Here is a 144179-nt window from a genome sequence, read left to right as displayed (position 1 = left end):
ACATTGTGCTAAGTGGAAATAAGCCAGTCACAGAAGGACAAATACTGAATATTTCCACATACATGGGTTATCTAAAATTGTCAAACTCACAGAAACAACACAGAATGGTGGCTGTTAGGGGCTGGGGCAAGAGGGAAACTGGGAGTCGCTGTTTAATAGGTACAGAGTTTCAGTCATGTAAGATGAACAGGTTCTAGAAATCTGTTGTACATATTGTCCTATAGTTAACAATATTGTATCATGCACTAAAATTTTGTTGAAAGGTTTATTTCATAAGTGTACTTATTATAAGAAATAACCTGACCCAAGATTTTTTTTGAAAGGATGGGAAAGTTGGTAAATAATGTTAGCTAAGGAAATTTTGAGTGTGTGTGAAAAACTTCTTAAAACTCTCTAGAGTTAATGCTAAGCCATTTATTTCTATCCACTGTGTGCCACATACTGTTCATGTCTTATTTTCACAGTGTTTCTTGATGAGTATTCATCTCTTGGTTTACAGATACATGGACTACAGCTTACAGGATACATAATGTATTCTAAACAACAGCCAGTATTGGTAAAGATGTGAATTGGAGTATGATTCTTAGCACACTGTGCATCACACACCCTGCTCACCAAAGACTCATCAATTATCAGAAGTGTCTGTGACATGTAATTAAGGAATTTAATTTAAGAAAAATCTCCCATTGTTGCTCCACTGAGAACCCCAGTGCTCAAGATCCATTCCCCCTGGATACGTTACACAGCTCTTTCTCCTGAGCTCAGACCGAAGAACTCACTGGCTTTCCACAGTCTGGGGGAAATTTTCTTCTTGCCTGTGGCCTTCCTCAGAGACATCTCTTTCTCTCCCTTTCTCATCCTTGATACATAGCTTTGCCTTTGCAATGACTAAGGCCTGGCAAAAAAGATATTTCTTTTCAAGTTGCTCCTGTTTTAGACACTGAACAGACCCTTACATAAAAAAAAAAAAATACAGGGGCACCTGGGTGGCTCAGTTGGTTGAGCATCCAACCCTTGATTTCAACTTAGGTCATGATCCCAGGGTCATAAGACTGAGCTCCACACCGAGCATGAAGCTTGCTTAAGATTCTGTGTCTCTCTCAATTTCTCTCCCCGTCCCTCTTTCTCTCCCTCTGTCTCTCTCCTTCACTCATTCTCTCTCTCTTACAAAAAAATACAAGCCTGCTCATTATGTGTGGGGGGGGGGGGGAGTGAGACTAATTAATAGAGGTGGAAAAAGAGAACCAAAGCACAAATGAGTTTTTAAATACATTATCTTACAATTGGCTTACTGGCAGTGAGAAGCCATTCAGTTCTCTGTGGAGGAAAGTGATGGATGAAAACCTGCTTTAAGAAACAGGAAACTCATGCATCTGCTGTAACCTTAGAATCAAGATTTGGCCTTCTCACGACATCATGTAGACTACCTCACCAGCAGCAGGAAGTGGTACTTCCAGAGATATTGCTACTTTTGGCTGGAATACATGGGCTGAAGCAAATTAAGACAGGTAAAACAGATGAGGTAATGAATATCCAGACGTAGACCAGTGGGGATTTTATCAGCAACAGGGATTATAAAGGCAAAGGAGGAACCTAATGAGGACAGCGTATTTTTCACTCGGTTTCAATCAACCATTTTTTCTTCATCTTCAGAGTACACAAATTTTATATCTATGGTGAATGCTGAAATTATTATGAAAGAAAATTTACTTTGGTTACTTGAAAATAATTGTAAATACACAAATGGGCAACATTTACCTTAAATTGTAACTTTCAAATAGAATGGAATTGAATAGGCTTTTCTCCTGTCTGCTCCCTGCCTTACACCTTTGGTGACCTTTGTGCTTGAGAAAGATAAATGAAAATTGGAAAATGTAGCTTTTCCGCTATAAAACCACTAATGTATTAAATCATGCTTTGAAAACTATCACTAGTGTATTTCTTTGTGATACCAGAGTTCCAATGCTACCTTTTCAAGTTATTTCCTGGGAAATGCATGCTGCTTCCTGGATGCACAAATCATTTATATGATGTTCAATCTATCATTCTAGATTAAATTGCCTTTGGTCTTTTTATACCACTGCGCTAGAAGAGCTATGGTCCTGGCAATGACATTTGTGCTTCCTAAAGTGGGCAACGTCCCTTCTGGGTAACCTTTTGTGAAATCACACGGACGAACACTGCTTGTCATCCTCCAGGCAATGACATTTGAGCCGCTGCTGTTTCATCCGCGATCTCAGAGCCAATTACTCATCCAGGTTTTCAGCAGCATTAACGATGATGACTCTTTTCTTGCTGAATTTATAAAATGTATCTCGGCATTTTCAATTACCCAAGTATTCAAGAAGACCAATTTTTGTGTGAGTGTTGACTCAGGCCCGCCCCCGCGCTGCCGACAGAGGTTCTAGGCTATACAGTCAACTCCCCACAACAAGAGAATGTTCAGCACATATGCTGAATCGGTTTTTTAATCCTATTACTTTAATCACCAGAGTAAGATTCTGGACTAAATTAGTGGAGCAATTTACAGCTAACCCAAAATATCTTTTTTTGGATTAGATTTGGCTCCTTGCTTACAATTTACTACTAATAATATAATAACTGATTAGAGGCAGAGGCAACATAAAAGCATGTTAATTCTTGGAGCCAGAACTTAGTTAAAACATAGAAAATAAAAACTTGTTTGCAACCCCATACAGGATTTAAATGTGAAAATAGTCATGGATGCACAAAGTAAATAGTCTTTGTATAAAGAATAGAGCATGGTTTCTATATCTCCCTCTCTCCCTGCCCCTGCTTATGCTCCTTCTCAAAAGAAATAAACATTAAAAAAAATTTTTTTAAGGTGGAGGGGGAGGGGCACCTGGGTGGCTCAGTCGGTTAAGCTTCTGAGTCTGGTTCTGGCACAATTTCAAAGGTCTGTGAGTTCGAGCCCCGAGTCAGGCTCCCTCTGCCTCTGCCCCTCCCACACTCATGCTCTCTCTCTTTCTCAAAAATAAATAAACATAAAAAAATAGAGCATAGTTTTAAATGCCCACTATAAATAGTATTTTTATGGGCGCCTGGGTGGCTCAGTCTGTTGAGCCTCTGACTTCAAATCAGGTTATGATCTCATGGTTTGTGAGTTCAAGCCCCGTGTCGGGCTCTGTGCTGACAGCTAGCTCAGAGCCTGGAACCTGCTTCAGATTCTGTGTCTCCCTCTCTCTCTGACCTTCCCCTGTTCGCACTGTCTCTCTCTGTCTCTCAAAAAGTGAAAAAATATTTAAAAAAATAAGATAGTCTTTTTGGAAGGTCTGCCAGTTTAGAGTCTGGGGGTTTTCCATAAATTGTCCACACATCCGGCATCCATCTTCTACCCGCCAGCGGGCCCAGGAACCTGACAGGACAGAAGCATGCGCAGAAAAGCCTAAGGTAGAAGGAAAGAGAGAGGTAAGGGTATCACTCTCCACCCTCTGCTTCCGAGAAGGGGTCTCTGGTACTCTGTGTGCTTTAACAACTAAAGGTCCTTCTGAGGGGCCTTTGCTCTTCCTCATGGTTCCAGGCTGGGCTGTGATTTCCTCCCCTTGTCCCTTTGCAACTCAGGACTGTTAACCTGCTTCCCACTTTTCTGCTCGCTTAGGATCTCACATTCCTTCTTTATTCCCTTCACCCAGCCTACACCTGCAGTGGGCCCTGCAGTCAAGTCTCTTGAATCACCTGCCACAACCCTAATTGATACAGACACTAAAAATGAATAGAGGTGGACTGCTTTGAATCGCATTTTAAAAATTTTTCATTGACTGTATTGGAATGTAGGTGTTGATAGGGGGGAAAACTTGTGCTAAAGGATCTGACTAATTTGCAGATTTTAACAATTAAGGGCTGGCTATATAGCCCTTTTGTTAACATTTATTCTCTTGGTCTCCTAGAGTTACACTGCCTGGACTTAGGTCAAATTGTGTTTGTAATTTGATAGCATAGAGGTGGGCATTCTTTCATTTATTTCATTTTGGTAAATTCTCCGTCTGGTATCATTTAAAGGAAAATAAAGTTGTATAACTCTAGCAAGCACAGAATGTCTGTTTGTAAACCTCAGCATTCATAGGTCATAAAGTCAAACACTTCAGCAAGTTTCAAACTGTTATACATTAAAGTAGGTGAGGTTTAAAAATTCCTCAAAGAGCAAAATCAAAGTAAATAATAGAATTCAAAATAAATAACTCATGAATTTGTATAAGCAATATGAACTTTAACTCTCAACTTTTCAAATCGAATATTATTTTCTTTTTACTTGTGCAGATGTCTGTAGTTAATGTATCAACCATCAATATTAATTTGTTAAATCCTCACCCAATACCAGCATACTGTAACTACATCTGTTAAGTCTGTGTTTTCTTCTTGTTAACACTTATGTTTCAATCTACATTTATATATGTGTATATACACGTATATTAGAGAAGCTATTTAAAATATCTTCAATGAAAAATAGAAATATTTTTCAGAGTACAAAGTTGGATTCATCCCAAATAAAATAAAATGGTCCCTCAGAAATGTCTCTTCTTTGCATTTGGTCTCAAACAATCGGTTATCAGAATTGCTTGGAGGGCGTTTTAAAAACACAGATTACTGGTTGAATCTCAGTTTCTGTAGAGACTGGGGCATGGTGGGACTATGTTGTATTTGTCACTGTGCCCACAGAGTGTAACACAAGGCCCTCAGTAATCATGTGTGGGATGAACGGATCAGGATGTCTGAAGGTTAAGTTCTAGGACTCTGAATTTCTAGAGAAATTTCTAGAGAACTGCCCCCAGGTGATTCTGATGACGGATCACTTCCAGAAGCACTGATTCTTAACTCAGAGTTCCAGATCTGAAGGAGGTCTTAGTCATCATCCAATTTAACTCACTTGTTTTGTAAATGGAAGACCATGAAGTTTGAGGGATCAAATATCTTATCATATAATCATAATACTTTCAGAAGTAGCCACACATTTTAGGAAAAATGATGAGACACAGAGAAAGTAGGACTAAGCAATAGTTTTTACCTTAAAGAGAGGTCATTTTGTGATTTGACCTTGAGGACTGTGAGAGGTCAGCTTGTGCAAGTTGAAGACTGTCTGAAGCTGGACTCATTACGGCACGCGCTTACCTTGGACTCCTGGTCAGGATCCTATGTCAGGGCTAACTAAGGAGACTGTTCCGCTCTGCACCCCTCTCTCCCTCAGGCTTTCTACCAGTTATGCCAAATACTTGCACTATCTACACTGGCCTTCCCTTCCATGAGAATTTCTCAAGTAACTCTCATCTTCTCCATGCATCATGAATTAGGCAAATAGTAGGGAAGTTATTTTTCCTTCCCCCCCAAAAATCTGTCCATAATGTAAAATTCACTTGCTAACATGATATTTTGTGCAAATATACAAAAAATGTTTAATACCCAACCTTCTTACTTCTGCCAGCATATTAACATGATTAGAAAATATTTGTGGCTAGATAGTCATCAAAAAGTAAATATTTAGTCACCTAGCTGTTATTCACAAAATTATTTCACTATGTTTAAATGGAATTCACTGCTAACCACAGTAACTCTTATCTGTCTTGAAAGGAGTTATGCAGATAATACCTTCAAGGGTATTCAATATCCCAAAATAAAAGTGCTGGCATAATTTTTTAATACTGGTAAAGTAACATTTAGTATCCGCTAGAAAATGATCCCCATTCTTTTTTTAAAAAGGTGTATATTGTCTCAAAGACAATAAGTCTTTGCAAAAGAGTGCATATTGCTTCAAAGGCTTCAAGTAATGATAAAATAATAATAGTAATTAGCATTGATAAATCACTTACTATGTACTAGTTTGGTGTTAAGCATTATGCATAGAATACTTGATTTATCTAAAAAAAGTAAGATACTTAGGGAATTATAATGTATGAATATTTGTATGTGTATGCATATATACATATATGAGCATATATGTGGCATATCTATTTTTTAAACCTAAATATTAGATGTATATGGATAATCTCTGGGCAGATACTAAGACGCAGATAATCACTTTCATTTTGGGGATCACTGGTGGTAGCCTACCCAGTTCCCATTCCCCTTCTTTCTGGCCAACAGAACAGTCAGGCAGCCTCATCATGAGGTGAGTCCTGATTGGCCCAGACCGGCCACAGCAATTTCATTTTCTTTTGCTTATGGTGATCTAGGGATAGGCAAGAGACTCCATTCTTACCTGAGGATTGAGAGATAAGGGTAAGCCTACGTGGGACTTCTGGAAGAATTTTCCTCCTCAGAAAACAAAGATGTGCATCAGGAGAATGCTCTTTTTGCTTGTACCCCTTTCCTTCCTGTTTAGGAGCCTTTTATGTGAAGGTGTACTGACTCGGGACACCTGGATGGTTCAGTTGATTAAGCCTCTGACTTTGGCTCAGGTCATGATCTCATGGTTCATGGGCTGGAGCCCCGCATCCGGCTCTGTGCTGACAGCTCAGAGCCTGGAGCCTGCTTCAGATTCTGTGAATCCCTCTCTCTCTCTCTGCCCCTCCCCCACTCACACTCTACCTCTCTCTCTCAAAAATAAATAAACATTAAAAAAATTTTTTGAAAGTGTACTGACTAGAGATGTGTTAGCAACCTTGTGACCATGAGGTGTGATATTGTGAATGAAGAGTGGCTCCCTGATTGTGTCACAAATTACAGAGCCCACTTCCTGCAACTTAGCCAGGATTCGTAGGGGTTTTTATTCCTTGCAGCCTAAAGCATCCGTGACGTGGTTACTGACAGAGCGGCTTACTTCTGGGGAGTAGGAATGAAAATACAGGAAGAGAAAACAGAGGCTTACTTTTAATTGCATATCTTTTTGTGCTGCTTTGTTTATCATGTATGGGCAATAGTTTCAAAACTAGAAAGCAACTATGTTAATTTTTTTCAATTGAATTTCTTTGTTTTATTTTAAGTTTATGTATTTATTTTGAGAGAGAGAGAGAGCACAAGTTGTGAAGGAGTAGAGAGAGAGGCAGAGAGAGAGAATCCCAAGCAGGCTTTACAATGTCAGCGCAGAGCCCAATGTGGGGCTTAGATCGTGAGATCTTTGAGATCATGACCTGAGCAGAAGTTGGACGCTTAATCGACGGAGCCACCCAGGTGCCCTTTCAACGGCATTTCTGAACAACTGGTTCATTAATTTGGGAAAAACTGAGAGCGTAATGTTCCAAACAGCACCTTTACTCCTCAGCCCACAATTTATCCTCAGGCACCCTTCCCACCAACATCTGTCATCTCTAGGAATCTCTTAGCTAATTAGAATTTTAACATAAATTTTTCTTCTTTCCAAACTATTTGCGAGCATTTGTATGTCTCCCAAACAGTGTGGTGTAAGGAATCTCAGTAATGTAAGTTTGTAGGGGAGATATTTAGTATGCCTATTGTGATTTATTTAGACCCCACAGTTTCTTTCCGAAGTAAGAGTGTGAATGAAGAGTTGTATCCACTAGCTGGGCCTGACATGAGCCAGTTGATATTTCTTCCAGGTCGACAGATACATTGGCCTGGACGAGGAAGAAGGGTAAAGCATCAGGGAATGTCCGCTAATGTGCTCATTAGAGTTTCTCTAAGGAAGGACCTGTGTCTTTGTACAGCCCAATTGATGTTTACATCAATTTAACAACTATTGGTCTTTTTTAAAAGATTTCTTTAAGTAGGCTCCACACTCAGCAGGGAGCCCAACACGGGGCTTGAGCTTACAACCCTGAGATCAAGACCTGAGCTGAGATCAAGAGTCAGACCCTTCATGAACTGAGCCACCAAGCGCCCCTAACAACAATGGTCTATAAAAAAGGTTATAATCCCCACTTGGAATGTGCTTGTGCAAGATTTCTGTGGACTGGGTTTGCCAGGGGACACATTACTTCGTTCCCATTTCTCCTCAGCGCTTTCATGTCTCAGGCTTCTGGCATCGGTGAAGTGTGGTTACAGGAATTGAATAGAAGTTGGTACTCTAACACTACTGCGTGGAGAAATGACAAACTACTGTATCACAAGCAGCTGACATCCCTGACTTCATCAGCAATATTTACAGTCGGTGGGTACAGGGTGAAGAGTCAAGAACGAGAGAATTGGAGCAAAGCCAGTCTTAGTAATCGCCCCTACTATGAAAGTTCCCATATAACAGTCTTTCATTTCAAGTTCCCATCTACTTCATGCACTTATAATGCTAAGACCCATTGAATTTTTCTTCAAGTTCTTGAAAATCTCACTTCTTTTTCAATTTCTTCTACTCTCAAAACTACAGTACCCTTTTTTCCAGATCTTTTCTTCTCCAATGCATATATCTAGTGCTATTATATTAATCCTCCTTGAAGAGCTTTGTCATCATATTCCTCCCTATTTAAGATTTACTGAGAAATAGAAACAAACTTTTGAACAAATGGAGAGATTAAAAAAATCATTTAATAACATGTGGCGCCCGGGTGGCTCAGCTGGTTAAGCATCTGCCTCTTGATGTCAGTCAGGTCATGATCTCACAGTGGTGAGATGGAGACCCACGTCACATCCCCCGACCCTGCACTGGGTGTGGGGGCTGCTTCGGCTTCTCTCTCCCTCTCTCTCCCTCTGCCCCTCCCCTGCTTATGCACATATGCTTTCTCTCTCTCAAAAAAAAAAAAAAGCAAAAAAACAAAAATAAAAACAGAAATCACTTAATGACAAATGACAGGATCTCCATTTTTCCATGAGCTATTCCTTCTCTCATTTTTTTTTTTTTTGGTCCCACTTGTACTTATCAGTTTTTAGGGAGATAGATAAAATAACCATGAACCTATTAGAATATTTGCTTTATCAACTCATTTAGATACCCTGTGACTTAAAATCACAAATATAAAAATATAGATTGGTTAACTTAAAATATTTTTCCAACACTGAAGGAAAAAAATGATTTAAACTCCCTGCACCTTTTACATCAGTGTCTTTGTCAGCTCTACTTATTGTTAGTTAACAAAAGCGGACATGCGCACTCTGCCTCTGGGGGATTCGCTTACGAGGGTGAGGAGAGCTGAGGATCCTAGAGCTGGGCTCTGAGCAGAGATGAGGACGAAGAGCCTGAGTCCCCAGCATAGGAGCCTCTGTAGGCAGTGGGTCGAGTAGGGCCTCTCCTGGCCCCAGCCACTGGGTCAGGTACCCTACTTCCATTGACATGTTTTATTTTGGTTGAGAGGCTGTTACAACATCCTTATTCTAACTAGTTCCTTCTGTGACTCTTAACGTCTAGAAGATGCTGTGACATATCTATTTCTCTTGGTCCTTTAGTTTTTACCCACTCAGCTTCGGGTAAATGACTGTGAGAATTTTTCCTGGTAAGAACATCTCCAGAATCCCAAAATAGAAAACGATGTTCCTTTAACCATAACTTTAATACTATCAACCTTAGCACACTCAGAAGTAAAATAGCTTTTATGTTGCTATTTTCATGTAATCGCACTACAATGTCTATGGGTCTACTTTAGCTGTAATTCAAACCTAATGAGAGTTTCCTGCACTAGGCTCTATAGCCAATATATTATCAGCTATTTTCTTCTCTTTTGTGGGGGCAAGTAGGTTGTCATAAGGTTACAGAGAGTCTAATTTTATAGTAATGAGGTGAGATAATCATTTTCCTACACCCCAGCATGCTCTTACACGCACATAATTCTCAAAATGGAACTTTTAAACTGGATTGTGCTATAACTAATTCAAACATACATTTCTTCTGCCCTAACAGTGCATGCTGTGAATCTATATAGTCTGTGAAACCACCAAGCCGGGGGTGCAACAGACAGAACATGGTTTTGGAATCAGACATTCCCAAATTAGAAACCAGACTCTACCGCTTACTAGCTGTGTGACCTTGGGAGGGTTCCTTAACCTCTCTAGATCTCAGGTTCCTTATTTGAAAACCAGGAATGATACTGACCTACCAGAATTGTTGTTTTTCCTGGAAGAGAAACTGAAAAATTCTGCTTAGTTATCCCTCTTCCTTTACCTCCTGGCAAATAAAGGCCAAGGATTAAGGGTCTGCCAAGAGTTAATATCCAATCAATTACAGACACATTTTCTTTCCCCTCTGGGAAAATAGGCTTCCATTAAAAACTATAGTTGGCTTTACAACAGGCAGCCTCAAGTGTTAGAACCATAGAGAACATCGAACATTTTTTAGCTTTAGGCTGAAAATGACCACTCGGTTACACACAAAACTTTAATACTAAGAGATTCACACTTAAAACAATGCAGTGACCTAGTGACACGGAAACTGGATTTCAAAAGAAAAATAATCAATCATGCATGCTTCAAACAGAATACAAAATCAAAGTGACAGACAAAAATTAAAATTTCATTTTTAATTATATCTGAAAAACTAAAAAAAGAAAATCCAGGTTTCAAAACTTCCAAAAAGTTTGGCAATTATAGGATCAAACAAATGATTTTTTTTGCTTGAATAAAATAATCATTTATTTTAAAAACAGAGGTGAACATTTTAATATTTAAAAGATTGTGTATCCTACATTTTAATTGAAACATTAACTTAAAAATAATTCAGTATTTTATAAAAATGAGAATATTGTGCCATCAAACTATTCCACTACCAGAAATAAATTCTCATCCTTCAAAGATGGCCCTGCAAAGCTCAAAGTCAAGCCAGTTGATTACGTCCCTTGGCGTTTCTGCCGTCTGGCCCGCAAGTGTGGCTGGGGCTTGTGTTTGGTGCTGAAGCTTGGATCCTATTTGGGCAAATGGTGGCAACAGAAGCATCTCTCTAAGAACTTCTTGATCTGGGCCCTCCTCTGATTTAGACCCTAATTCCAACCTGGTTAGGTGAAGGTGTCCAAGGAACAATGAAAATGGTACTCTCTGCCAGCTTTCCTGAAATCTTTCACATTGTCTCAGTCAAGGTATAACACAATAAAGAGGCAGTTTACTTTAAAACCGTGTATTGATAACTATTGTCCACACCTGAATTGAATATCTCTGCCTAATGTATCACATTATGTTGATCCTAGATATACAACTTTATTGGTGTTTGCTCTAAAAATCTGTTAATGTTCAAATATGTCCCTACAAGGTTTTTATTTCAATTTCAGAATTACATTTCATTGGTGGAGAGTATATTTATGCTTAAACCTCATTTAATGGAGAATAATTTACATATATATTAAGTGTCCTTTTCCCCCTTCTAATGGCTTTTTCCCAAAGCCTGTCCCAATATCTGGATTTGTTCTTGGTAGTTATTTAAGACATTGTGAAGATTCCAGGACACTGAAACACTGGGTCTAGATCACAGTGATTATAGAGAAACCTTTTGAGATTTTTTTTTTTCCCAGTTCTCTTCTTTAAGAAAAATCCTCTCCCTCACCCAATTGGAGCACCAGTTATGAGCCTTTCTTCGCACCTTTATACCAAATAAACCCAACCCTCCTAGGAAAAAGGTGATGTCTGACTGACCCAATGATCATTCTTCTCTTGACAATCTGAACTGAGGCACTGGCTGAGAGTCAGGTGGTGTCACTGGAGCTACATGGTGCTGTCAAACTGAAAGCCACACGTTTAAGGACCTTGCAGAGAACCAGTCTGCCGGGCCAGGGCGGGGCTGGACGGACAAGGGAAACAGGAAGATGTAGGCGAGAGAAGAAAAGGTTCACGGTTCCTAAAGACTTTTCGGTTTCCAAGTCTAATTCCCCATGGGGCTTAGCTGTCTTCCTCTCTTGAATTCCATGAGGAACTAAAGCCTATGTTATTTGAAGTCACCACAGTGAGTGGGTTTTTGTTTCTTGTAACCCAATGAGCCCTAAGACCGAATGAAGAGTTTCTCGTAGAAATTCTGCATGTCTAACTCCATTCACAACCAGAGTATTTGATAATGAGATCTTTGAAATACTTCCTTCCAAGATTTGTGGCATCCTTCTGAGCCTATTGACTTTAAAATGTGATGTTAATTACATGACTGGATCAGATAATACACGCCCTTAAAGCAAGTCAGACTGTCATATTTGCCATTCAGTTCCCTTGTGGAGAGTGAGTTGTGAAATGAATGACTCACTTTACATTTGCCCTCTTCTGTTCACCGTGAAGGTGCTTTGTCTTCCTTGATGAAAAAGGATGGTAGCAATTGAATCGCTTTTCCTTCCACCTGGCATCTGTTAACATTTACCATCCTCCCCAAGCACAAGGTCTTCTCTTTTCTCTGTAATTTTTTTTTGTTTGTTTTGAACATTGCAAAAGAAACTCTGGTGGCTATAGCATTTTTGTCAAACCTTAACTTGACAAACATTTCAGACCCAGCCAAAAAGAAAAACAAAACTATTTCAGATATGAAGCCCATTCATTTACTCTTTAACCTGAGGAATAAGATATAAGTAAAATGAATTTGGGAAGATACAAAAAATAGGAGAATATGGGGCTCCTTGGTGGCTCTGTGCTGACAGCTCAGAGCCTGGAGCCTGCTTCAGATTCTGTGTCTCCCTCTCTCTGCCTCTCCTCCACTCTCTCTCTCCCTCTCTCCCTCATAATAAATAAATATTAAAAATATTTTTAAAATAGAAGAATAAAAAATATGTAGGAAGTTTAGGTGGCTCAGTCGGTTAAGACTCTTGATTCTGGCTCAGGTCACGATCTCACAGTTTGTGAGATTGAGCCCCATGTCAGGCTCCACATTAGGTGTAGAACCTGCCTAAGATTCTTTCTCTGCCTTTACCTTTGGTCCTCCTCCTCCTCTCTCAAAAAATGTAATAAAAATAATTGTGGTAAACAGATGAGTTAAGGATTCACTCTGTGGGGAAAATGTACATGACCTGCATAGGTTTGAAGGATGTCCTTTAGGAAAGTTGATACTTAGAAATTTCCTTTGTAATCATTTGCCTTTTCTTGGCATCTCTTACAAATATGGTCTTTCACAGCCCATGTGCTGTTTTGACAGTCATAATTAGGACGCTTCCAATATTGTCCTGGGGACACAGACCACTCACCACTCTCTCTCCCTCTACTGCTCTTACTAACCAACAGCAGTGAACCGAGAGCAATAAACAATTAAAAACAGGCTCTGAAGCCAAACTCTCTAGTTTTACATTCCGGCTCATCTACTTAATAGCTGTGTGACCTTGCAAGTTGTTTAACCTCTTACTGCCTTAGTGTTTTAATATATAAAATGGAGTAATATTAGTATCAGAAAAGTATCAGGACCTACTTTGTATTGGGTAGAAGGGTGTGAGGAGTAAATGAGTCCTGGTATGAGACCTGCTCAATAAGGTCAGCTGTTACTGTTCACTTTTTTTTTCCATGTTATTTGAGCAAGTCACTATCTATAAGGCATAAGGCGAGGCAGTGTAGGGGTTAACAGGAAATTGAGCTAGGAACCTCCCTGAGGGGAGTTTACTATTTCTACTGAATGACTTTAGTGAGGGAGTTAGGAGAAAGGGCCTTAAAGCCAGGCTTGACTTCTTACTAGTCTCGTGACCTTAGCAAAATTACTTGACTTCTCCAAACCTTGATTTGCTTATCTAAAATTGGGTCTAAAAATAGGGCTTATACATCATCATAATCTTTCATATATAAGGCATAGCAGGCTTTTAGTACCAAATGAATATGTATTGTCACTAAGGAAATGCTATGTGGATTGTGAAAATGATGGATGCTGCCTCCATTTCCCCAACGTAACTGAAAATAAAAACAGTAAAGCAAACCCTAGACTACTTGCCTATGCTCTGTGAAGGCGCTCACATAAAGCTGTTCTCTTAAAGCATGCCCCAGGAAAGGAAAGAGCTGACAAATATTTTATGTCTTTTTTTCCCCTTTGCCTGCCTTAAGACTTTGTCTTTGGATTAACCAGTATTATCTAGGTATGGTTTGGGGATCATGATTCTTTTTAAAACTGCATACTTTTCAACAATTGATACTTTTCAACAATTTTGAAAAAGTCAGCCGTTATCAGTTCATACCTTTATTCTGCCCCCTTCTCCCTGTCCTGATGTCTTTCTCCTTCTAGGATGACAATTACATCATCTGTAGTCACCGTTTTCACCTATCCCACACGTCTCTCACTCTTTGGTGTGTTTTTCATCCTTTTGCTGATTCATTCTTCAATTTAAATATTTTCTTCTTCAGCTGTGCCTAATCTTCAGCTGTGCCCATTCATTCAATCCTTTCTTTTTTAAGCTTATTTATTTATTTTGAGAGAGACAAGGAACAGCATGGGCAGACGAGGAGCAGAGAGAGGGAGAGAGAATCCCCAGCAGGCTTCCTATTGCCAGCTGCAGAGCCTGATGTGGGGCTCAAACCCAGGAACTGTGACATCACGACCTGAGCCGAACCCAAGAGACAGACGCTTATCTGCTGAACCACCCATATGCCCCCTTCATTCAATTCTTAGGATCATTTATTGTGTCTTCAGAATTCTAGAAATTCCTGGAATTTCTTTTTTTATCTTTTAAATTGTATCTTCATTTCCTGTTCTCTGCCAAAATTCTCGATCTTATTTTTTAAATTTCTTAAATATATTAATCCTAATTTTTAAAACCTCTACTGAATAATTCTAATATCTATGTTCTTTATAAGTCTGTTTCTGTTTCCTCTGTTTTTCCTTCTGTCCCATCTTCTTATGTGCTTGGTACTTTTTAACTGATTGACAGACTGATAGAAAACATTCAGTGATAATTTGTGGCCATAGGTGATGTGATCTTCTTCCAGAGAGGACTTGTTTGACCTCTGGCAAGCAGCTGGGCTACCACAGTAGCCGACTTAGTTCCCCTAATCAATCAGACTCTGATCTTTGAGAGGGGCCGTCAGTACCTAGTGTGCTCTTATGCCTGGCGTGTACCCCTTAGGATTCCAGCAAAACACCAGAGAGTTTACTGGGTCCTATCCTAATAGGCCCTGATGCTGATACTTCTTCCCACTGACCATGTATCTGTTGGAAGTCTGCTCAGTATCCCAGCTTCAGCTCCCACTGTTGAAATTGGTTTTCATCTGAAGAAAAAGAGCAGTAAAAAGTTCAGGCTTATTTCCTTGGGTTTCCCTGTGTTCCCATATCCAGACCCCATGAACCCAGGTCCTTACCACCAGATAGCTCTTCTAGTCCTCAAAGAGAGGATTGGTTCAAAGCATCCTAGTCCACCATTGCCAGAAGCAGAACTCTTGCCTATGTTTTTGTTCTATATCTGATGACTTTACCCTTCATATTTCAGGCAGTGGGCAGATTTCTAAGAAAATCAGTGATAGAGTTCTGAATGGCTTGCCAAGCAAGCTGTTAGTGGAGAAAATGAGTTTTGAAGTTGTGGTAAATGGGAAAAATTGGAAACATTCCTAGGGGGATCCAAATCTTTACCACAGGTGATAAATCAGCGATTATTATATATATTACTTTATGTCATGAGTCACATCATCTGCACCATGAGGAATCTTCTGTGAGATCCCTTTCCGTTTCCAGGATGTTACTAACTTCCTTGAGAGCCCTTATTCCTGACCTTTTAGATTTTAATCTCCTTTCTCCGAGTCCGCTATCCCAGGGTTACTTTTGATGAGTAAAAAAAAGATTGGTTCATCACCATAAAAAAGACAACTGCCTAGTGAAAATAATCTGTTTTATGTGCTGCTGCTGTTGTTTTTAAGAAAACAAAACCAAACTCAATGACTACAATAGATGGAGCTGGTTTCTGTCACAGCTGGAAAAGTTGGGTGGGACTTAGATGTAAGGCATACACTGCACCTAAGAGTTATGCAGTAGATAACCTGTTAAATTATTTACTGGAAAAAAAATAAAATTTTCTTCTTGTGTATAAAGAAGTTGAGCTGATTGCTCCAAGGGTCAACATGAGCTGAGAGGACATCTCCTGCCTGGCAGGAAGCATTTGGCACAATTCCTAGAAACCGAACCTGGATATCAAATCCAGGCAGTGCTTTCTTTTCCTCCTTCTGAGTTGGTATGTGTCACTTTCATCTTTATTTCATTAAAAATAACAAAGTCTTTATGTCTCCGGTACAGGTGAATCCCTCCCTCTCTGGAAGCTTAAAATGGCAATGCTGCTGGCAGAATTCATACCTGTTGTTGAAAGACAGACGCCTCTGCTTCCAACCTCTATTGCAGGAAATCCCTGTGGCAAAAAAAAAAAAAAAAAAAAAATCATGCTCATAAGAATGCAGGAACAGTCCAGCATTCCTTTCTATCTCAGATTCTCAGATGCTGTGGAAAGAGACCGATGTGTAGACACCCTACAGCTTTCTATTCAGATATGACAGAGTAGGGAGTGTGATCTGGATCGTAAATGTTGGTGGTATGCATCCTATGTTAGACCCACCTGTCCTGACAGCTACCATTACTTGCGTGTCTTCTATGTACCGAGCACTGTAATAATGGCATTAGATTGTAACTCATTATATTTTCACAGTAACGGTGAAAATTAAATTAATGTTAAACAACCAGACACATGTTGGTTGTTTAGTAGTCTTTATGAGATATCAGTCAAGTGTGGCCACAGAGGAGACAAAGGAAAGGCTCAGAAAAAAAACAAAGTTTACTATGGACACAGGTCCTAGAGACAGGTGGCATGCAAAGTGGGGCCACATGGAAAACACTAGGGTGATCAGGAGACAGAAGACAGGAGTAGGGAGGAGGGTTTAGGCCATGGCATTTTTTGGGATTTCTGTGGCAAAGGCAAAGTAGTACAGGATTATGAATTTAGGATTGGCTAGTTTAAATAATTTTGGTGGGTTTTGGTCTATGGGGCTGGTCCCTAGTCACCTGGCACCTGGCCCTGGGATAAGTCAGAGTTAATATTACTTTTAGGATGTACAGGCCAGATAGAAAAGGTATGGTTCTGGACTTTTGGTTTGCATGTCAAAGTCATGCCCCAGGCTGGGCCCTTTTGCTCCCTCTTAGAATCAGCTAGCCTAGAAAAGGGTAGTCTCTCTCCAGCCACAATGGCTTCCCATGATGTCAAAACAATATAATATATAGAAAATTACATATACACAATACCTTAGTATTCCTGTATAGTGAAAAGAAAATGAGGTTCAGGGAGGTTCAGCCAGAGCTCAACTAGTATTAGAGTGGGATTAAATCTGAGGTCTGACTAACTATAAGTGCTAATCCTGCATTAATTTTTCCTTAAGTTTTCCCAACTCATACTGTATGCCTAGACATGCATTTAGAAAAATGAGATCATACCTCTAAAATGTTTTGATTTCTCTGATGGATTATTTTGCAGATTAATTGTAGTTGATATGCACATTACCAGAGTTGGAGACACTCTGTAATTAAAAACATTAATCTACCAATATCTTCCAACTATTTGATTTCAATGAATTTTACATTTCAGCTTATTTGCACTGGGGAATAAGGCTTTGCTCATTCAGTAAACATATGGCTTGAGCTGTCTATAGTAGTGTTCCACCTGGGACAGAGCAAGTCAAAGGGTATACGTAAGGAGCTTTTTAACAAGGAGCTATGAAGGCTTAGAATTGTGTTTTGCTTCTCCATTTAGGAAAAACAATCTATTCTGTGGGAGATAGATTTTATGGTTTAAACAGAGGGGGCAAAAGTGAACTGTTATAAAGAATGTGAACTACCTATATGTATAGGAAAAATAGTACAATTAGAAATTTAAGGATTTTCTGGAGAACAGAACTCAGTGTCAGAAACAGAGAAAAAAACTTTTATGGGCTATACTAAAACAGCAAACAAACAAATAACTAAACTACAGCTTTTAGACCAAGCCTAAATATTAACAGTTGGGAGACTATATTTTTATCTTTTTATATATTAAATATATTTTAGTCTGTTTTTTTCCAAAATGGACTCAGAGAAAAGCCTCAAGAGTTATCATATAAAATAAGGATAATAAAAGAAGACTCTGTTTCTCCTACTTACAACTCTTCCGATACCAAATGTGTGGGTTTTCCATATCATATAGTTCTCCACTTCTCTGTGGACGCCAGCTGCATGCCCTATGATTTAATTCATTATGGTACCTACTGCCCAGAGTTAGAGTAGACCCCACAGGTTAAGGGCGCTGTCCCACAGACTGCTCCCCTTCAGACACCAGCGACCAGTCCCAGGTTGGCACTGGTACTTGTGACCGACCAGGTATAAATTCGGGGTTCCCACAAGCCTCTCTTTAGGTTCGATACTTTGCTAGAACGGCGCACAGAACTCAAGAAAACACTATTACCAGCTTATTGTCAGGGATACAAGTTAGGAAAGGCCAAATGGAAGTGATGCAAAGAGCAACATGTAGGGAGGGGCACCCTCCGGGCTGCCACGCCCCTGGCTTGTGGATGTGCTCACCAACCTGGACTTAGGTTTAGGGTTTTTATGGAGGCTTCCTTGTGTAGACATGAGTGATTAAATCATTGCCTGCCAGTGACTGTACTCAATCTCCTACCCTCCTCCCTTCCTCAGATGTGCAGGGGTGGGGCTGGAAATTTCCAGGGCCCATCAGGAGTCACCTCTTAGCTTAAACTCATGTATGGCTGAGGGGGGCATATTATGAATAACAAAAGATGCTCCTCTCACCCTTGTCATTCAGGAAATGATAAGGGTTTTGGAAGCTCTGTGCCAGGGACCACGCTGATGAAGACCAAACATATTTCTTATTATATCATAATATCTCAGATAAAAGAGAAAGGGAAAATAAGGGCCACTGAAAGTAGGAAAGAGCACACATCCTAAAAGTTAAAATAATTCTTGTGGTACAATTTTAACTCTGGGCTTCCTGGGAGATTTTTTCAAATGTATACATATATTTATACATACATATATATACTTATATATATCATATAGATATTATATATAATGTGTGTGTTCTTCTAAGTTTATGTGAGAATTTTAATGGTCCACAATTATATTATTTATTTTCTTAAATTTTTGTAAATGTTTATTTATTTTTAAGACAGAGAGAGACAGAGTGCGAACAAGGGACGGGCAGAGAGAGAGGGAGACACAGAATCTGAAACAGGCTCCAGGCTCTGAGCTGTCAGCACAGAACCCGATGTGAGGCTTGAACCCATGAACTGTGAGATCATGATCTGAGCCGAAGTCTGATGCTTAACTGACTGAGCCACCCAGGCACCCCCAATTATATTGTATTTTACTTTTTTGTCTTTTTGTCTTTTATTATTTTTTAAATATAATTTATTGTCAAATTGGCTTCCAAACAACACCCAGTGTTCATCACAAAAAGTGCCCTCCTCAATGCCCATCACCTACTTTCCCCTCCCCCTCCCCCTATCAAGCCTCAGTTTGTTCTCTATATTTAAGAGTCTCTTATGGTTTGCCTCCCTCCCTCTCTGTTTGTAACTTGTTTTTCCCCCTTCCCTTCCTTCATGTCTTTTGTTAAGTTTCTCAAGATCCACATATGAGTGAAAACATATGACATCTGTCTTTCTCTGACTGACTTATTTCGCTTAACATGATACCCTCCAGTTCCACCCACATTGCTGCAAATGGCAGGATTTCATTCTTTCTCATTGCCAAGTAGTATTCCATTATGTATATAACCCACATCTTCTTGATCCATTCATCAGTTGATGGACACTAAGGCTCTTTTCATGACTTGGCTATTGTTGAAAGTGCCACTATGAACACTGGGGTACATGTGCCCTTATGCATCAGCACTCCCATATCCCTTGGGTAAACTCCTATAAGTGCCATAGGGTTTTAATTTTTTAGGAACCTCCACACTGTTTTCCAGACCAGCTATACCAGTTTGCATTCCCACCAATAATGCAAGAGGGTACCTGTTTCTCCACATCCTCACCAGCATCTATAGTCTTCTAATTTGTTCATTTTAACCACTCTGACCAGTGTGAGGTGGTATCTCAGTGTGGCTATGATTTCCCTGGTGAGTAATATTGAGCATCTTTCCATGTGTCTGTTGGCCATCTGGATGTCTTCTTTGGAGAAGTGTCTATTCACATCTTCTTCCCATTTCTTCACTGGATTATTTGTTTTTGGGGTGTGGAGTTTGGTGAGTTCTTTATAGATTTTGGATACTAGCCCTTTATGCAATATTGTCATTTGCAAATATCTTTTCCTAATTATGTAGGCTGCCTTTTAGTTTTGTTGATTGTTTTCTTTGCAGTGTAGAAGCTTTTTATCTTGATGACGTTCCAACAGTTCATTTTATATTTTAATTCCCTTGTCTTTGGAGATGTGTTGAGTAAGAAATTGCTGTGGCTGAGGTCAAAGAGGTTGTTGCCCACTTTCTCCTCTAGGGTTTTGATGGTTTCCTGTCTCACATTCAGGTCTTTCATCTATTTTGAGTTTATTTTTGTGTATGGTATAAGAAAGTGGTCTAGTTTCATTCTTCTGCATATTGCTATCCAGTTCTCCCAGTACCATTTGTTAAAGACACCGTCTTTTTTCCATTGGATACTCTTTCCTGCTTTTTCAAAGATTAATTGGCCATACATTTGTGGGTCCTTAATTGTCCACAATTTTAGGTAAACAACATTAAATGATATAACTATTGTACACAATTTAAATTAATCAGGAAGAGTCATGGCAAAATATACATATACTCTTTCTTTTTTAAAAAATAATACTTTATTATAGACTTTATTTTTTTAATGTTTTATTTATTTTTGATACAGAGAGAGATAGAGCATGAGACGGGGAGAGGCAGAGAGAGAAGGAGACACAGAACCGGAAGCAGTCTCCAAGCTCTGAGCTAGCGGTCAGCACAGAGCCTGATGTGGGGCTCAAACCCAGGAAAGTGAGATCTGACCTGAGCCAAAGTCGGAGGCTTAACCGACTGAGCCACCCAGGCGCCCCTAGACTTTATTTTTTAGAGTAGCTTTAGGTTCACAGCAAAACTGAGAGGAAAGTACAAAGATTTCTCATATACTACCTGCACCCACACATGCATTGCCTCCCCCCTTATTCACATTCCCCACCAGAGTGGTTCATTTGTTACAACTAATGCATTTACATGACATACTTTAATCACCAAAGTCCATGGCTTAACATTACAGTTCACTCTTAGCGTTGTATATTCTATACATTTTGACAATGTATAATGACATGTCCTCACCAGTATGGTATCGTACAGAGCAATTCCCCTGCCCAAAGAGCCTCTGTGCTCTGCCTATTCATCCCTCTCCTCATTAACCCCTGGAAACCGCTGATTTTTTTTTTTTTTTACTGTTTCCATAGTTTTCTGGCAGCCACTTTTAAAAGGGAAACTTGATACAGTAAGTTTTTATCAGAAAATAGAAGAATTAAAATGTTCTAAGAAAAGACAAAATTTTTTCTCGGCCATAAATTATGTAAGAAACCAGTTACCTTGTGGAATCAAGATAGATAGATTGAGTAATACCAACAATCGTCTTCCAGAGTGCAGGTGCAGATCTTATTTAACTCTATTTTGAAATAAAACTCACAAAAGCTGAAAGTCCAACTTAGTAAGAGTCTTCCAGGTTCTAATTTAAGTTCCAAGAGACTAACTTGATCCAAGGTTAATATTTGGGAAGTCCAGAGTTGTATGTAGCACATCCCCTATCAAGACTGCCTTCCGGGGCACCTGGGTGGCTCAGTCGGTTAAGCCTCCGGCTTCGGCTCAGGTCAGATCTCACTTTCCTGGGTTTGAGCCCCACATCAGGCTCTGTGCTGACAGCTAGCTCAGAGCCCGGAGCCTGCTTCCGATTCTGTATCTCCCTCTCTCTCTGACCCTCCCCCTTTTATGCTCTGTCTCTCTCTGTATCAAAAATTAAAAAATAAAAAACATTAAAAAATTTAAAAAAAAGACTGCCTTCCATAAATATCATTTATTTTAACAAAGACTTTTATAAGCACTAAAGTTATGCCTAAAGAACTGGTCTTCTGTTTTCTTTGAGAACAAACAGATCCATGTTTAGAGACCAGAAGATAGATCATTTATTATGAAAGGTGAAAAGCTTAACCAGTATTTCCCCCATGTGGCGGTGGGATGCAAGAGTATTTCAAGCAACTTTGAATTTACTCAAATATTTTGATAAAAGCTCAGTTGAGGTTAGATATTCACGATACAGTGTGTCATAGTTGGTTTAGGCATGGGAAATGTTAATGTTAATGTTTCCAGTTGTCTGCATTTTGACACAGAAAAATCTTAGTAGAGAAGCATTTCATTCCTGGCAGTAAAACCTTTCCTTGAAATAATTGATACTTGTCACCTTGTACTACTTGTGCTAGATGCTGGACTCAGTACTTTATACAGTTTACATAATTTAATTTGGATGAATTAGATGTTCAGGATCCCAAAGACATTGACTTGCCTGTATGATGAAAATGAATTTTAGAGAATGATTTTCAAAGACAATGATTTTTTTTAATGATGTCATAATGTCAGGCTTTCTTTCTGGTAGTAAATACTAAGTTCACTAGCTTTTTGAGGCCAGGACAAAGACAATGTTAGGTAACCAATTTAAATTTTTCATTTTTGGGGCACCTGGGTGATTCATTTGGTTAAGCATCTGACTCTTGATTTGGGCTCAGGCCATGATCTCACAGTTGGTGAGTTCGAGCCTCAGGTCGGGCTCTGTGCTGATAGCTGGGAGCCTGCTTGGGATTCTCTCTCTCTCTTTCACTCTCTCTCTCTTCTCTCTCTTGAAGACACACTGTCTCTCAAAATAAATAAACTTGAAAAATATTTTCATTTTCCTTCTTGGCATATGGAAAAATACATTTTCTGATTCTTCTTGAAGTTATGCTTGAAGCCATATGACCAGGTAGTGGCCAGTGGAATGCCACAAATCCCCAAGTATGTTTACTCAGACTCTCTCTCCCCTTTATCCATGTGGCTACATGAGGAAAACTCTAGGAAGACAGAACCACAGGATAGAAGGAGCTTAGATCCTTGAGTAGCCACTTGTTAAGGATCACTTAGGAGAATGCCCAACCTGCATTAAATTTTGCACTAATGAAAGGAATATTTATTGTGTCAGGCCAAAGATATTGGAGGTGATCTGCTAGAGAAGCTGGCTCTTGTTGCCATTCCTGGTTTTCTGATCTTAAAAACTCATTGTCAACATAAAAGAGTCTTTCCATTTTCACACATACAAATGTGAATGCAAATTCCTTTAAATTTTGTATCAGATCACTAAGTTACAATTTTAAAAAGGCTGAAAAGTAGAAGGCTAAAACATAAATCTAAACTATTTAAACTGCTTTCTAATTTGGCCAGCTGTTTGTGCCCATTTCAATTCCTCCAGTGATATTAGAATAGAATTAAAGGCCTATCCAATGAAGTCTTCCATTGTCTTTGGCAGAATTATGTGAAGGTGGATGAAAAACATCAACAGCAATAGTTGTGCCTGAAGCCTGTTGGTTTCTCATATGTACTATGTTAGACCAAAGTCGAAAGCCTTCAGTTTGTAAAGAGACCGCTGGCATAAAATTTTGGACCTCAAGCTTTTTTTTTTTTTTTTTTTTACTTAAATGTATTTTATTTTGTGGAGAGAGAGAGAGAGAAACAGAGCATGAGCAGGGGAAGGGAGACACAGAGAGAAAGAGGGAGACACAGAATCTGAGGCAGGTTCTAGTATCTGAGCTGTCAGCACAGAGCCTGACGTGGGACTTGAACTCACAAGCTATGAGATCATTACCTGAACTGAAGTCTGGCGCTTAGAGTGAGCCACCTAGGTGCCCTGCACCTCAAACTTTTAAGTTGGTAATTTTAAAATTACATTTTAACTTTTCACATAGGTAAGTGTTTATATATTTAAATTACAGTTTTTATAACTATCTTACCAAATAGAGTAAAACCATGGATTGTGAGTAACTTGTTCTATGAGTGTTTAACAAGATGAGCAAACATTTCTGATAAATTTTAATTTGATAAATGAGCGATATCTTACAATACGAGTGGTCTGGGTTGCTGAACGTCACAGATCACAACTGAGCCAATGATACACAAATTCTCTTTGATACATAACTGCTTTGGATTACAAGCATGCTTCTGGAATGAATTATGCTCGCAAACCAAGGTTTTACTGTATTTTTATTTTTCCAATACATTTAAAAAATACTACTTGGCTTTTCTAGTTACTTAGTCATATCATCTTCTTAATCTTGTTTTTAATGTTTATTTATCTTTGAAAGAGAGAAAGAAAGCATGACAGGTGGAGGGGCAGAGAGGTGGGGGGGACAGAGGGTCTGAAGTAGGCTCTGTGCTGTCGTTGGGTTCATGAACCATGAGATCATGACATGAGCTGACGTCTGACGCTTAGCCAAATGAGCCATGCAGACGCCTCACTTAATCCCATCATCTTAATGAGAATGTTGCCCCTTGTTTTCAGTAATTCATATTTTTCCGTCTCTGCATCAAATTGTATTTCTAGAATATTATGAAATGAAAGGAGTGATGTGGGCATTCTCATGTCGTTCCTGGCATTAATTGGAGTTCTCCTAATATCCACATTCTACATTATCCTGACTTCTGGTTTTTATTATTTAATTAAAAGTTCATTGTTTTTTAAAATCAAGAATCAACAGCGCTGATCAGGGAGTCGGCAGCAACCTCAGGACTCCTTACATTTAAGTCACCATTCAGAACACTTAGGCTCCCAAGACTGTAATGGTGACATTTGGCACTTAGTTACTCATGAGGATGCGGAACAGGGACCACTGTTTGTCTGCACGGTCACATCAGGCGCTCCTCTTCAGGGGAACTCCTCACAGGGCAGAACAGCTCAGGTGCACAGTGACAAACACTTTACACAGATGTGAAACTGCTCTGGCTTAACAGCCTCGTGTCGCTCTGAAGCCAGCATCTCATCGGCATAGTGTCCAACATCTATCTCTTCAAGGGACATACCCAGTTATGAGAACCACTGAACTCAAGTTTGTTCAGTGCTATGGTTTGCTACCAGGTATATTCTGTTCTGTCTAAATGCAGTTTATCAATCAGGGTCCATTTTTACCAGCAACATAGCAACAGAGTTCACAAACCACCTTATCAGGTTGCCAGGGGAACAGAGCTAGAAAGTTAAAGTAAGGTCAAATTCTCATGCAGAGGGGAAAGGATTTTGTTAACCCTTTATCCACATAGAGGTTTTCTGTCAACTTGCTTGTAATGGATTCTTTTAATATGTTGATAGATTATACTTGTAATCATTTTGTAGGGCTTTTCCATTTATATTTGTATCCGTGATGAGCTGTGTATATGTGTGTATGTTTGTGCACATGTGAGGAAGCTATCTTTTTCCAGACTTAAATATCAGTGACACCTGAGGAATATTTGCAAGCACTCCTCTTTAGATCCATAACAGAATTTAAGTAGTATTAGGATTACTCACTCTTTGAAGTGAAGATAACCAGAGTTGCTGGAAAGGCTCTAGACCTGCTAGTTCATATATCACCTGTGCTCATTCCCTACGAAGGACACAACACACATCCAGATTAAGGAAATACCATTGTAGGGGCGCCCAGGGGGCTCAAGCCCTGAGTGTGGAGTGGTGTCCACAATGAGTGTGGAGCCTGTTTAAGATGCTCTCTCTCTCCCTCTGCCCCTCTCCCCTGCTCATGTGCGCTAGTAAAAACAAAACAAAAATGAATATCATTGTAAAAAATGAAAATGTTACTGTATTTAACTGCTCCTCGGTGCTTTTATAAGGTATCTTAAGAAAGAGATGAGCTCAGCCAAAAACTGGCTGCGTTGCAAACAGGAATAGAAAGAAATGAGAATGTCTAGAAATTTGGGGCCTCCCAGGATTGAAAAAGACAACCGCTTTGATACCCCAAACATTAATATCAGTAAAGAGATCTAAGCCTGTGGACAGATCAGAATAAGGGTGTTGCTGTCCCAATCAGATCTGTCATTTCAGCTAGATTACAGGTGGCTTCCATTAAGATGAAAGAGTAAGGTATGGATATAAGGAAGCAAAGAAAGAAAGCAGGCTTAAGAACGAGGACTAGAAAAGATTTTGGATATTGTTACCGGTGCCAGGAACTGACTGGAAATAATTAAATTAGGGATTTTAAAGAAATCGTGTGGCCACAGAAACCATGAGTCTGGTCTGAGATGTCTATCTCTGTTAGCTCTTTAAAGCAACATTCAGACCCTTAAGTTAGACCAGTAGAAAAAGAGCTGTAAACGATGTAAGAGGCCCCCAGGAAGACACATGCTCCAAGGGTCCCTTCTGATGTGGCTATGAGAGATGAATGGACAAGGTAGTAGAAGCAGAGGTGACCTGACTGTCTGACCAAGACAATTCTTCCACTCCTGGAGCAGAGAATCTCTGTAATTCTTGCTTAGCTTGGAGTCAAAATTGTAGTGACTAAGCAGCTGTGTGTTCCTCATCCTTCTCTTTTCTTACTAGTTTTTAGTGTTTTTTTTTTTTTTTTAATTTTTGAGAGAGAGAGTGTGTGTGCATGTGCATGCCCAGGAGGAAGAGAGAGAGAGAGAGAGAGGATTCAAAGCAGGTCCTCACTGACAGCAGAAAGCCCAATTCAGGGCTGGAACTTGCAAGATATGACCGGGAGCTAAAGTCAGATGCTTAGCTGATTAAGCCCCCAGGCACCTAGTGCCCCCTGAGCAGGGCATTCTTAAAGCAGTTAGCCTGTCCCTGTGACACCACTGTTATGGGAGAAAGAGCTTGCCGACAGCCGCTATGGGAACTTGATAGAGAAAACACATTTTCTCTACCCTCTGCCTGGACACTACCCCAGCCACACACCCTCACCTTATTCAGTCTCTGCTTAAATGTCACCTTCCCAGAGGGGACCACATCACTCTGCTTAAAATCACCCGCCATGTCTTACCACCTTTTCCTTCTTTTACCCTCTCTTTATGCCTTTACCCTCTTCAGAGCACTTACTCCCCCTTGCCCCCCTCACTGTGCTGTAAACCCTCTCAGGGCACAACTTTGTTTCCCAGCTGAAGTCCTAGTACCAAGAAATGGCCAGCACATTGTAGGCTCTCAATAAATATTTGTTGGGGGGAAAAAGATGAAACAATTAGGAGCTTCTAATGTTCAAGTGTTTGAAGTTGTGTTTGTTTGGTCCTTTTTTGTTACTTACCTGTACCATATCGTAATTGTGAGAACATTGGGATTACTCTTTGCAAGGTGGCATTATTGGGTAGGAAACCTAACCAAAAAAGTTGTCCTCTTGGAAAAGTACAGATATTGCTGAAAGCAAATTGTTTTCATCTGGTTCTGTTTTGTTTTTAAGACTGAGATAGTGAAATGTCACCCCTTTGAGAACTGCACCTTGTTTCTGGAACCTGTGGTCATAATTGTAGCACACCAACCAGTTCGACCTTGGAATTGCTGTTGAGTCTCTTCAATCCATGATTCAACAAAGACTGATAGAATTAGCTACTACTTACTCAAGGGAGAAGCTCAAGTTCGCCAGGAAGAATTCAATCGAATCCAATCCAACATTTAATATTTACTGAATTGAAGCCTTGTGGCCTTGCCCTCCTGTTAATGTCTCACAGAACTCAGAGTGGTAGAGAAGCAGCGCATTAAACACGTTGCATTAGAAGTTACAATATGGGATATGAAGTTTTGTAATTATACCACAGGAATCCCCGCCAAGCAAAGTCAGAAAAGGCTTCCTGGGTAAATGTCAGCTAAACTTGGACCCAAAGGGCAAGTGGAGAGTATCCAAATGAAGAAGGAAGATGAAATGGAGTGTTTTCTAGGCCAAAGAAAAAGATACGGAAAAAATTTTAAGGCATGCTGTTGGGGCATTCCATTTTTGTTCCAGATACTGTCGTATTTTCACCAATAATGTCTTCCTGTCCTTCTGTCTCTAGCTTTTAGCCTATAGGTTAGCCCTTTCTCAATAATCATCCATTGCTCTGGAGAGGTTCATTCGCAAATCCAATTCAGGAACCAGTAAACAAAGAAAATGGCAAAAAAAAAAAAAAATAGCCTGGAATGGAGCCTACATTACACTTACAACAATTTGATTTTCTGCAGAAAAAATATTTTGACTCCTACATTTTTGGACTTCATTAGAAAGATCTGAAATAGATGACACCAAGCTGTTTGCCTAAAATAATGTCCCGAGCCTGAATTGGCATGGATATTCCCTGAGATTAAAATAGAAACTTGTTTTGCTAACAGAAAACAACTTGGAAATCAAAGAGTCGTTTAAGTTGAAACCATTATTTTTCCTTTTCTTGCATAAAATTCCTGTTTTTATACACACTAAGAAATCAGGATAGTGAGATCACACTGCCACAGAACTTTCCATTAAAAAAATTGAAGTTGGAGAAACCTCAAAAAGAAAATATAGAAGAATGTTTGTAATATAACACATTCATTCAAGAAACATTTATGAGCACCTAGTACACGCCAAGCACTGTTCTAGGCACTAACAAAGAAACTTTCCCTCGAAGAGTTTGCATTCTACCAGAAAGAAAACAGTTATATAGGGCAGCGGAGGTGAGTGGTATGGAGAAAAGACAAAGTAGAACAAATCATGGGGCATCCTGAGGGGGGCCCCCCCGACTTGCAACTTTAAATTTGCAAATTTGAAGGCTGAATTCCTCAAAGAGGTAACATTTGAGCAAAGCCTGAAGGTAGTGAGAAAGTGAACCATCTCCATATCCAGGCAGACAGATCTGCCAGTCGATGACCCGAAGGCAGGGGCACGCCTGGGGGGTGTGAGGAAGGCAAGGAAGCCATGGACTAGGAAAAGAAAGAATAGGAGATTAGGTCTGAGAGGTACGAGAGATAGCAGATCACTGCACGGGGAGTTGTTGCGGCAGGGTTTGAGAAGAGGGGTGACTCAATGGATATACGTTTTTACGTGCATTTTAGGATGGTCGTCGCGTGTTTTCATTTGAACAGTCTTTTAGTACATTATTTTTTACTCTGCAACAGCAGGACAAAGATTGTTTAAAATGGTTTCTACGTGCTCTCCCGAAGATCAGGCACCACAGGCTGCTAAGTAGTAACAGCCCTCCCTCTCCGGCCTGCTCGTGCCCCCGGAGGGGGGCAGCCTTAGCGATCGTTCTAACGTGCTCGAAGTTGAGCTGGCAGAGACAGAAAACAGCCTGCACGTTCCTTCTACAAAACTCGACTGGAGAGCCAAACATTTCTTCCGGTTGGTTACAAAAAAAAAAAAAAAAAAAATAGGCCTTTGCCAACTCTGCGGGAGAAGCAAACTCCCGGAGTTTGCCTTTGCTAATTTGTCCAAGTCGTGCAGTCGTGCTGTGTGGTTTCAGTAACTGCAGACGCTGCTCAGCTCCAGCCCTACAAACGTCTCCCGTGTCCGGCTTCTCCGCCCCCCGGCGGAGGCTGCGGCTAGTCCCTGCGGCCACCACCTGTTCGGGCGGAGTCCGCGGAGCACGCACCTACGCCCCGGGTCCTTGCCCTCCTCGGCTTACCCTTCCCTGCGGAGCGCCCTGCGTTCCCTAGCCCAGGCGGGGCTTGCAACTTTCCTCGCAGCCTGGCGCTCGCCCCACTTGGCTGGCCCTCAAGAGACGCTGCTCCCTTCGGCGCTCCAGCTCCCGAGCTTTCCGCGGAGGGGCCCAGCGCCCTCAACCCCCGGCCCGCCGCTGGGAGGCGGGCGCACGCGCGCCCCCTCCGCCCCCTGCGCCCCTCCCCGCGGGCGGCGCAGCTCCCCCTGCAGCACCTCCCCTCGCGGGGAGGCAGCCAGAGGGGGCTCCCGGCGCCGCGCCGCAGACCTGGTCCGGCTGCTCGCCGCGCCGCTCTCTTCCGACAGCTGCAGCGGCACTGCCCTGGAGCCGAGGGGACGAGCGCGCCTCTCCGCCGCGTCCAGCACCCTCAACCTGTTCCCGGCGCGCAGCGGTGCGTTCACCGCCCGACATGGATTTCCTCCTGGCTCTGGTGCTCGGCTCCTCGCTCTACCTACAGGCGGCCGCCGAGTTCGACGTGAGGTGGGTTGGGCCCCGGGGCGCCCTCTTCGCCTAATAGCGCGCCAGTTTCGCGCTCACGGGGCTGGGGTCTCCCCTCCGCGGCAGGTTGCGAGGCCAGAGAGGAGTCTCCCCGGCCGGAAGTTGGGCCACCGCGCGGCCTCGGCGGGAGGAGAGCCGTCGAACCGCTCTCGAGACCCGGGGCTGCCCGAGGCTGGGGAGGGCGCGCCCTGCGAGTCCCGGAGCCCAGGCGCGGCTCCCGTCTCGGGAATCTGGCCCTCGCGGAGGAAGCCGGCTGGAGGCCGGCGCCGGGGCTCGGAGGGCGCGGGTCCGCCTCCTAAGCCGAGGTGGTGGGCAGGACGCCGTTGGTCGGGAAACTCTGGCTTGTGATTTAGACGGCCCTTCCGTGGGGAACCTTCCAGGGGCCCGGGCCGGACCCCGGCTCGAAGCTGTCTGGGCCGCTCACACAAAGGGTAGCGGCGAGGAAGCGATCGGGCTTCCAGGGAGGACCCGTTTGCCCCCGCGCTTGGTTTTCTTGAGAGAGGAGGACTCAAAATAAGGACTGAAAGGCGGGGAGCGCTACGTGTGTGTTTGTGTAGGTGTACGCACGCACACACAGCTCCCGAGACCTCGGGCGAGCCCGGCTCGCGGCGTGCTCTGACAGGTTCCGACAACCCCGGGCTCCGTCGCCGCTGTCACTCAGCCGCTCCCCTGGCGGCGGCGCGCGGCGCTCTCTCCCCCGCCTCGGGATCCGCTCTGGCGAGTGTGTGTGTGTGTGTGTGTGTGTGTGTGTGTGTGTGCGCGCGCGCGCGCGTCTGTCGGTCAGGAGGGCGTGCTCGGTTACCCCACCTCCGTGCAGTCATAGACCAGACCCACCCTGAACGCCGAGCACAAACCGGGCTGGAGCAGCCGGGAGAGATTTTAACCTGGGTCACACCCCCCCCTTCCCGCGCTGGCCCCGCCGGGAAGCCTCGGAGCCGCCCTCAAGACAGCCGCACCTGTTTTCCTTGTAATCTTGGAACCAATCAATTCCACGATTGATTGGCTTTCTTGTACCTGGAGGGGACCGGGAACCGAGGGGAACCAGCGGAGCGCTTAGAAGAGCAACCGCGTGTTTACCACCTGGTTGGAGGAAATAGAAAGTTGGGGGTTATTTGTGCTTTGTGCTGGCGGGCATAAGAGGAGATAAAAGAAACGGGAATTGAAAAGATTAGGAGTGTTTAAGAAAATGTGGGTAGCGGCCAGAGGCTATTTTATTTTATTAAACTAATTCTTTGCCCACGTGTGGTGCATTTCTGGCACACACATTTGCAATAAGAACTACATTACATGGTTTTGCCTAAGATTTTTAAGGTAGCTTTCATTTTTAAAACAGCCAATTAAAATATTGATCCTCTGGGAGTATAAAGTCAGGTGTGAGTCTAAACAAAGACACGATTTAGGAAATAAGGTGTCAGAGTGGAACCTGGTGGATAAATTGGTATACTTGAAATTGAATACTTTTAGTCCTTATTTACATTAGTGAGGAATATAACAGGAATTGATGCAGGAAAGTGAACCACAAGGACGCTTGAGATGTTAGCTGCACTTTAAACTATTCTAGGTTTTATTTAAACTTCTTTTTCTAATACTTTAGTTTCTGGGAACATTTTCTGCGGGAGTCCTATCTCAAAGAGAGTTATGTTTCGTTTGATTTGAGGAACTCCCATCTTTCTGCGCCTTCCCACATCTTCTTTCCAAGGCAAAAATATAAGGCAGATTTTTTCTGCTTTAACATGTTATCTAATACGTTTCAGTTTATGATAAATCAGTCAAAACTAGATTTCCCCTAAGTAACAGGTGTGGGTCTTTGAGGAATCTGTTTTATTTCAAGCTTCAGAGCCACCCTGTGAGGGTCAGCCTTGAGAATGCTTGGTTTTCACGGATGCCATTTCCATCTAAGAAAGGATCTTGCCCTCCCTTTCTTCGTACTCCTGTGTGTTGCACATGTGATGTGTTTAACTGAAATTTGGAACTAGATCACAGCAGAACTATTTTCCTGAGTTTTATCCTTAAATTTCTGCTGGCATGGAGGAGTTCGTAGTAGATTATTGGGTGTGATTTAAATTCTTTTTTAAAAATAATAACAGGAAATAATTTTTAATTTCAAAAGTATGTTTATTTTGAATCTTTCTGTTTGGCAGGTGGCCCAGGCAGATAGTGTCATCCATCGGCCTGTGTCGCTATGGAGGGAGGATTGACTGCTGCTGGGGCTGGGCCCGCAGGTCCTGGGGACAATGTCAGCGTGAGTATCCTCTCCGGGAACCTCAGCTCCCCGTGGGGTGCGGCTTTCCACCATTGTTCATGCCTTCACTCTGCACATCAGTGGGCTCATTACTGAGCAAGGCTTGGTGGTGTGGTTCTGACTCGGGAGTTTTCAGTTCCTGACTCCTTATCCTGCCTCTTTTCAATCAGAGCCAACCTCCTGTAGCAAGGGGACAGCTTTGCCATTCACAGAAGAGTCAACCATGATGCTTACCGTACCATTTGTCCCCAGTATCCCCAGCTCCTGTTTTCTCATCAGGCTTTTTCTTTTCTGTATTCCAGACTCTGAGATGGGGGTAAGATAATGAGTCTAGACTGTATTTACACTAAACAGACTCTGAACCTAATAGCACTAATAAAATCCTTACCATACGTGTTGTGGAAAGTAGCCTATTTGTAAAGCTTTTTTTTTTTTGAGGTGAGATCGTATTGACCGTTCTAAATGGACCACCCACTATAATCTAATAACACCTCTGAAAACGCATCGGTTTTATTTTCTATAAAGTAATCAACATCATGGAATAAGTGGCAAATCAGAGCATTGATTTTTTTTTTTTTTTTTTTACCTTTTCCATGGATATTTTAATGGAAGAAATTAGAGTCCTCATGGAAGTTTGAGAAATTGGTTCCCAGCAACTGTTTGGGGAATCTCAGAATTGTATCCTCCTTCCCCTACAAGGAACTCTGCACATGAACCAGTACATTCCTGGGGCATTGTGCTAGGTTGGCATGTCTGGTGAGATGATGGGAACTCAGTTGGATGCCTCATATTCCAGGGCTCACGAGAAAGGAGTTGAGAGGAATAGAGAAGTGAAGTGAGGAAGGCGGGAGCCGGACAGGGCAGAGCCTGCTTTACAGATGTGTTGGCAGTGGGAGGAATGCATGTACGTTCAGGAAAGCGAGGCGTTCCCACAGCTATTTCCATCTTTGAGAATTGTGCATGATATCTGCCCTTCGCTTTGCAGAGGAGGAGGGAGAGTAAGGGTCACAGGTTGACCCGTCTGGGTGGAGATGGAAAGGTAAAAGGGGCCAGACTTTTTGCACGGTTGGGCCATTGCATCTTTTTACAAAGGGAGATGATAGTAACTCCAGTTTCCAGTAAACAAAATAACTAGGCAAAGCTGCTGTGCCTGACTGGCTGGTTGTTTTTAATTTTTAATTTTTTAAAATATTTATTCAATTTTGAGAGACAGAGAGACAGAACACAAGTGGGGGTGGAGGACAGAGAGAGAGGAATACACAGAGTCCAAAGCAGGCTCCAGGCTCAGAACTGTCGGCACAGAGCCTGATGTGGGTCTTAAACCCATGAACCATGAGATCATGACCTGGGCTGAAGTCGGACGCTCAACCAACTGAGCCACCCAGGCGCCTCTTGACTGGTTAGTTGTTTTTAAGGGAAGATGGTCAAAAAGAAGAATGGTACCTGGTGGAATAGTCTTCTTCTAGTTAGACTACAATGTCAAGAAATATTTGCACAGCTGGAGGCCACAGGTGTGGAATTTGAAGAGCGATCAGATTTTGATAATCAAAAGGTGAAGAGAGGACCGGCTCAATACACACACACATACCACACCATCTCCAAATAAAAAAGGAATAGTTTCTTTGAGGGAATGGAGGTAATTTCCTCCTTTGCTGCCTTAATTGGGAGGACACTCCCAAAGGGAATGGTGAGTGCTTTGGGGGTGTGCGGGGTCCCCCAGCCCTACTGAGGACAAGGCTGTTCTGGCAGAGGGCCCTGAGCCCGGCGGAGCGCGCGGTCCCTGCAGGCAGGGGCGGGGGAGTCCCTGTGCACTCTGCCAGATGTGCTAAAGGAATTCCAAGGAGAAAATTCCTCTGTCTCTTAGAGCTTCATCAACTGTGGAATTCCCCAGAAAAAGCTTCTAAGAGCTGTTCTGTCTTTTTACATGTAATAAGTTTTCTCTCATATACACCAGCTTGGTGATTCTGAATTTGAGTGTAAAGGCCAAAGTTAGTGGCGTTACCGAATTTAAACATCCAAGCAAGTTCCTAGCAGAGTATTTTTCCCAGCAGAAATGAGGCACCATTTTATTATTTTTTTTACCTTCATTTTGTTTCTAACAGAATGTAAAGCGGTGAAGTGTAGTATTTGATGGTATTTATCTTTTTTCTTCCTATTCCTTAATCTGCAGGAGCTGCTACAATGACATGAGCCAATTATTAAAATGATATCATAAAAATGCATAAAATGATTCTGCACAAATCACAGCTTACTTTAACGTAGAAATGGTGGAAGTTTGAAAGGCAGCATAATGGAGGGGAGGGAACCTGGACTCTGGAGCCAGGCCTCCTGGGTTTAAACCTCAGTTCCACCGCTTATTAGCTGTGTGACCTTGAGCAAGTGATTCAACCTCTCAGTGCTTTATTTTCCTCATCTCTAAAATGGATATAAAAGAGTACAATACCTCATAGGACCATCCATGAGGTGTAAATGAGTTATGTGTAAAACACTAAAACAATTCCTGGCACAGAGTAAATACTATGTATGTGTTGGATGAAAGTAAAGAAGTATAAAGAAATACTGCTGTTCAAACAGTGTTGTGGGATGGGACGTACCCGTGCTCTCAGATTCTTTGTTTTCTAGAAAGGCATGATAAATGTATCTTTGCATTTAGACTGCCAGAATTTAAGAAATGATTGTAAGATTCTCAGTGATACAATAAAATAGTCTTTTAATTAAAAAGGGCCAGATGGATCTTTACCATTAAAATTGCAGATGGCAAAGTTATGAAAAAAAAAAACGAGTTCAAAGATGGGTGTTTCCTTGTGTATATTTTGTTTCTCCAGAATCTCAGGTGGTCCAAATGTCTCTTATCAGCCTCGAGTTCCCACATCTTTGTTTTGCTATAAACAGGTAGAGGAATTTGGGGCCAGAGGTCAGTTCAAAGTAGGAAGAACACCAAAGAGAGGCTTGCTGGGGACACACGAAAACTCCTGATTAGTTTTTAAAGGAAGCTTTTAACTAAAAAAATTAAAAGCTTTCGTCACTACATGTATTCAAGGAAAAAAAATGCCTTGCTGTTCTTTTACACTTGGTAATGGATTACCTATAAAACTTTCAGAGAGCTTCTGGGAAATTTACTGTGAAAAATGTTTTTGCCTTTCTGATCCTTAGATAATTTCAGAGTTCTTACTTATGAGGACCATTCTCCTTTGCTTATCAAAGGTCCCCTGGTTCTTGTGTTTCTGAATAATTCACTTAGGAATTTTCCTTCAAATTAGCATAGCAAAGCAAAAGGGAACTATTCTTACCTAAACACAGAACCTTCCCAACTTATCCCTTAGAAGATGTGTGGAAGTGGGGGGAAGCCATGCCCTCATTATGTTTGTCAGCTCTCAGTCTCTAGTTCGGTGACCCTTCGGTGTTTAATCCATTTGGTCGAGCGTATGTAAGACATTTTGACTCTATTCATGTGAGTCAGATATATGTATTTACATAGAACATGCTGCTTTTCATGTTCACTTGCTCCTTTCCTTTACATGGACTTGTTTGGAGAGGCCAGGTGACTTTGCAGGTGCTGGTGGTGCTCGTTCTCCGCCCCGGGTCACAGTGTCTGGCCACCACGCTTCAGTCAGGCACACTTTTCATCCTTTGAGCAGGGACTGAGGAAGGAAGGATGCTACCCAGACAGGCAAGGGAGCTGTCTTCCTACTTCCTGCCTGTGCCACCTGACTTTCTATCCCAGGGCTCCTGCCTGGCTGTGGAAGGTCAGACCTGGTCCAGAACAGGCAGGTCGTGTTTTCGTAGTTTTTTTAGAGGGCATATCCTTGCCTTCTTCCTATCCTTTGATTCTTTGTTTTATATTCTTTCTAACAAGTTTTTATTTAAATTCCAGTTAACATACAGTGTAATATTTCAGGTGTACAATATGGTGATTCAGCCCTTCCACTGCTCATCAAAAGTGCCCTTCTTAATCCCTATCACCTGTTTAAACTATCCCTACACCTACCTTGACCTTTAAACAGGTATCTATATACTGAGAATTCAAAACTTATTTTTAATTGTCTTGGGCTTTATCTTTATCAACTATTGATTGTGGCCCTTTACGGTAAAGGTAAATTTTCTTAATCACAACACACATACAGTTCTATATTTATAGCACAAAGCACCTTAATTACTCAGATTGTCACAAAATACTTGTTTCTTGTTCTGTAATCTATTCCTTCACTTTCCCATCATATTAATGGTATGCTTTGTCTTGATGATTTCAACAATCTCTTCTACCTAGTGGAGATCTCTGTACAAAAGATTTCTAAGGGGTTGTGTATTTTGTTTAAAACAACTGGTATGCAGTAGAACCAGCTCTTAACTGAAAGCACCACATGGTTTGGGCCACCTGAGTGTCTCTGACTTTTATACCTGGTTAGTTAACTTTTCTCAGCTGCAGTCTTTATTTTACAAGCGGATTTCTCAGATACATTGCAGCTCTGAACTCCATCTGAGAGCTTCCTTAAGGCAAGAGTATGTAAGAGTATAGAGGATCCAAATACTGTATTTCTATGTGGTTGTCTTTTGGTTTACTTTACTTAGATATTTGGCTGTACGTAGCTATGACAGTGTTTTCATTGAAAGCACTCTTCAGAGGTGTGAAGAATAATTCAAAATACAAGCTCCAGGTTTCAACAGAGATAGATCTTCAGTTTCTGAGTTCTTTGGCGATCACTGAGCATTCTGTGGTTTCTGAAGGAAATTACCTGAATTCGGGTGGTTTTGTATCATTTTTCCTTAAAACAAAGTGAAGTGCAGATGTTTTGTTATGTTATTCTGAAGATTTTGGGAATGATATAAAACCTATCTAGAGGCTGACTTTATTAATTCTAAACCTCATTTCCTCCCACCTCCTCCCTGAGGTCAGGAAAGGCTAAAACTGTACACTTGTCCTGGAAAGTGAAACTTCTGAATTTTTATCAACGTTAAATAAATTTATAGGTTAGTGTGACATAGGGATGAAGAAACAGTAATTTATTCTGAAACTCTTTTGGCGTTGTTAAATAATTTTGCTGGATCATATGTATTACTGGCTAAGGCTTGTGGACCACCAAAAGACTGAAGAGCAAATTGTTAAATTCTTTCTGTATTTCAAATGAAAAGGCTGTTAGCTTTAGCAGAGGTTTTGATTTAGTAAATGAAACGTTTAAATCTCATATTTCATTCACTATTTGTATCTGGGTTCAGAAACTTGAAATGTAACACGATTTATTAATTTTTGCTCCCTGTACTGGTTTCCTGTCCCTAGCACATAATTCTATAGATTACACCTTTCTCTGATTATTTAGGTTTTGAACATTTTTCTTTGAAATAATCCAGAGTAAATGAGGAACACTGGAATCAGCTTTGAGGGCCATACATGGTGTTCTCCCAAAGAGCGGTTATTCCTAGTTAGTCAATAACTGGGGCAACCTTCAGTGAATGTGAAAGATAAACCTTTTTTATCTTTCCCATATGGTCCATACAGTCTTACAGGAGTAACTGGGGTCTCAGGTGGGAGCTGTGTTGAAGATGGCAGGCAGGTCTGCGGCCAGTTTAATGGGGCTGAGCACACTTCACGGTCTTAAAGTTGTTAGCTTCCTCTCTACTTTTGGGGTGGGAATGCAGATTCGGGTTCTTGGTTTTTGTTCCTGTTTTTTGAGGTAGGAATAAAAGCAATTCAGTGGACAATCTTATAACTACTCTCAGCATGAAACCTGCATCTCCAAACCCTCAGGAAGTGAAGTTTTTGTTTAACATTATTCAACTACCACTTCCCGTGAAAAGGTTATTTAAGAACACTATGTACTCTGGGTAACTTCAAGTGGTCTTGGAATGCAGATTCCAAACTAAAATCAGTGTTGAAGAAGTCTGACCTTTTCAAACAGGTAGTTTTTGAGTATGTGGAGTCTTGAAAGTTAAGTTTCCCAGAAATAACTTTGTTTCTTCATTCTTTTCTGATCTTTATATAATACTTTTAAGCTGTACTAATTTCCTGAGATCCCCTCATAAAGTTAATCTGGGAAGGCCTTAACCTTTATGGATTAGAAATGTTAGTACTTCCCAAGCTGGGACCTCCGGCCACGTAGAAGGAAGCACTCTGGCCGCTGCCCCGTCCGCTGCTAGGTCCGCTGCCACAGGTGTGCGGCTTCCGAGTTGCATGGACGTGCACTCTGGGGCCAAGGGGGCACTTCTGGCCCTGGAAACAACGCTGTGTTTCTACCTGAAAACTTTTGGATAAGCTTTGAGGAATTTAGGTGTGTTTTTCCTACTTCATTCCCTGTTATAGACAGCATTTTTGAAGGGTACTTTTTATCTGTAGAATTCATGTTATATGCATTTTGAGTCTTTTCAATCAACTGAGTGCTTTTAAAACGATAATCCAGTGATGTCGAGGGAGTCCACGCAGCACCCCTCGGTGAGTAATGGAGGACAGCGGTCGCAGCGGCGGGGCCTTCATCGTGCTGGAGATGAAGGGGAAGGAGAGGAAGGTTCTGACAGCCCCCCTCCTTCCTCACCGCCCCACACAGGTGCTTTCACCCCTTTCCCACCAGTTTGGTGCAGCTTTTAAACATTTTTTCCCATCAGTTGTCTAAAAATATTTATTTTTCCAGGGAAAGTGCATTTATTTTTTCAAATTTCCCTTCTCAAGAGCAAGGAATATTATCAGCTTTTTTGTACCTTTCAGAAAGATGTTATATACTTAGGGGCAAATTCCTAGATCTTCTCTACCCCACCTCTTTTGTACAAATGGAAGGCATACTATATACAGCGTTCTGTTCCTTGCTTCTTTTCCTTAACAAAGAGTTAAGTTATCTTGGAAAGCTTTTTTTATCACATGAAGAGCCTGCTCACTCTTTTTGGGGGTGATTTGTAATATTCTGTTAGATGGCTCTACCATAATTTATGAATCAGTTTCTTGTTGATGGACATTTGTGTTGATTCTAATCTTTTACTAATACAGACAGTTCTAAAATAAGTAACTTTGAATATACAATGAAGAAATACCATTTTGGATGTGTTCTAGTATATTCTGCATATGCATTCGTACTTTTGACTGATTGGTCACTGGTTTCTTTTTTTTTATGTTTTTGTTTTTGTTTTTGTTTTTTTTTTTTTTTTGAGAGACAGAGATAGCACGAGCAGGGGAGGGTCAGAGAGAGAGGGAGATACAGATGTGAAGCAGTCTCCAGGCTCTGAGCTAGCTGTCAGCACAGAGCCTAATGCGGGGCTCGAACCCATGAACTGTGAGATCATGACCTGAGTCAAAGCCGGATGCTTAACTAACTGAGCCACCCAGGCGCCCCAGGTCACTGGTTTCTTATTTGGTAGTAAGTTGATAATGGAGAAGACTGGATTGGACTGCCGACTTAAGGTTCCAGCAATTCCATATCCAGAAGTTGATCTCTTGCTTGATTCTTGGATACTCTGATCCCTACTCTTTCCCCGTCAACACCCCTCTGATAAGTCAGTGAAGGACCATTTGTCCCCCCTTTTCTCCTTGGACCATAGACAGCTGGCTGATATTGTGAGGATGGAGTGAGGTTTGTCCATTTGCCAAGATTTCCACCTGGCATTGTGCCTATCAGTTTATTTTTTTATGGATGTGAAGTCCTTTATACTTAGGAAAGATTTATACATTCAGCTAAGAATTGCTTAATTCATTGACCTTTCAGGATCTTTAAGGGTCAGTCATAATTTTTATCACTATGTATATAGTATTATCTTTTTTATTGTTAGGATTATATAGAATTTTGATATCTGAATAAAGTTTTTTGGGGGACACCTGTTATAATAAAGAGATTTTCAGGAAATGTTAAAATATTGGTGTCAAAATGCTTTTAAAAAGTGACTTTAAAACCACAGAGGTGTAACTTTTCTATTGGTTATTCTAACCTTTATCTTAATTATAAGCTTAAATCATTTTATTTTAAAAATTAAATGCATGCCTAAGTCAAAAATTAGAAGACTTGAAGACAGGGAGAGGGTAGTGAAGGTAAGCCTTTCTAACTTCCTTGTTTTCCTGACACCTAGTTCCAACCCCCAGGAACTGTTTCGTAGTGATATTTGGAGATGTTTCTAAGTATTTGCAAAATTATCTTTGTTCATAAATTGATAGCACGGAGTCAGCACTATCCTATATCTTCTTTTTTCATATGTTACATTTGGGAGATTAGTTCATATAAGCCTGGCTCATTCTTTTAAATGGCTCTACCGTTTGCCATTATATGGGTATACCCAATTAACTTAAAAATCCCTATTTATGCATGTTGAGGTGACTTTCAGTAATTTGGTTTTATGAAATAAATGTGCTGCAATCAATATATTTTCATATTCGTCATTTCCGTTACATACATTTAGATGGGGGAGAGTTTCAGGGACATCCTACTGTTCTGAAAGTACAGTAATTGAAGAACTCTTCATTTTACTTTTATAAATTATCTGATAAAATATGTAATTTAAAGGAGATTAAATCATGGATAATATTACATAGTAGAAACCTTCTTTTCAGCCACTTCTTATTTTTAATTCCTTAGAAGATAGTTTAGAAGATAATAGAATTCGTTTCTTTGTTTCTATTTGTTTATGTTCTACCTTGTTTGGGGAAGGATATGAAGGTAGCTTCCAGGAATGCATGCAGTAAGATAGAAAAACAGAATTAACAAGGGCTAATGGGAGAAAACAAAGGATAGAATAAAAGACAAGCTGTTGGGAGGAGATTTATTAAAATGTAGATATGTAAGTGGTGCCTGGGTGGCTCAGTCATTTGAGTGTCCGACTTTGGTTCAGGTCATGATCTCACACTTAGTGAGTTCGAGCCCCGTGTCAGGCTCTGTGCTGACAGCTCAGAGCCTTGAGCCTGCTTCGGATTCTGTGTCTCCCTCCCTCTTTCTCTGCCCCTCCTCTGCTTGCTTGCTCTCTCTCTCTTAAAACTAAACATTAAAAAAATAATAAATAAATACATAAAATATAGATATGTAAGACTTGGGTCCTAAATATGTCTTATAATTTAGGTCTTAGCTTCTGGTAGCCAAAGGAAAAAGAAAGGTGTTATTGCTCATATAATTCATAATGTAATGGGAAAATTAGACTAGTTATTTGGGGAATTTATGGCTTTTCCCACATTGTAGTTCTGAAAGAAGACTTTCACGTGGTCCTTCGCAGAGTAGGAGTGAATGGTAGCGTGGAAGGGGCCAAAGAAACATTTCTGTCATGAAGCTGGTGGTGGTTTTTTTTTTTTTAATGTTTATTGAGAGAGAGAGAGAGAGAGAGAGAGCAGTTCATGGAAAGTTTAAGAAGCATTATCTACATACTTAGTTTCTGATATATCAGCTCAATACAGCCCAGAATAGCTGTGATTTGTGAACTCGTTAGGCCTTAAAGGACAATTCCAGGTTAGAAAAGACCGTTTCAAATCTCTAACAATGTCCTGAAGTTCGCTGTGTCATTAAAGTCTGTTCCATACTGCTTGCTTGTTTGCTTGCTTGCTCGCTCTCTCTCTCCCTCCCCTTCCTTTCCTCTTTCCTTGTTTCCTTCCTTCCTATTTTAAAGATCAGTCAACAGTTTATAGAGTTGGTATTCAGAGGCATTGTAAATGGAGTGCAGATAGATGTTTCCTATCTGCGAATAAATCAGTGGGAGAATTTTTTTTGTCAATTTTATTTATATGAGTTACTTTTATATTCATTGGATATCAGCACAAAAGCTCATCACCATTTTGCTGTGGTTTTATTCATTTCTAAGAAATTATGGCTTGGGATAAAAGATGAGGCACAAACCTTGCTTCCAGGCATCATTTATCCTACTTGAGTTGTTAAATGAAATAGAGCCAGAGAGCCCGGGAACACCAGACTCCTTGACCAGTGCTCATTTCCCCAAAGCTCCTGATTGTCACAGATGTGCAAAGGAGCCAAAATGACCCTGAGTTGTTACCCCAGTTTCCCTGGATCTCATGAAGGGCTGTTGTAAGTAAGCTACTTGGGCTTGAATAGACACAAAGTGGAATGTGTAGTAAGGACTCTTCCTGTTCCTAACCAGACTCAGACTTCACTCCACTGGGGTGTGAGGAAGAACTGATCCTCCTGCAGTCCTCAAGCCCCAGGGGGCGATAGAGCCTAGAACCCTGGTGCACACAGGTCCTCAGAGTATCTCTCTCTCTCAAAGAAAAATAGCTCAGGGTACCAATCCAGTCAGTACCCCATCGCCTAGGGAGAAGCAGAGAAAGGAGCTTTGAGTGCCTTTCCTCAGAGGTCAGTACCAACCAGGACTTGGACCTGTCTGAGAATCGTTACCTGTGACAGTCAACCTAGTAGGGAGCTAAGAAGTTTACATGGCTAGGGCCAAGACCTTCTCTTTTTTCATGGGAATAAATAAACGATCAGTTCTCAAAGATCACAGAATGCAGCCAAAATAATTTGGCCTGAAAACATTTCAAAGTGAGATCAGTCATTACAACCATAGAAAAATATTAGTAGAATAGGCATAATGTGATTGACAGTGCACCCTTGGTGACCTACCAGGGCAAACTGGTTGCAAAAGGTATACCTAGTTACTAAAAAATGATTTATTACTAACTATGGAGTTCAGTTAAATAATATCAAATTAAAGAAATTTTCCATTTTAACACTCCATAGCTTTTAACCTTTCTGCTTTCATTTAATAGTAGTGCATAATTAGATAATTATGGTCATGATAGAATTTCTAATAAAATTACTAATAAAGCCAGCATAAAGGAATACTTTTGACCAATTGGTCACTGGTTCTATTATGTGTGGTAAAAAGCGATAAGATATTTGTGTTCATTCCATTTTCTTTTGTAGATTTCCCAAGAATTTTGGTATAACTTAGTCTGATGAAACAGTATTAAATGAACTTGTTATTATGGAGGGAAAAAGATATACATATGCAAACCAGTTTCTTATCTTTAGAATGCAGTAGTTGATTTTGGAGGGGAAAAATTTTTTTTTCTAGTTATTTCATTAGAAACCGTCATTTTCTGCCACACTTTGCCTGAGGGCTGTAGGTAGAGACCTCGTTGGCAGGTACTAGGTGCCAGGAGAGAGTCAATTTGCCATTAGTTATTTGCATGTGGATAATCTAGAGCCCATTACATTTTATTTATTTTTTTAAGTTTGTTTGTTTTCAGAGAGACCGCATGCGCCTGTGGCGAGTGCATGCAGGGGAGGGGTGGAGAAAGGAGGAGAGACTGAAGCCGGCTCTGCACTGTCAGGGCCGGGCCCAGCGAACTCATGAGATCATTACCTGAGCGGAAATCAAGGGCTGGATGCCCAGCCGACTGAGCCACCCAGGTGCCCCTGGAGTCAACTAAATTTTAAAACTGAACATTTCGTTTGGTCTGTACCTTTTTAGCCATTCTGTAGATAATGATATAAATTCTCCAGGATGGACATGCTTTCCTATTTCCTATTTCCATCATCAGGTCACAAGATTAGGACTGCCTTTTGTAGATAATATTGATTTATGGTAAAATTTTGGGAAATATGTTATCATGGTTTAAATTTGTACTAATGTACACAGAAGAAGAAACAATTGAAAATTTCTGGATTTATGATTACTTTGCCAAAAACAGTGTTTCTTTCCCAAAAATCTTTAGCCTTATTTTCATACTTCAGAGTTCTCAAACTTGGTTTCTAGGAGAGATCCCTAAATGATCAAAGGTCTGCGTTGCAACATTTACAGAAATTAACCCCATAGATAGACATCCAAATATAAGCTTCCTGCCACTCAAGATATTTTTCTAAAGCCTTTGGTACCTCCTATTTTATTTCAGGGTTAAGATTTGTAGTACTTAGTCAAATGTTTGCAGGCCCACAAATAGCAAAGATAAACACAAATTGCAGCTCATAGTGTAGGTGTATTTTTTTAACATGCATAAATGCTTAGAGTTGATTTTATATTACATACACTTACTATGGTAATAGCTTCTAGTGGATATATTGTCCCACGTTCAATGTGGTTACATAAAGATTTCATGGTGGTTCCAATAGATGGTGGTTCAAGGTCCTTTGTCCCTTGGATTGAGACTTAAAATCATCAGTGAATTAAAAGATTCATCGTATCATGTTGTCTGTGTACGGCCAAAAATTAAGACATTCCCATGTATAGTTTCTTTTACCAACTAAGGCAGAAATGGTTTTTCTGAAACTATTGGGGGAACTGGGGGGAAAATATAAAGAAATGATTTGTAGCTTTGTTAAATGTTCTGTTCTCTAATTTTCTGTTGGAATTCTGTAGCTCTAATACTTATAAAATTGTGGACTAAAAGTTGGGATCATCCAAGTTACTCAAAATATGCTATTCGTGGGATCTGTTGTACTGGATGTTGGTGTTTTAAATGTCCAGTGTTGGATAACTGTCTATGAATAGAGTTTGCCAGGCTAATATATAATGTAAACTTTTTTGACAACGAGAAATGTGTGAAGTTTAAAGTTAAGGTGTAGAGAAATTTTTAGGATTACTACTTTTTCTAGCTGCACATTAGGGTTGAGAGGTAGAAGTACAGTGTCAGGGAGAACCTTTTCCTTTCATGCATGGACCTGGCATTTCTCACCTGTAAAAATGTGCTCTTTGCTTAAGAGGCTGTGTGACTTCTGTCTGGGTCATGTGGTAATTTTACCAGTCTTAGTCTAGGGCAATTCATTATTTCTTTTTCTAAGGTTATGTTTGACCTAGCATTTGTGCATTTTATAATTAAATTTATAGCAAAGTAAACAATACACTAGAAAACAGACATACATTTGAATAATAGGGGGCCCAGTCCCGTAGGGTTTCTTCTCCCATTTTTTTTTAATGTTCAAAATCTAGGATTGACTTCATATTTGTAAATGTGTGTTTTATGGGCAAGAAAAACTAATTTCCAAATAGTTGAGTTTCTCTGGATTATATTAGTCACAATTTCATAAAATCAGAGTGCTTATTATTTTTCACCATGCCTTCTATCACTGAGAACCCTCAACAGAGCTCATAGTATGAACACTCAGATGAAATGAAGCAGTGGTTCTTGGTTAGGTGACAGGAAAGAGTCCAGACTCGTAAACTACGAGTGGCTTTGCTGTCACGTGGCATGTATTTACTACTGTGGCTGTTTGACGGGGGCTGTGGAGGAAAGATGGGGCAGGTATTTCCATACTGTGTGCTGCTGGTGAATCCTATTTTTGTACTTCTCACAGTGGGGTCTATATTACAAAAAAATACACATAGGGCATTTATTTTTGACAGCTTCCACAAAAATTGTGGCGATAGTTGCTTGTGAAAATTTCCTTATACATCAGTAGAGACTAGACCCTACCTAGAAACTTCCTGGAAATAATCTACTCCGGGTTTAACATTGCGTTGACTTAAAATGCAGTTTTGTATAGTTTTAAAAATGCAAATTTTAAAACATAGGCTAAAATCTCATGCTAGAAGTCTTATGTAATGGATATACATAATCGAGACCATACATTTTACTAAATCTATCTGTGTTAAGGCTGACTTATGTAAAGTAGGAGAAATGTGACCCAACGTTAAGATATTAGAAGATGAAAGTAAACTATACAGAACTGTTTCGCTGCTTTGTACTAATATAACGAGTTAGAAAGTAATGATGTTTGCTATTCTTTATTGTTTACCTTTATTTAAAATCATTTAATATGTTTTTCTCAATAAATTTGATTATTCACAATTGGCAATTAAAGAGTATTAAAGAAACGGTATCCTTTTATATTTTTCCCTTATAATACATAACCATAGGCATAAACAGTTGTCCTTAATATGTGATCCAGAATGTAATTTCCAATTTATGCTTTGATGTATTTTCAGCCTTTTGTTAAGATTGTACCTGATATATTTCATTATTCTATTTTAAGAAATGTGTCAACATCAAGGTATGGTGAGTTCTTTTAAAGTTAACATCAACAACGATAAGAAATAAAACACTAATTTGTTATAAACCTAACCAATATGAAAAATGTCTCTAACAAGCAGAGATATATATATATATATACACACATGTATATGTATATATGTGTGTGTATATGAAAAACAATATGTGCCTTTAAAAATACAGAACAATCATTCTGGATCAATAGTTAAATTATTACTTTAATTGTGTCAAATTGGGCTTGGACTATTTTTCATGTGATCTTACCCCAAGAAAGGCTCCCTTCACTTAATTTTAATTTATCCAAATAAGTACACAAATCAAAAGTTAAAGTGAATATTTTATGCCTTAAGGAAGGAAGGTGTTAATTCACAGAGAAGCAATAAATTCTCTCTTCCCTTAACTCTAGGACCTCTAGGCTGGTCAAACCCTAACCATTATAGTATTGTTTCAAGCTTCTTCCGTTTACTTTCATTAAACCGGGTTATTCATGTATCTTGAAGTGAAATGGCTGAGCTTTCATGGTAATTCTTGTTGCTATTGACAACCAAAGCAGCCATGCAAGAAGAAAATGCCGTGGAAGGAAAGAAAAAAACAAACCTTAATATTTCCTCCCAAAGTTGGAGAGAGAAGGGAACACAAAATATGTAAGAAACAGGTAAGTAAAGATCTATCCATTTAAAAACTACCAGCCTTGGTTACTAATTTATTCACAGTTTTAATTTTTTTCAGATATTTTGTCCAACACCCATTAAATAAAAGGATACTGTCTCTTGGAACCAAAAATTAATATTCTGAAAATGAAAAATTGGATTGATAAGGTACAGTGCCATGAGCGGTCTGAAATCTTCTAATTTAGAATTTGGACTGTGAAAGAATAGCACAACTTCACTTTGTTAATATTTTTGTTACAAAATGTTTTTTAATAACAAAATGGTGACTAAAATATTACTATTTTAAACATGTCCTAGATTGTTTTTTGTTTCAGAAAAGCACTGAGAGTTGAATATGTGTAAGTCTCCGGGAATGTAACAAGTTGCTAAATACCCAAGTCCAGCCTCCTTACAGAGAAAAGATCTGGAATTTCTTTTTTTGGACATTTGTTTTGCAGCTTTCTACGTCTTAAGGCAGAGAATAGCCAGGATAAGGTGCCAGCTCAAAGGTTAGATGAACATATTTCTTGAAATAATTTTGGCTAATCTATGTCTTGAAAGGCATAACCTCTAAATAATAACTTTACAAAGCTATCAATAAAACTTAACCTTAGCTGTGTTTTTGAGTTGCCTTTTTCGGAGAAGACTATATATTTTAGAGATGTGCTTATTCTGTTCATAATTATGTAAGTACATATTATTTCAGTTATTACATTAAACTTTTCCCTTTCAGTTTATAATTCCTTTCTCCTGTCTTATGAATCTAATAAATTGACCTCCATTCTAACTTAAAGGACAGTTTATATTTTTAATACTTAAAGAAGCAAAAAAAAAAAAAAAAAAAGTCCACCAAATGAAATTACTAACATCAGCCTATCATTAACCTGAGGGAATTGTATCTCATATTCATTAATTCTCCAAGGAAGAATTCAGGTAAGAAATATTTTTATTGCATAACATATAAAAGATGTTGTAATAGGACCTAACAATATTCATGTTGTTGTTTGGGTACAAAAAAAAGGTTCCTCATTTAAAATACTTTTGGAAGTGAATAATGTCACTTAACAATTCACCGTTATGACATTTTAGTGGTAAATTTTGGTCAAATAGGTGAAATTCTCTTTATTGGAATTGGGGCCCAGAAGGCAATGTACTTTAAACCGATAGGTAAAAGATACTGTCATATGTCATAGAAAATGTTTTTAAGAGAGGATTTCTTTTTTTTTTTTTAAATTTTTAATGTTTATTTTACTTAAGAGACACAGAGCATGAATGAGGGAGGGGCAGAGAGATCGAGGGAGACACAGAATCTGAAGCAGGCTCCAGGCTCTGAGCTGTCAGCACAGAGACCGACAGGAGGCTTGAGCTCACGGACAGCAAGATCACAACCTCAGCTGAAGTCACCTTAAGAGAGGATTTCAATAAAAAACATTTAGGGGAAAAATTGATAGTGCTAGAAATAAAAGCTAAAGAATTTCTTTGTTAAGGAAGACAAAAAAATCACAGGGTATGTATTTTGTACTTAGGAAGAGTTAATAGGTTTAACTAGCAGAGCTATGGCTGAGGTTAAGGAAGCAATGCAGGAGAAAGTACACTGAGCCTTGAACAATAGAGGTTTGAATGCATGGGTACACTTATGAATGAATTCTTAAAAATACAGTACAGTACTATAAATGTATTCTCCTTACTTAATAACATTTTCTTTTCCCTAGCTTACTTTATTATAAGAATACATCATGTTAATATATACAGCATAAAATATGTGTTAATCAACTATTATCAGTAAGGCTTCCAGTCAAAAATAGGCTATCAGTAGTTAAGTTTTGGGGAAGTCAAAAGTTATACGTAGATTTTTGAGTGCAAGGGGGCTGGCACCCCTAGCCCCCATGTTGTTCAAGAGTCAAACTGTAGAATGTGGGCTTTGTCACCAGCAGACCTAGGTTCAGGACCTATCCCTGTGACTTACCAACTATAAGATAGTAGACTTTTAATTTAATTTTTCTGAGCCACAGAAATCTAAAGATTTCCTAATCTTTAGACCTATTTTGCAAAATTGTCACTGGCTATGGTTGTCTCATGCAGAACAGTTCTTGATAAATGTTTGCTATTATTTGTGTGTGGTCACTAATATAGAATATATATATGTATATATATGGAATATATAGAGAGCATAATAAATAACAATATATAGAATACTTTCTTCCTAATATCTATGGATTAGCATGTTTTTATGCCCGTCTTTTGAAAGTAATCCACTGGAAGTAGATTTCTCACATTCGTTTCTAAAATAAAATTTTCATTAAATAGCTGTCTGTGTTTCTGAACCATTTCTTTCCCACGTCCCTAATAATATCCATTTCCATACCTCAAAGTGGAATATGGATTTGGCTAGCTACCCAAAGGAGAAGGAACTGGAAGAAACTAGAACTCAATGGTAGAATTATATTTAGAGTTACCGTGATTTATTTGACAAACATTTGAGAACTTACTAGAAATAAGGACCTGGGTTAGGTGCTGGGAGAGAGACTCTTGTTTGTGAGGAGCTAATTTGGTAAGATGATTATCTCTTATTCCTGCTAGAATTCTAAAGTAGGAAAGAGGGACAAAGAATTGAGATTGTTCAGAGGAAGAGATACTTCTTGCTTGAGGGGATCCAGGAAGATTTTATGGACCTGGTGGTGTTTAATTGATTCATTCATTGTACAGATATGTACTGAATGCTCTTACCTGCTTGACATCCCTGCACTGTAGATATCATTCTAATAAGATGAAGCTCTTATTATCAACATGGAAGGCATCCATGTTGTTCATTGTCAGTGTAGAAGGGGCACATATTAGGACAATACTGGGCACGAGGTGTGTTTTGACATAGGGTATAGCAAAAGCATATCTCAGGGGTGAGGCTCCCAATCAGAAGTGATGGAGTGCTGGCCTGGCTAAATCCTGAGGGTAAGTTAGGGCATCCTGACCAGACAGAAAAATGCACTGAAACTTCAGAAACTAACTTCTGGGAAACGTAAGCACCTTACTCTGGCATTGGGGTATGTGTTTGAAGGGCATCAGATAATAGACACAGTGGGAGAAGTAGCAATGGACTGACTCATGGAAGCCTCTGAAGTCGTCTTAGATTATAGCCTTTGTTCCAAAGTTGTAGTGGAACATTGTAATGATGTTAATCGAGGAATTTACATAGTCAAATTTCTATTTCAGAGGTTATAAGCTGTGCTAATAGGTCAGATGTAGCATACAGGTGAATTTGGTTTCCCCCAGAGTATTTTAACATTTCTTGAAATCGTTGTCAGTGTTTCACAGGAAAAATGGATATCAGCTTCAGGCTTTGTTGAAGATGTGGTATATATATATATATTACAGGCAATGAGAAAGAATGAAATCTGGCCATTTGTAGTAAAGTGGATGGACCTCGAGGGTGTCATGCTAAGCGAAATAAATCAGGCAGAGAAGGACAGAAACCATATGTTTGCACTCATAGGTCTAGCAGGAGAACAGGAGAAACCTAATGGAGGACCAGGGGTAGGGAAAGAGGGAAAGAGAGTTGGGGAGAGAGAGGGATGCAAAACCTGAGAGACTCTTGAATACTGAAAAAGAAACCGAGGGTTGAAGGGGAAGGGGGAGGGGGGAAAAGAGGTGGTGGTGATGGAGGAGGTCACTTGTGGGGAAGAGCACTGGGTGTTGTATGGAAACCAATTTGACAATAAACTATTAATAAATAAATAAAAGTCAGGAGTCCTGTATTGCTGCAGGGACTCAGGCTGGGGTTGCTTAGCAGTTGTCCTGTTTGGGAAAAGCATGTACTCCATTTTGCCACGGGGCCTACTCCTTCAGGGCAAATGCCTGGGGCCTCTATAGGCATTTGAGGTTCTGGGGCTAATTTCTGAATGTTTTCCTGATTGGCAATATGGAGAACAGCCATTTGAGGCTCAGGATTAGAGGCTATTACAGTAAACTTGGTGAGCAATCAGGTTTTATCTTAAGTAGTGGTGGTGAGAACCAGAGAAGGATCAGGGTTGGAAGACATTTTTAAAAAGGGAGGGAGAGGCATGTGGCATCAGGACAGTGGTAGGGAGCTTGGGCTTCGCGGACACCCGCTGCTGGTGGGTCAGCTGCTGCCACTATGAACTGTTACTTCACCTTTTTGTAACAATAGCTTCCTTTTTGCTAAAGTACAGATAAGAGCCCTACCTCCTAGGTTTTTATGAAGATCAAATGAGAAAATGCTTACAAAGCACATGGCTCAGTAACTGGCGTATACTATTTCACATTCAGTAAAATGGTGGCTGATGGTGATGGTTGTGAGGAATGCAGAAGATGAAATCAAGAATGATGCCCATTTCTGGTGTGCTACCCCATGACCTAGAGAACATTCAAGAAAGTGCAGATGGTAACATCCATGTTCAATGTGGTGTTTGGAGGGCTTAAGTGAGACTTGGCAGTAGATGGTGTGGTATGTGATTGGATTCCACGTCTGGAGCTCAGGGCTGAGACTTGAATAGGGCCCAGGTTGTGATTTGATGATCTCTTCACCAGAGTCCTACACAAAGCTTCCCTCCCCTCCCTCGGCTTCTTCAGTCAGCATTGACAATCATCGCTACTGTGTTCACCGAGGATCAACCTAAATGGTGTATGAAGAATGTAGGAGAGGGAAAATAGTACGTTACATGTCGGATGAAATCTTATCTACTAGTTCTAATTTTTTAAAAAAATTTTTAACGTTTATTTACTTTTGAGAGAAACACAGAGTCTGAGTGGGGGACGGTCACAGAGAGAGAGACACAGAATCAGAGGCAGGCTCCAGGCTCTGAGCAGTCAGCACAGAGCCTAATGCGGGGCTCAAACCCACGAACCGTGAGATCATGACCTGAGCTGAAGTCGGCCACTTAACCGACTGAGCCACCCAGGTGCCCCTAGTTTTAAGTTTTTGAAAACCATTTTGACTGGGAAAAAAATCACCTTGTACAAATGTTACATTCTTCTCTCCCTACCCCACCCCTGCTTTTGGTTGACTTTTTCTGTTTTACATCACGGTGACTCCTAATTCTAAGCAAATATTCAACTACAAGTGAATCATTGTTAGGAATAAATGGCCACACATATTTTGGAAGTTTGTATTCTTTCTTAATTCTTGTTTTCTTAGAAAACGTACTGAAAACCAGCCCTGCCTCAAGTTCTGGCTCAGATGCTACCTTCTCTTCCCTGCCTTCCGTACCTTAGCAGTGGAGGTCTCCTTTCCTTTCTGTGCATTTAGTTGTAACATGTGCCTGGATCCTGTCTCATACCTCCTTGCCCTGTGGTTGTTTGTGGATCTGTGTCGTTTCTGCCCGATGGTTAGTTCCATGAAGCTACTGTCTGCATCTTACACATTTCTGTAACCAGTGCGGTAACTTCCACCATGTCTTGTCTAGTTCAGCTCAGCACACTCGTGAAGGTGTAAGGACCAGACACCTCTGTATACAAGGGGAAAAAAAGATGCACAAGACGTAATCTTAAGAACCAGAGTATAGTTTTCAGGAAGGACAATTTACTGGGAAAATGAACATATTGAATTTGGCTGTCTTAAGACCTTGTTACATATCATGGATCTTAACTCTTTATTAAGGTTCCAAAAAGAAACTGAAAACACATAAAATATAGTGTGATTGTGGCATCTGCTGTTTACAGTCCATTGATTGTTTGCAATTATGGATGAACTCCTGATTCTCTGAGTATAAGGCCCTCCAGGCTGACAACTGCCTTAACTTTGAAGGACTATTTTCCGCTATATAGGCACTTTCAAAAGGAGTGACTGCTATTGTATTTCCAGACTCTCTGCTGCTTCATGTATCTCTGGATTTTCTTGTGCTCTTGGCTCTGCATGAAAGGCACTTCACCCATCCATGTGGTGAATTCCTACTCATCCTTTAAGATTCAGTTCACATTTCCTCTTGTAAGATTTTCCTGACAGTTTTTGCTACCCTCCCTCTTTACAGAGAAATTCCTTTTTTCTGTATTCTCTTAACACCCTGTACACCTGTCATATCCATCTTTGTCAGGAGACTGTATGCTATTTCAGAGAAGGTACTGTGTATTTAAAGAGCTCAAAGTCTAATGGAACTAGATAAGAAAAGTAACTAATGATGATATATAAATAACGTATGCTAGAGGTATGCACAGAGGCTTATGAAAACACTGAGAAGGGCTCCAAAGTCAGAATTCGGGTGTAAAGCAAATCTTGGAGACGGTAATGTTTAATCTGAGTAGTATTGAAGCCTGAGTAGATGTTGGTCCAGAAGACAAGGGAAGGAAGGATGCTACATGGAATAGAATGGAAGTGTCAAAGTATGTTGTTTTCTGGGGACTGCAATTAGTTGCTACTTTTGTGGATGTGATTGCAGATGAGGCTAATGGGGTAAGCAGGGGTCAAATCAGAAATGTGGTGTTAGAGTTTGAACTACTACAATGAGCTAGGTAAACATGATGATGAGTCAGTGAGTGAGTGTAAGGAGGAGAATTTCATAGTGAAATCTTGGGTTGGTGAGGTCCCTCTAATGGTAGATCAGGCCTGGATTGAAGGCCACAGTACTAGAAGCAGAAAGGCCACTGTGCCGTCACTTATTTACCCAGTCCTTTATCGATGGTCATTTAGATTGTTTCTAATTTATGTTTAAGGTTTTTCATCAGATAAATTTGAAGAGTAAATGAACTAATGTTTGCTTTTTTAAGTAGGCAGGACAAAGCGCCTCCCATCAAGTCTATGCACAGTCACAAAAGTGATTCCATTTTTTAAAAAATCGCAACTAGATGGCTCAATTCATTATATATCAATGACTTTTTTTTTAAGTTTATTCATCTATTTTGAGAGAGTGGGAGCAAGAGAGTGAATGAGTAAGAGAGGGAGGGAGAGAGAATTCCAGGCAGGTTCTACACCCGCAGCATGGGGAGCCTGACATGGGACCAAAACTCATGAAGCAAACCATGAAACCATGACCTGAACTGAAACCTAGAGTCAGATGCTTACCTATGTCAGTGACTCTTTTAAACATAGGAATTCTAGTTGCTGAAAGAAATGATAATGGTTCCATTAAAATCTTCTGGCCTTTGCATTGATTGCTCAGTAAACCTCAAAATTACAGCATCATCTCCTCAGCTAAAATAAATATAAGTATTTTCAATGAAAACAAATACTTTAATGTGCTTCCTTATATTCAAATGAATTCTTACATTATGAAATCAGTTATCTTATAGATTTCTTTTACTCCTTCCCAAAACCTTTTCTGGCTCTCTTAAACCTATGTAATTGATCATTTCCTCTTCAGTATCCTTTACAAATGCATCTATTATTAAGACATCTTTGCTTACATCTGTCTCTCCTTACTGGACTTGGCCTCCTGGGGATGAGGACTTGACATCTCATTGATCTGTATTCCCTCTGTTCTTAATACAGTGTCTCAGACACCAGAGCCTTTCCTCTTTGCCATCTTAACTAAGCCTCATTATAGCTACCATCTTACTGAGTTCTTACCGTGAGATGGGTACTGTCCTAAGCACCTTATTTGGATTTTTCTTTCTTTTTTTTTTAAATTTATTTTTTTAATGTTTTATTTATTTTTGATACAGAGAGAGACAGAGCATGAGAGGGGGAGGGGCAGAGAGAGAAGGAGACACAGAACTGGAAGCAGGCTCCAGGCTCTGAGCTAGCTGTCAGCACAGAGCCTGACGTGGGGCTCAAACCCACAAACGTGAGATCTGACCTGAGCCGAAGTCAGAGGCTCAACCAACTGAGCCACCCAGGCGCCCCTCTGGCTTTTTTTTCTTAATGGAAAATGAACTAGTGGGTTGACCATTAAACTGGGATAAGATTTTTTTTCTGAAATTGGTCAAGTCACTTAACATTCTGTGCTTCCACTTCTGTGCCCGTAACGTGAGGATCAAGTCTGTCTCTTTCCTGCCTTATATGGATATTGTGAGGATGAATTTAACCAGTCATATAAAATGAGCTCTGTATTCCTGAGAGCATTTAATACATAATATTTTAGAGTGGAACAATCAGAGGCATTTTTATTTTCGTTTTTACTACTAGCAGGAATTGAGATTTAGAAATAGGACAGTGGACACTCGGATACAGGCTGTTAGGAAGGCTGCAGAGTTGTTTTTCTCTGGAGATCTTAAAAACAGTAGGATTCTTTCTTCCAGATTTGGTCTTACCTGTCCTAGGGAGTAGCACAGGGTTCTTTCCAGTGGAGTCCTGTATACTTCTGCCTCCGTTCTTTCAGGTCTCCTGAGTAAGTGCAGCACTGAGCTGTTTCCTGCTTCTTTCAGCAATTCTCTCTCTCCCAAGGGCACTTGCTCTTTGAAAAAGAATCTTCCCCTCATATGTTCCTGTTTCCCTGACAATGAGTGTTTCCGTAGTTGGGTTCTCTGAGGCTTAGGTATAATGAGAGCTCTCTGCAGTCTCCCAGTTTTGTACCCATTCCCTCTGCTGCCTACCCTTGCATAGTTCTGTGTCATCTTTGGTTCTAAATCAGGTACCCTGGAGGATGAGGTTCTTTGTTCTACTTTGAATAGTGCCATATCTGGCCAGCAACACAACGTAGATGGGAAAAATTACAAATGACTCTTAGGACCCTAAAGACAATCTTATTTACGTTAGAAAAATCCTTCTCCAGTTACTAATAACACCTGAGGTTGAGTTGGTTTTTCCTTTGTCTCCGTCCCCACCACTTGCTTGGGCATATCAACAGGCCCTTAGCTTTTCAAATATTGATACTTGACTCCGGTGTGATTAGTTTACATAAGAAATATCATATAGAACTGAGGTGGGAGTTTAATTGTTCCCTGACTTATTTGAAAAAACTTATTACATAGCAGTGTCATAAAACTGTTCAATTCTCAGAGCCCCAGCTATTTCAGTTAGGATGAATTTCTAAGAGTAAAATTGTAGATTGTAGTCACATAGAAGACATGGGGGCATGTGACATGAAAGAGTTATGTCTGCTTTGCCGGTTGAGACGTGTTTCTTTTTATAGTTAAAATAATGACAGAGAGGTTATTTTAAGGGCATTTTGGAGATTGCTGTGGAGTGTTAGTAAATTTTGAGTGTGATTTGCCCATTTGGGCTTCATTCTGACATCCAGTTTTGGGGGAAAAAACCTGTCATTCATTGACTGTCTGGTCCTCACCTGACTTTTATTTACTGAGCTGCTAAACTACATATGATACCAGAGGAAAGTGGACCTCCAAATATGGCCCAGAGTTCTTATCTGTGACTCACATGAAGGCCAGAATAGCAATGCTGCTTTTTCTGATTAACCTTTAGCACCAACAGACACAAATTCCAAATTTGTCTCCTCCAAATCGAGTGTATCATTTATTTTTGATGTTTTTAGAAGATCACTCTAAAATGGACCACTTATTCTTTTGATTTTGGGTTTTTTTGTTTTTGTTTTATTTTGTTTTTCACCCCTGACCTGCTATCTGCAGCAGGTTTTAAGAGTTGGTGTGTGCTGGCTCCTGAAAGCTCACATTCTGGTGAAGAGGGTTACCAAAAGGGGGACCAGTTTAGCAGACGTTGGAATAGTGTTTCTCTAGTCTCAAGATGAATATGTATTTAAAAAAAAATTTTTTTTTGAGAGAGAGCGAGCAAGCGCAAGTGGGGTAGGAGCAGAGAGAGAGAGAGAGGGAGACACAGAATCTGAAGCAGGCTCCAGGCTCTGAGTTGTCAGCACAGAGCCCGATGGTGGGGTTTGAACTCATGAACTGTGAGATCATGACTGGAACTGAAGCTGGATGCTTAACTGACTGAGCCACCCAGATGCCCCAAAGAATATGTATTTTTTAAAAATGTTTGTTAATTTTTGAGACAGAGACAGTGCGAACAAGGGAGGGGCAGAGAGAGAGAGAAACACAGAATCTGAAACAGGCTCTAGGCTCTGAGCTGTCAGCACAGAACCCAATGCAGGGCTCAAACCCCCAAACCACAAGATCATGACATGAAGCCAAAGTCAGACGCTTAACCAATTGAGGTGCCCAGGCATACCCTCAATATGTATTTTTATTCTAATTCTTTAGATTTAGAAATGAAGTTCTTTAGCTACTTCTCTGATTATTTGATATTACAGGTATAAAATAAATTTTACAAGTTGTATTTCTTTATTAGGATCTATTCATAACATTTCTATCCTAAATGTGTGCCAAAGAAAACATTTGCTGGCTTGCTAATAAACACAAATGAACTCAGATTCCATAACTTTGTGTTCAAGGGTAGTCAGGAATTGTACTTGGCTACAAATACCAGTGACACAAAGAACAGTGCCAGCATGGTTATTCAGGGTTAATATTGTGACTTTTTGCTCTGTACCCTTCTCCCTTCTCAGGATCCCCTCATGGTCATAAAGTGGCCAGTGTAGTTCAGCCATTACTAGTCAACCCCCTTCTGAAGTGCATTCCGAAAGCCCTATCCAATAACTTCTGTTTACCTACAGTCAGCCAGAATTTAGTCTCTTGGCTACTCATATCTACCAGGGAAGATAGGTAATGTAGTTTTCCATTGCCAACTCATTCCCCACTCCCCAAATGGGCAAACAGAAACGCCATTCTATTTTTTAAAAATGCTTATTTATTTGAGAGAGATAGTGTGAGCAGGTGAGGGGCAGAGAGAGGGATTGAGAGAGAGAGAGAGAGACTGAGAAGGAATAAATCCCAAGCAGGCTCTGCACTGTCAACATGTAGCCCATGCAGGGCTCGAACTCACGAACCCTGAGATCTTCACCTGAGCCTAACCCAAGAGTCAGTTGCTTAACTGGCTGAGCCAGCCAGGTGCCCTGCCATTCTCTTTTTAAAAAGGGGAAAATAGGTATTGGTAAGCACCCAGTGAGATTTCTGCCACCAGTGCCTCTTATGATCTGCCCTAACCTTCCTTTGGATCTCCTCTGCTGTTGTAAGCCCATGACAGTGGAGCTCCATGAGAACACTGGGCACTCACTGCAAACCCCTTCATTTCCTTTCTGTCATATTTTGTGCATATTCTGAAAGGCTTTGTCTTTCATCCCAACCATCTCAGCCTCTTAACCTCTAAGGATTTCTGGTCAGGGGTCACAAGGCAGTAAGCCTAGGCGCCTAAAGTTTGTTTGAGAATGCATCCTGTTTCAAAAAAACTCTCCGTGTTGTTAAGTGGTACTTCCTAAACTACTGTTTCATGTTTTTAGAGATATTTTCAAATTCCAGCTATTTGGGGGGATTATTACTTTGACTTCTACTTACTGATTTTGAGATGTTTATTTTTTAAATTATGACACTCTGGGTGCCTCAGTGATCATTGATTCATTCACCTTGTATTCTTATATAAACACTAAGATCTATGGAAAATCTTTTAATTTGAAAAAAAATTTTAATGTGCGTTTCTTGGTCATGGGGCCTGGAAATAACGTGGTTTATTTCTGGGGCCTGTTTTTAAAACTGCATATAAACCATCTACTGGTGTCCAGTTGACTGAAGAATTATATTGAAGGCCCTCCTAGATGGTTCATTTCTTCTCAAAGACCTGACCAAAATTGCTTCCTTTTGAATTTCACACCATGTCTAAAATCAGGTTTTAAGAATTTTCCAAGTGCATTTCTCTGCCATTTACACTTTATACTCTGCTCATCCCTTCTTTCTGGAAGCTTTTTAATACTTGCTGAGAAGCACTCAGGATTAGTAGTGATACAAGGTAGAGTGACGAGCAGGAAAAGCTTAAAGTAAAACTGGCAACTGAGCCCTGTGGAGTGCCAGATGAGGGCAAGGGCAGTGAGAGCTGAGTGAGGAAGTGTAGGGAACACCAACAATAACTAGCACATTGATTTTACAGGAGTCTTTGAGTTTTGAAGGAAGTGATGCTTGAGAACTGTGAGGGAGGAAACTAGGAGCACATCCCGGAGTGAAAGCAGCCTTGGCTGCTAGGGAAATAACAGGTGTCGGGGACGTTAGAACTCAGGGTCATTGTCGACTCCATCCCCTTGGTCTTCAAGAGTGTCTGCTCCTCACTCAGTGCTCACTGAAGCCCCTCTTCCTGTCACAAACAAATCAGGCCTTTCGCGTGTCAGTTAGACTTTCTGGTCCATCCCACATAACACCACCAGGTTAATATCCTTAGAATTTTTATTTTCATCAGGTAATTATCCTGATGATGATGATAAACTTCCAGAAACTTCCCATTTCCTAAAGATAAGGCATATTTTCCTCAGTCTGAAATTTAGGGAACGTCATCATCTGATGCCACTCACCTATGATGGTCTACATCTCATTTTTCCATTTCAACATTAAGCTCTCCCTTTAACTTCCCTGCCTCAGGTGTCCCCTGAGTGAATGATAGTCTGTTTTGCTGTAGAACTCCCCTTACCTCGGAGAGTCTTCCCCTCCTCTGTCTACCCGGCCTTTAAGAACCAACTCCAGTCTCTACTGAGGCTTTCTGTGCAAATCTCTGTGGATATGATTATATGATGATTCCTTCACAAATTTCATATGTGCCACCCATTTTCCTCATAAACAAATGTTGCCTTAAATGAAAACTGATTGTTTTGTCTCTTCATCTACATGTAAGTTCTTCGAGACTATGCTACACAACGAGGTTTCTGTTTTAGCGTCTCACATAGCACCATGCACCAATTTGGTGTAGGGCAACGCTTCTTATTCCAGCACCCTCACATTTTGGGTTGGATGATTTGTTTTTGTAGGGGACTATCTGAGCATTGTAGGGTGCGTAGAACATCCTGTATTCTACCTGCTAGATGCCAGTAGCACCGTCTCCCCAGGATGACAACCAAAAATGTCTCTGTTTGTACCAAATGTTACATAGGGGACAAAGATAGCCTCAGCTGAGAATCACTGGTATGGAGTAAACAGAATAAATTCTAACCAGTGTCTTGGCAGAAATAGAAGACTGTGAAAAGCTTTGAGTGACGTTTTACAGCATTTTGGAATCTTGAGGAAAGACAAACTCAGTTGATGGAAGATAATAACTAAAATAGAACTTCCTGTTTGCTGTGATAGGCCATAGCAAAGGTGAAGGCAATTGCAACACACCTAGGGTTCAAAAAGATCAAGATGAAGTTGATCTTAAGTTGAAGTTCCAAAAAATACTAAATTTTAGTTTTTTATTTTATTTCAAACCATTTCATATTAGAAACAGCATTTTCAATAAAATAAAGATTAATGAGAAATTTATCTGGAGTTCATACATACCCCATATCTTTGAACTAAAAGCTACTTTTGAAGCATTTTTGGGGGAATGAGTTTGAAATTACAGGTACAGGTTATTATAATGTAACTTAACAAACATCAGCTGTGTTTATTCATAGTTTTACTTGTCTTTTTTTACTACTTTCAGATTGTACTTAAGTTTAACCCATTTTCCAGACCCAAGTGATATACACACACCCCACATGTATGTGAAAATACTTAGTCTAACAGTGCTTACCACACCCATAGTGAATTTATTTATTTCTGCTATTCTGTTGTAGGTTCTTAGTCTTCTCTTTATTATCAAACTACTACATGACATAGATGCTATGTGGTTGATGTTCAGCTGACCTAGAAATAATGCCTGAAATCCTCTCTTCACAGCTGTATGCCAACCACAGTGCAAACATGGTGAATGTATTGGACCCAACAAGTGCAAGTGCCATCCTGGATATGCTGGAAAAACCTGCAATCAAGGTAGGAAAACAGTCTGACACAAATTACGGTCACAAGCCCTCTCTATTTCTGCCCAATATAAAATTACAAGTTCTCATGCCAAACTACTTTTCTGTGACTGTTGTTTCTAAATGTGTGAGCTGCCATGTTCTGAAAGATAAAAATATAATGTGAAATCTTAAAGTGTATTTCATCAGAGGGCAATTAAAAGAACTTCGTCCTCTTACTCACTGATACTAATTAAAATACATATTTAAAGAAGAGAAGCACACCATCTTCCATTCTGCTCATCCTTGTTTTCCCACTAACTGGTTGGGAAGCTCTGGCAAATCGTTTGTCTCCTTGGACCCCAGTGAGATGAAACCCCTTCGGTACTCAAAGTTCGGTAGGAAGTCTGACCTGAAATTTTGAGGTCCCTTCAAACTCTGAGCCCTTTGGTTTTTGAGATTAAATTCCCCTCAACTGTTACCAGGTTGTAAAAGTTCTTTTGAGAAATAAAGATTTTGACCTACTTACTTTGTTTTAAGTTGTCTATAAAAGCAAATGTTTACCTAACACACTGCCTCAGGTCTTTTACATTTATTATCTATTTTCATCATTACAGTGTCAGGAGGTAGAGTGTTATTTATGATAATTAAATGATAAATAATAGCTTATTGTTATTCTTCACCTAAAGAGGCATCAGAGATATTAAGTGTCTTGTCTGAGCTCACAGAATTAGTTGCTGAAAGACCCATATGTCTGTTTAGGATTATTGGCGATATAATTTGTGTTTTCTCTGTTAATTTAGTTTTAGATGATGAAAATATTATTCCAGATGTGATCTTCTGTCTCATGCTAACAAATCTGACAAGGCTTGTCATTTTAATTAATTTCAAACCCTAACTTTCTATTATTAGGAGTAAAAAAAAAAAAAAAAAACAGAAGTAAAGAAAAGGTGGGGTTAGATTTCACCAAAGAGATACAAGGAGAAAAAAGTCAATTTTTTACTTCTTAAATTTACGTAATACGTTCTATCCTTTTTAGTGTTGAATGAAACAATTACATGGGGCCTGCCTGTCTCATAGATCACTTACTTGACCTCATCAGAGACGGAAATCATATTGTATAAACACTCTTTTCATCAGTATCTGATACTCCTTGATATATGTCATGGAAACTCGTGACTTGTGGTCACAACAGCCCACAAGAGTCCAGAACACTGATGTTTGAAAGTATATGTAACTGTCCCTGAACCATCAGAGGAAATCCCTGCTAATGAAATGTGATCTATCCAGTGGTGGGAGAGCCTGTTTTTCTAAAGTATGTTCCATATTATCTGTCATTTGATTGTTTTTTTCCAATGCTTCTTTTATGACTTATAATATTATTTTTTAACTTGGAATTTACCAAACACACCTGGATAGTCTTTTTGAAGTAAGTGGAGTTTTTCTGATCTCCATTTACTCTTTCAAAAACCCATTTGATTTTCCTTCCCAGTCTAAGTTTGCAAGTAGTGACACGTTCGGTTCTGATTATTGAGTTATCAATGTGTCCATCTTAGAGTTCCCACACGCTTCCTTTTGTAAAGTGGTAAACATAAAGTATCAGAGGTTTCATCGCTATATCAGTACCATAAAATTTTGTTGTCCTGATGCCAGGAATTTATACAAAGAAGGTTATTATAAGAAGCCACTTTGAGATTGAAGAGAAATTTATTGAAATGTATTTGCAGGAACGACATAAACTTTAATATGCTTCAAAGACACTGAAACTATTATTGTAATAAGGATTTATCTCTGGGTACCTCCTATTTTCAGAATAAGAGTTTATCATGTACTTTTTAACTGTAATACATACCTGTCTATTTCTCTAAAGAAAAACTGAAATTTATTGAGTTGAAATCTTGCCTCCTAAAACTATATTCCTTAGGAGGAAAGAGCATTTCATGAATAGCAAAATGGAATTTTACACCCTCAAAAAATAGTGCTGACACTGCAAATGTAATTTCAAGTCCAATCTTGAATATAAAACCACAGCTTACAGTCAACATACATGTTTTTGATTATCTCTTTCTTTGCTTCCCTTACTAAAAAAGCAATTGTGACAAGTTCCCAATGGCATGGTTTATGGTCTTTGAGAGCAAGAACCCTTTTTGGTCTCTGATTTCTGGGTTCCTGAAAACTATTATTAAAATGACCTGTACATGCTAAGTGCACATTAAATATTTGCTAAGTGAATGAATGTTTCATATAATGGTTCTTGGTCCTGAACACCATATTCATGAGGGTTCCATGCAGTTGCCCGGTCCAGCACTGTAGGCCGTGCCTGAATCTGTGGGCTGAGAGCCCTCGTCAGGGTCATTGGCTGTGGAGGAGCTAGGTACGTGGGAGAACTGTCCAGAGACACCAGGAAATGATACTAGAGCAAATTGTCCGTATCTGTTACATGGCAAATTAATGTAGACTGTTTTTTATCTGGACCATACGTTTTAATAAACTGGCAAATATGCTTCAGAGATATGGGAACTCCAGCAGGTTTCTTTTTTCTTGAGGAGAAAAAAGTGAAGAAGAGGTATATTTGAAATGATTTCATAGAACTAGAAATTAGCTCTTCATTAAAAGTAGGTTTCTGTGTAAGGCAAGTACTCACTAAAAAAAATTGTTGCAAGTTGTGTGATGTAAGAAAGAATCTTGATTTGTGGAGTGAACAGCTTGTGTGAATGCAAGCCTTTAAGGGGTGCTTCCAGAGCTGCCTTGGGGGGCAGCCAGAAGAGCCAAGCAAGCCCACTTTGCAACTGGCTTAATTTAACAGCCTTGTCGCAAGATTGCTGTGAATCTGCTGGTGGTGGCTTGCTCTTCCCTGAGTCACTTCTGGATTTGCGATGGCTGGATCACTTATAAAATCATAGGCTTGGCCGGACCATGGGCATAGTCTATATGGCACATGGTGCCTTTCACAGTAATGAAATGCCAACCCGAACTCTGGCAAGGTTTACTTTTTCTTCACCTTACTTCTCTGGTAATTTTATTCGTTCATACTCTCCTCCTCTTTGAGTCTCTGTACCCATACCAGTTCTCTATCCCTTCAGCCAAAAGACGATACTGTTATTGATAATAATCTTTTTATAACTTTCTCATTAGGAAATGATTTTTATCATGTAATATGTCCTATCATTGCATATTTTCAGAAATGAAATAGCTATGTTTTTGAATGCAAGAGGTGGGCATGCTTACAGCTGGAGGCATGGCTGGGGTTAGGGTCGGCAACCAGGAAGATCCGTGGGCAGAACCACCCACAATGCAGTGATCTCCCTGGAGGGCTGAGTTGAGGGCATATGGTCGGGTGTGGGTCAGGCTTAGGGTCTGAAGTCAGGAGCCAGAAGATTGAATGGACCAAGGTTAGGTAAGTTCTCCTAATCACCCCCTGCAGCCCCCTCCCGGCCCTGGAAATGGCACCATGAAATTCTGGCTTATACTAAGGGCTTATAATAATTTCAGAAGAAACAGTTTATAAATATCAATTCCTGATGTTTTGACAAAGCTTATGTTTCATATGTTGAATTCCTCACCCCAAGAACTAGTGTCTTGTAGCACAGAACCAGACAGTAAACTTTGGTGGCTTAGGTAAATCTGAAAGTTGACTGCCTTCCTTAAGACAGCAGTCTAAATGCTATACCCCTGAATAGTAAGGTAATTTCTGATAGCCTTACTTTTTCAAAGATGTGTGGTTTCAACCCAGAAACCAATGTTCATCTAATTTGGAAGTTTAATGGGTTGTTAGTAATATGAAAGTCTTGAAACAAGATGCGATTGGCTTTTTGACTCTACTTTTGAGTCTTACCCATCTTATTTTGGCAAGTTAATAACCTCTTTTGTGGAAAGCTTATTGTATATTCCTACTAAGTGTGGCCTAAATGTAACATAAGTTCTTCCATGTGAATGAAAATATTGATAACTTTCATGTTATTTATTTAAATAAGCTCTATGCAAATCATAAATTTGTGCATAATTATGAAGTATTTTAAACTGTTGGACAACATAATAATAAAGGAAAAAGTCTTGAGTTGGACATTTAAGACTTCAGTGTCACTAAATAGAGCAGGTAGATTGTAATCAGTATTTGTATAATCTGTTTTCTGAGCTTTCTGTCTTTGTCAGTGACTAAAATCATGCCTTAAAAAATGACTATCTCTTCTTTAGTGGTTTCTCTAAAGATTGGTGTAGGAATGATGTATGCGTGTATGCATGAGAGTAAAATGTACTTGTGTTCTTGGGAAGCAAGAGGACAGTGATAAATTTTAAGTAAAGTAGAAATTAAAACTTAAGAGAAACCAGAAGAACAGAAACTAATTTTTTAAAAGCATGTACAGTATCCTTTTTGAAATCCACCAACTTTATGTAATTGTTTAATATATACTTATAAAGATTTTTAGGGCAAAAAATGACATCCGTTCAAAGTTGACTCTTATTACCTTCTTCCTGGTGTGAAGACGAACACTTCTACCCAACTCCTCTTGGCCAAGGCAGTGAACAGCCTCTTTTCCAACCCCTGGATCGTCAAGCCACAAGTTTACCTTCAAGGGGTGAGCGTGCATTATCTCAGGTGGTCTGCCCTCCCACCTACACGGCTTCCTGCAGTTTCGTCACTGTTTGCAAATGTCCTGAAGACTAGCCCCAGGGCTACCCAGCCTTCAGTGTCCTGAGCTTGTGAAGCAAGCAGCAGGAATTGTCACCTGGTGCTGATTCTCTGTGCTCTGAAAAACCTGGAGCCTCCACTGTCCTTTCACTGCATTAAAAATAAATTGCTTCTCTTCTTTTCTGGGCTTCAGAATGTTTTCTAAAAATCAATTGGCAAAATAACCTTTATTTTCATAGGTGAAGTCAGGAATTCCAAAGCAACTGATATTGGGGTTTTGATGATTTTTGCTAAGTAGATTTCAGAAATTATGAAGTCCTCTTCCCCCGCCACTGTATTTGGAGAATAGAGTTTTAGGTTACCTGGAAATCAAACCATAGATTATTCATTTCATTCTTTTGGTGTGCATTTTGGAATATTAGAAAGCCTAGGTTCTGGCTCAGTATAGCCTATAAGTGGCTTTGTGATTATGAGCAAGTCGTTTAATGTGTCTGAATCTTAGCAAGCCAGTTAGGAATGGGGGGAGTGATTCCTGCCCTGTTCACCTGCAGGGCTGGTGTGGGGGAAGGTACCAAAAATATTAATGTTTTCATTATGATGGAAGGTTTTGTACAAAAATTAGGTGGCAGCATGATTTTATAGTTTTTCTTTTAAAAGACTGTATCCTTTACCCAACTCCTAAATGTAGAAACTTAGAATGACTGAATTAAAATAGTTTAAGTTATTAATTAGTTTCTCTCTGCTGATAGGCACTTGATCCACTTGTGTATCTTCTGCATCAAGAATTAGGGCAATAGAATTCATTTCAGTCGAGTTTTAAAGAATCAAAGTTAGAGCAGTTGAATTACTGACATCTATTTGCCTATGACCTCCACTTTAGCCAGATAAAATGTAAAATAAAAGGTTAAATTTCTGACACATTGCCAAGTTTAAGGGTCAAAGAAGAAAAAAAGTCCAACCATATTAACTGAATGAAAGATTATTTTCTTTAAAAATCCGTTGGGTTGTCTTATTCAGTGACTCTATTCTAGAATTTTCAGGCTACTTTTCAGTGTCTGCATGCTAACAAAAGTTCTGATTCTTTTTTCCTACAGTGTAATTATAATGCTGTGCAGCTTGCATTTTTGTTCTGGACTAGCTCTCTTCCTACACCTCCCTCCACCCCGTCCCACCTCCCCAAGCTCCTGAAACGGTCAGCCTGCTTAAATGTACTCCTCACTCTAATAGATGTGCTTATAGAATGTATACATGACAGAGCATTTGATATGTAAGTGGTTTAATTGTAATGTGATAAAGTAGGTACCTGACAGAATTCATTAATTTTTTTGTTATAGAGTTTCCTTATAATTTATATACAAACTTGTAGAGAAAGCCCGAGATTAAAGTGAATTTAAGTAAATACACTGAAGTTTTCTTTCCTAGGTTCTTTTATCACCTTTAAGACTGATTTGAGAAAATATGATCATGTTCTTTCTATTGTTCTACTTATTATAGGAGAAGTGGCTATAACTTGGAAGTGTTGGTTTTGAATTTCTGACTTGATAATAACACACATGTTACTAGGTCAGTAGTCTAAGAGATTTTGGAAGTAGCACATATTAACTCAATTTTATAAGGCATTAGGTCAATAAGAAAATAAAGCTATAATAATCATAAACTAGAAACCCTGAAGAAAATTGAGAAAAAAGAAGTTCATCACCCGGACACCAGATGCTTTTAATCTTTTGAAGCTCCCTGCTTTAGCAGAAGTCTGATATTTGGTAAATATTGATAACACGGATTATCGTGGAATGCTATTTCATAATTTCTGCAGTGGTTTTTTTAAGGGTCAGTGTTAAGTGTTTAGGACACACATGCCTGTAGCAGATGGAGCAATGGTGGCAGTCACTGGAGACTTCAGCACCAGCCAGCTGTCAGGGGGTATCCGCCACTCCAGCTGTTGGAGTACAGCTTTCTCAAAGTGCTTTTAACGCATTTGGATATTAACGTGTCAATTTAATAATAGTAAAATAGCTAACAAATGTCTCCGCATTTACCCAATGAATGCTGCATGTTTATTTCCTCTTCCATATTACTTCATAGAGTGATTCCCAGGTGGGGGATTTGTTTTTGTTTGTTTTTTGAATTATGACTTCTTGTTTTTCACTTCCTTTCAGTTTCATGATTCTTAACCCGAGAGTACTTTTTTTCTCATGGGAAGGGAAGGATAAATTTGGACTGAAGACCACCAGCAGCCCTAGTCTGGGTCACGAAAACTCTCATAGCAATCTTGAGGGGCCTTTTATTGGCCAAGACTGGAGCTGTCATAACTTGGTTTCAGCTTTAGTTCATGGACAGAGTGTCTAAAGAAATTTCCATCAGCATAAATATCCTTTGTATGAGCTGCTTAGAGCTACAAACATCTGGCCAGTTTGCATCAGGAACCCACAGAAGTTTCTTTGGCTCTTTAAAAATAAACCTAAGTGTTCTTAATTGACGTGTTTTATATCCATCAATATCTTTCCCTTGAAATATAGAATTCAGTCTTACTCTACGGCTTTATTGTACAGTTCAGTTTTTTTAAATGTTTACTTTTGAGAGAGAGAGACCGACAGACAGACAGAGTGTGAGCAGGGGAGGATCAGAGAGATAGAGAGAGAGAGAGGGAGAGGGAGACACAGAATCTGAAGCAGGCTTCAGGCTCTGAGCTGTCAGCACTGAGCCTGAAGTGAGCCTTAAACTCATGAACTGCGAGAGCATGACCTGAGCCCAAGTGAAATGCTTAACCAGCTGAGTCACCCAGGCGCCCCTCTACTGTTCTGTTTTATATTTGCTTAGTGCAGAAAATATTTAGTGCACAAAGTCTTTCTCTAACAACATCCTCAGATTTAAATACTATTAAATTTTTATTTTTTATTTTAAATGTTTTTATTTATTTATTTGGAGGGTGGGCAGAGAAAGAGGGAGAGAGAGAATCCCAGGCAGGCAGGCTCCATGCTGTCAACACAGAGCCTGACACAGGGCTGGATCTCACAAACTGTAAGATCATGACCTGAGCCGAAACCAAGAGTCACATGCTTAATCCACTGAGACACCTGGTGCCCCGAAATACTATTTAATATCAGGAGCTTATCAAATCCAGGTGTGAAATTACAGGGATGTATGGTTATATTAGGAATGATAATTAACTTCTCTTAGAACATGAGAAAAGATTCCCTGACTCTAATTTTTAGTAAATGCTGAAATACAAGTTAGAAGAATATGAGAGGGGAGCTGAATTTCTTTTTTCTTTTTTCCTTGATTTAAAAATTTTACTTCATGTAATGGAGAAGTGAAATTTTTGGTTGATAGTATAATCGGCAAATCACCTTTTTTGAGGAAATTTTTTAAAAATGTATTTTAAATATGATTGTTTTGAATGCTGTTGACCGGGCATGAGACAATAAAGTAGAAAACTGAGAAGAACATGGCAGCTGATGAAAGCATCTGGTTTGCTTACTTAACCTTCCTAGGCTTTGCCCAGCTGGGGACTCACCTGCTCACTGTTGTGTTAATGTTAGAAAAAAGACCATGTTGGAAAGTTAGTAAAATAAGAAAACATTTGTAGATGTAATAACTATTGGGTGGTTATAAAAGCAATGTAATTTGGTGGTTTAATTAAATCTATAAATTCCCATTAAATGAGCAGGTCGGATTTAAATTTGATTAGACTAAAACACCTTGCCACTGGATATACCTGTACTTCTGATTTGATGACATGGATTAATAGATAATTGATCTAACCAGGAGCTTATGCTGACAGTTCCAGACAAACATGTGGTCATATTTATTTTTAATGAAGTCTGTATTTGGGCATTAGTATTTTAGTGTTTGTCATTATGAGTTTTATGTTCACTTGAAGCAGTATTCAACTTTGGTTAGAAAATTCTTACAATGTGAAATTTATTAATATTATGTTCATATTTAAAGGAACGAACCTAAAATGCATAATAGTCCACTATGTATTATTCAGTAGTATTTCCATATAGCTTTCTTAACTGCCAAATGAAAATATGTTGGAGTGTAGGGTTTTTTTGTTTATTTTGTGACTTGATATATCAGTATAAAGGAAACTGAAATTTCTTCTTTAATCTGAGATCACTATAGAGAATCTGTAAAACTGAATAAGAGAAACCACAATAGTGATCACTGTAATTCATGTAGCTCTTATCCTCTGAAAATAGAGCTTTCCTTCAAAGGTCAAAGCAGCCTCATGCTTTAAAATTTGTATACTTCCTGTAAACTAAGAAAGGCTCACAGAATATCTTTTAAAACAGAAGTTGAAAGAGGAAGATCACATAGTCAGAAGGGAAGCTAGGAGTAAACCTAGGTATTTGGAGGCTACTGGAGTCAGGTAGATTACCCATGAGGATAGTCTGTCTTTGTAGACACGAGTCTGTGTGGAGAATTTTTCCATCTGTCCTTTGTGGACAGAGACCACAAGTACTCTGTAATCTAAGCTCTAGGAATTCACACAGCCCACTCATTGTAATAAGGCCACTTCTGATGGAAAGCTTCTGGTCACCTCTAGTGTAACCAGCATTAAAATTAAGATGGTGTAAACAGGCTCTGTCTCTTATGTAAATGACTGGTTACAGCAGCTTGATCTCCTTTTCTCATTTATTCTTTAATATAGAGAGGTATTTTAAACGGTTACATTAGTACTGAGGTTTTCTCATTTTGCTGCATCAACCCCCCATTCTTTTCAGATCTAAATGAGTGTGGCCTGAAGCCGCGACCCTGCAAGCACAGGTGCATGAACACGTACGGCAGCTACAAGTGCTACTGTCTCAACGGATATATGCTCATGCCAGATGGGTCCTGCTCAAGTATGTCAAGAATCTTAACTGTTTTATAAGTGCTCTGGCTCCATTTCACATTGTGCTCTGATAGGGTGTGTGAAAATAGCCTCCCAGGCCGTCCTAACCAGGATGTGAGCACGTGTTCGTATGCGTGCCTAAGGAATGGAAAATCAGAATAAAAATTGCCCATTTTACTTGTCTAGCAGTATTTTACCGTGGGTGCCATGTGAAACTGATTTGGAAGTGGGGTATTTAGGAGAGACATTGTAAACCTAAATGTGTTTTCTAATGTTTTTTTTTTTCCCCCAACACATTTTTGCCTATCTTCTGTCTGGGTAAAGAACTGCTCTAGCTGGAAAAGGGGCAACAGTGCCTATATGTTGTGTTCACAAGGACAGACACCGCACTGTTGGCTGGTAGAGGATCCGTCACAGGACGCAGTACTTACTGAGTATAAACTATGCGTAAATACCTTCTCACTTCACATTTACATTTCTTTATAGTAGTTTAAAGACTGAGATAGCACTTTTCTAGAAAATAAAATCTACTTCAACTGGAAAAATTAAATGGTTACAGTAACATACAAGTAGATTTCACATGTCTTTGTGAGAAAGAAATGTATCATGTTTGCCTACTCTCATTTGGATGTGGTTATAAGATGGACAACGCCCTGAAGTTTTCCGTAGGCTGAACATTGAACTGAGATGGTGTTTGTATGATATCTAACCATTGATGACTCGATTTTCATTTTTACTGAGTTATCTGTTAAGTTGGTTAATTATAAATTAATTATCCGTTATCTCTAACTGGGTTGCATTTTATTAAAAAATGGTTGAGCTAGTCTTATTTAGCATTGCATATTCAGCATGGAACCTTTAGAAGTAGGTGATTCATGTTTAATACTATGTGGTAGTGATGCTAGAGTCCTCTAACATTGTACAACTCAGTGGGCTATTTCCCGTTCCTAGAACAATTTAGTGGGAGATTGAGAAAGTCAATTGGATGTTTTACTTAAGACTGGCATTTAGCATGAGTAATCTGGAAAATTACCTCAGTCCTCTACTTTTCTTGGCCACTGGAAAAATTTCCAGATAATCTATGTGAGATAAAATTTTGTATTTTTCTTTGAATTTTTTAAATGTATTAAAGGTCTTCCCAAGATGATAACAGAGCTGGTTCACTTCTTAATCTTCTTGAAGCCTGGGAGAGTAAGGTCTTTCTGTCCCTCTGTTTTCAACGGTCTTTAGACTATTGGATAATTGAGGATTTTTTGTCTACGTTATTGACTGAGCGACAAGTTAAAAACAACAACAGCTATTTCAGTTATAGAATTTGTCCTCTGCATCTCTGAGTCAGCCAGTCACACTCTTTCCAGGTGCGCGGACATGCTCCATGGCAAACTGTCAGTATGGCTGCGATGTTGTCAAAGGGCAGATCCGGTGCCAGTGCCCCTCTCCCGGCCTACAGCTGGCTCCTGATGGGAGGACCTGTATGGGTGAGTTGTAAAATCGAATGTCCCTGTCAGCAGCTTCTCTAAGATAAAAGGACAAAGGGAAAGGTGATGGAGTGAGGAAACGAGGCAGTTACCTACATCAGGCAATTAGGTTCCTTCAGAAGATAAAGTGTCTCAGGAGAGGTCCTCTCTCTGGGAATGGATGATGGACACCGTGTTTCCCTAAAAATGAGGGATGGGAGGAAGCTTTAGGCAGAGGAAACCACATGTGCAAAGGCTTTGAAGTTTAAAAGAACATAATATTCAGGAAAGGCAGAGGAGCTCAGTATTTCTAGAATGTTAAGGACTGGGAGATAAAGCTGAAAAGGTAGGCAGGAATATATTATATGTGCTGCGCTAAAGAATTAGATTTTTTTTCTGGTAAAAAATCTGGTATCCTGGTAGTATATGATTGTGGTTAACAGTCTGGGCTTTGATTTCAAGCCTAGCTCTGCCATGTGCTTGATATGTACCTTTAGGCAAGAGACTTCCTTTCTTTGAGCTTGAGTCTCATCTTTAAAATGGGGGTAATGCCATCTAGAACCCTAAGAATTGAATGGGATTATATATGCAAAGAGCTGAGGAGAGTACCTAGTATGTAGTACTCACTCAATGAGGAGAGGTATTCAGTGATTCCAGAGAGATTTATTTAGTACTTTCTATTTTTCAGGTACTGTGTCAAGTGCTAGGATACATAGTGGGGGGCAGAGCAGACACCTCGCAAAGCCGATACTCGAATGGGAAGACAGAAAAGAAACAAATATCCAACAAAACGACAAACAATACTAAACGTTAATATGAGGTACTAAGAGACCAACATAAAAGGCCGATTTTAGAAAATAATGGGTAGAAATGGTGCAGGGCAACTGCACTGAAGGAAAAGAGGCTGGCCTGGGTGAGGTTCAGAAAGAAAGGCAGCCAGCGTGGCTTCAGCGCAGAGTGAGTGTGAGGTGCAGTGGCTGGAGTCATAGCTGGTGAGGCCGGTAAGGACTGTGTAAGGTACTGCAGGGTGTTCACGGACATTGTGAGGAATGATTTAATTCAAAAAGCAAGTAGAAACAGTTGAGGAGTCTCAAGTATGGTAATACTCCAATCTTACGTTTTAATAAAAGATTTTGACAGTTGAGTGGGAATGCTCTCGAGGGGGTGAGATCAGCCGTGAAAAGATTGGTTGGTTCCGAGGCTCTTGCAGTCCAGCGAGAAGGTGGCAGCTTGGACTAGGGTAGTAGTAGTGGGCGAAGACTACACGAGTTCTGGTCACCTTTCAGAGGTAGAATTAACTGGGCCCGATGATTTGAGGTTATGAGAAATAGGCTTGTGAAGGACGCTCTTGTTTCCAGTTGGAACAACTAGTGGATGCAGGTGCGGTCTCTGCTGAGGTGCGGTGCGAGAGCAGGGCAGCTCTGGTTCGGAGGGTGCACTGAAGTTTGGAGGTGTGGCATTTACGTTGCCTGTCGGGGTAGCCAGCCGGATAACATTTATGATGAGCCGCTCTCTGCCAGGCAACTGTGTGTGAACATTTTAAAATCCATCCCATGTGAATGTGCTATGCTACTCCTCTAAGACACGATTGATTTATTTTTCTAGATGTTGATGAATGTGCCACTGGAAGAGTGTCCTGCCCTAGATTTAGACAGTGTGTCAACACTTTCGGGAGTTACATCTGCAAGTGTCATAAAGGCTTCGACCTCATGTACATTGCGGGCAAATACCAGTGTCACGGTAATGAGCCCCGACCATCGTTTTGTTTTGTTTCTTCCTGTGGTGCAGAAAGCTCTCTTAACTGGGGTGGTGACTGGGGTGTCAGAGGCAAGGGAGGGGACCGGCATTACATTAAGCAGAAGTCCAGTTCACCCACTGTCAGTCCTGGATCTACATATGCTTTTTTTCTCCCATTTATCTGCTGATTTTACACAGACCTTTCAAAAAAAATTTTTTTGGAGACTCTATATAGAGTTTTTTTTTTTTTATATTTATTTACTTATCTTTGAGAAGGAGAGAGAGAGAGATACCACCAGGGTGCTAACAGGGGAAGGGCAAAGAGAGGGAGGCACAGAATCCCAAACAGGTTCCAGGCTCTGAGCTATAAGCACAGAGCACAGTGTGGGGCTTGAACCCATGAACCATGAAATCATGACCTGAGCCAAAGTCAGATGCCTAACTAACTGAGCCACCCAGGTGCCCATGCAGACTCAATATATGGAGTTTTGATGTCCTCATACTCATCTCCCAAATAAACTTCTTTTCCCACTTCCTGATGCAGATATAGATGAATGCTCCCTTGGTCAGTATCAGTGCAGCCACTTCGCCCGATGTTACAATGTGCACGGGTCCTACAAGTGTAAATGTAAAGATGGATACCAAGGTGATGGACTGAGTTGTGTGTGTAAGTAGTGCTTTTCTCCCATCTTTAAATTCTAGCAGGAAATACGGGGTTACACAAAGGCTGTTACTCGGGAAGATGAGGAACAAGATTAATTATCAAGAAAGTATAATTTTTATAGCTAATAATACTAGTCTATTTTCTGCAATCAAATCACTTTGCTCAGGTATTTAAAAAAATTAAAGACTCAGTAATACATTCTTTCTCTCTTTTTAAATGTTTATTTATTTTGAGAGAGAGAGAGAGCATGAGCAAAGGAGGGGCAGAGAGAAAGAGAGAGAATCCCAAGCAGGCTCTGAGCTATCAGTAGAGCCCGCAATGGAGTTTGATCCCATGAACCATGAGATCATATCCTGAGCTGAAATCAAGAGTCAGTCGCCTAACTGACTGAGTCTCCTAGGTGCCCTGACTCAGTAATACATTCTAATCTTAAAAACATTCAATTTCTGTGCTAAAACATCTCAGTAGCTTCTGTTTGGTTCACAAGAAATTATGGCACTCTGAGAATCGGATTTTGTTATAATCAGAAATAAAAGTTTGTCATCAGCATTAGATTATGACAGGGAGAAAATCTGAATATATTCTATATCTTTTGCTCCTCTGTTTTATGTCTTTAAATTGTATTAAAAGTCATTCTGATATTTATTTTCTCTAAATTTAGAACTGTTTTGCTTTTTAAATTCTTACAAGCTCTGCTTGGAGTATGGCTATGTTAGTAGATAAACTTTCATCCTGGAGGTTATTTTTTTTATGTTTTACAAATTAAAGACCATATTTTGCATACACTTCATGTGACAATAGATAATTTTTAAATTTTTGGAGTAAAATATTTACTGAAAATCATGAGCCATAAAATCATGGGGATTAAGGGATTTTTGAAGGGTCATGTAGTCATACTCCCAGCCTGGAGTATATCATTCCAGGAAGATTAAATATTAATTCCTTTTGGTGAAGATAATCACAAAAAAAGATTCCACTGATAATCACAATGACCTCTGAATTTTTTTAAAGTGATTATATAAATTAGTAAGGGGGAAGCAAACCAACTTTAAAAATATGCAGAACAATTAATGAAAATATTTTGCATGAAAACGGGTGAACATATGGGAAGGAGGTAGGAAGAGGAGAGAAGGAAACTAACCACAAGAGACTCTTAGTGATAGCGAACAAACTGAGGATTGAGGGAGGGGGGCTGGGAGGGGGTGAGCGTGGGACGGGCTGGGTGGGTGATGGGTACTAAGGAGGGGATTTGTGATGAGCACTGGGTGTTGGATTTAAGTGCTGAATTGCTGAAATCTACTCTTGGAACCAATATTGCCCTGTATGTTAACTAAAATTTAAATAAAAATTAATAAGAAAGGAAGAAAAGAAAGAAATGTTTTGCATAAGTTGAATCTATATAGAGTATGGAAAAGTATTAGTCTTTAGACAATCTGAAACATGATTTTATAATATATGTGTATTATAGGGACACTTAACATATTCTCACAACACACATTTCTCATATTAAAAAAATTTTTGTGTCTTTATTTTGAGAGACAGAGTGTGAGTGGAGGAGGGGCAGAGAGAGTGGGCGACACAGAATCTGAAGCAGGATCCAGGCTCTGAGCTCTCAGCACAGAGCCCAGCACGGGGCTCAAACCCAAGGACCTGAGCCAAAGTCAGATGCTTAAATCGACTGAGCCACTGAGGCTCCCCACACATTTCTCATATTTTAAAAAACTTAGCATGTTTCTGCTTTTAAAAAAACTCTTAAAAAAATCTTATTGTTGTCTATTTTGATTTTACAGATATTTGAAATTCTTTGTGTTTTAAATACATATCCATTACAGAAATGCCAATATAACTTTTGCACATATCTGCAGGATGGATATGTGTGTGTATGAATACATATGTATATAGCAGATACATATACACACATAGTTGTTATTTGGAAAACAGCTTGATGTACAGTAGAGAAATATTGTAAATGTGAAAAGTAAGCCTAGTTAGCATTAGATATTCTAATGTTTTTCACAATTTGATTCCACAATTGAACTTATAATGTTTATTTATTTTGAGAGACAGCACACATGTGAGCACACATGTGGGAGGGGGCAGAGAGAGAGAGAGGGAAAGAGAGAATCCCAAGCAGGCTCTGCTGTGTCAGTGCAGCACTTAACATTGGCCTCGAACTCACAGACTGTGAGATCATGACCTGAGTTGACATCAAGAGTCCCATGTTTAACCAGCTGAGCCACCCAGGCACCCCTTCACAGCTAAACTTTTAGAGAGAGATGGTTACACACTAATTTAAATTCTTTGACTCTTTCAGATATTCCAAAAGTTATGATTGAACCGTCAGGTCCAATTTATATACCAAAGGGAAATGGTACCATTTCAAAGGGTGATGGAGGACACAGTAATTGGATTCCTGACGTTGGAAGTACTAGGTGGCCTCTGAAGACACCGTATATTCCTCCTGTTACCAACAGGCCCACTTCTAAGCCAACAACAAGACCTACACCAAGGCCAACACCACAGCCTACCCCACCCCCACCCCCAGAACTCGGAACATCTCCACCAATAACAACCCCGGAAAGACCAAGCACCAGACTAACAACTGTACCGCCAGTTGCCTCTACATCTCCGCGATGGGTTACAGTTGACAACAGGATACAGACGGATCCTCAGAAGCCCAGAGGGGATGTGTTCAGTAAGTCAAATAAATGTTAGCACAGTTTGGAGGTTTCTTCCAGTTTTACTGAGCTGTAATTGACACATAGCACTATATAAGTTTAAGGAATTCAGAGTAATGGCTTGACTTACATAGATCATGAAATGATTACCACTTAACATCCATCATCTCATATAGGTACAAAAGAACATTTTTTTTCTGTAATGAGAACTCTTAGGATTTACTTTCGTAACAACTTTCATATAAATCCTACAGCAGTATTAACTGTAGTCATAACATTGTACATTATATCCCTAGTACTTATCGACCCTATAACTGGAGGTTTGTACCTTTTGACTACTTTCTTCCAGTGCTCCCTCCCCTGCCCACCACCCTGGCCATCACAAATCTGTTCACTTTCTGTAAGTTGTTGTTGTTGTTTTTTAAGATTCTCCATATAGTATGTGAGGTCATACAGTATTTGTCTTTCTTTGACTTATTTGATTTAGCATAATGCCTCAAGGTGCACCCATATTGTCTCAGATGGCAAGATTTTCTCATTTTTTTAAGGCTGAATTGTATATATATTCCATTGTGTATTTATACCACACCTTCTTTATCCATCCATCCATCGATGGACACTTAGTTGTTTCATGTGTGGCTATTGTAAATAATGCTGCTATGAACATGGGGGTGGAGGTGTCTCTTTGACACGGTGTTTTCATTTTCTTTGGATAAATACCCAGAAGTGGAGTTGCTGTTTCATATGGTAATTCTAGTTTTACTATTTTGAGGACCCTCCGTACTATTTTCCATGGTGGTTGCACCAATTTACATTCCCACCAACAGTGACCAACGGCTCTCTTTTCTCTGCCTCTTTGCCAGCATTTGTTATCTCTCGTCTTTTTGATGGTGGCCATTCTAACAGGCACGAGGTGGTATCTCCTGGCACTTTTAAGTTGCATTTCCCTAATAATTAGTGATGTTGAGCCTCTTTTCATTTGGCAGTTGCCCATGTGTGTCCTTTTTGAAAAATGTCTGTTTTTATTTGGATCATTTGGGTGTTTTTCCTATTGAGTTGTATGAGTTCCCTGTATATTTTAGACATTAACCCCTTCACAGATACATTGTCTACAAATATTTTTCTCCAGTCCATAGTTTGTCTTCACTTTCTTGATGGTCTCTTTTGCTGTGCAGAAGCTTTTCGGTGTGATGTAGTCCTAGTTGGATTTTATTTTATTGCTTGTGCTTCAGGTGTCATATCCAATATGATCATTGCCAGGACCCATGTCAAGGAATTTTTTCCATATTTTCTTCTAAGCGTTTCATAGTTTTGGGTCTTACATTCAGGTATTTAATCAATTTTGAGTTAATTTTTGTGTATTGTTTAAGGGTCCAGTTTCATTCTTCTGCATGTGAATATCCAATTTTCCCAGCACCATTTATCGAAGAGACTGTCTTTTCTCCAGTGAGTATTCTTGGTTTGCTTGTCAAGTGTTAGTTGACCATATATGCTTCAGTTTATTTCTGCACTGTTGATTTCGTTCTGTTAGTCTGCACCTCTGTCTCTATGCCAGCACCACACTGTTTGGATGACTACAGCTGTATGGTATAGCTTGAGATCAGGCAGAATGATGCCCCCTTCATTGTTCTTCTTTCTCAGGATTGCTTTGGCTACTCAGGGACTTTTGTGTTAGCACATTATTAATCTCTTTACAATGACATTTCAATCATAGGCCATACCTTGAATAAGAATGAAACTTATAAAAAGAATTATCTGTACAAAACATAAGTCATATGTCTTTATTGTTAAATATTGTAAAGAACCGTATAAAAGGCAATCAGTGGGGCAAATAACAATGTATGTAGCAATGGCGGAAACATCATGAAGTCATATAGTAGGTCATAGCTCCTGTCCAGTGTGAGAATTCTCCTAACATGTTCAGATTTACTAAAAAAAACCTCTGAGATGGGAAACTTACTGTATCAGTGCCCTTTAACTTAATCTAATCATTTATTTAATCAATAAACACTTTTGAGTATCTTTTAGAATACCAGGCCCTGTATTAGGCATTGGACTTACAAAGATAAGACAGAAAATGTATAATCTATTGAGAAAGATAGTTTCCCCGAGGATAACTGGGGTAGTGTGCTGGTGAGAGAGATCTGTGTAGCACTTTATGGAAACGGAAGGGGCATCGAATCCATCTTGAGGCAGGGCGTATTTGGGGTGGGAGTGAAAAGGAGTAGGAAGCAGCCTAGCCTGGGCAATACAGGGCTGGTAAACTAGAGGGTTGAGGAGAAAATCAGACGGCTGCCCTCTCTGTTTGCTGTGACCTGGTGGTTGGATCTGATCTGGAGTCTTTCTCCTAGATTATCGGGGTGAATGAGTGAAAGACGGTGTCACCCACAGAGATGGAGGCTAGAGGTGAAGTAGCAAGTTCTGAAGGAAGAGGTTCCCCTATTACCAGATCAAAATGTGCAGTTTTACAACGTGCACTCCCCCCACATTTATCCATTTGTCACGTCCCACGGTGACTATTCTTAGCCTCTTTTGTGTTCGCCCCTCTGTCTCCTCTTCTCTCCCAGTATTAGTTTCTTCCTTCCCTTTTCCCAATCCTCCATGACAGAACCAGACTTTGCTCCTTTATACTGAATACTTCTGCAATTTTTTCCAGGTTAAAAGAATACTGACATTTATGATCTATTTAAAATTAAAAAAAATTTTTTTAATGTTTTATTTATTTATTTTTTTAATACAGAGAGAGACAGAGCATGAGAGGGGGAGGGGCAGAGAGAGAAGGAGACACAGAACTGGAAGCAGGCTCCAGGCTCTGAGCTAGAGGTTAGCACAGAGCCTGATGCAGGGCTTGAACCCACGAACGTGAGATCTGACCTGAGCCGAAGCCAGAGGCTTAACCATCTGAGCCACCCAGGCGCCCTTATGATCTATTTAAAAGAGAAGTTTATCTTTGCTTGTGTGTGACTCTCAAATTTTCCTTCTAGGCCATTGTCCATTTAAAGAGAGATCAAAATTCTCTAATTCTGATGTAGTTGTGTGTTTTTAGGCAAAAAAATATATAATTTTAAGGGAATCAGATTGTATATCTAATAATATGTTTTGCATGCATATATCTTTTATTTGAAAATAATATATTTGTTATCTTTCTCCTCTTTTCTCTCGCCCTCCTTTCCTCTTTTTCTTTCTTTGCAGTCTCTCTCTCTCTTTTACTCCTCTGCATTGTTTTGTTTTCATCTCTTTGTGATCATACAATGGGGTTTTTATTCCTGGGTGCTTAAGTACATATAGTACTTCTGTTATTCTGTTGCATTAAGGTAGGGTTATAAAAACTTTGCTACTTAATATAAAAAGACACTGTAACATAGATACCAACATCTTTCTGAGCCATTAATGTTTTCTCTTTTTAAAAGTATGTCTTTCTTTCCATTATTCCTCCCTATATCAGCACACATGTGAATTAAAAATAAGCAATCTGGAGGCACCTGGGTGGCTCAGTCGGTTAAGTGTCCAACTTCGGTTCAGGTCATGATCTCATGGTTTCTGAGTTTGAGCCCTGGGAGGGGCTCTGTGCTCACAGCTCAGAGCATGGAGCCTGCTTCCGGTTCTCTGTCTGCCTCTCCCCGACTTGTGCTCTGTCTCTCAAAAATAAATATAAAAAAATAAGCAATCCAATCAAGCTCACTGATTGAATTTAGCGGGGTGACACTGGGGAGACATGGAGTTCCGAGGATGTTTGAGAGCACTCGTTCTAAGAGAGAGTAATCTTAAAGACGTGCCCTGGAAAAGAATCGCCCTGACCAGATGCCAGGGCCCCCGGGTGCGTGCCGCAGACAGCAGCGCTGCCTCCACACACCGCTGCCCCACGTCAGGTGCCGCCTCACTTCATCTTCAGCTCTAGCTGCTGGCTAACGTTCGCATGTAGGAGGGCATTTTAGGCACTTCTTAATTTGCTGTCTTGTGATTATAGCATATTTTCTGAAAAGGGGGAGGGTTCTAAGCTTTTAACTCAGGACAAACAGCCGGTGTTTATTCACTGAAAACAGAAAGGAACTTTAGCACTATGTTAGTTCAACACCATCTCTTCATTGAGTATTTTCCTAACTTCTGGCAAAATCATTTCTTAAGCCATCCTTATTCTCCATGGGTCTGAGAACCGAATTTGGCTCTCCTCATTTCATAAATTTTCGGGTGGCATTATTTTCAGCCACTGTTAGGCAGTCTCAGAACAGCCCTATATTTCAATAGTTGTATTTTTCTTTAAATTGAAAGATGTATATTTGTTTAATGGAAAAGGTGTTTAACAGAGCTTTTCTTTCTAATGTGTGCATGTTTGTGTGTGTATTCTCCCCCTGAGAAAAGATTAAAGATATTTTTAAAGGAAATAAAAAAATTATAACACAAATACATCTATACCCCAGACTTCTCCCCCAACTCTACAGGTATATATCCACCTGCCTGTTTAACCTCTCCAGTTGGATAGAAATACACATGTCAAATTCTTTAAATCTACTTGTTTCTTCCGATCCTCAGCCCAAACACATTCTACTTGTGGTCTTTCTCACTCAGGAGATGTCCCCTACCAGTTGCTAAGACAAAGAACTCAGAATCATCATAAACTACTCTTTTTATACCCACATTCAATCTATATGTTAATGCTGTTAACCTTACCTTCAAATACAGTCTAAAGTGGGACTACCTCTCTCCCTCTCCAGCATGGCCACCCTGATCCAAGCCGTTCTTCCCCTGGAGCACAGGTCCAAATTCCTTCATCTAGATAATTTGTGGAATATAGCAATTTTTAGATTTTAGAAAAGTAATAAGGTACATGTGCATACCGAGGCAGGTTAATGTTTGTGCAGTGAAACATAGGAATACTTACGCTAATTTGGCTACTAAAGACAGTTTGGTTAAGTGTAGGTTATTTTTGCCACCTGATGAGTTACAGAAACAGCTGATGGATTTCAGCATTATGAGTGAGAAACCATGGAGCCTTCCACCAGGTCTCCCTGCTTCCACCTTGGTTCCTCCATGGTCTCTTCTCAACCCAACAGCTAGAGGGATCTTTTATCTTAATTTTTTTTAATGTTTGTTTATTTTTGAGAGAGAGAGAGAGAGAATCAGAATGAGAATAAATATGAGCGGGGGAGAGGTAGAAAGAGTCGGGGACCAAAGATCCAAAGCAAGCTCTGTGCTGGCAGCAGAGAGCCCTACATGGGGCTCAAACTCACAAACCACGAGATCATGACCTGAACCAAACACTTAACTGAATGAGCCACCCAGGTGCCCTGCTAGAGGGATCTTTTAAAATATAAATGATGGGGCACCTGGATGGCTCAGTTGGTTAATGGTTAAGCATCTGACTTCAGCTTAGGTCATGATCTCACCATATGTGAGTTTGAGCCCCACTTTGGGCTCTGTGCTGACAGCTCAGAGCCTGGAGCCTGCCTCAGATTCTGTGTGTGTCTCCCTCTCCCTTCCCCCACTCATGTTCTGTCTCTCTCCCTCTCTCAAAAATAAACGAACATTTAAAAATGTTAAAATAGAAATGAGATGTCATTCAAAGCTCTGCATCAGCAAGCACTTGGTTCCATAAGAACATAGGCCCTCCCAGTGCCTCACAGAGTCACATAGGAGATCTCATCTCCCCCCTCTGCCCTCACTGACTCCGTTCCAGCCTCCTCACTGATTCTCAGACTGATCCTGTTTTAGGACTTTTGCTCCAACTGGTCCCTATCCCTGGAACACTCTTCCCCTGGCTCTCAGCTTAGTTCACTTTCTCACCTCTTGACTCCGAAGTCAGCTTACCTACCAGTGAGGCCACCCTGACCCCTGTGTTCAATTGTGACCTGCACCAACCACCACCAGCATACCTTTCTCCTGTTTTCTCTTTTTAGTCGCACTTATAACCTTCTAAAATAGGGTATTATTTACTTATCTGTTGTTTGCATTGTCGTATCTCCCTACAAGAATACAAACTTTCTGAGGTCAGGGATCTTTGTCTATTTTGTTCATTGTTGTATCTCAAGGACCTAGAACAATGCCTGGCACTTAGTTGGCACTTGGACACCATTTGTGCAACAAAGGAATGAATTTGTCACTCACAGCATTTTAACACAAAGTAAATTATCATTGTGTGTCATCCATACAAAAGCTAGTTTAATATAACAACACATTTGATCTATATTTATGAATTAAAACACATTTTTATTGTTCCTTTTTGTTTTCTGTGGTGCTTCCACCATTTTCCCCCTCTCTTTCTTTTTAGAGATTGGTATTCTATTCAGTGGAATAGTAAATCTGAAAATTCAATGTTAATGAGAAGACAGATGATGTCAGTTTAGAGACAATGAATGACTCAAAGCATACAATTCCTAGCTTCTGAGATGTGCTCAAATAATCTTTGCTTTGTGCTCTTATTATTTGAAAGTTGGCCTGTGAGAGGACACACAGTTTTTTTAAAAACAACATTTCTTGTAGATATAAACAAAATATCATTCCAGCTGGAATTTTTATCCTGTTACTACTCCTAGAAAAAGGTTTAAAACAGAAAAAGATAAGTTTAAACTTCAAATAAGCAATCCAGCTGCAAGGATTATAATATAGCCTTTTCGCATTTTAATTTGGGGCCTAAAATCTTTCATCTAAATGAACATCAATTAATTACCCAAGAGTGATATCTTAGGAGGCCTAAAAATATTCATCCCAATTACATTCAGAATCTCTAGTGGTAACTATTAAGTCTATCACTATAACCCATCTTACTGTTGGGATATTCTTTCTCATATTTAATCTAAATTCTCTAAATTATAGTTTATACCACTTCAGTATTGTCAGGTAATTATGGCTGATGGACCCAGCTGGTCAATGTCTCCAGACCCCATATTCCATGTATTAAAAGAACACGCTCTGGAAATTACTCAGCTGTTTCTTTTTTAGGCTCAGTAATTTGTTTCATAAACCTTTTCTTAGAAATATTGTTTTTCAACTCAGCAGTCTTTTTGGGCTGCCCTTTGAACATTCTTCGTCTTTCAAATCTGTCTCAAACTATGGGGTCCGAAGATAGTAACAGTCAGGTCTGACCCAATATTGATTGCAAAGAGAGGTTCTTTAAACATGTTTCTCTAATCTAAATCCTTTTCCTCTGTTGTCAAGTATGTTATCGTGCAGATTTATGGGCAGCTGTTTCATCCCCAGACGTTTTTCCCTCAAACAGTCACACAATGCCTGGTAGATAGTAGGCACTCAAAAATATTTATTGAATGGAATGTGATAAAATTTTATGTTGGAATCAACTTTTTTTCAATCTGTGTTATTCTTCAAATGCTTGAACTCGCTAAATTTAACTTGTTGATTCTGATATGATCAAAGTTGATTTCAGATTATTGTCTTTCTCTTACCCTGATACAGCTTACTAGTAGCCATTGAAAACAAACGTTCTCTAGAAAACTCTAGTACACTTCTAATTGAGCATAATGTAGGGAAATAGTGAAAGGGCATTGAAAGGAAATATGAAAACAAGGTTGAGACATGAAATTGAGGAGTTTTTAACTGCTGCTAAGGAGACTATACATTGAATCAGATCTAATTTTGATTCTTACCTCTATTTTTTATGAGTAAGATGCCTTTGGACAAATGACTGTGCATTTTCTCCCATCTGTACAGTTTCTGAGATCAGTGGGTTGATCTAGGACTCTGGAAGAGTCTGTTGGAAGTTGGGGGGAGGGTTGGGGAGACAGAAAGAGGCTGGGCACTCTTAGAGCAAGAAAAGCAGATTTTCTTGGTGGGATACTTGTTTAGACACCAGGGATACACTGCAAGGAATTGCTAGAAAGTTGGAGACCTAACACCAAAGACAAAAATCTGGTATCAGAGCAGGTAGAAGCTATCCCAAAGCAAAACAAAACAAACCAACAAACAAAAAAAGAAAACCTTTATGTAGAACCTGAAGTAAAGGAACTTAGGGGGAAATGCATTCTAGTCTAGTAATACAATGACATATTATGCAACAATGTTTTTTGAAAAATATTTAATGCCTTGGGAAAATGCTAATGTTATAAAAAGCATTAAGTGAAAAGAATGTACAGAAGTATACATATCATTTGACCCCAATTAGGTATAAAACACATGTCTGCCTATGTCTGGATGAATATAAAAGTTTGGAAGAAAAAACAATTAGTAATTGTGAATCCATCCAGTTTATGATATTTGGGGTAATTTTTCTTGTCTTTAAAAAATTTTTTTTAATTATACACACACACCCCACACACATACATGAATATATGAGTGAGTGTGTGCACACGCCTGCCTGGGAGGATGAGAGGAAGAGGGAGGGAGGGGGAGAGAGAGAGAGAGAGAGAGAGAGAGAGAGAGAGAGAGAGAGAGAGAGAGAGAGAGTATTTTTAGCAGGCCGCAAGCCCAGCAGGAACCTGGGGTGGGAGGTGGAGGCCTCGATCTCCTTGAATGGTGAGGTCATAACCTGAGCCACAATCAGGAGCGGACATTTAACCAGCTCAGCCACCCAGGCCCCCCTCTCCATGTCTCTTTGTTGTCCTCTCTTAGTGATGTTTAATCCTCCCATCCCGACTGCCTGTTGGTCACTGCGATTTATTCTCAGCGGGGTTCCTTAGGACAGGTGTCAGTGGTCACGGAATCCACTCACCACAGGAAGAGAGTGAGTTGTGTATTTTGGAAAACATGCCCCATGGGATTCTCATTCTCCATCATATAATTTTATTTAGAACATCCTGGTTTTTAAAAATGCATTAAATGTTTTATTAGCTTCTATTTTTAACCTTTCAAAAGTGTGTTTATAATGGAGTGTGTCACATATGTCCAGTTTTAGCTAGAAAGCTCAGATTACCACAAGGAATATAATTCCAGTTGGACCAAGAAGCAAATTTTTTTCAAAGTGTTGTCAGAAGCTCGTTGGAACCTGAATAACCTAGGGTGCCTATTTAAGATGTAGATTCCTAATCCCTATTGCACATTTACTAAACCAGACTTTCTAAGGAAGTACTTCTCTGTCCTCAGTATATATATAAGTCACATAAAACGTGGTTAAAGTGAAAACTTCGATTCGGTGGGTCTTGGAGAGGACCCGAGATTCTGCATCTTTAACAAGTTTACAGGTAATGCTATTGATCTGCTGACCACACTGAATAGCAGGGCTCTGTCTAAACCTGAATGGTAGCTCCAGCCAGTAGAACAGAAACAGATTAGCCAGATGTGGAATGTTTCAAATATAGCAATTGTGCCTAAAATGTAAAGGTATATGGCATCTGGGCCACATAAAGAAGGAAAATGTTGCAGAATAAAGATTAGAGAATATAATGTAATGTAGATCAGTTGCTCTTACCGGAGCCTTATCAGAGAGCCAGACTCATGGTTGCTGTGCTATCCTAGACCATGAGAATGTGTTGAAATTCCAAGTACCATGCAGTAAGAAGAAAATTGTTTCCATTTTCGTGATTGCTGCTTTGCTACATGCTGTGTATGGTTTCCTTCTCTCATCTTCCTTCTGTGAATTTTTACGGAGTCTGTGGCTGGTGGCATCACATTGTTCTTAGTCATGAAAATAGGATCTCTTCTGAGTCTATGTGGTAATGAGTAAAAAGATTGTTTCTGCTGAGGGGTGAAAAGGTCTTCAAACTAGTTTGCTATCTGGTAAACAGCAAGGCCCACAGAGACCCTGAGAAGATGCCTGACATCTCCCCGAGGATTACATTTCTGCTCGTGTTTTTGAAGGAGTGAGTTGTTACTGCTTACAGGTCAGGATCTGGTGCTGTGAATTCTGAAAGTTTTCAAGATTTTTGATTTATATTTTAATTTGATTTTATGGTGGCTGGTAAAGAAGAAATAGTTCTCTCTGGAAGGGACAAATTGAATTCTTGGTGGACGTGACCAAAGTCAGAAATCAAAAAATGTTAAGTTGTGTGCACGACTGTCTGTAGTATTGTAATGAAAAGTACTGTGCTCAGCCGCTCTGTGATTGAGGGCCTATTACTAAATCTTCCCCTGCCTTTGTTTCTTTACCTGCAAATGGGGATAATAATAGGATCTGCCTCATTGTGCTGTCCTGAAGATTAGATGGCAGAGTGCATGTGGAACTCTTACCATAACGCTTGGCATATAATAAGAACAAAGTACCTAATAGCTCGTACTCCGTCTGTTGATGTTGTTGAATTCAATTATACAGTAATAATACCATACACTGAACTCATAAAAATACAGCCCTATTTTGTGTTCCAGTTCTGAGTCTATATTTTTCTGAGGCTTTTTATTACAGTTCATTATAATTTTAATAGTATTTTTGGCTAACTGGATCATTTTGAACCAAATTGGTTTGCAAGTGAGAGCTATTAGGTGAGCAGAGAAAAATACAACTGGAAAACTGCTACTTCACCCATCCTTTACTTTTTACCAAGTCACTGGAATACGCTGTTTCATTTCGGCGTTGATAGTGACCAGATGAACAGTTGTGATGGCAAAAGAGAGACAGGAGCCCCTTGACTTCATAGCTGTGCAGATAGTGACAACAGCTTTTTGAGAGATGAGTTGTCTGGGTGGGAACATGTTACCTGTGGTATCTGATAAATAACAAAAATAAAAGCTTTTTTTCCCTTTAAAGTGACTTCTTTGGCCTGATGGCATTGACCCTTGTCCACCAGAGCAGGTGGCCTCTGCGCCTCCCCCGGTGTTGGTGCTGCGCTCCGTGCCAGCAGCCCCACGGGGTAACCCGCTCACCCACCAGGTGTCTGCTCACTGCCTGCTCTGGAGTGCTAGTGACCGGGCTACCCTTTATGGTTTTCTTGGCTCGTAAGAGGGAAAGAGAACAGAACCTGTCACGCTTTCTCTTGCTCTGGAAAAGTTATGTTATCATCCTTGTGATCATACTTAGAAAAGAACCATCTTCTAGATATTCTGTCTTCCCCAGATTGCACCAGATTGCTTTGAGATGTTCTGAAACTGTTAGAGGAGGAATAGGTGAGCCATGTAAATTGGGCTCATTACTGAATGCTGTCGCTGCGCCCATGTCCCACCTTTCGTGAGAAGTTTAATTTTTCCCAATTCTGCTCTTTACTTTCAGCCCAAAGGGCTGTCTTTTGAACATGGTAGATTCTTCCTATGGGATGAAAGCTTTGGCAGACAAGTGCTTATTTCTGTGGAGCCCAGAAACCCTTTTCTTTTTGCTAGTAATCAATTATATAGCTAAGAATGTTCTCTAATGTGGTCAAGGAAATCTCAGAAACTCCTTTCCAATCCTTTTATTTGCTTCTCTGGTCATTTAAAGCTGTAACGCATATGCTCTTCATCTGGAGAGGGAAAGAAAGGGGCAGGCAAGGGGAGAGAGGCAGGAGCCTGCCTCATAAAACCCATCACTCATCTCCACTCTGTAGTCTCTAAAAATTTTCTAGGTTTTCCCTCCAGAAAAAGACTTCAGAGTATTAGGAAAGTGGAGCACCTAACTGGCGCAGTGGGTTAGGCGTCCGAATTCGGCTCAGGTCATGATCTCACGGTTCCTGAGTTCGAGCTCCATGTTGAGCTCTGTACTGACAGCTCAGAATGCTTCAGATTCTGTGTCTCCTTTCTCTCTGCCCCTCCTCACTCACACTGTTTCTCACTATTTCAAAATAAACATTAAAAAAAAGAATATTAGGAAAGTTACAGATGTACCATTCTCTAACAATGAACCAAACCCCTCACCATAGGAAGAATTTAAGACCATGTTATCTTTAATCTTTTTGTCCCACAACAAATACCAGACCTGGCCTAGGTAATGTCATGGTAGCCACCATTGAATAGAAATGGAATTTGCAAACCTACCTTTAATAAGTAGTGCTTACATTTTGCTATAGTTCACTCTTTGGAAGAAGTCTGGCAGTGGGAGGCGTGCATGACAATATTTACATTTACTTCACTGTGTTTACTTTTCCTGGGTTTTTTTTGGATAACAGTATGCTTGACTATTTGGGAAACATCATTTATGAATGCAGGTTCTTTACTAACGTCCTATTCCTGGGGAAAATATACTTATAGAAAGTGTTGGGCCAAAGTGTCTTATAAGAGATTTCCTGCTTATTTGTGTGGCGGATTCTTCTCCTGGGCTCCGGGGCTCTCCGGCCATTGTGAAAGAGTACCGGGTCTCTGGGCACAATCGAGCCATGTGCTTGTCCAGCTGTCTGTGTGCTGTAGGACCTGCACACCCGCTTTGTTTCCGTTCATGCCAAAGATTGTAAGAAGCACTGAGCAAGTGATATTTTTTGGTGGGTAAAACATTGGCCAGTGGAAGGAAAAAATTTAGGAAATGAGTCATTTAAAGAATATATGATCATTCTTGGGGTGCCTGGGTGGCTCAGTTAGTTAAGTGTCAGACTTTGTTTCAGTTCATGATCTCACGGTTTGTGGGTTTAAGCTCCATGTCGGGCTCTGTGCTGACACTCAGATCCTGGAGCTTGTTTTGGATTCTGTGTCTCCCTCTCTCGCTGTTCCTCCCCCCACTCACACTTTGTCTCTCTCAAATATATGTAAAAACATTAATAAGAAAAAAAAAGAAAGGATTTTTGTTGTGGAGGAAAAAAAGTACCGAAAACATTGAAAGAAAGAGTTCTGCGAGAGCACACATACATCTCCTGCCCCACAGCAACTGCATGTCTGTGACTTGCGTTCTGCTTGCTCAAAGAGGGCTTTCAACAGAGTCTTGGTACCTATTATTAAATGTGAGGCTATGTATTGAAATATATCTGTGAATTTGAACATGTTCCTTGATTCAGGAGAATTATTTTAATCAAGGTAGAAAATGTTAATTAAAATAAATGATTAACCTTGCCTAATAAATAGAAGTATAACCAGAATAGACACTTAATACATGATTTTTCTAATTATTTTTCCCTGCTTTGTATTTTAGCTAACAGTCAATCTAAATATATAATAGATTTTATAAAAACAAATACGTATCTGATGCTATGTAGTTGGACCATTAATTTTTAGAATTAAAGTGGTATAATTTTAGAGATTAAAAAAAGGATGGGAGAAATGGTAACAATACAATTCCGCTGCCCTCTGTCCACCCATCCTCTGTCTGTTCTCTGCACTTTTTAACGCAGTCAAGAAATAGAACCCACTGGTACAAGGCACTCGGCTAAGAACTTGTTGTAAAGCAATGAGCATACTCTTGCTCTCATGAGATCTACATCCTGGAGGTGAAGACCGACATCTAACAATTTCCTGAATGCTTTAAAGGAGAATAGAGGAGGCTGTGTGAGGAAGGGGCAGGGGGCGGGGGCCTGGCCAAGCTCACCTGAGGAGGACAGATGCGGCAAAATCTCTGAGAGCGGATGCTCCCAGTGAGGTGTGGAACTAAAAACCTCCTTCTAGCTCTAGAGCTCACAGGTGGGGAGGGAGGGTGTGGAAGAAGGGCACCAAATGCAGCTAGGGATGCAGGCCGACTGTGCAGGGCCTTTTAAAGCCCGGTAAAACTTTTGGACTTAATTCTGGTGGAAGCTGGAAGCCTTTGGAAGATTTCAGATCAGGGACACCATTCTGGCTGTAGCATGGGGAATGAGTGGGCGGGAGGTGGAAGTGGATGTCAAAGAGTAAATATGACCAAAATTAACATAAGCTAAAGAATGTTCATCTCTTTTTTTAAATTTTTTAATGTTTATTTTTGAGAGAAAGAGACAGAATGTGAGTGGGGGAGGGACAGAGAGAGAGAGACACATAATCTGAAGCAGGCTCCAGGCTCTTCGCTGTTACCACGGAGCCTGAAATCATGACCTGAGCTGAAGTCAGACGCTTAACCAACTGAGACACCCAGGCATCCCTAGAAATTCTTTCTTTTTATAAACAATTCTTATATACAATTAGAAAAGACAAAGCAAAGCAAATGGGAAAATGTCATTTTCATTTCCCAATACTCATATTACATTATCAGCATATTGGTGTATCGTTTTCTTAACTGAGGTATAATTGACCTACTACCTTATATTAGTTTCAGGTGTACAACACAATGATTAAATATTTGTATGCATGTTGAAATGATAACCGCTATAAATCTAGTTAGCACCCGTCATAATACTTTATTTACAAAATCTTTTCTTGTGATAAGAACTTTTAAGATTTACTCTGCTAGCAACTTTCAGATATGCAGTGCAGTATTATTAATTGTAGTCACCATACTTTACATTACATCCCCAGGATGTACTTGTTTTATAACTGGACGTTTGTAACTTTGGAGCCCTTTCTCCCATTTAGCCCACCCCTCATCACCTGTTTCTGGCAACCACCAATCTGTTCTTTGTAGCTATGAGCTTGTTTTTGTTTTTAAGATTCCACATTTGAGTGAGATCATGTGATATTTGTTTTACTCTGACTCATTTCACTTACCGTAGTGCCTTCAGCGTCTTACCATGTTGTCAAAAGTGGCAAGATTTCATTCTTTCATAGCGATTTCATTCCTTTTTATACCTATTACTCTGTGCATATATATGCCACTTCTTCTGTATCCATTCAGTAGTCCATGGACATGGAGGTTGTTTCCAAATCTTGGCTGCAGTGAGCATGAGAGTGCTTATGTCTTTTTGAATTTCTATTTTTATTTTCTTCAGATAAATACTCAGAAGTGGAATTGCTGGGTCATATGGTGTTTCTAGTTTGAATTTTTTGAGGAACCTCCATCCTGTTTCCCATAGTGGCTGCACCAATTTGCATTCTCATTAACATTGCACAAGGGTTCACTTTTCTCCACATCTTTGCCAACACTTATGATTTCTTGTCTCTTTGATTTACAGCCATTCTAACAGGGGTGAGGCAATCCCTCATCAGGGTTGATTTGCATTTCCCTGAAGATCCGGTGATACTGAGCACCTTTAATGTGCCTATCGGCCACTCTATGTCTTTGGGAAAATCTTGATTCAGATCTTCTGCTCATTTTGTAATTGCATTATTATTATTTTTTTTTTTTTGCTATTGAGTGCTTTATATATTCTGTATATTAACTTCTTATCAGATATAATGTTCAAATATTTTTTCCTGGCCTTTTTATTTTGGTGGTGATTTTCTCTGCTCTGCAGAAGGTTTTTAGTTTGATATCATCCTGCTTATTTTTGCTTTTGTTGCCTTTGCTTTTGGAGTCAGATCCAAAAGAAATCCCTGCCAAGACCGGTGCCAAGGAGCTTACTGTCTGTATTTTCTCCTAGTTTTATGGTTGCAGAGCTTACATTCAAGTCTTTAATCCATGTTGAATTCATTTTTGTGTATAATGTAAAATAGGGGTCCAGTTTCATTCTTTTACTTGTGGCCATCCTGTTTTCCAAACACCATGTTTTTGAACAGACTGCCATTTCTCCACTGTATATTCTTGGCTTCTTTGTGGTAAGTTAATTGACTGTAGGTGTTGTTTTGTCACTCTTTTTTTCTGGCCTGCTTTTTGTTTGCTTGTTTTCCTTTTACATCATTGAGATCATACTGCTTGAATGATTTTGTCCCAAACTAATTTCACCTAGTATTTTCACATAAATTGTAAAATATGCCAGGAGGCAGGGTAGTGAACCTTCTCTTAGCACTTGACTCTTAGTAATCCATATGTGTATGTGCGAGGAAGGAGAAATAGTTTAACAACTTGGCAGGTTTACAGAGTAGAGCCCACAAAATTGTGAGAACTAATAGCTGCTGAGCATTTCAGGTCTCTGAATTCCTTGGAATGTGTTTCCCCGTCACCTGCACTGAAAGTGTGTGCCTGATCAACCGCTGAAGGTAGTGTTTTAGGTACTTGGTTTCCAAGAACTCTTAATGAAACATATGGCACTCAGCAAGTCGTTAGATAACTAAGTCTTCGAGTTGCTGTTTTCCAAACGTGTGTCTCCTCCCTTTCTTTCTCTTCAACCTCATCCCAAGTCCCTTTGCCCCATTTCTCAGCATCCTCCAGGCACCAGGAACTCCTTTCTCTAAATATTCTGAGCACTTTCTTTGTAACTGCTGTCTGAAACACTCCCTCTCCCCCAACACCACCACTCTGCTTTTGCTCGGAAGTTTCCACATTCTTTCCTTCTTGGTGTAAATGGTGCTTCCTTAGAGAAGATCCCCTTGATCTCCTTTATGGCCAGTTTATTATTGTGCGTGGAAGTAACCCTCAGTATCTAATGCATGCAATAAATTGTTTAAGAGCACTTCTAATAAGATATTTTTAAGAAAGACATTTGCAAGCTGTGACATTTGCAACAGTGTTGTATCAGTGATGAAAGGGATACCCACTGAGTAAGCATGAAGTGTTTAAGTACATTTGTAATACAGAGTTTTTTTTTTTTTTAAGGTTTATTTTTGATAGAGACAGAACAAGTAGGAGGGGGGCAGAGAGAGAGAGAGAGAGAGAATTAGAGAATCCATCCCAAGCAGGCTCCGTGCTGTTAGCACAGGACCCAATACAGGGCTAGATCCCATGAACTGTGAGATCATGACCTGAGTCGAAATCAAGAGTCAAGAGTCAGATGCTTAACCAGGCGCCCTACAATCCAGAGAACACACCTCAGAGTGCCATAGAGAACAGTTTTACATAGGACGAAGCTGCACTGAATGCAGTGACACCCATCCTATAAAGAATGTAGTGAGTTCACTTAGAAACCTCTATATTATAAGAAAGCTATTTGCAAGTTTCCTATGACAGGTGTTACATCAGTGACTGGAGGTTATCCCCGTGTTGTAATAGACATATTACAGTGTTAGGATCACATGTAATAAAGAAGCTTCAACAACAACAACAACAACAAATAGGCCCCTTGTGCCAGGAAACCTTTGTACCAGCCTCCCGCTCTACACCAAGACTCTGTTGACCATTTGAGTATCCTTCATCTAGAAAAAAGGGGGCTGACAAACGGCCACAATGCAGCATCATACTACGGTACTGTAAGATTTGAGCTATTTCAGTCCAGAGATAAGTTGTGTAAGTTACAACAGAAGAACAAAATATGATCTGTAGAGGTTTTTTTTTTTTTGCACTTTCTCTATATGATGAGAAATGAAGCATGCTTGCTTACAACTTTACAATATTTCTAGTAAATAAGAGGCAGTCTCCCTCTTAGAGTCCCCCAAAGGAAGAAATGAAAGCTATAAATAGATGTCACTGCTGTTAGTCTTTTGGGTATAAAAGGGGGCAGCCAGTTACCTCACCCCCAGGGCACCTGCGATCAGGTTATATCCCTGGAGCTGGTCTGTGGTCTGGCTTCTCTCCCAGCCCTTTCAGGCCGGGCATATGTGAATGTGTGTGTGGAGAGGAGATGGGTGTTCACTGTTTGGACTTCCGAAACAAGGGAAAAACTTTAAAAGCAATAAGTGGGGGAAAAAATCAGTGTGAATATTATGGGATTGTTACTTAATTAAAAAAAATTCTTGCAAAAATAATAGGAACATTGTTGAAAAAGAACCCTACTGACTGATGTCTGTTCCTTGGTGTTCTATGTCTTTTACTCCCTGCCTTATACAAATATAGTTAATGAATTTTAAGTTCTGGCCTAGGAGAGGGAGTATGCCCTGGTCATGGGCCAGGAATTCCCCTCCATCAACATTCCCACATACCCCTCCCAACCCCACCCCAGTTACTCTTCATGACGTATTTTGGTGTTTTTCCTTTGCAGCCCTCATCAAAATTTAGAATTGTAGAGTGGGATTTAGCTACATGTTTACTGTTGGCTTCTCTAGTTAGAATGCAGTCTCCCTGAGGGCCAGGTCCTTGTTGGTCTTGTTCACCTTTTTTATTTTTCCCCTTGGCTACCATGGTTCTTAGCAATGGGGGACATTGAATAACTAATGCTTTAAATGACTCTATTTTTGGAGGTGCCTGGTTGACTCAGTCAATTACGTGTCTGACTTCGGCTCAGGTCATGATTTTACGGTTCATGAGTTTGAGCCCTGCATCAGGCTGTGTGCTGACAGCTCAGAGCCTGCAGCCTGTTTCAGATTCTGTGTCTCCCTCTCTCTCCCCGCCCCTTCTCTGCTCACCTTCTGTCTCTGTCTCTCCCTCTCTCTCTCTCAAAAATAAACATTAAAAATTTTTTTAAATTATAAATGACTCTATTTTTAAAAAATGGATTCTTCAACTCCATCCCAAGTGGCTCCTTTGAGGAAAAGGGTTGACAAAATGTAAATTTCTGATAAGATAGTCACATTCATTCAGTAGACACTTACTGAGGGCCTGTCTCCAGGTAACGTCCTGGAAATGCCACATGAATAAGACATGATTGAAGCCCTCCAGGACCTCAGAACCTAGAGGGTCTCAGGCATGTAGTTCTGTGTGGAAAGATGTAATAGAGATGTGTATACATGAGTATTTGGGGGGCACAAGGGGAAAGAACTTAATTCTCCTGGGGCATGAACGTTTTTACCCAGACAGGCATAACTACACTGGGTCTTGCAGGAAAAGGGAAAGTTTGGCAGGTTAATTAGTAGGAACAAGAGGACTGGGGTCAGAGATAAGAAAATGAATGGCATGTTTGGAGACTATTGTGTGTTTTAGGGGGCGAGTTGTGAATACTTCACCAAGGAGTTTGGATTTGATCATTAGGTAGCCACGCAACCTAGAAATGGTAAGAATTGTAGATGGATGGGTGCCTGGGTGGCTCAGTCGTTTAAGCGTCTGACTTCAGTTCAGGTCATGATCTCACGGTTTCAGTTCAAGCCCCGCATCGGGCTCTGTGCCAACAGCTCAGAGCCTGGAGCCTGTCTTTGGATTCTGTGTCTCCCCTTCTCTCTGCCCCTCTCATGCTCATGCTCTGTCTCTCTCTCTGTCCCTCAATATTAATAAAAATGTTTAAAAAAATTTTTTTTAAAGAATTGTAGATGGAGTTCAGCAGTGGGCAGCATTCATTGGAGAGGGGTTGATGCTGTGGCTAGAAAAATCAAACCATTCACTGCACTTACAGGCATTCCCGTTTGAAAAAAAAATAGCCTTAATTTAGAGTTCATAATGTATCTTTCATAGAAACAAACTCTAGAATTTGCAGAGGTGAGTATTTTGCTAGAAATTGCTAGCTCTTTTAAAAAGTATTTTTTAGGCAAAGCCTTTTTAATGTATTTTTATGTTGACTTTTAGAAACACTTGAAAAACATTTTCAAAAATTGCACTCAGATACATGTTATAGTAGAAGCACCTAGAGAACAAACGTCATGAATCTTAATGTGACATGTAATGTTATTAATTAAATATTTTGGATTCTTCCAGCTGTGTGGAATGCCTAGGTCTTCTCCCCCTACGCCGTGGTTAAAGGCGTGCCCCTTCATCAGTACCTCCTCAAAACCAAACCAAACCTCTCTGTCTTACAGTTCCACGGCAACCTTCGAATGACTTGTTTGAAATATTTGAAATTGAAAGAGGAGTCAGTGCAGACGATGAAGCAAAGGATGATCCAGGTAGATACTTATATTTTACTAGTGTTACACTGACATGTTATTGTTTCCTTCCGTTACATGAAAATGGGTTTTAAATTGTAGGTGATTTAGTTATGTCTGCGGAAAATATACTTTATTTTTTACAACCCCGTTTCCTTTGGGGTTCCACAATTGTTGAGTGAAAATAACGATATATCATCATTATCTTCTTTTGAAAAAATATTAAAGCACTTAAACTGGAGGAAATCATACTTTGTAAGTGACGATGTAACAAGGTCATAATTTGGCAACGTTTGTGTGTTCTGTTTTTACAGCTGAGCACACGGGCACAGTTGTTGGAAGACAGGACTCATGAGGTCTTCCATTGCTCTGGTGGGGTGGTTCTGAGGGGGTAGTTCTGTGTGGCTAGAAGAGAACACACGTGCAGATAGAGAACGAATTTGTTTTTATTGTTAGTCATTGGGTTTGCGGTCTACTCATCTTTCTGGTCATCTTCTCACAGGTGTTCTGATACATAGTTGTAATTTTGACCATGGGCTTTGTGGATGGATCAGAGAAAAAGACAGTGACTTGCACTGGGAACCAGTAAGAGATCCAGCAGGTAAAACCAGTTACTATAGATCAGTTTGATCCTCTATGAGGACCCTAGTTCTGAAAACCAAGAATACCATAACATGTCTCTGTGTTTACCCTCTTTATTCAGTGAAGAAAAATCTCATTCTGCATTTCATATTCCACTTTTTTTAAGTGAATGAAAGTTGTCAGTAATAAACTAGGAATAATATTATGGGAAGACAAGTCATTCACTAAAAGGCCAGCTAATCCCCCCACAGAGGTTGGTCAGTAAAACATTTAGACTCGTTCAAACACATAGTTTTCAAGTTATCTATAGTGCCCCATTCCTGAGCATGAAAGAAGTAGTAATATTGTGGTACATTAGCCATGGTGGTAGTCCCTGGTTCTTTCTCAATTAGGTCTTTGTAAAGATCTGACACACAGCAGAAAGAGACACTGGAAATTTTTGTGAGGTTGTGAATATTTCTCTGGGAAAAATTTTAATCTACTTGATTCCACAAGAGAATGTTATTAGAAAGGTGGATTTAGACATATTTGCTTAGAAAATTAAGATTTTTAAGTTGCATGCTTCCTGGGGTGCCTGGGTAGCTCTACAGTAGAAATATAACAGATTTTTTTAAATGAAGATTTGAAATAAGCTTTTAAAGTAAGCTCAAACAGGCGTTTAGATTTCTCTTAGCTGTAAGATAAATCTTAGTGACCCCACCTGCCCCATCACCCAGATACACTCTTCTCATTTACAGTTGACTCTGAGCAAGACACTGTTTCTTTTTAATGTTTATTTATTTAGTTTTGAGTGAGTGAGAGTCCAAGCAGTGGAGGAGCAGAGAGAATCCCAAGCCCAAGCAGGCTCTTCGCTGTTAGTGCAGGGCCTCATATGGGCCCGAACCTATGAGCGTGAGATCAGGACCTGAGCTGAGTACAGGAGTCAGACGCTCAACCAACTGAGCCACCCAGGCGCCCCAGAGCATGGCATCATTATTATTGTCACAAATGTTTGTGAATGAGAAACCATTTAGTTAGTATCTACTGTAATCCTGACTCATTCATCATCTCTTTGGGTCTACTTAGTCTTATTTACCCTGTGAAGCAGGCAGAATTGTCCGTGTTTCACAAAGGAGGTACTGAGACCCAGAGGTGCTGTACATTTCCTGAGGCCACAGAGCTAACGGATGGCCTTCGCCTCCAGGCCTCCCTGTACTTCCTGAGGCATCAGCCTCCTCTGGTGGCTCACTGTCTATGATCAGCAGATGTCAGGACTGTAGCTTTGACTGACCACTGACCCGCGGTAGTTTGCTACAGGATGAAGGAGCTTTAGCAGACATGGTGACAGGACGGTGAACCCTGTTCATGGCTGTAACGAGCAGCTCTTTCGAGTAAGATATATGGGTGAGAGTAATTCAGTGCTAAACTCGGAGGAATTCATTCTGCTTCCATGTGGGCATCCTGTGTAGAAAGACTATGTAAAATACTTGATTTTTAGAATTTAAATACTAAGTGTTAGAACCAATTTTGTATTTTAACACTTTTTATTATTTGTTACATATGTCAGTGTTTAAATTTGTTGTGACCCAAATTCCACTTGCCCTCTGATAGAGGGGATTGGAAATGAGAATGGTAGACAAAAAAGTTTGGAGCGGCCATTTGGGTCTGATAGAGCCGACTGAAAGGAAGTGATGGCTGTTTGGGTGAAGCTCTTGAGGATTGGTTCTGGCCCCTGAGGATGAGCTTTTGGGGTTGCTCCAGGCTTTACCAATTTGGATGAATTGGATCTTGAACTTGCATATTGAAGGCATACTGGCCAAACGGAATGACTCAAAGCCCAAGGAGAAAGTGGCAGTGTGGGCTCACAGAACCAGCTCTAAAACATTAGACCGATAGGTCATATTTAAGAGAGTGAAATGTACGGAGGGTGAGGACAAGGTGTGGCTCATGGTCTAGAAACCAACTACACACGTGTGGGACGGGGATGAGGTGCCTTTAGTGTAAACAGATTCGAGGGGTCAGACTGAAAACTCCAGGAAATGTTGAAAGTAAGGAACTTTTTATTGTTCCCAGGAAGGAGACCGGGAGCTAGCTCTCAACGCACTGTCTCCCCATGGTTCGTACAGGAAGCTTTTACTCAGTGAATTAGGGGGAAGGGGCAGGAGGCTTGCATAGGGATTTTTGGTTCAACTATGCACACCTAGCATGTAGGCATGCTGGTGCACACATCATATATTCAAAAACTGGCAGAAAACTCTGCCCCTAGGAAGAAATCTTAGTATAACGAGCTACAGGTAACTTCAGGACAGTCGAGGGAGGGCTTCTCAGGTCCTTAGCTCCAGTCCAGCTCAGACTGGCTCACATAAGGGACTAGCAGGTAAAACACATTCCTTCTCTGCTTTTGTCTTTTCCCTCTTCCCTTCTGTTGATAACTAGGATGCAGAGGATGTTACTCAAATAAGAGAGGTGAAAGCCTTTTTGAGTGGAATCAATGTCATCACTGTCATTTCCATAGAAATAGGATATATTTTCCAGAATGGAAAATCGGTGGGTTCTTTCTTGTCTGAAAAGAATAGAGATAATGGATAATGAAAAGAATAAAAAAATGACATAAATGGAAAGGCATCTTGAAGCCTATGGGAAACAAGTGAAGAAACCAAAATATTTAGCTTGGGGAAGAAATAATGGAGCAAGACTGCTTTTCAAATACTTGACCAACAACACCCATCACAGATGTTCCTTAACCACAAGGGGCTGAGAAGTCAGATCAGTAGGTAAAAGCTACAGGGAGATCAGTTTTGGTTCACTCTCAGAACTCTGCAGTCGTCAGAGTGATCTCAAAAGAACAGGATGACGTGGAAATAGGGAGCTCTCCCCTGGGGCGGGTGTTTGGGTGAATATAGCAAGAGGTGGTTTTGAACATTGGATAAGGGCTGGATTAGAAAACCCCCTACGAGGCCTCCCAGAGCCCCTGATTCAGATTGCACAGCACGCAGGTCATCCCAGAGAGACTACTGAGCGGCAGGGCTCTGGCTGGGAAGTGGATGGGAAGACCAAAGGGTGGCGGCATGGCAGAACAGACAGCAGTGCAAGACATATGTCCCGGCGCAATTGTCCACAAGCTTTTTAGAAGTCTGGGATTTCTCACCAAAAACTGATGGAAATACTAACAACGCTTAGTATGAAAAATGCCTATTCTTCTTCTAGGAAATTCAGGGGTGTGAGTATGTATGTATCACATGCGAAGACCAGAGAAGACTATAACCAATTTAATAAATGATTCCTGTATATTTTCTAATTACCAAGATAAGTGTTTACTTGCTTCTATCTAGAATATGCCATTTGTAAAGGAGTATATGTTTGGATTTCCACAGTTATGACTGATTTTAATGTGCATTTCTTATGCAAGATCCAGATTTGCAGATACTCTCATATGCTCATATCTCTAAGAAAACCCTCAAACACTCTTACAACTTTGAGAAACAGCAGCAACGTAAATTCATTTGCTAGCTGTTCTTCCTGGTGCTCATTAGGTTTTATCACATTCAGTCTTAAATGTGAGATAGTGAAATTAACACATGCCTCTAAGGGACAGAAGATTGTGCTGACAGATGTGATGTGCTGCAGGCATGGGGCCATGGCCCTAAAGACACACCATTCTGTAAATGTCAAGGCTGGACCTGCGGGTGGGGATGGGGGCTTTTCCTGAAACCCTGATCTCTGGTGACCAGGGTTAAAGGAAGCTGACTCAGTGCTCTGTCTGCTACTGATACCTACAAGGTATTCACTTAAGTATATAGCAAGCAAGCCAGCATGTACCTGCAAGTATGTCTATTTGCAGCGTTAAACATTATTTTGAAATACACATAAATGGAAAAACAAATCAACAGTGAAAATAAAAGCCCTCTCCCCTAGCCCTGGCTCCCAGTTACTTTCCACAGATGGAACTAGTTTCTTGGTTATCTTTCCCGACAGATATTTTTCTACACAACAGCATCTTCTTCTGTATCTTGCTTTTGTCATTTGAAGATACTGTCCTTTTGTTTTTTTAATGTCTTATTTTTGAGAGAGCAAGCAAGCTTGCACAAGCAGGGGAAGGGCAAAGAGAGAGAGAGAGAGACCAGGCATCCAAAGGAGGGCTCTGCGCTGATAGCAGAGTTTAACGTGAGGCTTCAACTCACAGACTGTAAGTTTATGACCTGGGCCAAAGTCCAGTGCTTAACTGACTGAGCCCCCCAGGCTCCCAGAAGATACTGTCTTTGAAGAGGGAACAGGCACGTGGACTTTGAAGCCCGAAGGCTTGGGCTAAAACCCAGTGCCACAAGTCACTAGCTTGGACTTGGAACAAGTTATTTAAATGGAGATAATTATATCTATTAAACCTATGTAAAATGCTTAAAGCAGTGCCTGGCCCACAGTTAGCAATAAAATAGTATTAGCTATAGTTGTTGAAGATTGTCCTGTAAACCGAACACCCTTATTCTTATTTATGGCTGTCATGCCATTCCTTCTTAGATGCACCACACTGTATTTAACCAACCATCACTGAGCACATTTCAGCAGAACAATGCCCTAGTGAATAGCCTTGTACTAGACTGTACATGTATCATTTGATATATGCTTGAATGTATCTGTAAAATAAATTCCTAGATTGGAATGCCTAGATCACAAGGAATTCGCATTTTGAATTTTGATAAGTTTTTGAAATTGCCCTTCATAAGAGTTATAGCAATTTATGCTCCCACCAATAATATTTAAGAACCATTCCAATAGATCTTATCCAACTATTCTTTTTAGTTTGAGAGAGACCACGTGCATGCAGGGGAGGGGCAGAGAGATGGGGGGGGGGGATCCTAAGCAGGCTCCCACTTTGTCACTGTGAAGCCCGAAGGGGCACTCAGTCCCACAAACCATGGGATCACGACCTGGGCCAAAAATCAAGAGTGGCACGCTTAACTGACCCAGGTGACTGAGCCACCTGGGCGCCATTTTTTTTTTTTTTTATTTTTGTCAAACTTAATGTGAAAAGGCTTCTCCTTTTAATTTTAAATGACTTTCTCTTATATGAAAAGATGGTCAACTTTTCACAATATTTAAGTAATTTCTTCTACTATGCCCTTTATTTTGTGTGTTACTTTTTGATTTGTAAAGCTCTTTATATAAAAAGGGAACTTAGTTCTTTTTAGGGTTTTTTTTTTTGTTTTTTTTTTTTGCTCATCTTACTGTTTTCTGCTAGGAAGAGCATGAATGTAAGTGATGAATCACTAAACTCTGCTACTGAAACTAATAGTGTATGTTAACTAACTAGAATTTAAATAAAAACTTGAAATTATAAAAAAGTTTTTAAATAAAAATTTGAAACGTAAATGCTCTTCACTAAGAAATGGGCTAAATCATTAACGGCATGCTTGGAGCTATGAAAAATGTCTATTTGTTGACATAGAAAAATGACTAATATATTTCATGAAAAACAAGTATTACACTGGAAAAAATGTTCATACTCATGTGCATTAGTGTTCATGTATTTCCATAGGAGAATGTCCAGAAGTTAAAATGTTAGTAATTATCTCTGGCTTTTGGGATCCTGGCTTTTCTTTATGCTTTTGTACTTCTATTTTTCCCACAGTGGGAATTACTATATTGCTTCTATTTTAAAAACAAAAAATTAAGCTCTTTGTATTTGAGAGATAAATCCCGACAAACCATAATGATCTTAGTTTTCTAGCTGGGCTGGTTTCTCAGTGAGGCGTGACTTGTAAGTAGAAACCCCCCCTCATTTTTTCTGGCCACACAATTAATAGGTAAGGTAATGGACATTATGTTGCTGTCTTTGCAAATGGAAGTTGCAAAGGCACAAACCAGTATAGAGTTACAAATAAGTACATTCAAATTTTATCATCTAACTTTCTGGCAAGTTTTGCAGCATTTATTATTTCTCAAAGAAAAAACTTTAAACTGAAACCATGAAAATGTATAATACAGTTTTATATTTAAACCAGTATTCTAGGATCAGAAGTAACATTTTTATCTAATAGGTACCTTGTTTGGAGTGCTAGATCCATTTTTCCCTGGCTGCCACCTCACCCTTGTAACATTTCCTTTTAGTAAACAGGGAAAGAATCCTTTCATGTGAAACAAAAACCTCGTTCCTGCAGAGCAGCTCTGTTGAGGAAGAGCAATGGTGGCCTCCCTCACCATTTACACTGTCACTTTAGAGCTTTAGGTCCGGGTACAAAAGGACTACTTGACTCTCATCGGGATGTCTTGGTTTGTGAGGTTGTTTGCCTGCAGTGTCTGGCATAGTGATATTCTCGAACATTCCACAGGGTCTTAAGATAATCCTTGTTTTCTTAAAACTTTCAGGTTAACTGTAATAACCTTATATCTTAGTCTTAACCCAAATACCTGTGATGATTCAAAGCTGACTTACGGGGAGACATTTAAGCCCCATCTAAATGTTTTGGCCCCAAATTTTGTTTGGATTAATTTGGCGGGGCACAGGGATGGGCAGGGAAGAAATATGTGTGTTTGGTGAGTCAAGTACACGCCTCAAGGACCTATTTCCCTGAAGGTCTTTGCTGTATTCTTGGAACATCATTTATTCAACAAATGACATCACTACCACGTGGCAGGAATGTAAAATGGGGTGGTTTGGGGGAAAGGTTGGTTCTGACATCAAGTTCACGACCTGCTGGGGGACAGAACCCCCTAAACCAGTGATTCCAGCAAGCGCTGCAGAGGGGGCCAGGCAGTTCTGAGCTCAAACCGTTTCCCTGCCGCTCGCTGGCTGGATGACACCTTGGATGTCCTCACCTCTCCAAGCCTTAGTTTCTGCAACTGTAGAACAAGCCAAACTCATGTTCCCTTCAGAGACCAGTTAGCAGGGCTGAAGATGTTCCCGTTGAAGAGCCTGGCACAGGCAAAGTATAGGACAGTCGCCTATTTGGTCCTTTGAATTTTCAGAGGGAACTTAGTAGAGATGTCATTTGAAGAATAGGACGTCCCACAAATAATCATATCTTACACAGATTAAGCATAAGAAAGGATGGTTTTTTTTCTTTTAACTGAGAAATAAGTAGCATCTCTACCAAAACAGGTACATGTGGTCAACATTCCAACCAAATATTTCTTACAGTTAAATCAGTGCTGAAACGCAGGTGGCTCTTCAGTTGGCTGGGGGTCGGGTGGGGGAGATCATTTGTTCATGGACTGAGTTTCAAAATACTTGCAACTTTGTCTCGGGAAACAATATCCCCCACTCACTGCTCCTTAAATCCCCCCCCATTACAGTTACTCTAACAATTGGGGGAAGCAAACTCTATAGCCCTAGGGATCTGAGGACATCATTAGAGCGACTTGTCCAAAGTGAAGGTTTTTATTAATATTGTGTGTACATGTATATGTAATAAATATTCTATATGTAAGTATATATAATGTTACATATTTGCTTTGATATAAACATGTCTTAAACTGCTTACCTACAAATAAAATTGGTGCTCCAGGAAGATATAGAGGTTTCTGGAATACCTCTGCATCTTCCTGGTGTTAGGGGCAAGAAAGATAGCCAAACTGACCTTTGCAAAGGACCTTCTTGCTTTAGAGGTTTAAAAAAATGGAGAGAGGAGAGAATAAACGGATCTATTGTCCCTCTAGATCATCGTCTGCTCTATCCACATAGAAAATTTCTCCTTAGCAATTTAGCGTCAGCCAGCCAGCCAGTTTGACAGCGTAATCAGACACTGGTGTGGATCAGGAGATAGTGAGCTGGTGTCTGCCCATGTGTGTCTGCTTTTACTCAACAGGAAATATTCATAGTATCATGATTACTAATTATTGTGTCCTTGCCATAATTTGTACTCTCCATGAGCCAAGTATTTTCTGTAAACACAAACCATAGTATTTAAAGTGGGCATAGAAATAAGTCCTATTCCCCCCCCCCCCAGCAAAATGTGGTATTCTGTACAAGGGACTACCCCAGTTTGCAGCTTCTGGAAAGTAAAGCTCATGCGAGTTTCGCCACCCATGCTGTCTGTGCTAGAGAGGAATGTCGGCACGGACACACACAGCCCTACTTTTCCCATTCCAGGTGGACAGTATCTGACAGTCTTGGGAGCCAAAGGCCCAGGGGGAAAAGCCGCTCGCTTGGTGCTACCTCTCGGCCACCTCATGCATTCAGGGGACCTGTGCCTGTCGTTCGGGCACAAGGTGACTGGGCTGCACTCCGGCATGCTCCAGGTGTTTGTGAGAAAACACGGTGCCCACGGAGCAGCCCTGTGGGGAAGAAATGGTGGCCATGGCTGGAGGCACACACAGCTCACCTTGCGCGGGGCTGACATCAAGAGCGTAAGTAGAACCACCAAGGAGGCAGGGCCTGGGAAGTTTTCCTTTCATAGGAGAACTGTAGGATCTGAATCTGAAGAAGCCTTGCTTCCTTCATTAATTCAGGCACAAAGGTTTGTGTTTTTCTGGGTATGAGAGCTCCGTTCATTCACTGCCTCTTCCTATAATCCCTTCTTGCTGCTGCTTATGTTCTTCATTTCAACCTCTGACCACCGCCACTCTCCCCCCAACCTTGGTGAAAATCCCGTTTTTAATGAAAATTCAGGAATTAAAGAGGAAAAAAAGGTAACAGCAACTTGAAAGGGCAGAGGTGGTGAGCTTAACTGTTCCTGCTTTTCCTTTATCTTCATCTCCTTTACAGAGTTGCCCTAAAGTGTTTCTTTTTTCTTTTTTGAAGTATTTCTTTAAAGTCTAACTTTTTTTCCCTTTGTCTCAGAGATTATAGTTAAACAGCCTGGGGTGGGAACCCAGAACAATATGCGTGGGAAGTCCTATTCAGGACAGGATGTGGGAAAAGCTTTGATTGAATATGTAAATTTTATCTTAAGTAATCAAGTCATAGGTAGCAGTAAGATGATCTATAGCATTCCACTGAAATAATGTATTTGGAAGAGAATCTTTATGCTCCTGTTCATAAAACGTGGTATTAGGAGATTATGCATCACTGACCATAGGCATAGTTTCTAGAAACTGTGTTAAAAGGATAGACTCCATTTATGTAGCTTTTATCAGCCTTAGATTTCTTTTACTCTTTGAAAAAAAAAAGTGTAACATTGTTTGCAAAAACAAAGTCACTTCAAATCATAGCCTAGGAAGGTTTGTTTTTAAAAAAAGCAAGGATGATATACAGAAGATAAAATATAAGAAAGTTTTTGTTCTTTATGTAAGTAAAACAACACTGTGATTGGAGTGTGGCGTTCTGTCTGAATCCGTTTTCAGCAACAAAGTTGGCCTCACCCAAGGGGGAAATATCAAATGTCTAGGCTAGGCGGCATCATTAGCATCACCCAGATCTTTGGCGGCTCTTATTTCTACATCTTTATATCCATCTCATTTGTTATTTCTTCTGGCCTTGGTAATCTTTCACAAAGTGTCCATTTCATAAACATTCCTAAACAGAAGTAGTCTGTAGTTCAGAATGACTTTTTAAAGAGTAACACGTGGTCTGAGGAATAGTTTATTGAGGATTTCCGTTTCTACTGAAAGGCAAGCCTCAGGTGACCCTGGCTATGTTCTCGTCTTTCCTTCTGTCGAGTAAGTTTGCTGTTTGGTTTGGGGGGGGGGGATGTTTGCCTTTAATTTTGTGAAGCGAGCAGGCATTGGGAAGGGGCAGAGGAGGCTGACTGGTGTGCTTTCTCTCCCTAGGTCATCTTCCGAGGTGAAAAGGGGCGTGGCCACACGGGGGAGATTGGGTTGGATGATGTGAGCCTGAGAAAAGGCCACTGCTCTGAAGAACTCAAGCAACTCCCCAACTAGCAATGAACTCCCCTGTTGCTCTTTTTTTTTTTTTTTTTCCAATCTTCACCTCCTGTCCTCTCCTCCCTCTTATCAGGCCTAGGAGAAGAAGGGGTCAGTGGGTCAAGAGAAAGTCTGGTGGGTGACCCACACCTTGCTGGCCTGCTTTTGTGCAATTCCAATGTACAGTGACACCCTCCTTGGAATGTAGGGGGGCATCTGTAGAACGTCCGTGCTGGCTTTCTGTGTTACCTTACATCCTGTGTGTCTTTCAGGAAGGCCCCGGCCTGTGACGTGTGCCGTCCTTCCTCCTGGTTACAAGGCGTTCCTCGTAGCAAACCACGGGAGAAGTTTTCAAAAGAGATCTGTGCACATGGCCATTCCGTAATCTGTTCAGTGTTGTACCACGAGTAGTACTGACTTCCCCTAAGATCCGTTGTACAATGTGCTTGTGAAATTGGTTTCTCCCCTTCACTTGTTAGCTCTGGCCTGACCTGAACTCTCTGAACTCTGGCTTTTACTGCCATTCACTTTATAAAAGAAGGGTGTGTAACATATCAAGATGCATTCATTCTCGTTATCTGTATTTTTCTTTTAAAGACATTATGTAGAGTGGCACGTAATCCCTCGTTAGCAGTATTGTGTTTTGTGTAAATGTGCTATTGATATTAGTTACGTGTTCCTAATATATACAGACTCTAGTTGCAAGGGAAAAGGCAGCTTGTGAGCTCTTGAATTAAAAAATTACCCGGTGAAATGCCATCCAGTTCCCTGACCTTATTTTGGAAGCAAGAGAAAATGGGAAGAGCTGTCAGGTGGCAGTGGAGGGACGAGTTTTTTCACGGCCGTGAGTGTGACCACTACACAGGAGAGCGAACCGTTCATGTGGGCAAGAAGCTGAAGTTTGCATAGAAAACTCCCTGTTCCGGGGTATACTTTAAAACCAGCACTTTTTACCATAATAACGCAGCTCTCTGTGGTAATCGGTAAAACTTGTAAAAGTTCTGGTTGTTTCAGAGAAAAGATCCTGTTTATGGCAGGGCAAGGAGAAGCGTGGAGGGGGAGCCCCGTTGGGACAGGTTTTCGTACTGCTGTTTAAATCCATACGCACGGAGGCAGGTCTGGCTCCTAACGCCTGTGTCGTCTTGTCACAGTGGGGCAGGTTGCAGGGCCTGTGCCGGACGCTCGGTCGTGTTGGAGTAGGGCTCATTAGAGCAGTGAGACCTGGGAACCCCCAACCACGTTTCCTCTCTGCCGATGTTACCTTTATATGAAAAAAATACCTAACTTTTAAAAGGCAACTTACTGCTGAGGCTTTTCCTTCATTCCTGATTAAGTAATCAAAATATTCTCTGCTGTTTTTGCCAGGAATCACAAAGATGATTAAAGGGTTGGAAAAAAAGATCTATGATGAAAAATTAAAGGAACTGGGATTATCCCGCGTGGAGAAGAGGAGACTGAGGGGCAAACCGCTGCTGGGGTTCAAGTGTGTGGTCGGTGGGGACAGAGAGGATGGTGATCAGCTGCCCTCCACGTGCGCTAAGAATAGAACAAGAGGAAACAGGCCTAGACTGGGGAGTGAGGGGACAGTTCCTGGCAGGGACAACTGTTAAACTAGAACCCTTTGTTAAAAAAAAAAAAAAGTGAATCTCTTTCCGTCTCTTTTCTTTTTCTCTCTTTACTTCTCTCACTCTCTCCCTGTCTCTTCTTTCTCTCTGCCTCTTATCTCTTCTTTCTCTCTCCCTCACCTTCTTTGAAGGTTTAAAAAAAAATAAATTTTTTATCTATTTATTTAAGATGGTTAAAGATATTCTTACATCAAGACAGAGTGACAGATTACAAAATCTTCCAAAAGATGTTTTGATCCTATTCCTAGGTAATGAAAATCTTCAGAACTGAGTCATTTGGATGAGGCTAGGGCCTAATTGGGGTATTTACCTCTTAGCCTCCTAATGGAGGAGAATCAAAATGGAGCTCACTGAAAGCTCTCTCCCTTTATGGCAAACCTAATGGGATTATAACAGAAGAAAAAAAAACCATATTCCTGAAAGAGAGTATGATGAACAAATCTTTTACCGTCTCTATAATGTCCTAATGTGGTAGGGTTTGTTTCTTGATTTGGTAAAGGTATAACTCTTTTACTTGCTCAGTGGATATTTCAGATTTTTAAAGAGGCCATAGCGAGGGACAGAGGTTAGAGAGTTTTTAATCTGGTGCGTTCTCTCTGCAACGCGTGTGGCAAGTTGGCCACTGGTGACGAGTGCTATGCTCAACACTGTCGGGACCCCCGCTTCGCCCAGCCGCTGTCAGTTTCATTTGTCAATGGGAATCTCCTAAGTTCTACAAAATGTACCTAGTTTTCAAAAAGAAAATTACCAACAGAGTCTCTCTAGTCATTTCACTTGCTGGAGGCAGGATGGGAGCAGGGACGGAAATCAGTGAGCCTTTGCCTAAGGAAGGGCCAGATGGTGTGGCTTTAGATCCACTTTTAATGATTCATTTCCTTTGTGGTCATGCACCTGTACAACTGAAGAGGAAAGGGGGAAATAATTGAAAATGTCACTTTTAGGTGCCAGTGACACATTGCACTAAACTGACAAGTTATCCAAAGTACTGTATAACATCTTGTTTATTATTTAATGTTTTCTAAAGTGGAAAATGTTAGTGGTTTTCCAAAAAGCCAATAAAAACAATTCTTTGTAAATAAAAGCACTTGTAATGATACCTATCATCTGTTACTGTTTTGTTTTTAGTTGGGAGGATAGTGGAGTCGATGGAGGTCTCACAAAGGCCCTCTGTCCTAGAAGCCTTTTACTGCTTGGGAGAGTGGGACAAAGATGCTGCCTGTGCCAGGAGACCCTCGCCATCAGCACGCACAGGGCGTGTCCTGCCTTAGCAAGTTGCTTTCGTTACGTTTTCCTGTGTCTCACGTCATAAACATTAGCCTCAAGTCCTTTTATAGGAAGGCAGGATAAACTATATATAAATATACAGGAATTATAAGTGAAAAGCCTTTTTTTCCTACTAGTGTTGGTTTCGTTAATTTCTGGTAGTTTACTCATATTCCAATAACCTTTCCTCATGGAGAAAACAACTATAAGGAAACAAAACTAGTGAAATCCTCAGGATTAAAAGCCTTGCTGACAAGGTAGTGAACCCCTACCTGGCCCTGTGGAGTGCAGTGAGGAGGGATAGTCCTGGGGGACCCCGAACAACCCCCTGTTGTAGGGCACGGAGGGAAAGCTGGGGTTTAAAAGAGCCACTAGCAGGGGCGCCTGGGTGGCTCAGTCAGGTAAACGGCAGGCTCTTGATGTCAGGTCAGGTCAGGATCTCATAGTTTGTGAGATCAGGCCCCACGTCAGGCTCTGCACGGACAACACACAGTCTGCTTGGGATTCTCAGTCTCCCTCTCTCTGCCCCTCCCCTGTTCATGTTTCTCTGTCTCTCAATAAATAAACTTAAAAACACAAAACAGAAAAGCAACTAGTGTACATAAGAACCCTCAGACTGCTGGTGGGAATGCAAACTGGTGCCGCCACTCTGGAAAACAGTATGGGCAGTCCTCAAAAAGTTAAAAATAGAACTACCCAATGACCCAGCAATTGCACTACTAGGTAATTACCCAAAGGATACAAAACTACTAATTTGGAAGGGTACATGCACCCCCAGTGTTTATATCATTATCAACAATAGCCAAATTATGGAAAGACCCCAAATGTTTATAGACTAATGTGTGGAGGAAGACAGGTGTGGAATATTATTTGGCCATGAAAAAGAATGAACTCTTGCCAATTACAATGACATGGGTGGAGCTAGAGCGTATTATGCCAAGTGAAATAAATCAGAGAAAAATACTATATGATTTTACTCAGCTGGAATTTAAAAACAAAACAAATGATCATGGGGGGAAAAAGAGGCAAACCAAGAAACAGACTCTTAACTATAGAGAACACACTCATCGTTACCAGAGTGGAGGTGGTGGCGGGATGGATGAAATTGGTGATGGGAATCAAGGGGGGCACTTGTGATGAGCACTGGGTGATGTATGGAAACGCTGAATCACTAAATTGTTCACCCAAAACTAGTATGTTAACTAGAATTTAAAGTAAAGCAAAAGAAAAATAACAAAAGATCCAGCCTTAGCTGCCATACAGTGGGGAGAAATACTGAAAGTCTCCCCAGGTCAGAGGGCAGGCGAGAGCGTGCTGACACTCCCCATTCGCAGCGATCGCGTGGACGAAAGCAGTCCGGGTGCCCAAGCCAGCTTACCTCCCACACCGTCGCCGAGGGTCCCACCAAGGCAGCCTTAGCACAGCAGACACTGGGATGCCCCGGTCAGCATTCACCACAGCCCCAGCTGTTTCACCTGAGTAACAGGCAGAATGCACCCCAGGATACTCCAGGCCATCCCGGGGTGGCCCAGACAACTTGCTAGGATCCCCACGCATGGAGCACCGGGGGACCGCATAGCCCACACCTCCCTGCCCAGCCAGCCAGGGAGGCTCTCTGCAGAAAGCCTCAGGACCCACTGGCTCGTACCCACTTCAGCCGCAGCTGTCCTGCCAGGGTGCCCTCTGTGTGGAGAGCCCTGGGACCTCCTCCGGCCCATGCCCACTTCGGCTCTGGCCATCCCACCGGGGCAGCTCCAGCACAGAGTGCCCTGGGACCCCCAGCCCACGCCAGCCTCGGTTCCAGCCAGCCAAACTCGCCAAGCACGCAGTCCACACACGGGATGACATACACAAACCATTCCTTCAAGTTTAGAAGTAGCTGTTCTGCCTAACTTCTAGAAACAAACACAGAAACTCAAGCAAAATGTAGAGCTAGAGAAATATGCTCCAAAGGAAAAAACAAGACACCTCCCCCGCCACACACACACACACACACACACACACACACACACACACACCACTCATGCTCTCTCTCTCAAAAATAAACATTAAAAAAAATTGAAAATGCAGGGCCTATTTGGTGCTCTCTCTCTCTCTCCTGTCTCTCCCGCTCACACTCTCTCTCTCTCCTCTGTCTCTCCGGCTCACACTCTCTCTCTCAAAATTAACTTAAAGAAGGCAGAGACAAATACCATGATTTCACTTATATGTATACTGTAGAAAACAAGTGACTAAACAAAGCATAATCAGACTCCTAAACAGAGAAGTGTTGGTTGCCAGAGGAAAGGTAGGGGTGAGCAAAGTGGGTGAAGGGGAATGAGAGATCAGACTCCCCATCATGGGATGAACACGTCACTGGATAAAAGTTACAGAATATGGACCATAGTCACTGGTATCCTAACAGTGAAGTATGGTGACAGATGCTAGGTGTGCTTGTAATGAGCATGGCAAAGGTATAAAATTGTCAAATCATAGTTGTACGCCTGAAACTAATGTCACATTGTGTTTCAACGATAGTTCTATTTTAAAAAATCAGCAAAAAAAAAATTCATTTTGCAGAATTATAAAAAATATGCTCAATGGCTTCTTTCTTTCTAATACTCCGAGAACCCTTATCAGCCGAGAAATTCAAATTTTGGATAAGTATGTACTTTAAGCAAAAGGTAAAGAAAAACTACAGTTTCTATATCTCAGGGATATTTTCTTATTTCAGAGATCCTTCCTAATCATCCCTAGGAGATCCAAAAAAACTCAGGTTTTCTGAATAGGTTAAGAAGATGAAGCTCTTCTGAAACGTACTTGAGGTGAGGGGTTGGAGGAAGCAGAGAAGTATGAGATTCCAGGGTCCACTTCACTGATTTAAGTGCTATAAAATCTGTCCAATAACTGTGTGTGTGACTCTGGTGTACAACAGGAAGCAGACTTCTCCTTATGGGTTTGTAATCTAGAGAGGAAGATGGACATTTATCAAGTCACATAAAATAAAGGCCAAACTACTATCTGAAAAGTAGTATATGGGACCTTGAAGGCTCTGAAAGCATCGTGGGTTCCAGGACTTTTGGCCACCACTCTTTAAACTCTGATGTGCATGGGGATCACCTAAAGGTCTTGTTGAAATGCAGCTTCTGACTCAGTGTATCAGGAGCGGGGCTTGAGATTCTGTGTTCTCACCAGCCCAACAGGTTACGGCCGCTGAGTTCCGGGGTCCAATTTGAGTAACAAGGGCTTAATGATAAGACACTGAGGAACCCGGGGCCTCAATCTCTGTTAACATTAACTGTTAGAAGGACTCAAGTTCCATGGTTGCAAGATCTACATTTGCAAAAATTTATTAAATTCCGGTGCCTTTTTTTTTTCCAGGAAGCTTTTGGGTCTCAACAAATAGAGAATATCAGTAAAAAGACAGTATTTTAAAAGAACATAAATTCTGACTATAATAAGTACTATTACTAGAGAGAAGAACTCACTAAGATATTCAATAGCCGATCTGAGATAGCAGGAGAAAGAATCAGTCAACTTGAAAAGAGATCGGTTGAGATCATCCAGTCTGTGGAACAGAAGGATAAAGTTTCAATGAGGAGGAAACAACTGGACTTAAGATCAACAAGGAAACAGAAGACAGAAGATTCTATCAACCAACCAGACCCAACATGCGTCTCTAGCACACTTTGCCCAACAATACAAGAATACACATTTTCTCAGGTGCATAGAGGTACTGACAGACTGTAATGCCATAAAACAGTGTCAGGAAGTACTGAAATTACACAAAATATGTCATTCAACCACATTGGAATGAAATTTGAAATTAGTAACAGGGAAATTTGGGGAATTCACAAATATATGGAATTTAAATAACATGCTCATAGTCAATGGCTGAAAGAAGAAATCATGGAAAAAGTGGTCTTTTCAGACTAGTAAAAATGAAAATACTATATGCCCAAACTTATGGAATACAGCTGAAACACTGCTTATATAATTGCCTATAATACGAAGGAAGAAAGTCAAATCAATAATGTAAACTTCAACCTTATAAAACTAGAAAAAAAGAAGAGCAAATTAAATCACAATAAATAGAAGAAAGGAAATAAAGATTCGTGCATTTAAAAAGTGAACAGAAAAATAATATAGTAAATGAATGAAACAAAATGGATTCTTTGACATGATGAAAAGAATTTATGACTATTTAGCTAGACTGAACAAGAAAAAAAAGAATTAAATTAATAAAATCAAAATGAGAAGGGACATTATCACTGATCTTACAGAAATAGAAAGGATTATAATACTCTGAACAATTTTATACCAATAAATAAGATGACCTAGTTCACATGGACAGTCTTGGACACAAACTACTGAAACCGAATCAAGAAGAAACAGAAGATCTAAACAAACCAATTGCAAGTAGATAGATTGAGAAGAATTAACACCAACTCTTTTTTTTTAATGTTTTATTTATTTTTGATACAGAGAGAGAGCATGAGAGGGGGAGGGGCAGAGAGAGAAGGAGACACAGAACTGGAAGCAGGCTCCAGGCTCTGAGCTAGCTGTCAGCACAGAGCCCCACGCGGGGCTAGAACCCACGAATGTGAGATCTGAGTCGAAGTCGGAAGCTCAATTGACTGAGCCACCCAGGCGCCCCAACACCAAATCTTTATAAACTGTTAAATAATTGGAAAAAGAAACACTCCTTAACTTATTCTATAAGACCAGTAAAAAAAAAAAGGTTTGGAGGTTATTACCATCTTAACAATATCAAGTCTTCCTTTTTATGAACATGGGATACAACGAAGGCGGTAGTCAGTGGGGCTTATGCAGTATTTTAAAAGATCTCACCAGAAAATGTTATATATTAAAATACACCAGTGAATATTTAAAAAGCTCTCAAGTCAATGTATATGAAGAAACTAAAGGGGCACCTGGGTGGCTCAGTCAGTTGAGCATCCCTCTCTTGGTTTCAGCTCAGATTTTTTTTTCTCTTTCTCTCCCTCTCTTCCTCCCCCTCTCTTCCTCACTCATGCTTGCTCTCTCTCAAAATTAAAAAAATATATTAAAAAAAGAAACTAAATTTGCATGAAGAAATCAGAAAAGCAAGTTCAAATTAAACCCAAAACTAGCAGAAGGAAAATAAAGATTCAAGCAAAGCTATATAAAATACAAGAGAAAAACACACAGAATCAACAAAATAAAAAACTTTAAAAAAAAAACAAAACTTAAGAACAGTTAGCTAGACTAACAAAGAAACAAAGAGAAGACACAACTAAAATCAGAAATAAAAGTGGGACATCATACCAAATTTACAGAAATAAGGAGGATAAGAGAATACTATAAAATAGTTGTATGACAACAAATTAGCTAACCTAGATGAAACGAGCAAATTTCTACAAACAAATTACCGAAAAGAACTTAAGAAAATAAAGAAAACCTCAACAGACATATGACAAGTAAAGAGACTAAAGTAATAATCAAAATCTCCCATCAAAGAAAATCCAGGATCAAATGTCTTCACTGGTGAATTCTATCCAAATTTAAAGAACTGACATAAAATCTTCTCAAAGTCCCCAAGAAATAAAGATGAGGGAACACGTCCTAACTCATTCCATAAGGCCAGTATTATTCTGACACCAAAACTAGATAAAGACATCACAAAAAATAGACACCAATATCCCTTATAAATACAGGTACAAATATCCTTGACAAATACTAGTAAGCCAAATCCAACAGCATATTAAAAAGATTATACAGTTATACCTTATGACAGGGATTTATGTTAGGAATGCAAAGGTGGCTTAAAATTTAAAAAAAATCATTCAACAATTTACTGGATATCCCAGCTGAAGCAATTAGACAATAAATTTTTTAAATGTTTTATTTATTTTTGAGAGAAAGAGAGACAGACAGATAGACAGCATGAGCAGAAGAGTGTTAGAGAGAGAGGGAGACACAGAATCCGAAGCAGGCTCCAGGCTCTGAGCTGTCAGCACAGAGCCCGACTCAGGGCTTGAACCCACAGCTTGAACCCACAAACCGTGAGATCATGACCTGAGCCAAAGTCGGACGCTTAACTGACTGAGCCACCCAGGAGTCCCAGACAATAAATAAAAAGTATTAAGGGGCACCCAGGTGGCTCAATCAGTTAAGTATTTGACTTTGGCTCAGGTCATGATCTCACAGTTTGGGAGTTTGAGCCCCGCGTCAGGCTCTGTGCTGACAACTCTGAGCCTGGAGTCTGCTTTGGATTCTGTGTCTCCCTCTCTCTCTGCCTCTTTCTCATTTATGTTGGTTCTCTCGATCTCTCTCTCTCTCCCTCGCCCTCGCCCGCCCTCGCCCTCTCTCTCTCCCTCTCCCTCGCCCGCCCTCGCCCTCTCTCTCGACCTCCCGCTCGCTCGCTCTCTCTCTCTCTCTTGACCTCCCGCTCTCTCGCTCTCTCTCTCTCGACCTCCCGCTCTCTCGCTCTCTCTCGACCTCCCGCTCTCTCGCTCTCTTGACCTCCCGCTCTCTCGCTCTCTTGACCTCCCGCTCTCTCGCTCTCTTGACCTCCCGCTCTCTCGCTCTCTCGACCTCCCGCTCTCTCGACCTCCCTCAACTTCTCTCTCTCCATCTCTCGATCTCTCTTGATCTCTCTCGATCTCTCTCTCAAAAAAAAAGTATTAAAAAGGAAGTAGTAAAACTATATTTGCAGATGACATGATCCTCTATATAGAAAACCCTATGAATCTACAGAAAAGCTACTAAAGCTAGCAAATGAATTCAGTAAAGCTGTAAGCCACAAGATTGACACTGAAAAATCAGATTTTTAGGCATCAGCAATGAACAATATGAAAAGAAAATTAAGACAATTTTATTTACAATAGCATCCAAAAGAATAAAAATAAATTTAACCGAGGAGATAAAAGACTTGTACACTGAAAAGTACAAAATATTGCTGAAAGAATATAAGACCTAAATCAATAGAAAGGTGTCTTTGGTTTATGGACTAAAAGGGATATGGCGATGCTACCCAAAGTGATCCATATATTCAGTGCAATCCCTATCATAATTCCAATGACTTTTTTTTTAATTGGACCACCGATGCTCAAATTGATATAAAATTTAAAAGAACCTCGAATAGACAAGTGATCCTAAATATGAAGTTGGAAGATTCGTATTTCCCCTTTTTAAAAAATGTTTATTTATTTTTGAGAGAGAGAGAGAGAGAGACAGAGAGAGCACAACCAGGAGAGGAGCAGAGAGTGAAGGAGACACAGAATCAAGCTGTCAACACTGAGCCTGACACAGGGCTCAAATCACAAACCACAACATCATGACCTGAGCAGAAGTCGGAAGCACAACCCACTGAACCACCCAGGCGCCTGCCCCCCCCACCCCCCCACCCCCTCACTGCGACCATTTTCAAAACTTAATACAAAACGACAGTAATCAAAACAGTGTGGTACTGACATGAGGACAGACCTATAGACTAATAGGATAAAACCGAGAGTCCAGAAGTAAACCCATAGCAACGTAGCCACTTTTTGACCAGGGTTCCAAGACCGTTCAGCAGTGGAACAAATAGCCTCTTCAAACCAATGGTGCCAGGACAGCTGGATATCCACACACAAAAGAATGAAATTGGGTTCTTACCTCACACCATTAAAAAAATTAACTGAAAATTGATCAAACCCTAAATGTGAGAGCTAAAACCATAAAGCTCAGAAGAAAATACACAGGTAAATTTTCATCACCTTCAGATGTGGCAATAGATTTACTCTATGGCAGTAAAAGTAGGAGTAATGAAATAAAAAATAGATTAAATGGACTTCATGAATATTTAAACATTTTGTACATTAAAAGACATAATCAAGAGAGTGAAAAGACAACCCATACAATGGAGAAAATGTTTGCTGCTTGTTTATTATATAAGGGTTTAGTATTCAGAATATGTAAAGAACTTTATAACTCATCAAGACAAACAATCCAATTAGAAAATGCATAATGGATTTGAAGAGACATTTCTAAAAAAAAAAAATCCATTTGAATATCTATCAATAAGCACATGAAAAAACTGCTCAGCATCTTCTGGTATTTTGAGACACCAGTAGGATGTCCAAGAATTGATCTTAATTCTGACGCTGCCTACCCAGAGGAAACATCAGATTCCACAGCTGAAGTGTTCTGTCTTAACAGGACGGCCTCCCAGCCTCACTCCTGGCACAAGTTGCCAGCAAGCCCAGGCCCTTTACTTGTGTTTCTGATCAACCGGCTACAAATCAGACATTCTCACAACCTCCTCTTGAGGTTTGATTAGAGTAGATCACAGAACTCAGAGAAACATTTTACTTACTAATTACCAGTTCATTAGAACAGCATGTAATTCAAAAACAACTAGATGGAAGAAATGCATAGGGAAGGTTGGGCCAAGGGTTTGGAGTTTCTGTGCCCCCCTCTCCAGCTTTCCACCCCACAGCCCCCGCAGCACCTCCGTGTGGTCACCAACCAGCAAGCTCTCCAAATCCAGTCCTTCTGAATTTGTACGAAGACCATGACACGGGCATGGCTGATTAAACCATTGGCCATTGGGGACTGTTTCAACCTCCAGCCCTTCTCCCCTCCCTGGGAGATCAGGGGGAGGAGACTGAACAATATTCCAACCCTCTATTATACTGATGGTTCTCCAGGCAACCAGACCCTAACCTCAGAAGTGGTCCCAAAGTCTTCTCATTAACATAAAAAAAGACATTTACCGCTGCTCTCATTACTTAGGAAATTTCCAAGCGTTTTAGGAGCCCTGTGCCAGAAACAGACTGAAGACGGAATATATATATATTTCTTACTATAAATCACAGTATCACAATTAGTTATTAGGGACATGCACACATTAAAACACAATGTGATACCACTTCACAGCCACTACACAGGCGATAATAAAGAAAATGGAAAGTTGCAAGTGTTGGTGAGGATATTGGGAAGTTGGATATTGCTGGTGAGAACCTAAAATGGTACAACCACTGTTGAAAATAGTTTGGCATTTTCTCAGTTAAACATATAGAATGACTCTGTGACCCAGAAATCCCACTCCTGGTATATACCCAAAGTACTGAAAACAGGTATTTAAACAAATACTTGTACACAAATTTTCATAGCAGCTGTATTCACTAATAGCAGAAAGCGGAAATAGCCACAATGTTCATTAACAAAAAGATAAGCAAATTAGGGTGCATCCATACACAGAATATTATTCAGCCATTAAATGGAATGAAGCACTGTTACGTGGATGAGCCTCAAAAACAGGATGTTAAGTGAGAGGAGTCACACACAAAAGGTCACAGATTCTATTATTCCACTTATATGAAATATCCAGAATAGGTAAGTTCAATGGAAACAAAGTAAATCGGTGGTTGACAGAGGAGATACAGAGAATAACTGCTTAATGGGCGAAGGATTTCTTTTGGGTGATTAGAAGGTTTTGGAACTAAACAGAGGTGGTGGCCGCGTGACTCTGCAGCAAATGCAACTGAATTGCTCACTTGCAAATGGGTACTTTTAGGTTAGGGGTGTTTCATCTCTTTTTTTTTTTTTAACGTTTTTTTAATGTTTATTTACTTTTGAGAAAGAGAGAGGCAGAGCAAGAGTATGGGAGGGGCAGAGAGAGAGAGAGAGGGAGATTTAAAATCCAAAGCAAACTCCAGGCTCCAAGCTGTCAGCACAGAGCCCAACATGGGGCTCCAACCCATGAATGTGAGATCATGACCTGAGCTGAAGTCGACGCTCAATGACTGAGCCACCCAGGCGTCCTTCATATTTTTTAAAGTGTATTTTTATTTTTGAGAGAGAGAGAGAGAGAGAGAGAGAGAGAGAGAGAGAGAGAGAGAGAGAACACACATGGGAGGGGCAGAGAGAGGGAGACAGAGGATCTGAAGGAGGCTCCACCGCTGCCAGCACAGGGCCTGATGAGGGGCTTGAACTCACAAACTGGAAGATCATGACCTGGGCTAAAGCCAAACACGTAACAGCCCCCCAGGTGCCAAGGTATGTTTTATCTTAATAAAATGTTTGTTTTAATTTTCAAATGATGTATGGGGGGGAGGAGGAGAAAAACAAACAGATGAGACAGAGAATAAAGAGCAAGAAGATAAATTTAAACCAAACTTAACAATAATCTTATTATATAAAAAAGTGTCAACACCCTAATTAAAAGGAAGAGATTGTCAAATTAGATAAAAAGGCAAGAGTGAATTATATGCTGTCTATAAGACACACCTAAGACAAAACAAAACAAAATTTCTGGGTGTGGAACATTTAAATCTTCTAACCGGTACAGAGCATTGCTTTGTCTAGCAAACGGCAGGGCCTTCAGAACAAGGAAGTCTTCACTGAGGACAATTAAATAAAGCTGAGGTAGTGATCCGGGAAGTCTGTATTTCAGAAGACAGAGGCATATTCATGAATTGGGGATAATTTACTAGAAATGATTTTCAGGGCTCCAGGATGCAGAAATCTGAAACAACTTGGAATTGCAGTGCAGGTTGGTTCCAAGTTGATTTTCTGGGGTTAATTCACTAAAAGCTAATAATTGAGTCCTCATTTATAATCTGGAAGTTAATTTCAAAGAGCATAGATTACGAGCCTGGAGGCTGTATTCCACTCTCTCATGCACACCTTTATTTTCCAGACCAAACCCCTTCCAAACCCCTGTCCAGATTTACCTGCAGACAGTGTTGTTCAAGGTGTTAAATTATCTAAGGTAGGGGCGCCTGGGTGGCTCAGTCAGTTGAGCGTCCGGCTTTGGCTCAGGTCATGATCTCACGGGTTCGTGGGTTCGAGCCCCGCATCAGGCTCTGTGCTGACAGCTAGCTCAGAGCCTGGAGCGTGTTTCAGATTCTGTGTCTCCCTCTCTCTCTGACCCTCCCCTGCTTGCGCTGTCTCTCTCTGTCTCTCAAAAATAAAAACAACCAAAAAAATTTTTTTTAATTATCTAAGGCAGTGGTTCCCAACTGGGTGCAATTTTTACCCTTGGGGGACACTTTGGTAATGCCTAGAAACATTGTTGGTTGTTACAAGTTGGGGGTGCGACTTGCATCTAGTGGGTAGAGGCTGGATATGTTGTTAAACATCCGATGGCATACAACAAAGAATCATCTGGCCTAAACTGTCCACAGTGCAAGGTTGCAAAAGCCTGATCCAAACCAACAATTCTAAATCGAGGACTTCCAAACAGCAGCCCCCCCCAGACTCAGCAGCCTCAGTTCTGGGAACACCTTAAAATCACAGATTCTCAGGCTCCACGTTTGAACTACAGAATCAGAAACTCTGGAGGTGGAGCCCAGCAATCCGTGTTATAACCAGCCCTCCAGGTGATTCTGGCTGGTGTTGGCTTGAGATTAAACTTCCTCACTCTTTCCACGTCCACTCTCTAGAAAGAGTGACTTCCCCGAGACCAGTCCTCCAGGGCCTCGCTACCCCTACTAGCTCATTCCTTAACTCCGACCTTTAACATCGCTGGTCTACAAAAATTGCTTTTTCACAGGCTGCTCATCATTTGGTATCGGATTCCATCATTAAACCCACACATATCACTACCCCAGGCGCTTGGCAACAGTGACCGCCGCACCCGCTTCCTTGAAATCTCCCTGGGCTTCCACAAGCCACACACTCCCATATTTGCAATTTGTTACTAGAAAAATCCCAGGAGTCCCACATTTACCAAGTCTAACTGTATTAATTAACTACAGTTCATTATTAATCCTCCCTAAACGGTCGCTCTTCTACCCAAGCCTGCTCTCCATTACCAATCACTCCTCTGAATGAAAGCAGTACCTTACCAAGGTTGTTATTTCTTAAAATATGCCACATTAAAAAAATACTTATTTCTATGTATTTGAATCACTGACACATTTTAATAATTCTGCCTCTGAAATAGATCTTCTGCCTCCATCCCACACCAATCAAAAATGCAAAATTGGGGGCATCTGGGTGGCTCAATTGTTAAGCATCTGACTTTGGCTCAGGTCATGATCTCATGGTTTGTGAGCTTAAGTCCCACTTTCAGTAAAACACAAGTTCTGCTTCAGGTGAGCCCTGCTTCTCTTTCTTTCTCTCTGTCTGTCTGTCTGTCTGTCTCTCTCTCTCTCTCCCCCTCACTTGCGTGTGCTCTCTCTCTCAAAACAAACAAACAAACAAACCAAAAAACCAAAAAAGAAGAGCATAGGATTGTTGATCTCAAGGGTCATGAGTTTGAGCTCCAAGCTGGGTGTAGAGATTACTTAAAAAAATAAACTTTAAAGTCTCACTTCGGCTCTGACTTTGGCTCAGATTGTGATCTTGACGTTTGTGATTTCCAGCTTGCCTGGGGCTCACTGCTATCAGCGCTGAGCCTGCTTTGTTCGATACCCACCCCCACCCCTCCCTACCTCACGAGTTCTCTCAAAAAAAAAAAAAAGAGAGAGAAAGAAAAGGAAAAAGAAATTTTTGAGGGATGACTTTTTTACATTTGAAGAGAGAATGATGATTTAATTTGCAGGGCATTGTAAATACTCCTCCAGGAACACCTGGGTGACTCAGGCGGTTAAGCATCTGACTCTTGGCTCAGGCCATGATCTCTGGGTTCCTGAGTTTGAGCCCCACCTAGGGCTCTCCAGTGACAGCAAGGAGCCTACGTGAGATTCTGTCTGCCTCTCTTTCTGTGTCTCCCCTGCTCATGTTCTCTCTCTCCAGACAAACAAATAAAATAAACACTAAAGGCTCCCCGTGGATCCAGTAAGTCTGTGAGCCCGAGTTTAGGCTGGCTGGGCCTAAATTCATAATAAAGCCCTTTGCTTTTGCTAAAAAAAATAAATAAATAAAATAAAATAAACACTAAAAAAACAGTACTCCTCGCATTGTGTCCCTTTCGTAGACAAAAGCCACAAATGCAGAGCAGAAGTTTTTCATCTTTTTGTATTGTATGTACTTTTGTAAGCTCATTTAAATCTATTATCAAGTAACAGAATTAAAACAAAACAACAAAACATACCTTGGTTTTTTTCGGTCCTGAACTCACTATCCAAGTACTGTGAAGAGGGGCCGCTGGGTGAGAGCAGGAAGTTTGGGATATTTGGGAATAAATAGGGAACAGCCTTTCTTACTCTTTTTTTTAACAGAAATCAAATGCATAGCCAGGGGCTGTGTGTTTCTCAAAGTATGGTCTGCAGACTGGCGGCAAAAGCTTCACCCGCACCTTTGTAAAAGCAGAATCATGAGGCCGCCCAAAACCTAATGAAGCAAAATCCACGTACAACAGGAGTGCCTGAGTGGCTCGGACGTGCATTAAGTTTTCTGAAGCACCACTCAAGAGAATAAAGTTTTTCTAGAGAGTTTAGCTTTCACCCCCAAACCCCCGGAAACAGATCTGCCCAACTTTACTACGCTTTAGAGCAGCGGTTTTCCAAGTGCCTCCTGGAGCCGGCGGCTTTAGCAGAACCAGGGAACTCGGCAGAAACGCAGGCTCTCAGGTCCCCCCCAGCTCGGGACTCAGATGCTCCAGGTGGGTTTCAACAGCCCTGCAGTGACGCTGACGCTGAGCCATGTTTGAGAACCACCGCTTTGTAGATGGCAGTTGCGGCTCACAGACATTCACAGAGGCTCCCTGCCTCCTCGTGGTTCACCGAGGACCCGCAGACACCAGCACTGTTGCAGGCACCCTCAAATACCTAAAAAGGGTCAACACAGTTTTAGGGCTAATTCATAATTAGGAGAACCTGAGTTGATGTTAGTCCATTGGTACCGTGAATCATAATATTTGGGACATACATAGAAAACTTACAGTTTATAAAGTGTTTTCCATGGTATTTAACTTAGTCCTTAGTGCAACACAAGGATACAGGAATAATTGCCTCCTGCAACAGATGACGAAACTGATTTTGAGAAAGATTAAGAGACTTTTTTAGGGTATATTAAGAGGCTGGGTTAGTCTCTGAACCTAAAAGCACCATTTTAAAGAGATCTTCCACCAGCTGTTTGAAAAGTTAAATGAAGAAGTGTCAAATGCTGCTGAAAACTCCAAAGTGTTTTTTACTTTGGGGGGAACAAATCTCAGGTTAATGAAGGACTCAAAAAAGTAAAATAAAATTCACGGCTTCCTTTAATGGGACAAAAATAGCAAATATATGAATAGAGAGAGAAAGCAAATAAAGCCAAATGTTCACATCTGGTGAATCTAGGTGAAGGATTTATGAGTTTTTATTGCACAATTTCTGCAACTCTTGGGGCACGTGGGTGGCTCAGTAGGTTTAGTGTCCAACTTTGGCTCAGGTCATGATCTCACAGTTTGTGGGTTTAGCCCCCGTGTCGGGGTCTGTGCTGACAGCTCAGAGCCGGGAGCCTGCTTCAGATTCTGTGTCTCCCTCTCTCTCCGACCCTCCCCTGCTCATGCTCTGTCTCTCTCTCTGTCAATAATAAATAAATGTTAAAAAAAGTTAAAATAACTAACTTTTATTTTATTTTTAAAAATTTTTTAATGTTTTTATTTATTTTTGAGAGAAAGAGAGAGAGAGCGCACATGAGCAGAAGAGGTTCAGAGAGAAAGGGAGACACAGAATCTGAAGACAGGCTCCAGGCTCCAGGCTCTGAGCTAGCAGTGAGCACAGAGCCTGATGCAGGGCTCGAACCCACGAACCATGAGATCATGACCTGAGTCAAAGCCAGACGCTCAACTGACTTAGGCACCCAGGCACCCCCTAACTTTTCTTTAAAAATGAAATCCCCAGAGCTGCCAACATTTGTCCATTTGGTAAGGTAGACGAACACTATATTTCTTACCACTCGTTGCATACATTTTCAGGACTTTGTCAATAGCTTTAAGTATAAAACAACTTAACCTCTGCCTTCTGAAAAAGCAGGGAATGGACAGAGGAGGAACAGCAAAATGCATTTACATTCTTTTCCCTTTTGCAGTGAAGCTTAGTCATTTATGCTAATATTCTTTATTGGGGTCAATCATTCACTGTCAAAGGGCAATTCTGGGTTGCAATTTTTATTAATATGGTTGTGTTCTAACAGGCAGAAGACCAGTTTTACACAGAGACGACCTGGGGATTTTCAGAGAATCTGGCTTTCAATGGGCTGCTTTGCCCCGGTGCTAGGATTCGTGAACACAGTCGCCAGTGACTATGTTTGGCTACATGTCAGGTATTTCATAACTGTCCTTCTATATGCACACCGCTGTGCTCATGTTTCACAGCTAGCGTTTCTGAAAGCCTTTTTGATTAAATACTGGATTGGGGGGAAATAACTCAAAAGACGTTATTGAGACAACTAGGAGAACTGATCTAGATCGTAGCATTTCTGTCAACAATGAATGATTACACTTCCACATGCCCGAACCCACTCATAAGGACCAACAACCTGCTACATGGCCTGGGTCCTCTTGACTTCTATTCCTGTATGGACAGCAAGGAAATTATGCTAAGAGCTAACAACTGCAGATTGTTTACACTTGCCACAAACTTTGGCATTTGCTCTCCCACTTGGCCTCATGATGTAGGATTCCCTCAGTTGACTGCAGTGCTCGAATGTAAATAGTTACCACCTTATAAACAAGAAATCTGAGGGTCATTGAGTAACCAAATTTCCAAAAGTCACTTAGATAGGAGCTCCAGTGCTGTGACTCAACCCCAGGGCTGATCTTTAGAATTCTCTTATCTCCTGCAGAGCCCTAGCGGCAGGTCACCGGGATCCTGTAGGGCCATGGTGCCGGCCCCAGGGCAGGAGGAGGCTTCTAGGTTTGAGCATCCACTTAGTTGTGGTCAGAGAACTCACTGAACATTGTTGAAGATGCCCAAAATAATAAATGCTGAGTGTGGAATACTGAGAAAATTCCAAAAGAGGGGGAAAAGGGAGGAAGGAGAAAGGGATGGACAGAAGAAAGGAAGACTCCTATCACAACCTGGAAGTAGACATCACTGCTACGTTGGTATACATCCTTGTAGACTGTGTGTTTTATTTGTACCTTTGCTATCCAAACCTACAGGCAAAAGCTTATAATTAACATCACTTAATGAATAGCTTTTCCTGAAGTTGAACATACTCTTACTACCTTCTGCACAGTATTCTATTGAATGGATAAACCATAAATAGAGAGTTGTTTCTCTCGGACTTTGGACTGCCTGTGGAGACCGGCCCTCTAGAACTCCAGAAGCCTAATTATGCTGCAGGAGGTGATTCACAATCCATTTGTAATTGCTGGCCTCTTGCCTTTCTTTCACCTGCTCCACTGAACCATGGAAACATTCCCTGGAGGCCTGGGATATAACACATGAGGTTAGGTTCCCAGAAAAGCCAGACTTGAGTAGTTGGTAGTCCTTCAGAAATCCATATAGGAAAGAAATCATATACATTTCCATCACAAACATATAGGAATCTTTCTTTATCCAAAACTATTTCATTTAAAAACAACATAAGAAGGGGCACCTGGGTGGCTCAGTTAAGCATCTGACTTTGGTCACAATCTCAGGTCCTGATCTCATAGTTTGTGGGTTTGCTGTGCTGACAGCTCAGAGCCTGGAGCCTGCTTTGGATTCTGTGTCTCCCTCTCTTCTGCGCCTCCCCCACTTCCTCTCTCTTTCTCTTTCTCGTTCTCAAAAATAAATAAACATTGAAAACAACAACATAAAAACAAGGGCAACGGAGTTTGCTGCTCCCTCCCAGTTGCTGGGGGAGAGGGGGCCCGAAGGGGCTTTAGCAGTGGGCATTAACAGAAGTCATGGAATTGGGGGGACTGCAATTCATCTCAATGGGTTGTTTTTCTAAGTTTCTGGTAATTAAAACATTATCACAGTGGGGCTAAAGTCATAGGTTAGATGCCATCGTGGATAACTCAGCTTTGTTCTGGAAGCTTACCATGGAGGAAAAAATGCCTATAAGTCATATAGGAGACGGATCATCATGTAAACATGTAGCCAGACCAATGTCAATGTTGGAAAAAATAACTTGAAATCGTATCCCTAAATGACTGTGCAGTCCTTCTGATACACAAAATACTGTGTATTATTTTCTATTTTGGGTTTGCTTTAAAATGGCACTTCATTCCAACTGCTACTTAAAAAAATGTTAGTGAAAATTGTGTTGCTTAGAATTAAAGGCTGAGAGAATGCTTCATAAAATATCACAAATGTCCAGGGACTTCTGGGTAAACACAAAAACACCTTGCCCTATTGTGCTTGGAAAGGTGTCCATGTTTAGCCTGGACGGTGTTCATCAAATAAAAGAAGGCTTTTCAACAGAAGTTAAGATCATTTGGGAGGCAGTTTGGTCCCTTCTCAAAGGGCTACTTTAGTGAGCAGTCCAGTGTAGAGTGGATGCACGGGTTACCTCCACGCCCCTGGCCCCCTGTGCCCTTGGCTTTCCGAGCACGGGGTCTGCCCCCACCCCCCTCCGTCATTCTTGTGTCCCAGTGGATTCTCCCTTAGCTGATTCAACTCCAGGCTCCTTCCCTACTGCACACTCAGGCCATCCTTCCCAACAGGTTTGAGCTAGCATGAAACACAGAGACTTATTAGCAGTCCTAGAACTAGAGATTGTACCTGGGTTTCCCAGCAATGCTCAAAACAGTGCTCGTTCCAACCTTTAGCCCTGCTTGTGATTCACTGTGATCTAGTCAGTTCCCAGGACTCTGCCTCACATTACATACAGTTTGATCTTCTCCAAGCAGAATAGATATCTCTTTACAAATCAAAGGTCCTGGTCCTCCTTTGGAAATTGAATGCAATCAAGCTTTGTAACACATCTTCCCTCAGGTCAGGAGAGAAGTCTGGCTATCTGTTGTCTTCCAAGGAAAGTGAGATTAGGGGCTCTCTGGGCCTCTGCCCTCGCTCTCCCGGCCATGGGCGGCACTTCAGAACTGTTTGAGCCGTACTGAATTGCTGCAAAGGACCCCTTGCCCTGACAGTGCCATTAACCTGGAGAAGTCACGCTCCAGACACAGAAAATAAAATAGGGTGAAGGAAAGTTGCTTTAAGTAATTTTCTCTTCTCTATTTAGTTTCATTTCCTCACATCATATTATGCTGCTAATACAGAAGAAAAGTAATGACATTTGAACCTGCTTTTCTGAACTCTGTTCTTTGTTTCAAGGAATGAGAAAGATGTAACAACTCTTTCTACATTTGCATTATGGTTAATTTTTAAAGGTGTCTTTTTGGTCTAATAAGAACTATGTGAAAAATGGGCCTTTCCTAATGACATTTCCAGGCTTGCTGAGAACATGTAGTCGCGCCTATTGTGTGGTCTTTCAGGGTGTGTAGTGTTCTGTATCTCCAAGGTGGGCATCGTTACAAGGGTCTGAAGACCTTCCAATGTCTAGCCTTCTCACAGTCTATGCAATGAATAGGTCAGTCTTCTTTTTTTTAATGTTTATTTATTTATTTTGAGAGAGAGAGAGAGAGAGACAAAAAAGTGCGTGCACGTGCATGTGTGCGAACAGCAGAAGGTCAGAGAGAGAGGGAGAGAGAGAATCTCAAGCACGCACTGTGCTATCAGCTCAGTCCCATGAACCTTGAGATCATTATCTGAGCCTATTATCAAGAGTTAGATGCTTTACCGACAGAGCTACCCAGTTGCCCCCGGTCCCAGTTTGAGTTAGACTCTCAGACATCATTGTAACTATAACTGCTCATTTGACTTTTACATGGACTTCCTTAAAGATATCCTCTGACACCAATGACTGACAGTTATTCCACTGTAAGAAATAGATTATACCTTTTTTTATTGTTGCCATCTAACTCCATTTCTACAAACTTGACATCTTAAGAGAACTCACATTTATGATCTCACAGTTTCTGGGTTAAGAGTGTAGGCGTGATGTAACTGCGTTCTCTACTCCAGGGTCTTCCAAGGTGGCAATCAATGGTCAGCCAGGACTGTGTTCTCACCCAAGACTGAATGGTAGAAGGATCTACTTCCAACCTCATGTAGTTGTTGGCAGAATCCAATGCCTTGAATCTGCCTCATTTTCTTGCTGAATGCTGCCCTCAACTCTTTTTGAAGCCTCCCACAGTTCCTTGGGGCACAGGGCTCCCCCAGAGGACTGCTTGCTTCCTCAAAGCTAGCAAAGGACCCCAGCAATAAAGGCACTAAAGTCTTATGTAATGTAATTGAAATAAATATATAAAATAAAACTAAATGTAATCATGTATGTGTAATCATCCAGTGGTCCACTTGGATCCATCTACTTAGTAATGCACAAAGAATATCCTGAGCCCTGCCCTTTCAACAAGCTTAAATGTACTTTTTGTCTGTAGTACCCAAACGGGAATCAAAACCTTCAGTTCTTCCTGTTTCCTCTAAGATTAGAAGAAAGTCCCTCTGCATACAACACATTTTCAAAGTGCTGTGCTAATTCTGGGAGGAAAACTTTGCAAAGTGTTTCCACTTTGATGTTCTAGCTTTTACTTTATATTCAAAAGCAAATGTCTCTCTCTTCATATTTTTATGAGATCGCTGCAGAACTGAGCTGCCATAAAATTCTCCTTTAATGGATCACACTTGTATGCAAAGACTACCAAGTTATTTTTATAAAAAATGTTAAGTCTCTAGGTATTTTAAAAAACAGTATTAAGGGCAATTCTGTCAAATGTGCCTGGCTATTGTTGCCAGGTCTGTATCTTTTCAAGTTGGTTCCAACTTGATTAATCCAAGAAGATTAGCCAGCTGTCCTAAACAAGTTCTTTTTAGCTCCAGAGTTTGTGTGGCTTTATCAGAACAGCTCTGGGGAGGCCTGTGAGCACACACTGTTAAATACTGGCTCAATTCCCATCTGGTTCTCCTACTATATAAAATCTGTGCTTTCCTTGAGCATGAAGGAAATCCTCTCACTGGTGGGAGTGGTTGGCAGCTCCTGAAATGAGATCACAGGCTATTTTGTCCAAGGTGTACGATTTCCCTCTGACCTGACAATGCCACTTCGAACTCCCAGCATTTTCGAAGGAAGTGAAAAGTGCCATATGGGAAAAAATGGTTAATCTGGTTATTTTAGCAATTTTAAAATCCCAAACTAATTGAGTAATAAAAATATGATCTTAGTTTATATTGCAAGAGGCTCTTAACTGCTTTAATAAAAAGCATCATTCATTAAAAAAATATTCCAGTCTCAGCAAAATTCATGAAAGGTATAGTTTTGAGTACACAGTTTGTTTCTTGAGAATGTCAACCATTCTTCCCTTTCCTCCTTGCTGTGACCTTAGTGCATTTAGGTCATGGGGTATGATGTTCAGTAATTTAAAAACTGTCTACAAGGTAGAAAATATTTGGGTCTTTGACTTATTTTCCAGAATGATTCATATTTCTAATATTTTCTTCTATAATGTCCTCTATTCTTCTTTTGGGTCCTTGTCATTTGCCTCCAGAGCCTTTCTTTTCACTGCCTGTCCATATAAGTCTTGGGCATGTGTAGGGAGGTAGGGGGTGGTGGTGATTGCTGTTCCCCCTTCCCTGGGTTCCCACCAGCCCACCAATTTAGAAACTTCTGCACTCTCTGAAGTAGAAAGGAAGTCACTACATTTTTTCTTCATTCTTCTCCCTTCTCTCTCTCCCCAAGAGCAGTGGCTGGTGTCAGGCCAGACTCCCAGTCCATGATTGCCTGTTGGAGGATGTTAATAGGGTCCCTCTTTAGCCTCCCTCATGTCTTTCTCCATATTGTAAGCTCCTTGGAGGAAACCTTGCCCCTGAGAAGGAGAGACTGATGCAGTCTTATCATGTCCAGCTGCTCTGGCTAAGAACATCTCTTGGCTAAATGGGGAAGAAGTCATTTGGGTTGTACGTCAAAGCTGTCTTCTCAATTCTTGCTTTAGCAATGAAACAACTGGTATTTTGGTCTCTATCTAATGACTGGAACTTTTTAGTTTATTCCTCATCTAGAGGAGAGAGGGATACTATGAATTAATGTCCTTAACTACCAGTAAAGTGCTATCAACCTGGCTCTGCCCTCTCCTTTTGCCCATAGGGAGAGAGCCTGGAGGGAAGGGAATGGGACTTTTTTGGGCAGCAGAGCTTGTGAGCAACTTCACAGGGCATGGGCAGGAAGGCAGACAAAAAGCCGGATATCCTGTGAAATGAGGGCACTTGGGATCTGGGCCACCAAGCCAAGTTTAGTTCTTCCTGACTCCAGCCAAATCACAGGAGGTAAGACAAAGTTTCAGAGGAGACTCTGGGCAGGAAACCAGGCTTGACAAACCTGCTGAAAACATGCCTGGCAAGTGCCCAGGGCACAGCTCAAGAGACCCAAAAGATGAACACCCTCAGTGAGTCATACTGACAGAAAAGGATGGCCGGCCATGGCCTCTGAGAGAAGCAGTGCTGACTCAGTGTCTGTACAGTTATTTCTAGCCTGTTTGGAGGAGCTAGAATGGCCCCAAATTGCTATCCTCAAATGAAGAATCATGATTTTGACCAACTCAGACTTCATAAGGTGACCATATTTCTACATTGGACATCACAGATTCCATTAGAAAGAAGAGGGATCCTGTAGACCAGGATAGTGGAACGGCCAACAGCATGATACAGAGAACTGACTGTCCACATAGAATCTGAAATGTCCTGCTGACCCCATGTGTGCCTCAAAAAGAACTTTCCTCCAACCTTCTGTTACTGGCTATGTTTCTGGCTTCACAAAGCCAAGTTCTTTGGGCAGGTAGAGAAAGAAAAGGCACATTTATTGTTCCCTCTTTGGTGATGGAACAAGTTTATTAAATGAGAGACCTCAGGGTGAAGGGAATGGAATGTCTACCCCTGAATGCTTCAGGGAGATCTCTGGAAGTCCGGAGCAATGGCAGAATCATGGGGTCCTGTCACCATGATGATGCCACCATGGGCAGTAGCGCACATACTCAAACCCCACATTTTCTACTGTCTCTCTGAAGTCTGGTCCTTTCTCCTATAGGTCTGCATTTGCCTCAGGGAGTGTAGCATGGACAGATTCAGGCAGAAATGGCTGGGGGAGGAGGGGCAGCTGTCATTGACACTGACTGCACTCAATTATCTCTACTTGACGGTGCCTCATCCTTCCACCCAGGACCTCCTTACTCATGGGCCCAGGTGGCTTTTCATAATCATCATTGTCACAGCCTTTTTATCACAACCCACTAATGCCCATGTCTGCCTATTACCATCTATGTGACCTTGGGCCAATTAGCGTCTCTTGTCATTGGTTTCCTTATCTTAAAATAAGTATCTTCCTTCAGGATTTATGTGCAGATTAATTTGAATAGTAATATTTGTATAGCACTGAACACAGCATCTGGCCCTAAGAGTCCTTCAATAAATAGTAGCCATTATTACTATTATTATTGGTATTATTATTGTTATCAGTGTTATCGTTGTTATATTATTACTGTTATTATTACTGGTGGCTTATGCCAGTTTCTGATTCTAAACACGTAGAGCTTTGATGCATGGCATTAACTTTATGAGGCATAACGCATGTATTTTAAATGTAAAATATATGTTTACTTTAAGGGCCACAGGATCAACATGCAATGAAATTAAATTCAAACAACGAGTTTTGGGATAAAAGAACAGTATTTGGGTTTCGACTCCTCATTTTCTTCATACAATTGGCTTGGGGTTAAATATGGAAATATGGGCCCACTTCCTGGTTTATGAATGGTTACTTCTCACTGTATCATCTCATGGCAATGCTCTCTGGTACCCCTTCTTATAAGGGCACAAATCCCACCAAGAAAGTCCCACCCTCATGATCTCCTCTAAACCCAGTTACCTCCAAATACCATCATCCTGGAGGGTTAGGGCTTCTTAGCCACACGCCTTTGTGGGGGGACACAGTTCAGGCCCTGGTAGACATGTTCAGCTGTCTCTACCTTAGATACAGAGCTGGCCAGCAAAGGATTTGGGGGTCCTTCAAGACGGACAAAGCAATGTAAGTGGAAACAGCACTGCGTGACACATTCCCTTCATGAGAGAGAGCGAGGGCAAAGAAACTCACTGACTGGTGGTTATGAGACCGTGACTATTTACCTTGGAACACTCAGTCATCTTAACATACCCATGAGTCAAAAGGCATGGGGAATTCAAACCGCATCCTGGATGATGGCCTCAGATTCCTAAAGAGTATAAACCTTTGGCATCCAAACTAACTAAAATCATTAATTAACCAATAGGACAAGATACCATGTTAGAAATGAGTTACACATTTTTCATGTTGTATGAATCTAGAAAAGGTGATATAGGGACAAAGTGAATGCACCCAACACTGGCAAAGAGCCAGAGAAAAGTTTGGAAGTCACAAGAATGCAACAAATGATAATAACGGATTATGGACACCCACTGTGGCCCAAGCTGCTGAGATCTATTGTTTTATTTAAACATCACAGCAGTCTTAAATATTATCTATAGATGAAATATTATCTATAGATTCTATAGATGAAATGATTGAGCCCCAGAGACTTTAAACAGCTTGCCCAGAGTCACACTAATTAGTAAGTGGCCTGGGGCTCTGAAGTTCACCTTCTTTTGAATAATGAACGCCATAATGGTTCTAGTCAGTTGTATAGACAATGCCACTTTGAAGCACAGTAATCAAGACAGTGTTCATGGGAGGGGTGGGAAAGGCCCGTGGACAAGGTGTTCAAATGACCCCTCTCTCCGTAATCCTGTGATGGATCCCTTGAACCATGTTTTCGTTAGCATGTATGTCTAACCCATCAGCCATTTTTCAAAATAATACCTGAGCTTTCTGATAAACTGACACCTATAAAGCAATAGTAACAGTAAATATTTCTCAGTTTCAAGAAATTTCTTATTTAAAAGATAGTATAGGGGCACCTGGGGTGGTTAAGTGTCTGACTTCTGCTCAGGTCATGATCTCATGATTTGTGAGTTCGAGCTTCTCATTGGGCTCTGTGCTGACAGCTCAGGGCCTGGACCTGCTTCAGATTCTGTATCTCTCTCTCTCTCTCTTTCTGCCCCTCCCCCACTTGCACTCTATGTCTCTCAAAAATAAATAAGTGTTAAAAAATTTTTAACAAAATAAGATAGTAAAATTTTCAGAGCCCAAATCCTAAAGACAGCAATGGTTCCGTGTGAAACATCCCCTCGCCTCACCTCTCAGAGCTTGTGCAAATAAAGCCTCCCTCCCTGACGCTGTGTGCCAGGAAGGGAAAGAAGTACCTTCCATCGAGCTGATCCCCACAAACATCCCGCCAGGGATTGCTGCTCACACCCTCTTATGTGGATGAGGAAACAAAGGGATGCTCAGAGGGCTTCAGTAACCTGTCCAAAGCCGGAGGGAGAAACCTGAAATCACAGCCAAACCGTAGGTCCTACTGCACTGGCCACATGCCACGCTTCGTGCCAAAGGGATAGGTGTGCTCCTAAGTGGGGCAAGAACCTCCTGTAGGAGAAATACACCAGAGCCTGGGAGGATTTTTCCTGGTAATTGTTTGAAAAATTTCCTGAGAAAAGTTTCGCTCCACCTAGGACTGATGCATCTGACTTTCAAACAGAGTAGAAACAGTAGCCAATAATGAAGCAGGAAATCTTCACATAATAGCAAGGAGATCCCCTCAGTTTCCCTGCCAGCCCTGGACCCTGCACGCAGCCTTATGCCACAGACTGTCCTGTCCTCCCAAGATGAGGGGCAGCCAGTCACCCTGGCCAAGGAAGTAGAGGCTTGGATTTGGCTCCATATCTTCCCTGCTGTGTGAGCTTCAGTTAAGTATGCTCACGTCCCAGTGGTGCTCCATTCCACTGGGAATCCAGACCACCTCTCTGGTATCCACCAGGCAATGAATAACAGCCATTTCAAACCTGCATTCATTAGTTTATATGGGAGCAAACTGAGACATAGCAAGGTTCTACACCAACAATAAGGATTAGTTTTTTTTTTTTTTTTAATAGAGGAGGAAGTTTGGGATCAGAGAGGTTAAGTAATATGCCCAAGGTCAAACAGTTAAGGAACTGTGAAGTCACAGGCTCCAGAGCCCACATGCTCATATTGTCTCAAGTGAATTAGTAGCATAAGCCAGACTAGAAGCCAAGATTTTCAGCTTCCATTTCCAAGCTCTTCCCAGGTTTTATACTGCTTTCCTCCCTGAGATGAACGAAATATGAGGTCACCTTTTCCTAACACACCTCGGTGCCAACATCATAAGTTTGCTATTAATGTGTACTGAAGAGTAGCTGTCGGGCAGGTGCCGGGAGACATAGAACAATTGGACTCTGGCTTTGGTAATGGCCCCCAATCCGATTGTTCTTAGACAACTCTGACTAGCTTGCTCTTTAGATCCTAGCCTTGACCACTCCAGTGAGAGTTGACCACCTCTTTTGTGGCACAGCTGCTTTCCCACAAAATTACTCCTCTGACTGATGCTGAGGCCGCCCTGTCACAAGCAAATACCCTCGCCACGGCCCTGGTTAGCCTGTGGCTAACTAGGTGGAAACACTCCTTCCCCTTTCTTACCCTGGGCTCCAGGTAGAGCTGATCCCACCCTTGCTCCTTGGCAGATGCTGCTCGTTTATGCTGATCAATGAGCAAGTGGTTAGTGGTTCAGACCCAGACCTCTTGCCACAGTCCCAGGCCGAACGCAGGACTCCCCTTGCTCCAGTGACTGCTCCAAATGTGGGCCTCCACCCACACTAGTCAAACCATGTCAACCTCCGGGTTATTGCCAGGAGTTGACACCAAGACTTTACCTTCCCTGGATGGTACAGTGTGACAGCAATGGTCCTGCAGCTGTGGCCGCCAATTGCCATCATCAGAGGGACATCTGAAGCTTTCACAGGCACTTTGGCGCCCATGGATAAATTTGACCCTGTAGAAAACAGAGAGAAAGACAAAGAGAATGTAGATCCTTAGAGACATGGTTGAGCCACTAGATAAAGCCTAACTTAAAGCCAGAATTCTCCCTGGGCCTTTGAGTTGCCATCTGAACAAGTATCTTCAAGGTCTAAGCCCATTTTCTCTCCTGGTAGCAGAGTCCTGTTCTTGAGAGCAGCTCCTGTGACTTCTTTGTCTTCCCCTGTATCTGCTGACACTGTGCTTTGCTCATACTATGTGCTTACCAACACACTTTTGCAAAATAAAAATATTTAATTATTCATAATGCAGTGCTGCTGGGAAATGGGCCTGTGTGGCTGTTGCTTTTACGGAGCTTCCCGATGCACAAGATGTTGTTCGGAGCCAGACCTGCGACACTCACCGGGCACGACAAGGCTGAACATATTTAGCTTGCCAACACATGCCGAATGCTGCAGGTAGAGAACGTGTAATTAAAGTGAGATTTGTGAGCTGTGTGTTGTTGCCCTGAACAGCAATTATTTTGGCTCTCCATCAAGCACCATTGTGACCACTCAGAGGAAGCTAGAAGTCCATTTTTCTTTATCTGATGGATTCTCTACCCTTATGTTGTCATATGAAAAAGAATTCCCTGAGAAAGTTCTGACTAATTAGGATTTTTTACACAACCAAAGAAGTCAAATGCTTAGAGTCTGTACTGAGATGGAATCTTGACCTGTGTCTATATTACTGAACAATGTATTGTTTGCAGTGTCCATCACCAAGGAATACAAAAGCTCTATAGCTTTTCGCATAAAGGGCTGTGATTCCTCAAATCGGTTCCTGCTGCTGGGAAATTGGGGTTTTGATTCCTGAAAAACACCTGTGTCACCTTGAGGAGGTCATTTAGCTTCTCTGGGCCAGACCTTCCACTGCAAGATGGGAAAGTGGGTCCCAGCAAAGCTCTCTGGCTTTGTGCTGTAGATGCTGACTGAACACAGTAAGGGTTTTGTGCATTGGGTGGTGGTTTCTCCAAGAGCCTCGGAAGTGATTGGAATCGCCCTCGTTCATGAATGTCTTTTCTGAGTCCTGAGCACATGGGCCCGTCATAAGTGCTGGCTGAGTGAAATTTGAGCCAAGAGGGAACAGCCAGCTCTGTATGAATCAACCGACTCAAAGAATTGCTTGAGCAATTCTGCCTCTGTGCTTTACTCCTGCTCAGGGCGAAGAGGCTGAAGTGTATTCGACCCTTACCTCAGAGCTTGTGTTGTGGAAACAACCCAAAGTACATGAGGTAGTAACAGAGACGACAGTTCACGGTGACTTAGCAACGTGTACAGCATAGACTGAGGTGCTGAAAGAGCTTAGGGGCTGGGATAACGAAGAGAATGGAAAAGGTCAGAGGTTTGCGGAAGATGAAGGACTTGAGACGGTCCTTAAAAAGAAGGATGTGCCACACAGATGTGTGCATGCATGCATGTGTGTGTGTGTGTGCGCGCGCGCATGTATGGTGGAAGACAAAATCTCATTTGGAGGCTCTGCTCTGCTTTAGCTCCAGGTTCAGTAAGCCAGGACTCCCTCGGCTACGGTATCTTTAAAGCTTGTTTGCTGCTGTGGAAAATCACCACTCACTGGGGTCAGAATATTGTGGCCCTGACTTAAGCCTCAGCCTCAAAGAGCGTGCACGCTTCCCGCACGGCGAGACAACATCACCGGTAACATAACCTGCGTGTTAGGGAGCCAGTAAACAAATAAACCTTTACATTCCAGATCAATCCACCCAGCCTCTGATGATGACTTATGGCTTGTACTGCTGGGTTAAATATTAGTTGAGATCGCCCTAGGCAGCTCACACACTGAGATTTCTACAGGAAAAGGCATGAGCTTGGTTGGTGAATGCAGTCTGGGCCCAAACATGAGATATCTTGGGCCTGAAGCACTAGAAATACTGGGGAGAAACCATATGAGTAAGATGTCTTCAAGACAAGGAAATTCATTGAGACAAAGTGGAACACACTCCACATCATTTCTGAAGTTAACACAAGCAAACGGAGAGGTCTTCAAGGTCATCATCTTAATTTATATTCTAACATAAGTGCAGGGGTAATCATCAAAATAATACCAGCTCCATTTCTGAAATGCTTTGTAGTTTTTTTATATTCCTTCATTGATGTCAATCCTGTGGCCCCAAGGGATAAGCTCCGTATCCATTTTAAGATGAGCAAAACAAGTGTCAGAGAAAAGAGGTTCCTTATTCAAAGCCGCAGAGCTGGAAGTGCCGGCACCCATTTATATCATGGGACGAAGAACAAACCCAAGAATGCACCTGCCTCGCCCTGTGTGCCAAGAGGCTCTCTGAAATGGCAAACCACTGTCCCGTAGCTGGGCCTTCCTGAAATACGTTATGGTACATCCATGTAATGCGATCCTCTGCAGCCATTGACGTCTGTCTTGAGGGCCTGCATCTATTAACATACAAAAATGTATACCATATCACTTAGTTAGGAAAGCGGTTACCAAACTGAATATAGGGTAAGATTTTCTATTTGTTAATAAAAGGTATTTGCATATCAAAAACCCACTGGCATTATATATATATATATATGTATATATATACATATATGCATGCCACAGGATTATTAGTAATTGTGGATGTTTTATGCTTATCCGTTTCTATTTTTCTCTCTTTAATTTTTTTGGTTTGAGATTTTGCTTTTGAAATAAGAATTAAAAATCAAAACAAAACAAAAAAGCAAGCAAGAGAAAGATAAACTCTACAGAAAACGCTAAGAATTTACTTCTGCTAAGATGTCCATCCTATTGATTTGTGTCAATGTCTGAGATTTCTACCATTCTTCCTCCTCCTCCTCCTCTTCTCTTCTCCTTCTTCCTCTTTTGATGAAGACTATTTCAAAAGACGTAAGTTTTGGGGGGCAGTGCCACTAGCTCCTGCTCTCACACACCCTGGCTGAGAGACAGATGACAGACAGATGGACCATTTCCCTAGAAACACCCAGAGCAGAGCCCTGCTGGAAACGCACATTTGCATCATACACAGGAGATGCTCTCTAGGAAGACTGAACTTTGCTGATGGACCGAGAAGCATAAACTCTAAGATCTCAGAAGAAGGTAAAAGGAGATAAGGAGGAAGTAGGAGGAACAACAGGATGTTTGTAGTGCCTGCTCTCAGGTGACAGGAGAGAGGATGACCCCATAAATAGGTGACCCACACTGACTTGGGGCTGTCTCAGTAACCTATCTGAGCCAGCGTTACAGGGTTAATGAAGTTTGTGTAAATGAAAGCATCTCTTTAGCCTTCTGGTAAAGTCAAACTCTGGATTTAGGTCCTGAACTATTTGGAGTATGGGGGCTCAGGGCAGGCATTAACCTCTGTCAGGAAGTGGCCCAATGGGAGGCATCAAGGTGGAGGCTGGAGCGGGTACAGCCACTGAGCCCCTTGGGGAATTAACCCTGAACTGACGGTGGAGACTCCTGAGCTTTGGTCTCATTATTTGGCGTGGTACTTTCTGCTGCTCTTTAAACTAGTTGAATCAAGGTTTTCCATTACTGGCAACAAAAGCATCCTTAAGGAATCCACCCACATTTAACGAGCCCGTGTATGTGCCAGGCGTTGCGTTGATGGCTTTATGTGTATTACTTCATTCGATCCTCACAGAACCCATGACAGGCATACCATTGTCATCCCCTGTTGGCAAACAAGGAACAGCAGCCTAGGGAGGTTTAGGAACATGCCCAGCTTATACGCCCCTGGAGGGACAGGTTTATGTTTGAACACAGACTGGCTGACTGGGAGAACCCCAGTCTGAGCCACTCACCATGGTTCTATTCCTGTTTCTGATTTACTACTCAGTAACACATGCGATTGCTCAGTTGGTGTATTTTATCTAAGAGTTGCTAGTAAATGAAAAGAAAGAATTTGAGGGTAATTCCAGCCACTATTTAAAAGCACACCCCCTATTCCGTGTACACCGGTCTCCTTTGCAAAAGCCAAACTCTGCAACCAGTTTGTCCAGAGAGATGTTGGTGGGGGTGATGGGGTGGTATGTGTGTGTGGGTGTGTGGCTGGGTATGGGGGTAGGGGTGGATGTGGTGGGGTGGGTAGGGGCGGTGGCGGAGGCAGTAATGGGTAGGAGGCAGCCTCAGAAGTTCAACTCCTGGCTCTAGACTTAATGACTGTGAGCTCTTGGGAAAAGTATTAAACTCCTTGAGCTCAGTTTCCTCATCTGTAAAGGGGAGTGGGAGAGGCTATCTCTCAGATAGTGTTCGGGTTAAGAGAAATACAGTGGGTAAAGCACTCAGCACAGTGCCTAGTCTGTCACAGAGAAGGTACTTGCTGTGAGACTTGGTCCTGTGCTTGTAAGGAGCGTAGGCTAAGAAACTCAGGCTGAGCAGTACTCTAATCTTGCCTTACTTTCCTATGTTCTAAGATGAGAGGAAATTATTTATTTATTCAGCCCATCTATACTTTGCCCTCTCTCATGGACCATACACTGAGATCATGCTGACTTACAACTATAAACAAATTATAGTCTCCATTAACTTGGCAATTACCATCTAGCAGAGAAGCAGCAGCAAAGAGAATATTGCAACATGATATTAGAAGTTCTGCAGTGGAGAAGTGCAGGGTGGGATGGAAATGCATGGGAGTTAGGTTCAACCTGGGCTCATGGGTCAGGGAGACTTCCTGGAAGAAGAGGCTTTTATTTCTATTTATTTATTTTATTTACTTTTTAAGTGAGGATTTTTATTTTTGATGTGATGTTTGGGTACTTTTTTTTTCTTTTTTCTTGTCAAGTTAGCTAACATACAATGTAGTCTTGGCTTCAGGAGTAGAGTCCTGTGATTCATCACTTATATAACACACCCAGCGCTCATGCCAACAAGAGCCCTCCTCAATGCCCACCATCCATATTCCATGCCTCCCAACTGCCCACCCCCATTAACCCTGAGTTTGTTCTCTGTATTTAAGAGTCTCTTATGGTTTGTCTCCCTCTCTGTATCTTATTTTTCCTTCCTTTCCCCTATAGTCATCTGTTAAGTTTTTCAACTTCCATATATGAGTGAAATAATATGATATCTGTCTGTCTTTGGCTTATTTCACTTAGCATAATACCCTCAAGTTCCATCCACATCGTTGCAAATAGCCAGATTTCAATCTTTTTCATTGCCAAGTAGTATTCCACTGTATAAGCTTTATAACCTTGTTTCATTAAGGTGGAAGCTTTTAGAATAAGCAAATCTCATGAGCCATTATTGGCAAAAATGGAGAGCCACGGTACATTCTGAGCCACTGCTAGTTAAAGTGCAGGTAGGTACAATTACTTGGTACAATGGCTTGTCTGGCAGAGGTGAAGATACATATCTTCTGTGCCTTCTACTAGTTTTCCTCCTAGAGAATTTCATGCCCCAGGGTCACTGATGTACACATGCCTCAGAACACATGTACAGGAATGTTTGAAGCAGCGTTGTTCCTGATTGCTCAATGCTAGACCCAATCTAAGTATCTCTACCCAAAGCAGCATTCCATTAGACAATGGAATGCTATGTAGCAATGAGGAAATGATAATGATATAAATAATGATAGTTATAGGCAACATTGTCAATTTTATAAATATAATATACAAAAGAAGGGAGTTGAAAAAAATACATATCTTGTGATTACATTTATATAAAGTTCTTAACTAAGGCATGCTAAATTATGATTTCAGGGATGCCTGAACACATAGGTGGTGAAACCCTAACAAAAGTCAAAGAAGTCATCATAATAAATGTCAGGAGAGTGGGGACAAGGGTGCGCTGACGGGGAAGGGACACCCTGGGAGCCTCTGCGGTCTCCCAGTGGTCTATTGCTTGATCTGAGAAATGTGACGTGGGTGTTTGTTTTATGATTATCTGTTAACTGTACACTTATGTTTTATCCACTTTTCTGTATTTAAAAAACATAAAAAACTTTTCTGTGACCTTCTGGAAAAAACAGTGGCCTATAGAGCAAATCATTAATAAAGTCACTCTTTAATGGATTTTCAAAGAGAAAGATTTCCCCAAAGAGCCTCTGTTAGTTGTCTAATTTTCTCTAAATCCAAGACCTTTGAACACTGGTTTTGCTATAACCAGGAAAGGCTTCTTTCCGGATATATCAGATAAGCTGGCTCTAACTCTCTGGGAAGCATGTTAGGGCACAGGAGGGGAGATTTTTCCTCTTTGATAACCTGTTGCTTGTGAACAAAACTGGTAGGATCTGGTCTAGACTAGAAAGCCAGTGTGTTCTGCAATGAGCCTTATTGTTTCTAGAGAAACTTGGAAACATTAACCAGGATCCCTCCGGGAAACGGCCCAACGGATTATGTTTTGCTTCCAACTTTTATAGATTAGGAATAAAACCTGACAGATGCCTGGAGTTTCAATCTCTGCTATACTCCCAAATCTATTAAACACATAAAACAAAGTAAGAAACAAAAGTAAATGAATGCTAGGATAAGCTATCTACCTAAAGTGCTGTGTATTTTGTATTACTCTCATTAAGAACCCTGTGGCTTTATGAGTTTACATGGATAGAAATTTTTAGGCACAGGTTATTGATTATTGGAATTACTCCATTTGGGATCTTTAAAAAATATAGAAAGATCACCATTTTACACCTTATGACATACTCACATTATATACAAATTTCATGTTTACAAATACAAAAGACAAAGGAACTCAAAGAATCGAAGCAACTGCATTATAAGCCATATTCAGTATAGATACTGTTGTTCCTGTTCTGTTCTTCAATTTTAGAAGAAAATCATAAATGTCACCACACAGGTAGACTCAACTTTTAGAAGCAGGAGACAGCTTGTAGCTTGCACATGTTCGAGTTTCTGTAGAACTGACACTCTAGCGTGGTCCAGATCAAGTCAGCCAAGAAAAGGCATCCCTTGCTGTTTGAGTTTCAGTGCGAGTGAAGAATGAGCTCCCCGTGTTTTCAAAACCAGTACTCATCCTCTGTGTTTCCAACACTTGAACTTTGATTTCTAAGGCAGGTATATGGTTAGTGGTGGAGATTCCTTCTGTTTGAGTTTCTGTCAGAAGAATCAACACTCACGAAAAAGCTGGAGTGTTTCAGCATCCTTCGAAGAGGCGGATGGGGGCTATTGTTTAACGGGGGGTTGAAGTCTGTCTGTGGCTACATAGCAAACATTTCCAGGCATAGGAAGTTAAAATTTCCCCAACAGCTGTAAAATTGAGTACAGGCATCTGCAGGTAAAAGTCAGTTTAGGTCCCAGTGTCCCGTGATTCTAAAATGTGTTCAGTGCTCATATAAAATTCACTCTTTGGATTGAGTTTGGTTATTTTGAGGCTGAAAAAAAACTCTGATAGAAAACTGTTTCTGGGATTCTGGTTGGGGAAGATGGGAACTTCCATTTTAGAACAGACTTTGCTCATCCAATATCTGACCATACAAATTACTTGAGAAGATAATGGCTTTATTTTACAGCTTTTCATTGTGCCTGATGCTTCCCATTTTCTGTTTCCTGCTAGGCTGATCCCTGTGTTCTTTGAGGACCTCATGTCTGTGGAGTAAACACAACTGTGTGCCACTGTAATGAAGCTCGTTTGGCATCAAGGCAGCCACGTGTACACTGCAAGGTCTTCCTACCGACCTCTGAAGTTTTTCCAAGTCTCCCTCCGTCCCATATGAATTGCTGCATTTATGACATTTATGCTGCAGTTTAGCCTCCATTTTCACAAAGTGCAGTTTTATAAGAACACTATAAACACTTACCAAAGAAATGCTTAACTCAAAGAAATTCTTTTAGGAATTAAATGTTTTATTTCTCTCAAGCCTCCAGACCTACATAACAGTTTCCCGGAAATAAAGTACCAAAGAAACACGTTAAACCACACCATGGGAATGTGATCAGCAAGATCCAGAATCTGAGAAACTATCAATCAAACAATTTGGTTTCCCTGACAAATACATTCATAAGAAAAGGAAAAGAATAAACAGAAAGTGGGGACTTTAAATTAGAAAAGACTTTAGAGCATATCAACCAAATGTCATTTATAGACATTGCTTGGATTCTAATCTAATGTATCAACTATAACACAAAACAATAAGACTACCAGAGAAATTTGAATACTGCCTGATATTTGATAATATTAAACTATTATTGTAAGAGTTACCTTAAGATGGCGACCGAGCGGTCATTTTGCTGTGGGTTGGAGAAAAACACCGTGCACCGATGACCCCCACCCCTCACCTGCAGACCTGGAATGTCCCGCGCCAGTTTGAAAACAGCCAATCATGGAGCCCCAGCTTCCCACCACCCTGACAGAGGAAGCAACCTATCCCATCCCGCCACATCCCTAAAGTGCCCTTATTTGGTGGTCTGCCCTCCCAGGACCAGACCGGAAGTCTTTCACCCATAAAATACCTCGCCCCTCCCATACCAGACACGACTTCCCTGACTCCCCACTCCCGGAGTCACGGAACCTTGTCCGGGAATCGCAGATCCCAATAAAGGCCTTCTTGGCTCCATAACTTGGTCTCTTTCTTTCCTCTGTCTCTGCCTCCATCTATTAAATCTTAAAATTATTAATTAAACAATTATTATTAAAAAGTGTCCCATTTTTCTGAGGTGTTGTAAATCAAATTTATGTTGGTTTGGACATTTTCTAGGAAACACACACACACACGTGTTATGGACTGATTGTCAAACAATTCATATGTTTGCACTATTCCAAATATAACAAACTTTGTATGTTGAAACCCAGCACCCAGTGTGACTCTGTCTGGAGACAGGGCCTTTAAGAAGGTACTTAAGTGAGATTATATGGGTGGGTTCCTAATCTGATAGGACTGGTGTCCTTTTAAAAAGAAGAGACACCAGAGCACTTTCTCTTTGCCCAAGTACACACATAGAGAAAAGGCCATCTGGGGACATGGCCAGAAGGCATCCATACACAACCCAGGGGGAAAAAAACCTCACTAGAATCTAAGTATTTTGGCACCTTGATCTTGGACTTCTGCCTGTGAGAAGCTGTGAGATAATAAATTTCGGTTGTTTAGGTGACCCAAACTGTGACATTTTATTATGGCAGTACCAGCTGACTACTGTCCTGTGTCCTCTTCCTCAAGGAGCCAACATCTTCTTGTTCAGGAACTCCTGTCTCAGGATATTTATTAATCACTGAATCTAGTTAACAAATATGGGAAATCACTACATACGAGGAATTAGTCTAGACACTGGGAATATGGCAGCAAATAACACAATATCCCCACCCTCGGGAAATGTGTATTCTATATTGCCAACAGCAATAACAACAAAATAGTACAAACGAGGAGACTTTTGTGCCCCAAAGCAAGGAATATATTCGACACGGGGCGGGGGGGGGGGGGGGGGGGGGGGGGGGGGGGGGGGGGGGGGGGGGGGGGGGGGGTAAAAGCTCTTTCCGCTGCATGAAAGAAGAAGATAACAGAAAGAAATTCTGCAAGGGTAACTCAGGAAGAAACTCTTTATCTTCCCCTTGGAAAGA

General features: G+C 40.8%; 1 protein-coding gene across 9 annotated transcripts; it reads left to right on the top strand.

Moving 5' to 3' along the window:
- The first annotated feature begins 29628 nt into the window (after nt 1-29628).
- On the top strand, nt 29629-107672 carry NPNT (nephronectin). Of its 9 annotated transcripts, XM_029942373.1 has the most exons (15): nt 29629-29828; nt 31988-32088; nt 47088-47138; nt 60223-60315; nt 64766-64858; nt 69639-69758; nt 71107-71226; nt 72811-72945; nt 73487-73609; nt 75921-76301; nt 95593-95679; nt 96161-96259; nt 104306-104562; nt 105925-105937; nt 106290-107672. In XM_029942373.1, exons 1-15 carry the CDS (start codon nt 29758-29760, stop codon nt 106400-106402), a joined length of 1857 nt encoding a protein of 618 aa, XP_029798233.1. In that variant the 5' UTR covers nt 29629-29757; the 3' UTR covers nt 106403-107672. The 9 variants fall into 9 exon arrangements, with proteins under 9 accessions (XP_029798233.1, XP_029798248.1, XP_029798267.1 ...); XM_029942388.1 differs by lacking the exon at nt 47088-47138; XM_029942407.1 differs by lacking the exon at nt 64766-64858.
- Nucleotides 107673-144179: the final 36507 nt, after the last annotated feature.

The sequence above is a fragment of the Suricata suricatta genome, chromosome 1 (genome assembly GCF_006229205.1).
Source record: "Suricata suricatta isolate VVHF042 chromosome 1, meerkat_22Aug2017_6uvM2_HiC, whole genome shotgun sequence".
Lineage (NCBI taxonomy): Eukaryota > Metazoa > Chordata > Mammalia > Carnivora > Herpestidae > Suricata > Suricata suricatta.
This window is presented reverse-complemented; position numbering and strand designations above follow the sequence as displayed.

Bases quoted from the DNA above. Each gene is read 5' to 3' on its own strand.
- NPNT (XM_029942373.1), top strand. From the start codon at position 29,758: ATGGATTTCCTCCTGGCTCTGGTGCTCGGCTCCTCGCTCTACCTACAG. The intron at 32,089-47,087 runs GTGAGTATCCTC...TTTGTTTTGCAG, and splicing joins GTCCTGGGGACAATGTCAGC to CTTTCTACGTCTTAAGGCAG. The intron at 73,610-75,920 runs GTAAGTAGTGCT...TGACTCTTTCAG, and splicing joins TGATGGACTGAGTTGTGTGT to ATATTCCAAAAGTTATGATT.